This window comes from Loxodonta africana, chromosome 6 (assembly GCF_030014295.1).
Source record: "Loxodonta africana isolate mLoxAfr1 chromosome 6, mLoxAfr1.hap2, whole genome shotgun sequence".
Taxonomy (NCBI): Eukaryota; Metazoa; Chordata; class Mammalia; order Proboscidea; family Elephantidae; genus Loxodonta; species Loxodonta africana.
Genome location: NC_087347.1, coordinates 10,121,351 through 10,259,446, shown reverse-complemented (window position 1 = coordinate 10,259,446; position 138,096 = coordinate 10,121,351). Strand labels below are relative to the sequence as shown.

The 138,096-nt window shown below is 53.2% G+C and overlaps 6 protein-coding genes across 12 annotated transcripts; 5 read left to right on the top strand and 1 right to left on the bottom strand.

The window, feature by feature from the left end:
* The first annotated feature begins 13,405 nt into the window (after positions 1–13,405).
* ALPI (alkaline phosphatase, intestinal) lies at positions 13,406–17,124 on the top strand. Its single transcript, XM_064287386.1, has 12 exons — positions 13,406–13,475; positions 13,565–13,681; positions 13,761–13,876; positions 14,035–14,209; positions 14,288–14,460; positions 14,653–14,778; positions 15,072–15,144; positions 15,232–15,366; positions 15,448–15,639; positions 15,843–15,959; positions 16,070–16,316; positions 17,052–17,124. Exons 1-12 carry the CDS (start codon positions 13,406–13,408, stop codon positions 17,122–17,124), a joined length of 1,614 nt encoding a protein of 537 aa, XP_064143456.1.
* Positions 17,125–25,718: 8,594 nt separating this feature from the next.
* On the bottom strand, positions 25,719–32,761 carry ECEL1 (endothelin converting enzyme like 1). Of its 2 annotated transcripts, none has more exons than XM_064287409.1 (17): positions 31,976–32,761; positions 31,175–31,243; positions 30,972–31,082; positions 30,810–30,902; positions 30,509–30,633; positions 29,614–29,836; positions 29,076–29,174; positions 28,807–28,881; positions 28,527–28,630; positions 28,209–28,267; positions 28,066–28,117; positions 27,436–27,503; positions 27,198–27,322; positions 26,822–26,887; positions 26,264–26,359; positions 25,940–26,016; positions 25,719–25,818 (listed from the first exon to the last, which is right to left on the bottom strand). In XM_064287409.1, exons 1-17 carry the CDS (start codon positions 32,759–32,761, stop codon positions 25,719–25,721), a joined length of 2,328 nt encoding a protein of 775 aa, XP_064143479.1. The 2 variants fall into 2 exon arrangements, with proteins under 2 accessions (XP_064143479.1, XP_023413462.2); XM_023557694.2 differs by having other exon boundaries at positions 28,533–28,630.
* Positions 32,762–59,260: 26,499 nt separating this feature from the next.
* On the top strand, positions 59,261–64,492 carry PRSS56 (serine protease 56). 2 transcript variants are annotated; one of them, XM_003417910.3, is made up of 13 exons: positions 59,261–59,520; positions 60,340–60,450; positions 60,825–60,881; positions 60,968–61,157; positions 61,671–61,770; positions 61,854–62,013; positions 62,205–62,347; positions 62,569–62,728; positions 62,893–63,069; positions 63,164–63,322; positions 63,400–63,462; positions 63,791–63,897; positions 64,286–64,492. In XM_003417910.3, the coding sequence occupies exons 1-13, from the start codon at positions 59,421–59,423 to the stop codon at positions 64,490–64,492; spliced, it is 1,734 nt and encodes a 577-aa protein (XP_003417958.2). In that variant the 5' UTR covers positions 59,261–59,420. The 2 variants fall into 2 exon arrangements, with proteins under 2 accessions (XP_003417958.2, XP_064143477.1); XM_064287407.1 differs by having other exon boundaries at positions 62,569–62,731.
* Positions 64,493–65,311: 819 nt separating this feature from the next.
* CHRND (cholinergic receptor nicotinic delta subunit) lies at positions 65,312–75,821 on the top strand. Of its 3 annotated transcripts, XM_064287404.1 has the most exons (12): positions 65,312–65,363; positions 65,582–65,727; positions 66,165–66,209; positions 66,889–66,998; positions 67,266–67,421; positions 67,632–67,741; positions 69,205–69,405; positions 70,589–70,700; positions 72,215–72,329; positions 74,534–74,738; positions 74,812–74,930; positions 75,639–75,821. In XM_064287404.1, exons 1-12 carry the CDS (start codon positions 65,312–65,314, stop codon positions 75,819–75,821), a joined length of 1,554 nt encoding a protein of 517 aa, XP_064143474.1. The 3 variants fall into 3 exon arrangements, with proteins under 3 accessions (XP_064143474.1, XP_064143475.1, XP_064143476.1); XM_064287405.1 differs by lacking the exon at positions 66,165–66,209; XM_064287406.1 differs by lacking the exons at positions 65,312–65,363; positions 65,582–65,727; positions 66,165–66,209; positions 67,632–67,741; positions 69,205–69,405 and having other exon boundaries at positions 66,838–66,998.
* Positions 75,822–82,276: 6,455 nt separating this feature from the next.
* CHRNG (cholinergic receptor nicotinic gamma subunit) lies at positions 82,277–89,538 on the top strand. The gene is made up of 12 exons (XM_064286548.1): positions 82,277–82,647; positions 82,824–82,963; positions 83,099–83,143; positions 83,327–83,436; positions 84,174–84,329; positions 85,660–85,757; positions 86,246–86,446; positions 86,623–86,737; positions 87,030–87,144; positions 87,725–87,935; positions 88,138–88,271; positions 88,527–89,538. Exons 1-12 carry the CDS (start codon positions 82,593–82,595, stop codon positions 88,698–88,700), a joined length of 1,554 nt encoding a protein of 517 aa, XP_064142618.1. The 5' UTR covers positions 82,277–82,592; the 3' UTR covers positions 88,701–89,538.
* A 1,224-nt stretch (positions 89,539–90,762) lies between these two features.
* On the top strand, positions 90,763–122,544 carry EIF4E2 (eukaryotic translation initiation factor 4E family member 2). 3 transcript variants are annotated; one of them, XM_010597613.2, is made up of 8 exons: positions 90,763–90,888; positions 97,685–97,799; positions 98,869–99,003; positions 107,860–107,964; positions 109,400–109,552; positions 109,648–109,784; positions 116,489–116,567; positions 122,002–122,544. In XM_010597613.2, exons 1-7 carry the CDS (start codon positions 90,869–90,871, stop codon positions 116,532–116,534), a joined length of 711 nt encoding a protein of 236 aa, XP_010595915.1. In that variant the 5' UTR covers positions 90,763–90,868; the 3' UTR covers positions 116,535–116,567; positions 122,002–122,544. The 3 variants fall into 3 exon arrangements, with proteins under 3 accessions (XP_010595915.1, XP_010595916.1, XP_003417957.1); XM_010597614.2 differs by lacking the exon at positions 116,489–116,567; XM_003417909.3 differs by lacking the exons at positions 116,489–116,567; positions 122,002–122,544 and adding an exon at positions 111,460–111,724.
* Positions 122,545–138,096: the final 15,552 nt, after the last annotated feature.

Genomic DNA, 138,096 nt, shown 5'->3' with positions numbered 1-138,096 from the left:
ATATTAGACCCCTTAAAAAAAACTTGAGCATCAAACAAAATTGCCCCAAAGGAAAGAAAAGATAATGCAAATGAGAGCTCATTTTCCCAAAGTGGAAAGAAAAAAAAAGATCAGAGTGGAACTCACTTTCCCAAAGTGATCACTGAAATTCCAAATTACTTCTAGCATATCCAGCTTATAGTGTTTTTAAATATGAACTCCAAACCAGTGTCCTGATGGGGGTGAGGGATGGGGAATCCAGGATCATTTATCAAAGAGGTTAAGCTCTAAGGTTCAAGCTTTTGGGATCCTTCTTTTTGAACTTAATTCATTCTGCTGGTTAGAGACATAGTCTCATATTTTAGACTTTAAATATACACGTTCCTCCAATTAGGAAGTACTTTAAAGTAACTTCTGATGATTTTAATTTTAACATTGTAATTCTTTATGGAGAAACTGTATCATAAAACAGGTCAGGAGTTGCCACCTCACCCTGTGAATTGGCATCACCTATTTTATTGCAAGATTTGGTGATTTCACCCAAATACGTACTTACAAAATTTTAGAGTTTGAAAGTGAAACATTACTTTCGGTGTCTGAGAGACAAAATAAAATCTCAAAAGAATCTGAGATCCCTTGTAACAATGTTCATCAAGCCAATTTGTGCACAAAATCAAGGTCAACACAAAAAGACAAACAGAAACAAAAGTAAATATACAGGGCCAAAAAAAAAAAAATTTGAAGAGCTAAAAGGCATTTCAGCAGGAGTGGAAGAAGAATACTTAGCATTGATGTTGATTTATTTTAGATCCCCTTGCTTCTAATTTACATCTTAAAAAGACTAACCTGGTCAATTCAAATTCCCCTATTTAGGCCATTGTAATGAATCCTTTTCTTTCATTAAATCACGCCATTTTTCTAAATACCAAACCAAATTAGGTCCAAAATTCTTTACCATGGAGGCAGTGCGTGTGTCAGATGGTGGACCGTCAATTTTACTTTCCTCTTGGCAATTTCCCATTTTAAATTCAGAAAATGGGAAAGAAAGAGGTTTCAAAAGAGTACTATTTTCCAGATTTTCTGAGTCACAGAAAGAAGCCTAACGAGGAATGTCGCAGGGTTTGGATAATGTTTCGTTTAGACCAATGTGTGCCTTTGTGGTGCGATAGTTTCCTTTCGAGTGGCAGGCAGCCTAGTGGTCTAACCTGTCTCACAACCCCCTTATCCTGTCACGAGAGCCTTTAACACTCATAATGAGTGCCAGCAACTGCACTAGTGGCTTTTACTGGCTGATGTGTGCCCAAATTTCAGCTAATAGTGACCCAGAGCACATTGAACACAGAATTAGCTCTTTAGTGTTTCAAAGGCCTGGATCCAGACACTAAACTGCTGTTCACCAAAAAATTTACTAGATGTCATTCTTAGGGAAATGATCAGGCAAAAATCTAAGAAAGATTCTCCTTAATCTGGCAACCGGTTTTCAAACAATATGCTGAACAAAACTTAAGAAAACATGAGAAGGAGAACAACAAAAAAATAAGCCAAGGCTCATTCTCCAAAAGCACTTACCCCTTCAGTGCCAAAGGTACGTGGAGCGGAGATACCTGGGGTCGAGAAGGCAGGGCCCTCTAGGTGGACTGGATTCACGGCTTCTGGAAAATCCTGCCAACTACGCCATAATTTTCCTGGGGTAAAATCACCACAACCTTATAGTAAAGTAAAAAGAAAGATTTTATTCAGCACATGTTTCAAGAGGCAAAAGTGGGAAACTGACAAGCATGCTGCCAGAGCTATGGCTTCCCCAGTCCAAAGAATGTTACAGAATCATTAGTATATACTGACACTACAAATGGGTAAAATCATTGAGTTTCACCTTCTCACACATTGCTTAAAAAAATGCTAAATCACCATGATTGCACGTTTTGAATTCTTTCCTAATAATTATTGGTACATACTTCAGTAGTGACAGGAGGGTCTTCGTTGGTCCAACAAATCTTACTATTTACTAAATGCTAACTTTTTTTTTAACAGAAAAAAATAAGAGTGGAAAATATGTGAGTCCTTTGTGCTCTATGTATTTGTTTATGTGAAAGATCCCTTAAAAGATATTTTCCAAGATTGTCCTACCTATTGTCTTTATACCCTAGGGCCCAGTTGATGTGTCTTTGTGAGTCCAGCTCCAGATGGGTCATATTCTTTATAGTCAAGGACAGGGAATAATGGCTTCAATTTTAACTCCTCAATCAGGGTGTCTTCTTCTTGTTGGTGAGACATTCACCTTACCTGTCTCCACCTCAAGTACCTGACCCACCCAAGTTCCCCTGTGGAAGGGAAATGCCTGCCTGCCTGACTCTCTGCCTGCCTAACCAAACCCAAGCCCATTGCCATGGTGTCAATTCTGACTCATAGTGATGCTATAGGACAGAGGAGGAGTGCTCCACAGGGTTTCCAAAGCTCTGCCTGAGGGGGGAGCTTGAGGGCATGGTGGGGAGTGCGGCAGGATGGGGAGACGCTGGGGATCAAGTAAGGTCATCCTGGGGCCTAAGGGTGCCCATGGCTCAGGTGGTGTGGTCAGTTAGGGTGAGTGGGGCTTAGAGGAATGCTTCTGGATCCAGCCTGGGGCTCCGGGAAACTCTTAGATCCTTATAAGACCCCTGCGGGAGTGAGCATGGCCAGTGGAAGGAAAGACTCATCCCTGGCCTCCACCTACCTGCCCAAGGGAGCAGGGCTCCACCCCATAGGCACAGGTCTGCTGTATCTGTACCCACTGCCTTTGTGAGATGTTTCCAACTCATAGTGACCCTGTAGAATATAGGATTTCCAAGGTTGTTATCTTTATGGAAGCCGACTGCCACATCTTTCTTCCATGGGTTCAAACCACCAACCTTTTGGTTAACAGCTGAGCACTTAACCACTGTGCCACCAGAGGTCCCCTGCCTACCTACAAAAACCTTAAACAGGAGTTTTCAAGCATTTCCTCCTTCTCTGAGAATGAGCCACTTTATTTTACAGTTTGGCCAATTGTTTGACTCTCACATACTCAATCAACTTGCAAACACATTTTCAACAATGTATAAGACTTGTCTTTGTTTTGAAAGGTTAGGGCTTCTACTCCTCTCTCCCTCACCCTCTTCCTCTTCCCCCCACCGAGAACCCACTGTGCACGGGCCCTGTGTTGCTAGGCACTCCTTATGTCACAGTCCTCACAACAGCCTAGCACACAGGTACCACTACTCCCGCCATTTCTCAGATGAGAAAATTAAGGCTTGGGGAGTGTATTAGTCATCTAGTGCTGCTTTAACAGAAATACTACAAGCAAATGGCTTTAATAAAGAGAAATTTATTCTCTCACAGTCTGGTAGGCTAGAAGTCCAAATTCAGATCGTCATCTCCAGGGGAAGGCTTTCTCTTTCTGTCAGCTCTGGAGGAAGATATTTGTCATCAATCTTCCCCTGGTCTAGGAACTTCTCTGCACAGGAACCCTGGGTCCTAAGGATGCACTCTGTTCTGGACACTGCTTTCTTGGTGGTATGAGGTCCTCCTGTAGCTCTACTCGCTTCTTTCTTTTATATCCCAAAAGAAACCGGCTCAAGACACAATCCAATTCTGTAGATTGAGCCCTGCCTCATCAACACAACTGCCGCTCATCCCAACTCATTAACATCACAGAGGCAAGATTTACAACACAGAGGAAAATCACATCATGACAAAATGGCGGACAATCACACAATACCGGAATCATGGCCCAGCCAAACCGATAGACACGTTTTTGGAGGAACGCAATTCAACCTATGACAGGGAGGTTAAATACCAAAGGACTCTCAGTAAACAAAAAACCCTTTGCCGTCGAGTCAATTCCAACTTCTAGTGACCCTGTAGGACAGAGTAGAACTGCCCCATAGGGTTTCCAAGGAGCACCTGGTGGATTCGAACTGCCGACCCTTTGATTAGCAGCCATCACTCTTAACTACTACGCCACCAGGGTTTCCCAGTAAATAGTGGAGATTAAATTTGAGCCCGGGTCCACCTGACTCCAAAATCTACATAATTTATTTCTTTTAAGTCTGTTTCCCAAAACGCAGCTATTCATGTATCGTCTTAATGATTTTTTGCCACAGCCACATACTGCCTGCACTATTATTTATTTAATATTTTTCTTTAAATAAGCTCACTTTTTCTTTGAATTTATTTAAAAAGGAAATCTGAATATATTAGAAATGGAAGGCCACCATCACTTGCCATAAATAAAAGGCAACTGTACACTTCAAACAAACAGACAAAACAGCAATATTACTAAATACCCTTTAGAGCCCGTTGCCTGCCGGAGCTCTGACACTAAGACATGTTTTATCTCTGTTAAAAGGGAGATGGCAAATTTAGGGTGATGTTAAAGACATTCCAGAACCAAACAGATTCTCTCCTTGACATTATCGGAAAGGTTGAAAGAGAATCGAAAAGGTAATAACTTGCTCATTTTGAAGTTCAATGCTATTTAATGGCTTGTCTGGATACCAGCTAAAACAGTGCTCATTTCACCAGCAATAATCTGGAGTACCACACTCTGGAAACATGTCTATCTCACCCCTTGGAAATGTTCGCATCCCACTACTATGGATTGTATTGTATCCCCCCCAAAATACATGTTTTAAGTCCTCACCCTTATATCTGTGGTTATCACCCATTTGGGAATGGGTTGTTTTGTTATGTTAAAGAGACAGGATTAGTGTAGGGGGTATTTTAAGTTAATCTCTTCTGAGATATAAAAGAGATTAAACAAGCAAGTGAAGGAAGTAGAGGCAAAGATGGGGGAAGACTGATGCCAAGCCACAGGAATCTCCAAGGAACCAGAAAACAAGCTGAAGAGATGAGGACCTTCCCCCAGAGCCGACAGAGAGAGAAGACGTAGAGACAGCACATTGAATTCAGATTTCTAGCCTTCTAAACTGTAAGAAAATGAATTTCTGTTTGTAAAAGCCACCCACTTGTGGTAGTCCTGTTAGAGCAGCATTAGATAACTAAGACACCCCGTTATCTAGTACCACTATAATAGAAATACCACAAGTGGATGGCTTTAACAAAGAGAAGCTTATTCTCTCACAGTCTAGTAGGTTACAAGTCCAAATTCAGGGTGTCAGCTCCAGGGGAAGGCTTTCTCTCTCTGTAGGCTCTGGTGAAAGGTCCTTGTCCTCAATCTTCCCCTGGTCTAGGAGCTTCTCAGGCACAGGGAACCCGAGTCCAAAGGACGCGCTCTGCTCCTGGTGCTGCTTTCTTGGTGGTATGAGGTCCCCAACTCTCTGCTGGCTTCCCTTTCATCTCTTTAGAGATAAAAGGTGGTGCAGGCCACACGCCAGGGAAACTCCTTTTACCTTGGATCAGGGAGGTGACCTGAGTAAGGGTGGTGTTACAATCCCACCCTAATCCTCCCAGGGTAAAATTACAATCACAAAATGGAGGACAGCCACACATGGCCTAACCAAGCTGCTTTTGGGGGGACGTAATTCAATTCATGACACACTCGCACTTTGGAAATATGTATCCCGCACTTGGGAAATACGTGTGTTCCATACTTTGGAAAATGCTGGTTGAGGTGAAAATGGGGAAATTTGCAGGAATCTAGTCTTGCATCTAATTTGATCAAATTTCAAGCTTGTTTCTTTCTTTTGAGATATATCAAATATTCAGAATAGTTTGTAAAACATGAAAGTATGGTTTAAAGAATAATTATTGAAGTGAATATCAAAGTAACCCCCACCAAGGCTAAGAAATATAGAAATGTGGCCAGCATCCCCCAACCCAGGACCTCCCCTTCGCAACCTTATCTTTCCCTCCCCACCTAAAGGAACCACTGGATGTTTTTATAATCATTTTCTTTCCATCGTTTTAGCACCAAATGGAATTCCTGGATGGTACAAATGGCTAAGTGCTCAGCTACTAACCAAAAGCTTGGTGGTTCAAACCCACCCAGAGGCTTCTCAGAAGAGAGGCCTGTCAATCTCCTTCCCAAAAGTTCACAACCATGAAAACCCTACGGAGCACAGTTCTTCTCTGCAACACGTGTGATCCTACAAGTTGAAATCAACTTAACGGCAACTGGATTTTGTTGTTGTTATCACCAATACGGTTTAGTTTTGCCTGTTTTTGAACTTTATATAAGTGTAAAAACAGTACATATTGCTTTGTGATTTGCATCTTTCACATAACATCATATTTGTGAGATTGACTTAAGCTCGTGCATGTAGTAAAAGGCCCGTCATTTTCACTGCTGTATAATATTCCACTGATGACTATCCAACAACTTGTATCCTTTCTTCTGTTGATAACACTTGGGCTCTTTCCAATATGTGGCCATTTAAATGATGCTGCTTTGAGCATGTTGGTACGTACATCCCGGCGCGTGAGTGTCATGGTTCTTCGAGGATATTTACCCAGGAGTGGAACTGCCGCATTGTCAATGGTGCATACATTGGTTTTATTGGCTAACGCATCTGTGTTTCCATTTCCTCTCCAAGACTCCCTACAGTTGGATCTTGTAGTCTTTGCCAACCTGGTGGTCTCTAATACTACCCCATGTGGTTTATTTTGCATTGGTTGAACACCTTTTCACATGCTTACTGGCCTTCAAGATTTCATTTTGTGGGAATGAACAGCCTGGTAAGAGGAGAGACAGTTCAGAGGCCAGTCAGAGAGCTGGTGGCCAAGAAACGACTCCATCTCTGCAGAGGAGAATCTTTGGGGAGTGGCTGTTTCAAGGGGCACTGTCGGGATGAAGCCAACAAGGAAGGTGGGGCCTGTCTCCTTGGTCTGGCCAAGGAGAGAGCAGATCCTGAAGGTCAAAGTTCAGAAAACCTGTTGCTGTCAAGTTGATTCCGACTCACAGCGACCCTATAGGACAGCGTAGAACTGCCCCATAGGGTTTCCAAGGAGCATCTGGTAGATTCAAACTGCTGACATTTTGATTAGCAGCCATAGCACTTAACCACTATGCCACCAGGGTTTCCAAAGTGCAGAAAGTGCCACAGAATGTCCAAAGTCCCTCCTCTGCAGCGGTCCTGTCCTTTCTCTGCCAGGACTCTCCCACCTGCTTCTCTGCCTGAACTCCCCTCTCCTCTTTAATCGGCGGCGTCTTGGAGGAAGCCCTTCAGCTCAGCTCCCTGCCTCTCTCAGCCCCACGCCTGTCAGCCATGAAGCCCAGCAAAGGTCCCTCCTGCGCCCCAGTATCAGAATGCATCCAGCCTCCTCTCCCGCCCTGCCTGGCCCAGGCTTACTATCTGCTGGTATCCCGAAAGATGTGTCACAAGAAGAGCCCAGGCTGTACCTTGGACCCTGCCCCATCCAGGCCTTTGCCCCTGGGGTTTCCTTTGCCCTAGGCACCACCCATCAGCACCCCAGCCCGTAAGACCTACCCTCTTCCCAGTGCCAGCCCAGGGGCCCTCATGCTGGCCTGGGACCACATCTGGGAGAATGACTGGGTTCACATGTCCATCCCCTTCTAGATAGGAGACCCTCCAGGTGGGGTCTGACCTGACCCACAGGCCTCTGTGATCTTCATTGAGCGGCACTGATCCCTAGCTGCCCAGTGTCCCATTCTCCTGAGGCCTTCCTGGGGCTGGCCTCTCCTGGAGAACCTGCCCAACCCCCACCACAGGAGAAGACTGGAAACAGCCTCCTGGACCTCTGGAGCCTCAGTACCTCCCCTTGCCCCCAGAGCTCCCATCTTCTGCCAGCATCACAGCTCCCTCTACTCACCAGAGCCTTCTGGTGCCTGTCTGTGAGCTTCACAAATGCTCTCTGATCCCAAACTCCAAGCCTGTGGTAACCCTGAGGTGGAGAGGAGTTTATTAGCTATCTAGTGCTGGCTGAGAATTACCACAAGTGAGTGGCTTTAACAAACCTAAATTTATTTTCTTACGGTTTAGGAGGCTGGAAGTGAGAATTCAGGGTGCCGGCTCTAGGGGAAGCCTTTCTCTCTCTGTTGGCTCTGAAGGAAGGTCCTGGGCAGCCCTCACGTGGCTTGGCATCTCTCTTCCACCATCTCAGCTTATTAGCTTGATTGTTTAATCTCTTTTATAACTCGGAAGAAGATGCAACTATTGGTCTCTGCTCACCTGGAACAAAAGAGAATGAAGTAAACCCATGACTCAAAGAAGGAACTAGTCCACAGGACTAACAGCCCACGTGAACCACAGCCTCACCGAGCCTGAGACCGGAAGAACAAAACAGTACCTGTTGTTACTACCTTCTGTTTTTACCAGAGACATAATAGAAGGTCCCGGACAGAAAGGGAGAAAAATGTAGAACAAAATTCAAACACCGGACTTCCTGGACCGATAGAGACTAGACGAACCCCCCCACCCCCAGACTAGTGCCCTAAGATACCCTTTGAACTTGGAACTAAAGCCACTCCTGGAGGTCACGTTTCATCCAAACAATAGATTGGCTTATTTAAAAAAACCATCACCTGTGAATACTGTACTTCCCTACATAATCAACTGTATGAGACCCAGTGTTCAACATTTACCCTAAAACAAAGATGAGAAGTTAACGAAGGGCAGGGAAACTAGATTAATGGAAACAGGACAAAACAAATGGAAATAATGAGAATGTTGACACATTATAAGAAAAGTAACCAATGTCAGAGAACAAGTCATACAAAAATTGTTAAATGGGAACATAATTTGCTATGCAAGTTTTCATCTACAACACAATAAAATGTTAAAAGAGAAAGAGTCAAATTGAAGATACATCCTGCACTAATTCTGTCTCATTAACACAGCAAAGAAAAAAAAAAAAAAAACTCATTCCACATTGGGAATATAACCACGGGAATAGAAGCTAGGATTTACAACATGTATTTGGGGGGGACACAATTCCGTCCATAAGAGGCAGTGAATGCATGGTGCAATCCTGGGGTCTGTGGATATGCCCCAGGGTGTGCCCTCGAGCTGGATTCAAATGTACTCAGCTCTGCTGGGCCCTAGAACATACCCCTGCAAACGTTTCCTGCCCCCCTGCGGCCCGTGGCTCACCATGTCTGTGCTATCTCTGGTTCCTTCTAAAAGGTCCCCATGTGTGAGCCAGCCCCTCCCAGGCTGCTGTTACGGTTGGGGCCCATCCATTGCTCCCTGGAGAAGTCCAGAGTCTGGTCCCGTCCACGGGTGGCTGACAGCCCCCTGCAGTGGACACAACACTGCTCTGCAACCCCCCAGGAGCAGCTGGGAACGAAGGCTCCATCTCTCTCCCCTGAGGCCAGGGCCCTCACGTGACCCCCCAAAACTCTCCGGCCACGCTGACCTCCATGTGACCCACAGTGACCGCACACCCCCAACACATGCTCCTGCTGCTCTCGGCTGAGATTCACCCCGGCCCCTGGCCATCAATCAGCTCCTTTGTAAGCTCCACTGAACCCTTGAGCCACCTCCTGACTGCCCTCACTCAGGCAGGCTAGGGGCGCCCAAGAAAACTCCAGATGGAAAAAGACCCTAAAAGCAGCCTGCTGGCCTTGAAATACATGGGCAGGCCTGTCAGGAGAGGGGAGAAGTCACCACACGTGCTGAAAGGTCAGGCACGGCCGCTCTGGCTGGCCTGGGGCTGAGATGCCCCCACCCCACTGGTGCACCCCAAGTTTGGCCACCTGGTACTCCCCACCTGCTTGCCCCAGCCCAGCCCCCTGGCCCCCAGGTGGTTCAGGAGGCTCAGCACCCCACCTCATGAGGTCTGTGGGGTGGGGCACCCAGATGGTAGGATGTGGCATGTGCTCGCTGCCAGTGTCCCAGCACCAGGGGGATACCCGTGCTCTTTCCATGGCCAGTGATGGGAAAATGTCATGGAAAGGGTTGCCTTTGTCTCCCGGAGAGGGCGCCGTTGGGGCTGGGGTTGGGTTTGGTGATGGGCATCCCTTTCTGAGGGGCAGGGGCCGTCACAACATTCCCCAAGCCTTCTGGCTACCCGGGTGCCATTCGGTTTTTGTTCTGCCTGTGAGATGTCCCCATGAGATCTGGAGGGCAGGGGCTGGGACAGCTTATATGGGGCCAACTTGGCACTGCCCTGCCCCGCCTCTGTGGAGTAAGTGGCTGACAACAGTAGAGGGTGCTAGGGGCCCTTGATGTGGTCCTGTGGGACATGCAGGCCATCAGGACAACCGTCCCCAGAGAGTAGGCTTTGGGAGGCCCCTTGCCCAAGGCAACAGGGAGCCATTGCCCAAAGGCACACAGAAAGAGCCTGCTACTGGCAGCTTTGTGGTCCCTGGGCCCCAGAGAGGGAGGAAGGATTGTAACTGCATGTTATCACAGTCAGGTGGCTCGGGTGGGCCCAGGTGCCCCTGCCTGGACAGGTGGTGGCCACAGACTTTGAACAGACATCCTTTGTTTACTGCAAGTGATAGGTAATGTGTGTTGGTCTTCATTCCGGCCTGGGCACATGAAAAAATTCACAAGGAACTGAGGTAAGTCGTAGTTGATCGTTAATGTCACCACGTTGTTACTCGTTGCCATCAAGTTGATTTCAACTCATGGCGACCCCATGTGTCCCAGAGGAGAACTACTCCATGGGGTTTTCTTGGCTGTAACCTTAACAGAAGCAGACTACCAGGCCTTTGTTCCATGTCACTGCTGGGCAGATTCGAACCACCAACCCTTAGGTTAGGAGTCGAGCACAAATTGCTTGCCCCACCCAGGAACCTTGATGTCACCATAAGAAGAGCATTAAAAGGGATGTCACACCCCGCACCTATCAGGATGGCTAAAATAAAAAACAGTGACATTGCCCAAGGCTGGAGAGACTGCGGAGAAACTGATTCACACCTATGTCGCTGATCGGGGCGTAAAACAGTTTCAGCCGCTCGGGAAATCAACTTAGCACTTTCTTTGAAACTACACATGCAATACCACTGCTGGGCAGTTATCCCAGAGAAGTGAGGACTGGTGTTCACACACAAAGCTGAATGCTTTTGTGGATGTTCACAGCAGCTTTATTGGTAAGAGCCAAAACTGGAGTCAGCCCAGATGTCCTTCAACAGGCGAGTGGTTAAACACACTGAGGTCCATGCATCCCATGGAACACGACTCCGCAATCAACACCCTGGATGAATCTCCAGGGAATTATTCTGAGTGAAGGTCCCTGGCTGACACAAAGGGTTTGCCCTCAACTACTTAACTGGGTGACACAAAGGGTTTGCCCTCAACTACTTAACCGAAAGGTTGGCGTTTGATCCCACCGAGGGGCACTGTGAAAGCAGTCACTATTAACCATCGTAGTTTCCGTTGCCAGCTGTGAGAGGTCATTCAGCAAGTTAAAACTAATACATATGTGAGAGCCTCCACGGGTCAAGGCAGACTGTGTGATCTTGCTCTGCTGAGTGTAGAAAGAGAAGAAACTGAAAAAAAAAAAAATGACTTTGAGCACATCATAGACCAGTCTTTATCAGCGAAAGCAAGGGAGGTGCAGTTGTGATTTTCATGTAGTGCCATAATGTGGAAGTAAAACATTAACGAGCTAGACTTGTAGTTCTGAGCTGATATCATGGTAAGGTTATCCGATGTTTGGACAAGGGTATAACTTCAGTGTTTGCCACAGGCACTACTCTCCAGATACATACGCCTCTGGTTGTATTATTGGAAAACTGGGCAATGGGTATGAGGAATATCTCTGTAGTATCTCTTACAACTGAGTGTGAAGCTACAGCTATCTCAATAAAAATTCCAACTTTAAAAAAGGGGGGAGAGATGTCCCTGGAAACGCCTTCTAACTTCAGACTGACCTGCGAGTTCTGAACCATTAACTTGTGGCCTGGTGAAAAAGGACCAACTACAGTGAAACCTGTGAGAGCCGGAACTCAACAGGACTGCCTTGCTTTTCCCAGTCTCCTAAGTTTTCTGCCTTTGACAGGGTGCAGTCTTATCACTTTTCTATAGGTCTCTATTAGTGGGAAATATTTGTTTTCCTTCTCTGACAGGTTTCCACCTTACGCAGGTTCCAGTTCTTGCGGGGTTTACTGTAATTAATTACAGACAAGCCCAGATGTTAGTCTTCCCTGACCTTTGGCCAAGAATTCCCCTAGCTCAGCAAGGTGCAGGTGGTAGCAGGAGGTACGGGGGTCACGAGTGGGGCAGGGCGTCCTCAGGAGGTAATACTTTCCCTGAGACCTAGCATACGGCAGGGTCAGCACGGTGAGCAAGCGGGCAGAGAGCCAGGTGTCCAGACTGGAGGGTCTGCCTAAGCTTGGCCTGGGGGAGGGCCTGAGGGCATGGTGAGGAGTGCCGCAGGACAGGGAGGTTGTCCTAGAGCCTGGGGGTGCCTGTGGCTCAGGTGGCCGTCACGGTGGGCGGGGCTTGGAGGAGTGCTCCTAGAACCAGCCTGGAGCTCCAGGAACCTCTTAACTCCTTATCACACATAAACCTATGGGAGTGTCGGAGGAGACTCCCCCTGGGCTCCGTCTACCCACTGAGGGAGCAGGGCTCCACCCCACGGGCATAGGTCTGCTTCACCAGTACCTGTTCTGAGTCACTCGGAATATAATCTCCTAAAAGCAGACTGCCACATCTTTCTCCCTCAGAAGGGCTGCTGGGTTTGAACTCTCCACCTTTTGGTTAGCAGCTGAGCGATTAACTACTGCACCACCAGGGCTCCTTATGGGCCTGCCATACCCTCCAGAAGATCCACTGCACCCACTCCTCCGGCCACAGGTGCCCACACGTGGGTGAGGCTGTGGAGACACAGACAAGGCCCCCACTCTGTTGCCCCCACCAGCCCCACCTCTTCCACAGAAAAGGAACTCTGGGTCTAGGCCCCCAGATGGACCCTCAAGCCCAGTGCCCACCCCATGAGCCTGTGAAGCCTGGTGAGAAACCAAGTAGACAGTGGGGTACACCAGGCCACCCCACACCTGCTTCCCATGTCTCCTGGGTTTAAGGCCTCAAGTGGCCAGCCCAGCTCCCTTGCCCAGACTGTGCGCTGTACACTCACCTGGCCGAAGCAGGCTCCTGGGGAATCCCAAACAAATGAGGTGAATGAGGGGGCCGCACATCCCAGCCCTCACTTGCCCCCCAACACACTGCTCAGCCATACCCTACCATGCCCATAAGGCTCATCTGGACCTGCCCCAAAGTCCCCCACCCCACCTCCAGAGAGACAGCTAGTCCCACCTTGTGAGGGTTGGCCCTGCCTTTTTTAGGACCCCTGCCCCCTGGTTGGTTCAGCCATATCCTGCCACTTCCCGGTCAGCAGCAAGGTGGAAGGCCCAGGGCAGGGGTGGGGTCAGCTGGGCCCCTGGGGTACTGGGAGGGACATGGAGTCTTTAAGAGCCAGGGCCAAAGTCCTTCCCTGACTCAAGTCCAGGAGCTGGTACAACAGCTGGTGCCCTTCAGTCTCAGCCTCCTGGGTTCCAGCCTCCCGGTCTCCCAGCCTGGCAGCCCTCCGCCACCCCACAGGCATGCCAGGGGCCTGGGCGCAGCTGCTGCTGCTGGGCCTGAGGCTACAGCTCTCACTCGGTTTCATCCCAGGTAAAAAGGCCCCCCACCCCAGCCCCTACCTCGCCCCAACAAACAGGGGCTGCCCCAGACTGACCCGGCCTCTGCTTCCCCTTGGCCAGTTGAGGAGGAGGACCCAGTCTTCTGGAATCAGAAGGCAGCCGAGGCCCTGCACACCGCCAAGAAGCTGCAGCCCATCCAGACGGCCGCCAAGAACCTCATTATCTTCCTGGGGGATGGTGAGTGTGTGAAGGCTGCCCACCCCTGGTACCCCCACAGCCCTGGGAGCTCAGCCTTGATAGGGTCCTGCTCCTTCAGGGATGGGGGTGCCCACGGTGACAGCCACAAGGATCCTAAAAGGGCAGCTGAATGGCCACCTGGGGCCTGAGACATCCCTGGCCATGGACCACTTCCCATACCTGGCTCTGTCCAAGGTAAGGGCAATTGCCAGGCTCAGAAGCAGGGTGGGAGGAATGCCCCCAGAGGGTGGGCCTGATTTTGGGGCCTATGTGCAGATGTGGACGGGCCCAGAGGCCTGGGTCACAGTCTGAGTGTGTCCCAGAGCTTTAGCTGAAGGTATCTCTATCCCCAGACATACAACGTGGACAGGCAAGTGCCAGACAGCGCAGGCACGGCCACTGCCTACCTGTGTGGGGTCAAAGCCAACTACGGGACCATCGGCCTGAGTGCGGCTGCCCGCTATAACCAGTGCAACACGACCCGCGGCAATGAGGTCATGTCCGTTCTGAGCCGGGCCAAGAAAGCAGGTAGTCTGGGAGCCTGGGCTGTGGGGGCAGAGGTGGCCTGGAGCCCCAGCTGCCCACCCTGACCTCTGCCACCCTCAGGGAAGTCCGTGGGGGTGGTGACCACCACTCGAGTGCAGCATGCCTCACCAGCTGGCACATATGCACACACGGTGAACCGCAACTGGTACTCAGACACCGACATGCCTGCCGAGGCGCTGAATGAGGGCTGCCAGGACATCGCCACACAGCTCATCTCCAACACGGACATTGACGTGCGGGCGGGGCTGGGCAGATGGCGAGGGCGAGGGGGGCGAGGACTGGTGGAGGGCTTAGGGAGGATGTAACAGGTACAGCCTGAAACGAGCCATTCCCACAAAGACCTGGGGGGGAGCTAGAAGCTGTCTGAGGAGGGGACACAGGGCCAGCCAGGCCCCAAGCCCACTTGCACCATCCTTTCACCCCAGGTAATCCTTGGAGGAGGCCGCAAGTACATGTTTCCCACGGGGACCCCAGACCCTGAGTACCCAGACCAGAGTGGAGTTAGGGCAGACAACCGAAACCTGGTGCAGGAGTGGCTAGACAAGCACCAGGTGATAGGGGCTCGTGGGTGCAGGGGCTCATGGGTGCAGGGGCTCGTGAGCGCAGGGGCTCGTGAGTGCAAGGGCCTGTGAGCACAGGGGCTCATGGGTGCAGGGGCTCGTGGGTGCAGGGGCTCGTGGGTGAAGGGGCTTGTGGGTACAGGGGCTCATGGGTGCAGGGGCTCATGGGTGCGGGGGCTCGTGGGTGCAGGGGCTTATGGGTGTAGGGCCTCGGTCAGGCACGGATGTGGCGGGGGCTGGGGGCCCTAGGGCTGTGGGCTGAAGGCTGGTCCTGTCATTCGCAGGGTGCCCGCTACGTGTGGAACCGCACAGCGCTCATCCAGGCATCCCAGGACACCTCGGTTACACACCTCATGGGTAACAGCTTTCACCAATCCTTCCCCCACCTTCCTGTCCCTGGCCAGCTGGCCAGGGGCCAGCCCCCACTGCCGTCTTTTCCCACAGGCCTCTTTGAGCCAGCAGACATGAAATATGATGCAACCCGTGACACTAGCCAGGACCCCTCTCTGACGGACATGACCGAGGCAGCCATCCGCCTGCTGAGCAGGAACGCCCAGGGCTTCTACCTCTTTGTGGAGGGTGAGTGACCAGACTGAAGGAGCAGAGGCAGAGGGGCTCAGGGGCAGGTTGGGGGTTATCCACTTCCCTGGTCTGCCACAGGGGGCCGCATCGACCACGGTCACCACGCAAGCAATGCTTACATGGCACTGACCGAAGCTGTCATGTTTGACATCGCCATCGAGAGGGCGGGCCAGCTCACAAGCGAGAAGGACACACTGACCCTCGTCACCGCCGACCACTCCCACGTCTTCAGTTTCGGGGGCTACACACTGCGTGGGAGCTCCATCTTGGGTAGGCTCGGGGAGAGTGGCAAGCGCTCTTCTGTAAATTAATATGGCAGAAATCTCGCTGGGACTCAGTTTCCTCATCCATCAAATTGGCGTGGTAATAGTACCAGCCTTGTAGGGCCCGTGTGAATAGTCATGAAACGTCTGCACACAGCGGCCTCCACCAGCTGTGGTCAGTGCCATCCAAGGCCCCCGACTCTCCCGCAGGGCTGGCGAGCAGCAAGGCCTCAGACGGCAAGGCCTACACCTCCATCCTGTACGGCAACGGGCCCGGCTACGCGCTCGGCACCGGCTCCAGGCCCGATGTCAACGAGAGCCAGAGTAGTGAGTGCGGCGGGGACCGTGGAGGGGACGCCAGGAGGGGACAGTGGCGAAGATGCCGGGAGGGACTCAGGAAGAGGAGGCCGCCCTGACGCCCATCCGCCTCCTGCCAGTGCTCCCCGACTACAAGCAGCAGGCCGCGGTGCCCCTGTCGTCCGAGACGCATGGCGGCGAGGACGTGGCGTTGTTCGCGCGCGGCCCGCAGGCGCACCTCGTGCACGGCGTGCAGGAGCAGAACTTCGTGGCGCATGTCATGGCCTTCGCCGCCTGCCTCGAGCCCTACACGGACTGCGGCCTGGGGCCCTCTGCCAGTACGCCCAGCGCCGCGCCCCCAGCCGGCACCACGAGCGCCGCGCCCCCCGCCCGCACCACCAGCGCCGCGCCCCCCGCCCGCACCACCAGCGCCGCGCCCCCGGCCGGCACCACCAGCGCCGCGCCCCCCGCCCGCACCACCAGCGCCGCGCCCCCCGCCCGCACCACCAGCGCCGCGCCCCCCGCCCGCACCACCAGCGCCGCGCCCCCCGCCCGCACCACCAGCGCCGCGCCCCCCGCCCGCACCACCAGCGCCGCGCCCCCCGCCCGCACCACCAGCGCCGCGCCCCCGGCCCGCACCACCAGCGCCGCGCCCCCCGCCCGCACCACCAGCGCCGCGCCCCCGGCCCGCACCACCAGCGCCGCGCCCCCCGCCCGCACCACCAGCGCCGCGCCCCCCGCCCGCACCACCAGCGCCGCGCCCCCCGCCCGCACCACCAGCGCCGCGCCCCCCGCCCGCACCACCAGCGCCGCGCCCCCGGCCCGCACCACCAGCGCCGCGCCCCCGGCCGGCACCACCAGCGCCGCGCCCCCGGCCCGCACCACCAGCGCCGCGCCCCCGGCCGGCACCACCAGCGCCGCGCCCCCGGCCGGCACCACCAGCGCCGCGCCCCCGGCCGGCACCACCAGCGCCGCGCCCCCCGCCCGCACCACCAGCGCCGCGCCCCCCGCCCGCACCACCAGCGCCGCGCCCCCGGCCGGCACCACCAGCGCCGCGCCCCCGGCCGGCACCACCAGCGCCGCGCCCCCGGCCGGCACCACCAGCGCCGCGCTCCCCGCCCGCCCGCTGTCGAGGCCGCTGCTGGCCGGGCCACTGCTGCTGCTGCTGCTGCTGCTGCTGCCCGCCGCCTCCTGACTCCCCAGGGCCCTCTAGCCCCCACCTCCCTAGGGTCCCTGGGTCCCACTGCCGAGTTTCTGCTCCCACACCAGGGGTCCCCGAGGCCCCACCTCCCCAGGACTCCGAAGCCCCGGCTGCCCAAGCCACCACCCCCTGAATCCCTATCTTCAGATCCTTCAACCCCAGGCCCCCATCCTGGCCGCTACCCGGGCCTCTCGATGGGGCGGGACTAAAGGGTGTGCCGAGGACCAGCCCGGCTAGGTCTCAGAGGCGCAGCCAAGGCCCGCCCACACCCAGCGCTGCGCTCAAGGGCACGTCGGGGGCATGGGACCCTCCACCCCTGCAACAGGTCCTGAGCGGCGGCGGTTGGGCGCTGTGCTGGAGAAGAGGCTGCGCACCGTGCTCCCCAGGGCGGGATGAGCAAAGTCTGCCGCCACCCGGGCCAATGGATTCAAAACTCAAGGGAAGTCTGCACTGAAAGCTTTAAAAGCAGATGGTTCTAGATTTGGGTAGTGGTGATGATGGCGAAATCCTGTACTAAAACCCACTGAAGGCCCTACTCTGAAAGGGCGACCTTTATGCAATGTGATTTATATGTGACTAATAAGACAGCAGCTTCTGCTTCCAAGTTGTTTAAAAAAATATGTGAGTTATGAGGGGTCTTATTCGTCAAATAAAAGATGCTCTGGTGACACATCGTTAAAGCGCTCGGCTGCAACTGTCCTATAGGGTCACTCCGAGTCCATCAGATTTGGTTGTTTTTTTTGGATTGGGCCACAATAGCACACATCAATGGGAATATTTCCAAACAGCTTTTTGCAAAAACGCTGTCTCTTTAGCATGAGTTTTCATTCAAAAACCCAGAACCCAGTGCTGTTCAGTGGATTCTGACGCATAGCGACCCTATAGGGCAGAGTAGAGCTGCCCCGTAGAGTTTCCAAGGAGCGCCTGGCGGATTGGAACTGCCAACCCTTTGGTTAGCAGCCATAGCTTAACCACTGTGCCACATTCAAAAAGTTACTTTTTATTGAAAGGGCATCTTTACCTTGAAGGTACAGATGCATGGAGAGCTTTCTGCTGGCTGTCTGAGATTGACAGCCTTTGTCAACTCAAAAAATGTCAGCGCAATTGTCTTTGAGAAGAAGAAAGGGTGGTGGGGAGAGGGGAGGAGTGAAGGCAGGCAGGGGAGCTGGTGACAACCTTTTAGATGGCTTGTCCCTTGTGGTTGGCCAAGTTTTCAGGGTTACTCCTAATCTCATTACCAAGGATCATAAAGATTCTACTCTAACAGGGAGAACACTCTTGGGTTTACAAAATTAACCCCACTGATACCCAGGGTCCATATGAGTTGGAATCGACTCCATGGCAGTGGGTTTGTTTTGGTTTGATTTGATAACCTCCTGGAGTTCCTGGATAGCAAAATACTTACGTACTCAACTACTGACTGGAAGATTAGAGGCTTGAACCCACTCAGGCACTGCGGAAGAAAGGCCTGGCAATCTGCTTCTGAAAGGTCACAGCCTTGAAAGCCCCTGTGGAGCAGTTCTACTCAGCACACATGGGGTGAACCTCCTGCCCTTTATGCACCTCGAAGCTTCTGTTTCTTTCCTACAGTGGTTTCAGTGTGGACCAGGCAATGAGTGCGCTTTGCGGGTGATACTCTACATCTTCAACCTTTTTACAGAAAACATTCCCTCCTGGGTAGCTATGCCATCAACGGGTACACTTATGCCATTTTCCTACGATGACATTGCTTTTATTAAACAAGACGTTTACTGTCGAGAATATATCTTCTCTGCTCTCTTTTACTGGTTCACATACAACACACACAAAAGATGGTTTGTGTATTTCATTACTGGGACAGAATCCAGCAAGTATCTTAAACTGAGCTGTGTAAGAAACATCTGTACTTTCAGCCAACTGTGTAGCAAACCTCCCACACTGAGTAATTTACTCTCTCACTGGTTCCTTTCAATCTACACATTGTTTTCTCTATGCATCTTCCAACACTATTTGCTGTCAAAGAGATGGTTTTCCGTTTGTCAACAGATTATTTTCTGTCCATTCTTTCTGCCATTTTTACGGCAGCAGGAAGAAGGAGTGTTTGCCTGGTGGTAGGTGTTTTTTGTTTTTTGCTATTACACAGGAAATTTTACACGGGCTTTCCAAATATTTATCCTTGCTTAGGGAAATATAGAAAAGTCCTGGCTTGAACAGCACACCACTTTAAACATCGCTGGGAAAAAAAAGATCGCAGAGGATTTGTCTTCGTGTTCTGAAAGCCTGGTTTTAAACGCCTCGTCAATCACAGTGGTTTCTTGCTGTTGTTGATGAATCTCTCAAGGCACAACGTTCTCAGGGCAGGTTTCACCAGTTAACCATGGCGGAAGGCGGATGTGGAGCCACACTTCAAAAAGGTTTTTGGTTTGTTAGTTTTGTTTTGCAGGGGGCTCACCTTTTGCAAGCCTGTAATGTGGATAATGACACGTACGTATGGAAATTAGGAAATGTCAAGACTGAGCCTTCTGTTATTGCTCTCCTGTGGGTGGATTACTGGTATTGTGGTTTCTTTACACTTGACTGTGTTGGAGGATTTGTTTGGTTAAAACTAGATAATGTAGCAACCATCTAAGATGCATCAGTTGGTCTCAACCCACCTGGATCAAAGGAGAATGAAGAACACCATGGACACAAGGTAATTACGAGCCCAAGAGACAGAAAGGGCCACATGAACCAGAGACTACATCATCCTGAGACCTGAAGAACTAGATGGTGCTACAACCGATGACTGCCCTGACAGGGAACACAACAGAGAACCCCTGAGGGAGCAGGAGAGCAGTGGGATGCAGACCCCAAATTCTCATAAAAAGACCAGACTTAATGGTCTGACTGAGACTAGAAGGACCCCAGTGGTCATGGCCCCCAGACCTTCTGTTGGCCCAGGACAGGAACCATTCCTGAAGCCAACTCTTCAGACATGGATTGGACTGGACAATGGGTTGGAGAGGGATGCTGGTGAGGAGTGAGCTTCCTGGATCAGGTGGACACTTGAGACTATGTCGGCATCTCCTGCCTGGAGGGGAGATGAGAGGTTGGAGGGAGTTAGAAGCTGGTGAAATGGACATGAAAAGAGAGAGCGGAGGGAGAGAGCGGGCTGTCTCATTAGGCGGAGAGTAACTGGGAGTACGTAGCAAGGTGTATATAAGTTTTTGTGTGAGAGACTGACTTGATTTGTAAACTTTCACTTAAAGCACAATAAAAATTATATTAAAAAAAAACTAGGTGACATAACCCATAAATCCGCTTGGCCAGATGCACAACTCTAACATGTTGCAATCTACTGGAAGTGCGCAAATGGGATGGGGGGACGTTGCGTCAACCTCTTGCCTTCGACACCCCCTTTCTTTTCCCCCAGGACGCCTGGGAACCAGGAAGGGTGGATGCTGGCTGACTGGGTGAGGGACCTGCATGGATCTAGGTATTAAATATGAAACCAAAAACAAACCAGCTGCCATAGAGTCGATTCCAACCCATGGCGCCCCCATCTGTGTCAGGGTGGAACTGTCCTAGATAGGGTTTTCAAGGACGTGATCTTTCAGAAGCAGATCACCAGGCCTTTCTTTCATAGCACCCTTGGGTGGGTTCAAGCCACCAACCTTTTCATTAGCAGTCGAGCGCAAACCATTTGCGCCACTCAGGGGCTCCAAAAACCAGTTGCTGTGGAGTCGATTCCAACTCGTTATGATTAGCACTTCTCTCCATCCCAGCACTGTGACACGGTGTGTCACTGACAAAATGCCTGTGACGCACTGCACATAGTAGACACTGAGGAAGTGTCGTGTCCCTTTAAGAAAACCCCGAGACCCACAGTGGCAGGACCCTTGGGCCATGCGACCCCCTTGACTCTGGGTGGGCGCATCACTACCTTCTTGCCCCAGCCACACCAAAGCCCCTGCTTACAGAGCCACCGTGGAACCCCTGTCCTGAGTAGCTGCCCCAGGACACAGCATGATGGTAGAAGCAGGCACACAGCCTCGCAGCCCAGGTGCCAGCTGTACTCTCCTCCTGACCTTGGCGCTGAAGTGACATCTGACACCACGAGCCCCACTGGCTCCATAACAGGTGTCCCCACCTCGAGAGCAGTTGCCACTTGACAGGTGGCATGCTCATCCCCGCCTCCCACCCTCTGGAGGCCTGGGAAAGCTGAGTAATATTTTAAATTGCCCCTTTGATCTAAGGCAGCCCTAGGGCCCACTTACTCCAGCTGAAAAGAGCATCACTGCTTGCCCACACTGCACACACAAGCTGCAGCAACAACACAAGCACTGGGACACTCCCCTTGGTGTCACCTTGCCACCAGGGATGCCTAGTCTGCGCTGACGCCTTGGCACTGAGCCACCCCATGCAAGGAAAGAGCCACTCTCCCTCCCAAACGGTGAGGCCCACAGTCCAAGATGAGAACACATGCCAGGCCTGGGGCTCTGTTCTGGCCCTTTCTTTGCTCACCAGGTTTGCATGTCCCTTGTGGGCCAGCTGGGCCCCCTCCCACCCTGGAGGGCTTCTGGATGAGGAAACCCACTCCAGAGGAGCTGCAGTTCAGACCTCCCTCTGCAGGCCCCCAACACCAGCCCATGTATCAGCTTGGTTCTGCAGAAGGCGGAGAGTTGTTTTTAATATTATTTATGCAAAATATAGACAAGGAGAGATGCGCTAACAGCACCATGTGACAGCGGCTCAGGGACGGGAGCTGCCTGCCAGCCCCATGAATCAGCTGGAGCTGCTGCCAGAGGCTCCCGGAGGCTGGCGGCTTCCAGGTCAGGGGAAGCCAGCAGCTGCCTCACTCCCCTCTGACCCGTGAGCTCACGCTGGACCAGGGCCTGGCCCACGGGGTCCCTTAAAGGCACCTCACCCAGGGACCGAGAGGGTGTGCCCCATGCACCATCCAGGCACCTGAACCCAGTAGGGTACTGGAGAGCAAGAGGAGGAGGGATTGCCTGTGATCCATGGGTTGGTTTCTTTTTGCTACAACAGATTGTCAGGTGGAAGCTGAGCTGAGCCAGTGTCACAGGGTAAACTGAGTCTCACCCTGAGATCAGGAACAGGTGGTATGTGGGGTCTAGCTGGGCTCAAGGTGGGGCGCTACGGCCAGTTGAGCATGTGGGATGGCACCTCAAAGTTGGGTTATAGGTCAGAGAAGGGCTAAGAACCCCCAACACTGGCAGATGGGGAGGGGAGGCCAGAGAGAGGCCCCAAGATGGGCCTCAATCAATGACACGTGAATGGCAGTTAGAAAAAAAGGGGGCATTTGGCCAGAAGGGCAGAAACGTCTGCAGGAGCCTGCAGCACTGTTTTATCCTTGTGAAGAGGAGGCACTGCTGCGAGGGGTGGGTGGTTCATGAGCCTGACCCCACCCCACAGGATAGCCCTGTGAAAGGAGGCCCCAGGGTGTAGATTCCAGCTTGTCATGAGGACTCTGGAGCCTGGGAGGCGCAAGTGGTTTGCCATAGGCTGCTAACCTAACAGTTGACAGTTCCAACCCACCCAGTGGCACTGAGGAAGAAAGGCCTGGCGATCTGCTTTCATAAAGATTATGGCCAAGAAGACCCTATGGGACAGTCCTACCCTGGGGTCGCCATGAGTCGGAAACCACTTGGCAGTAGTGGTTTGTGGTTTGGTTTATGAGGACTGCTGAAAAAGCCAACCAGAGTGTTCCCCAAAAGGGAGAAGGGGATTTGGGAAGAGGGAGTCCCAGCCCTGGTGGTATTCCAGGCACAGCTTGTGACTGCCTGTTCATGGGGTGCTGCAGAGGGGAGCCCCGATCTTTAGGTCTCACTCAATTCTGTGCTGTCCAAATTCTTGCTATCCAAACTGCGACAAAAAAACAAGGTTATAGAGCAAGGACTTCACTGGGCTGACCTTCCCATTGTTCTGAGACCTTCTATAGGAGTGCGAAGGGATTATAAGTAGCGTGGTCGGTGGCCTGTATTTTTCACCAGAAAATACTCCCCAGGACCACCCCGACGTGGAACAATTGCTGAGCAGTAAGAAGGAGGCCTGCTGGCATAGTGGTTAAGCTCTCAGCTGCTAACCGAAAGGTCAGCAGTTTGAATCCACGAGTTGCTCCGCAGAAGAAAGATGTGGCAGTCTTGGAAAGATTTCAGCCTTAGAATGGACTCCTCAGCAATGGAATAGATAGAACTTCTGCTGATTCCAAAGCCTACGGGGTCTCCGTCTCTCAAAAAGCCTCCCTCCCACCCTCAGGAGGCAGGGGGAGGGGAATAGAAGGGTCCTGGAGCCCCTGGCTAAAGGAGGAGGGGGGGGCATGCTATTTGAACAAAAGGGGATTGCAGACCCTTTTCCTTTTAAGGGTGGGAGGCGGCATTAATTCGTGCCTGTAAAAACAAATCTCTCCTGTGCAGCCTGGAGGAGACTGCAGGAGGAAAGCTGGCTCTCACACTGCCCGCCAGGCTGCCCTGCCCTGTCTTGCCTCCGGCGGCTCTGGAGTGGATGTGGACCACCTCGGTGGACACAGCCACCAGCAAGGACAGGGAAAGGAAACCAGCCTTTTTATAAGTGGAAGGTCAGCTTGAGGAAGGGGTGAGAAGCCTGGGGTAGGGGGAGGCAGTAAAGGGCCCGCAAACAGATCTCAGCAGCTGCACAGGTCATGTCCCCTAGCATCCCAGACCCTCAGCGAAGCCTGGGTGAGCAGTTCCCTGGGTGGGGGAGAGGAACCGGGTGGGGACGTGGGGGTGTAAAGAGCCAGCCCACCCAGGACCGTGGGTATCCAAGCCTCTGAGAACACCCTCATGTCTGCATATGGAGGAACCTGGGCTCCCAACACCTTTGGAATGGCGGCTCAAGCCCTTGAAAAATATTGCATATAGGGTCTCTTACAAGGTGGAATTCCTTAGGGCATCTGGTCAATGTAGAAGCAACCACAGCAGTGAAGAAAATCAAAGCTGGGCTCCAGTGGAACTAGTCAGGAAGGCCTGGGGCTCAGGGCTGCTCGGGGCTCCTTCCTGGGTGCCCTAAAATCCCAGCACCGCCAGAGCTGGGCCAGCCTCCACCGTCACTGCTGTCCACTCTGAGGCCCTCAGGAGGGAAGCTTGGGCAGGAGCCCAAGTCCAGCAGCTTTCCATCCTTCCCAGATCTGCACAGACCTGGCCTCCACTGGGCCTCCAGGCCTGAGCACTCATGAAGTCAGGCTCACACGCACCCTCTGGCTGAGTCCCCCAGTGCCAGGCAGGGCCAGGAGAGGGGGTGGGAGGATAGGTGCAATCAATCAATCAATTGTAGGCAGCGGTGCGTCAGTGCTGTCTGCTACCTACCTGCCCTGCTACTCCTACTACCTAGCTGCTGATGAGGCTCCTGGGGCCCAGAGAGGGCAGCCACTTGCCAAAGTCACCCCACAGGACCCCCTGAGCTCAAGCACCACCCTTAGAGGTGGGGATGGTGGAGACCAGGGGCCAGTGTGGAGGCCCAGGGGCCTCTGGGCACACAGGGGCACCAGGAAGCTTCAGCAGTCATAAACCATCTCTGACTCCTCTATTTCCCTGCTATTAATAACTTTGGACATGTGATCAGGAGGGACTAATCCCTGGAGAAGGACATCATGCTTGGTAGAGGGTCAGAGAAAAAGAGGAAGACCCTCAACAAGATAGACCGACACAGTGGCTGCAACAAGGGGTCAAATGCAGCACGATTGTGAGGATGGCACAGGACCAGGCAGTGTTACCTTCTGTTGTACTCAGAGTCTCTACGAGTTGGAGCCAGCTCGATGGCACCTAGCAACATTAAATGCTTAGCAGAAGACTGCTTTCCGTCATCCCAATGAGCTGCACTCAGAGGGCCGAACCATCAACAACAGTCCTCCCCCCACATCACTGCAGGAAGGGCCTCCCCAGGTGAGCTCATGCCCCTCACTTAGCACATGGGGAAACTGAGGCCAGGTGGGGCAGCTGTGCCAAGTTTGCGCACGCTCCTCCACCCCAGCTGAATTCAATCCAGTTAATCCCCACTCAGGTCCTAGTACTGTGCCTGGCAAACAAAACCTTCAATGCTGCAGGCAGGTTTCCCAGGAGACGCTTCAGGAGTCGACGCTGAGTGTATGCTGGACACTCAGTGCACGAGGTTTCCGAAGGTGAAGACCTGCCCATCACCAGACATGAGCAGTGTGACCTTGGGTGGGGCATGCCCCCCTTCTGCCTCAGTTTCCTCCCCTGTTCAAGGGCCATCCTATCTGCTCTGGTTGCATTCGAGGCCCTCTCTCGGTCCTGGCTGTGCCCAGGGGTCCCTGCAGCGCATCTCTCCAGGGCCCTGAAGAGGCCAAGACGACAGTACAGCAGCTTTATTTACCAGACTTAGCAGCAAGAATACAGCAGAGGTGGAGCCTGTACAAACAGCCTACCAGGGACTCCAGGACCCTCCCTCCTCACCCTCAGAGCCCAGCCTCCGCCCCACTCCACCCCATCTGAGTGAGGGGCAGTGGGCCGGGCAGGAGGGGCAGGGTAGGCAGGCAGTGCCGGAGTGGGCCTCAGTGCCGGGTCCATGCCTGCCCCGGCCACGGCAGGAGGCGATGCGTGCAGGGCGGTGGGGGAGTGCGGGCGGTGGGCTCACCACACGGAGCACTTGTGGGCAGGGTTCATGGGTGAGTCCTTGGGACAGTGGAAGGCCCGGCCAAACTCCTCGAACTGGGACACACTGCCCAGCACCCTGGGGAGGAAGGGGAGGCTGGGTCCAGCGGCCAGGTGGTCCTCTGCCCCTTCCCGCCCTAGACCCGAGGAGGGAGTGAAGCCAGGCAGGAAGCCAGGCAGGAGGGCAAGAGCGGACCTACCTGTAGTGCTCAGGTGCGTGCTTGTCAGTCAGCACCTGCAGGTAGATGGACTGGGACCGCCGCTTGATGCACCAGTTCTAGGCCCAGGAGGAGAATGGGGTGGAAGAGGGTGAGGCCCAGCAGCCGTGGTCAAGCCCCACCCATGTGGTGCATCCCTCACCGCCCCAAAGGCTATGCGTGAACACCCCCATCAGAAGCCATGGGGCCATCCTCTCCAGAGCAGCAGCTGATGGGACAGTCTGGATCTTCAGTGCTGGGACCGGGCCTGGGTGCTGTGTCCCCCCCGCCCCAGGGCCCCCAGCTCAGCCCCCAACCAGGACCCACCTGAGCGAAGGCGATGAAGAAGAGCTGGTTGTGCGTGTACTTGAGCCGGTGCAGGGGGTGCTCTGGGCCGTGCTCCCGCACCCACTTCTGATAGGCCTGGGGGTGCAGAGAGCACAAGGGGCTGTGCCCACGGAGGGTGACCTAACTCACAGTGCCCTGGGGGATGCCCCTTCTCCTCCTCCACTCCACCCGACCACACCGGCCCTGCAGCCAGCCCCTCAGCCCCGGGGAACGGCTGCCCTCCCCAGCCCAGCTCTATACAGCTGCCGCTAGGATCCCTGCCTGGCCCATCCTTCCCGCACTGTACTCCATATGCAAACCCCAGTCAGGATCCCCACCTCCAGGCAGCCCTCCCCTGCTCTCCCTCCAAATGAAGGCCCTGAGTCCAGCCTCTTCCAGGGACCCTGTGCCCAGCACAGGCATCATCCCACCCCAGGCCAGAGAGTCCCCAGGGGGTAAGAGGGGACCGTTATTTCAGAGCTCTGGTCACTTCCCCACCAGCATCCACCCCTTCCCCACAAGGCCTGGCAGGGATGAGGGCCAGGCATGCTAACTCACATAGTAGGCGAGCTTGAGGCCGCCCATGTCTGCAATGTTCTCACCAAGCGTGTGTTTCCCGTTTACCTGCCGATACAGGAGGAGCCTGGGGCTGCATGGAGCCGGCTAGCTGTCCTCAGGCATGGCCCACTTGCTCTCACCCCTGTCTGCCCTCCTTCCCTTTCCCAGAAGGCCTTCCTTCCACATGCACCGTGAGTCTTCCTGAACACGTTCCTGCACCCACGTGAGTGTGCAGAGAAGCCCGTGTGAACACATATCGGGATATCTGCAGGGACCTGGTATGGGATCTGTTTGCACACACTCATGTGTGCATGTGGTGTGCGTGCTCCCGGCCGGTGCCCAGTGGCCTTCGTGCCCAAAGGGCGAGGGGGCTAACCCGCTGGTTGTAGACGGTGAAGTTGTCATAGAGGCGGACGATGCACTCAGCCTTGCGCAGGAAGCGGCTGTAGGAGGCCTCTGTCCACCAGTGCAGCAGGTTCCCCGAGCGGTCGTACTGGCCCCCTGTGGCAGTGGGAGGGGGTAAGCTGGGCACCAAGTCCTGCCCCTACTTGCCCACCAGCCAGTAGGGACAGCACCCACCCCCCACATCCCCACCTAGGCCCCCAAGGCCTCACCCCAGTCATCGTAGCCATGAGTCAGCTCGTGCCCGATGATGGTGCCAATACCGCCGTAGTTCAGAGACCTGGGTCCAGGGCAGCAGCAGCAGGCTCAGCCCCCAGTGTCTGTGGGAGCCCCCACTGCTGCCCAGGTCCCAAGACACCTCCACCCCCACAGGCTGGGAGGTGGCCAGGGAGGCCACAGCGGGGGCCACATGGCCCTGGGGCACCCACGCCTGAGCTTTCTCGGGAGGCATGTAAAAGGGGCCGGCAACACCTGTCCAGCTGCCTTCTAAGAAGTACCACCTTATGGAGCTGGGGGCAGGGCTGGACGGAGACTGAAGCACCAAGAGGGCTGGCCTCCTTACCGCTAGGGTGACTCTCTTTGGAAACACCTAAACAAGCCACAGGCAAGGTACTGAGGACAGGGAATAGGATGTCGGAAACAAAACACACGTTTTTCTAAATAATCCAGGGCGATGTAGAACTCTGGAGACCAGGGTCACTGCTGTTATGATTCGTGGGCCCAGAAAAAGGTGCATGGGGCCCCCAGCCCAACTCGGAGCAGTCTGACAGCACCACCCACCCAACACAAGGCCTGCTGTCAGGCCCAGCCCCTCAGCGGCTCTCCATCACCCCCATACTTACTGAGGGAAGTCAGGGTCATACAGTGTGGGCTGCAGAATGCCTGCGGGGAACACTGCAGGGGGGCGTAGCCAGAGTCAGACCTGTCCCCTTCTCAGGCCCCGCCCCTTGCCCAGGACATCCACCCCACCCCCTACCTGCCTTACCCATCTGATTCTTGTTGGGTAGATAGTAGGCGTTGAGCGCCTGTGGGGGGAGCAGCCACCTGTGGAGGGTGTCTGGGTTGGCTGGGTGAACCATACCCCTCCTCTACTGCCCCCTCCTCCCTGAAGACTGCCCTGGGCCCCGCCCACAACCGCCTTCTGAGGGTGCATCTGGGCCTCTCCCAGGCTGGGCCCCCACCCGGCCACCCCATCCCCTCCCTGCGCAGGCCCAGCTGCCCCCACGCCAGCCTCCCGGCCTCAGTGAGGAGCCCCTCCCCCCGTGGCACTGCCTGGTGTCCCCCAGAGCCAGCGGGCACCCACGTGGACTTGTCCACCTCCTGCCGGATCTTCTTAACCGAGAGCTGGATGCTGAAACGGATGCTGTTCAAGATGTTCTTGAAGTAGGTCTTCTCGTGGACCTCGAACTGCAGAGGCAGGCCAGAGCCAAGCTGGGGTGGGCTGTCTGGCCGGCAGGCCTGCGCCCACCTATGGTTGGTTAGCTGGGGCCAAGGCCCCTCCCCCGCATCCTGGAGCTTGGTTGCCCTGGGGGTCTTGGCCAAGGGCAGGGAGGCCAGGACGGCAGACGGGAGGACACGCCCACCTCATACTCCTTGTCCACGGCCTCAGGCTTGAGCAGGAAGTCCGGGTAGCCAACCATCACCATCATGTACTGGAGCTGTAGGTGAGAGGAGAGGTGTTCAGCTCTAGGTGTGTGGTCAGGTCGGGGAGAGCAGAGGGCTGACGTCAACTCCACCCACAAGACAGCCATCTTTGTTTTCTCCTCTTTCTCCCCAGCTCCCAGCACAGAGCTGACGCTCAGTATGTGTTTGCAGAAGCAAAAAGAAATAGATGGGAGGAGTGCCCCCCCACCTTGGCCCGGGCAGCTGCCTTGGTCTCGGCGTCCATCCAGTCCAGCTCCTCCAGGCGCTGACCCAGGATGTACTTGATGTCTTCCACCAGCTGCTGCACCTGCAGGTCAGGGGTCAGGGATCAAAGGTCAGCCTAGGGAGCTTAGATCTGGGTCCAGGGCAGGGAGCTCGCCTAACCATTCAGCACCACTTTCTGAGCCCAGTGTTTGGCACTGGGCACCAAAGGAAGACCTTGGAGGTGGGGATCCAAGCCCTGCCCACCCCAACAATAAGCTCCCAGTCTGGAAGGGGGCAGATGGCCCTAAGACCAGGCCCGCGAAGTGTGGCAGAGAAGGGCAGCGCGGGGTGGGGCTCAGCTCGGAGGGCCTCCTGTGCCAGACAGGCCAGGGAGACTTTCTGGGGGAGGAGGCCTGGTAAGGAATGGCCTGGAGCCTCAGAGGGGGCTCAGCCTGGTGCCCTAGCTGCAGGGTGATATGTTGGCACTGAGCCCACACCCAGCTCAGCACTCCCGCCCCACCCCAAATCCTGGGCAGCCTGACCTTGGCCTTGCTGGCGGCTGAGAAGTGCTCATGGACAAAGAGGGCGCCAAGTGCCATGCCAAAGTGGCGGTTGGCCTGGCCCAGGCAGACTCGAGCCAATTCCTGTGGCTTGTCACTGCCCTCCATCTCTCGCGCCAGCTCGTGCAGTGCTTCTCGGAATGGCGGAGACAGGTGCTCGCTCAGGACCACCACCACACGCCACACCAGGTAGTTGTGCAGGATCCTGGGGCCGGGGATACAGGTGGGTGCCCAGACAGGCCCCCGCGCACGGGCCCATCCACCCTGCCCCTCCAGTCTGGGGCTGGTCCCAGCATCCAATAGCACCCACAAAAGAACCAGAGAAATTGCAGGGATGCGAGGCTGAGCCTGGAGTGGACCAGGCCCAAGTCAAGGAAGAGAGCAGGGTCCGCACACAGCAGGGCACACTTCTACCACCAAGCAGAGCCCCGGATGCTGATGGGCCAAGGCCCAGCATTGTTCCCTGACTTGCTACAGGGTGGGGAGGGCACTCAGGGGTGACCATGCCTTGGAGCCAGCCTTGAGGGCCTCTGATCCTCCCATGGTGGATGTAGACCAGGGAGGCTCTCCCCAAGGCGGCCCTGGGCAAGAGGAGGCAGAGCAGCGGCCCCACCTCCCCTTTCTGATGCCCACCTACTCAGGCCTCCCAATCCCCAGGTGATGAAACTGCATCCCAGGAGGCTCAGCACCCTGCCCAGGCTCTTGGAGAGCAGGGGCCACAGCCAGGGGTCTGGGCTCCCATTCTAGTGCTCCTCCCCAGCATGGCTACTGGACGGAGGCGGAGATGAGAAGTGAAAGCTCACCAAGCAGACCGGATTCGGGAGTCTGGGCAGGGACTGGCGGCCAGATGGGCAGGGTGGGTGGCTGGCAGCCGTACCTGCGGGGCGTGGAGCGGATGAGCTGGGACACCTGCTGCATGTAGTCCGTGGCCAGCAGCACCACCTCTTCATCCTCCGAGAAGTTCTCCTGGAAGATCTGGTCCAGCAGCCACTTCCACCGCAGCTGTGGGCCATCAAGGACAGGGACAGTAAGGCAGGGAGGGGCGGGCAGGACAGGCAGGGCACAAGAGTCCATGGCCCCAGAATGCCTTGCCTGTGTCTGGGGTGAGGGTGACCAGGGGTCCCAGGACCAATGCCCCTCTCTGCCCCCCCCCACCCCCCAGGCAGGGCCACACTCACATGAGGCGTGATCTTCTGCAGCTGCCCCAGCGTCACCTTGTTGTACATGGAGCTGACGTCTCGCCGGAGGTCATCATACTCTGACACGGTGATCTGGGAGTGGAGATGGGAGTTGACCCCAGCCCAGCCCATGGCTCCTGTCCCCTAGCCCCACCTGCTCACATTGGCCAGCTGCTGCTCCAGCTGCACGATCTCCTGGGCCTTCTGCTCCACAGCATCGGCACCCAGTAACCTGAGCAGACGCTCCATGAACACACGGTAAGCCGCCAGGATCTGCGCCAGGGGAGGGGTGTTACCAGTGGGGGCCAAGCTCGGCCATCCTGGAGCCCCAGGCCTCCCAGCAACCCCAGCTCAGGCCTGGGCACCTTCTCGCTCTCCTCATCCTGGGCTAGGTAAAGGGTTCTCTCCGGCAGGGTGAGCCCATCCTGGTCAATCTAGGGAGAAGACAGGGTTAGAGACCACCATACTAAACCAAAAAACCAAACCCAGTGCCGTTGAGTCGATTCCGACTCGTAGCGACCCTATAGGACAGAGTAGAACCGCCCCATAGAGTTTTCCAAGGAGCGCCTAGAGGATTCAAACTGCCTACTCTTTGGTTCGCAGCCGTAGCACTTAACCACTATGCCACCAGGGTTTCCACCACCATACTGGGTCCCCCCATATAGACTGCACCCCACTCAAAGGCCCATGTAGAGGGCACACAGACATCCATTGTCACAGCCCCAGGAGCACAGACACTGGTCCCTACCCCATCCAGAGAACTGGCTGCAGCCCCCATCCCTGGCGGGCCTAGGCTGGCGGAACCAGGAGGTGCCTCGCCGTCACAACTCCTTACCCTGAAAGCCTCCACTTTTCCCCCCTGTGAGGGGCGCTCACCGAGCCGCACTGAGAATGGGGGCTCCGGGCGTTCCGGGGCAGCCCCGGCCCCCGCAGGCCTCCGCCGGGCCTGGCAGGCCTCGGGAGCCCCTCCCTCCGCGCTCCACCCCGCCAGAGCGTGGTAATTGCGGCCCCCGCGGCTCGGCTAAACACCGCGATTACTCAAGGAAATTACTTGCGCCCTCCTCCCGCGCTCGGCCCGCGCCCTCCTCTGCGCGCCCCGGCTCCCGCGGCGGCCCGCAGGACCGGGGCCTGCGTGCGGGCCGAGGAGCCGGTCCCCCAGCACTCACGCGGATGACGTAGCGCGAGGAATTCCTGTCGTCCAGGCTGACCGTGAGGGAGAAGAGCGCGGCGGCGCTGTACACGCCCTGCGCCTTGTACAGCAGTCGGTTGAGGTCCCAGTGCGCCGCGGCCCCCACGCGCTCGGCCGCCCCGCCCAGGTCCCAGCCGCCGCAGTCCTCGATGACCTCGAGCATGGGCCGCGGGCCCAGCCGCTCGATCTCGCGCATGTCGAGGCACGAGCGGAAGAAGGCGCGCACCTTGCGCTGGGCCGCGCCGCCAGGGCCGCCCCCGGGCCGAGCCAGCAGGCGCTGCAGACGCTCCTCGTTCTGCTCGCCGATGGCCGCGATGGTGCCGTAGGTGAGCTTGTCGTCTGGGATAGCGTGGCGCCGCAGCCAGCCACCGCACGCGAACGAATAGAAGTCCTGGCATGGGTCTATGCTGGCGTCTAAGTTGGCGGCCAGGAAGCGGGCGGCGCGCGCGAAGGCCTTGCGCTCGGGGCAGCCCTCCGGGCAGGCGCTACCGCCAGCCGCGCCCGGGCCCAGGTACTTAAGCGCCAGCATGGCGGCCAGGATGGCGCAGAGGCCGGCGGCGAACACCAGCCACGAAAGCAGGCATACCTCTCGCCGGTTCCAGCGCGGTAGCCCGGCCCGGGCCCCGGCTGCGCCCCGCCCGGTGCCCAGCGGGAAGCCGGGGGGCAGCGAGGCCCCGCGCGCGCCCCCAGCACCGCACCGGCTCACGTACTTGACCTCCTGGAACTCGTCGTAGTGCGCCGTCATCGAGTATGGGGCTTCCATGGCGCTTCGGCCGCCACCCTGAGATTCTGGACGCTCTCGGGAGACTACTTGAGGCACCTGACAGCCGGCTTCCTCGCGGGCCTCCGCATGGCCCTCGGGTCGCCCCTGTGGGAAGGGCGGGCCCAGGCTTAGAAATCCGACGGATCCCACAGAGCCACAAGAAGGCACAGGTCTAGGTCCGCAGGCTGGGGACCACCCCGGGTCCCCAACCGCGGGCCTGGTGCCAGGCCTCCCTCTGCCACTCTAGGAATGTAGAAAGGAGAGGCCGCAGAGTGGCCACCCTCTTTCGCGTGCACAGTCCGCGTCCTTTAACATTCGTCCGTCTCCCGGAACACACGTTCGGCCCGCTGGGTTAGGAGACTCCCTATACAAAACAGAGGACACCGGGCACGGGCCTGGCACGTAGTAGGCCTTCAATGAAAGGCGACCCGAGACCTGCTGCAGCCAAAGCCGAGTGGGGGAGGGGAGGAGATCGGAGAAGGCAGAAAGGAGGTATGATCAGGGAACGTCTATGCGGACCCTGAAGCCACCTGCGGCATAGCTGCATCTTCGGCTTCCCAGTTTGGGGCCTAGACACACAAGGAAGCGACCAAAGAACCAAACTTTGCCCTGGGGGATCCCCGCAGGGCCTCCGCAACCTCGTCCCCTGCGCCTTCTGCTGAATGGCCCCAATGCCTACCTGCCTCTTCTCCAAGCGGCCCGCGCCATGCGGCCCAGTGCCAGGAAGGCACCCCCGACGGCCCCAGCGGAGAACCGGGACCAGTTCCGTTCCCTGCCCCGGGCCACTCCCGGCTTCAACAGGTTCTCCCCAGAACCCAAACTTGGGCGAAGTTTCCCCCCCGGCGCGGAGCGAGCTGGTCTGACGCGCCCGGGGCCCTGGGCGCCGAGCCTCCCGCGCCTTGCCGGTCTCCGCAGCCCGCCGAGCCTGAAAGCCGAGCCCGGGAGTCGCCGCCGCAGCCGGAGCCGCGAGGACGCAGACAAAGCCGGGAGGCTCGGTTCAGGGCCGCGGAGGAGGTGACCGCGGCGGCAGCGGGCTGCGGCGCCACTTACCCGGCAAGTGCGCTCATGGGCTGGATGGCCGCGGAGCAGGGTCCGGGCCGAGCCGGAGCCGAGCCCGGAGCGGAGCGGGGCGGGCGGCCGCTCTCTCCGTGCGCCCGCCGCTCCTCGCCGCCGAACCGCGCCGCCCGCCGGCCCCGAGGGAGGGGGCGCGCCGGCGGCTCCACCCTCCTCCGCCAGCCCCCCGCACCCCTCCTCTGCCTGCTTCCCTCTCCGCTACCTGTCAGTTCGGCTGCAGCGCGCGGGCAGGGAGGCGGCCGCGAGTACAAGAGCCCGAGGGTCCCTAGGCAATCTCCAGCCTCGGGGACTCCGGGGCCGCCGCGTCCCGAGAGAAAGGGCAGCTGCCACTCCCGGGAGGGGGATCCCCTCTGATCCGGTGTCCCACTGGGAGCCGCCCACCTGGCCCTCCCTGAAGGGACTGAGGCTGGATATTAGGAGGCGCGCGAGAGGCCCAGCCGAGTCTCAGGACCTGAGTACAGCCCAGAGAGGACTCCAGGAGGCTAAGGCTGCGTGGAAGTCGTGCCTGTACCGCGCGGCCCGCCGGGCGCCGCGGGCCTTCCATAAGTGGCCCTACTGCCCTCCTTTTTCACCCCGCCCCCGCCAGGCCTCCACAAGGGCTCTGGGTTTTGGTCCGCCCGGTTCCCCCTTCACTCGGTTCTGGAGCGGGAAGAACAGTAGGGGCTGCCGCAGGAGGGGCCTCAGGGGCTGAGTCAGCCCCACCCCCATCTCTGGCCCAGGTGGAAAGAAGAGAGCTAGAGAGCAATGAGAGAGTCCTCCCCGCTGGCGACAGGGGAGGGAGGGGACCCGCCCACTCTCCCAGCAGCCCTCGGCCCTCAGCGGGGCTCTGGTGGGCGTCAGGCTCGGCAGGGGACTGCGAATTTCTCCACCCACTCCTTTTTCTGGGACCCTAGAGGGCAGGGCTTGGCTGACCGCTGTACCCTTAGGGGCCTGTCCCCCGGGGCTCAGAAACTCTGGGTTTCTTAGATGGATGATACTGTTTCAGCAGTCCCGGCTTTCTCTGCCCGGCTTCCTCCATCAGGGCCCCTAGGAGAAGACCCCATAGCATCAGTCTGGCAAACTGGCCCAAACAATTTTTGACACGGCCATGGAGCCCCATCTGATAAAAGCCATGGGTCACAGGGTCCCTCAATCTGTTCCCCTGCCCTGGGGCTACTCATCAGCGCAGCTACTGGGCCCCTGGCCCAAGGGCCACCTGCCATTCGCTTTTGCCGATCCTCTGCCTGTTTTTCCTTCCATCTCTGCTTCTAAGTCCTCACTCTGGAATCTCTCTGCTTCCATCTCTGGCCATCTCAGGGTTGTCTTCTGCCCCATGCATTCTTCCTGGCCCGATTAATCTTCCAAGGAGAGGGAGAATTATGGAAAACGTGGAGATTCCATGAAGGGGGAGGGGAGGGCAGGGCGGTGGCAAAGTGGCTCTTTGTGCTTTTTAATCTGCATTTTTCCCCCAACGCTCCTCTCCAGGAGGATAATTTTCCAGCCTTTTCAGGCCCTGATTGGTATCATTTCTCCAACAATGACAGCTTTTATTTTCCCCGAAATGAATGCCGTGAAATTTCCAAGAAATATAAAAATGGATATTGTCTCAGGGAGCCGCTTTCCTCCCGACAAACATGCTTCCCCAGGGACTCCTGCTCTGGCCGCTGCACCCCTACTCCCTGGGCCCTCCACCCTTGCTCCCTCCTTCCTCCCACCATCCTTCTCAGGGCCTTGTGGCCATTGATCTGTTCATCTCTGTTGACTCCCAGCCAGGTAGTCCTGCCTGCCTGGCTGGGCCTCCCCTGCTCTGAATGTTGAGCTGCTCATCATCCCCCCACCGAACACCATGAGGCTTCCGGCCTGACCCCAGCCCTGAGAGCAACAACCAGGGCCCACTGAGCTGACTCGGGATTGGACCCACTGAGTCCTGTGCACCCTACAGCCCACCAACAGAGTGGCCCTCCTCTTTGGCTCTTCGTCCCTCTCAGAAAGGGAAGTCTAGGCTGGGAGGAGTGGAGGGCATCAGCGTCTGGCCTTCAGCTACCCTCACTCATTTTTCCAGGTTTCCAGGCCTCCTCCACCCGCTTCCAATTGTCAAGGTGACCCCATGACTGATGAGCGAGAGGATGACACGGTACACTCAGCCAAGTCCTGAGTGAGTCTATGGTTGGCCAGCCAAGGAAGGGTGGGCACTGGCCAGAGCTGCCATGGAAAGAGGCCTGGGACAGGGGTGGGGCAAGGGGTTGGAGGAGGGGAGAGGCAAGGGCCAGAGGGGAGGGCTTTGGGAGCCCACTCTCTGCCTCCTCCCTGGCAGGGGCCAGATCCCACCGACCAGATTTGGTGGGGTATCACTGGGTCTGGGCTGCATTCTCCTGAGGGGCTGAACCCCTATCCTTGCCTCAGCATGTCTGTAAGGAGTCTGCTGTGAGAGCTACAATGTCCCCCACCCTCCCATAGATCCTGCCCACCCACCAGCCCCCATTCCCCTCACCTGCCAATTCTACAAGTCTTCTGTGCCCTGAAAAACAATCCCCCAAACTAGCTTCCTGTCCGCCTGGCCTCCCAGAGCGCATCCCATCTATTATTCACAGCGCAAAATGGATTTTTAATTTGAGAAATGAAATGACTTTCCCAAGTGGCTGGGATGGCAGATGGGTGGGGGGAAGGCCAGAGCTGCGGGGCGGCCCCTCAGTGCTGACTCAGGTTCTTGTTGGAAAGTTGGGTGCCCACATCAGATCTGGGGGGACACAAAAGGCCCCTGTACCACACCCCGCATCTATATGCCTCCACTCTGTCCTGCTGTGAATGACCAGATGGGCTGAGGGGAGCTGTTCTGTCCTGCCTTAGCACCCCCATGCCAGAGGGCATGCTCCGGGCCAGGCCGAGGTGGGGTGGGAGGTGGGTGGTTGTCAGACTCTTCCATCCACCTGCTTTCAGATCCCTGAGCTGTGGGGGCAGCTCTTGGGCTCCTTAGCATGGGCCATGTCCCCACTCACTTCCTGGCTCGCCTTGGTCCCAGCTTCACAGTCGCACCTTACCAGGTCCAGGCACCCAGCTTAGCTCCTCTGGAAGATTCTGATACCTTCTATGCCCACTCTGGCCTGGATGACTCCTCACTGGCCTCCAGCTTCCAGCCTTGCCCTCCTTATTCCTCAGGATAAATTGCAGGCATTTTAACGTGGCCCATAAGGCAGTAGCCTCTTTCTTGTCTGCCCTTCTCTGCCCTTCTTTCTCTGCCTGTCTCCCCACCCACTCTCTCTCGCTGTCCTCTGGTCTCCGTGATCTACGTTTATTTCCCAGAACATAGCTGGCTCTCTGTCTCACCTCAGGGCCTTAGCACTGGCTGTTCCTGCTGCCTGGAACACTCTAACTCTTACCTCTTCCGTTGGCCAGTTGCCAGTCATCCATCTGGGAGCTAGGGAGTCAGCCTCCCCTGTCTGGGCAGGTGCTGCCTCCATGCGGTGGGGCGGCTGGCCCTGACAACACAGCGAATATCTTGGGAGCAAAGTCTCCGGTGATGGCCCCTGCTCTTCCTGTATCCCCACAAGGATAGGCATCTGATGAGCATGGAAAGATTGCCTGAGGGCTGTGATCAGGTGACTGAAATCCCTGCGTGAAGTATCCCTGGGTCCAGGCTTGTACCAGGCCTAGCATCCCACCTGCTAACCAGCTCCAGGCTCTTGGATCCCAGACAAATCTTTCCTTGACTCTGTGGAGAACCAGAGGACAAGAGGGCTATTCTGCCCCCTCTTTTCCTTCTTACTTCCATTGTCCTTATCCCTGAGGCTGGCTGCCATGCCCACTGGACACATACTCTTGATCCCACTGTGAGAACATGTCCACCCCACAGACCACACTATCCATCCCATTGTTCACACATGTCCATCCCCACTGTACACTCTCCATCCCCACCATGCACACCCCCATCCCCACTGCACACTCTCCATCCCACTGTCCACAGTCCCCATCCCACTGCATACTCTCCACCCCACTGTGTACACTCTCCATCCCACTGTGTACACTCTCCCTCCCACTGTGCACACTGCATCCCCACCGTGCACACTCTCCATCCCCACCATGCACATGCTCTATCCCCACTGTGCACACTCTCCATCCCACTGCACACTCTCCATCCCCACTGTGCACACTCTCCGTCCCACTGTGCACACTCTCCCTCCCACTGTGCACACACTGCATCCCCCCTGTGCACACTCTCCATCCCAGCCATGCACATGCTTTATCCCCACTGTGCACACTCTGCATCCCCACCGTACACACTCTCCATCCTACTGTGCAAACACTCTATCTTGATATTTATTTTACACAAAGAAGTTATGAATGCCTTTTTAACCTTTTGGTCTCACAGAAGTGTGTAGAGTCCAAGCGTGTGGAGTCCCTCTCAGCCCTCCCCCCGAGGTGAGCTCCGCGACCCCTTCTGCATAGCCTTTGGACCCAGGTGCACATTTGGTTTAATTGTCTGTTTATTTTAATAGGTGGGCATTTCCAGATGTCCTGTTGGATGCCCTGCTTCCTCCTGTAGCTCCTGTGTGAGGTCCTTCCTCATCACTACCCTCAGGCCTATGCTGGCCTTTCCCACCCCACACAGCAGGCCTCAGCATAGCTATGTCAGGGTTTGTCACTATCCATGACTGAGGGGCACGGAGGGTGCCAAACCCGCACCTACTGCTCTCCAAATCCTAAGCCTTGTCCTGGAGTCCTGCCTTTCAGCCTCCCTCACTGGGTCCTTCTCCTTCCTAACCCCTGGATGCTGTGCCCAGGTGTGGGCAGCAGCTCCTACACTGCTATCCTGCCCCAGGACCCACCTGTCCCTCCCACGGTCTCTAGCCCCTCTCCTACCAAAGCTCCCTTCACTCCAAACCCACCTCATCTGTAACTTTTCTTTTTCCTCTAACCCTCCTCTGTCAGGGTCAAGTTTATTGGGTCTCAGCCTTGGAATCTATCTGGCCTCTCCTCTCCTTTCCATCCCTCCCCTGTCTCCAAATCCCAGCCCTTAGCTCTCCCTTCCTTACTGAAGGGAGCATTCTCAACCCCTTGCCCCCCTCACCCTAGGTGCACTGCTGTCCTGCCTATACACCTCCTGAGTCTGGCCCAGCCCCGCTTTGCCATCTTCCCCGAAAGCCCACTGGATGTAGGTGCAACCCACCTCTGCACCTGCATTCAAGCCATAACCTCTGCCCGGGCTGGACTGAATGGAACAAGCCCAGCTCTTGACCCCATGGCTGTGGCTGCCAGTGTCCCAGGAATGGCAGCAAACCTGTATGGAGCACTTCAGGGCACTGCGTTGTGTTGGGCCCTATGCAGCCTGCCCCACTCTGAGTTCTCCCAGGAGGGAACCCATTACTGGCCCCAATTTGCAGAGGAAGGAACTGACGCCCAGAGAGGGAGAGAGCATTGCCGGTGTTCACCGGCTAATAAGTATTGAGGCTGAGATTAGAGCTCATGTGTGCTGCACTTAGAACCCCAGGGACATGCGCCCAGGATCTGGGAGGGAATGGTCAGCTCTGCAGGGCAGGCAGGACGCTGGGGGACCCAAGCAATGCAATATAGAGCCAGGGCCCAGCTGTGACCGCAGGGCCAGGGCCTGTGTGGAGGGAGGTGAATCAGGGTGGGACAGGGAGGTAGGCAGGTGTCTGGACTGACCTTGCCTGGATGCCTTGGAGGGACCTCAGGGCTGCAGCTGGAGCCTCTGCCTCCCTTCCTAGGACAGATGTCCCTGCCTCTGAGAGACCTTCCTGGATGTCCCTGTCTGAAGCATTCCCGTCATTTGTCCTGCGTACTTCCTGTACGGCATTGTCCCCACCTGACATTCTCCTGTGACTTGGCTCTTTTCATTTTCCCCCTGCCCCACCTTCCTGCCCAGCCTGAGTGGCAGGGACTTGGGGGTAGCCAGCTTGGAGAGCCAAATTTGGGTGGTGGCAATGGGGGGCAGGGAGGAGAGGCGAGGGGCCTTGGGCTCTGACAGCCGGGCTCCTTGGGCTCACATTTGATGGGCAGGCAGGAAAGGCACCTCGGCTCCTGCTGCAAGATGCAAATAAAGCTGAGGGGACTGGGGGCAGGAAGGTGGTCCCTAGAGCCTATGGCACCCCTGTCAGGGGCACCATGGCCCATTGAGACCATGGAGGGTGGCTTGAGATAGGCAGAGCCCAGAGCCTCACTGGGCCGGAGGTCCCTGCAGCACTCCATCTTCATTTCAAGTGATTGAAGCTGAAGGGGATCGTTAGCTAATTAAAGCTGAGGCCACTAATTGTTCCTGATAGGAGAGCAGGGCTGCAGGGGGAGGAGCCAGAGGGGCTCAGGGGGCTGGGTGGTGTCTCTCTTGATGGTGTGTGTTGTGGGGGAGGAGGTTCTCAGGGGTCCTGTAAAGCAGCACTGTGGGATAGAAGACAAGGGCGCTGATGAGTTCCCCAAACTATCTCCCCTGTATCACCTTGAGTTCCCAGGCTGACTTCTCCCACCACAGCTGGCCCGGGGCTGTGGGCAGGCTGACGGAAGGAGAGGGGCTCCCACAGACATCCTCTGGATGTGAGGGTGGGTGAGATTTGGGAATGGGCAGCCCAGGATGCCAGGGCCCCCCAACCCCAGGCTGGCCCTGAGCAGGAAGCAGGGCTGCCCACCTCTGCCCTCCCCTCAGCTCCTTGGGCAGCCACCCTGAGGAAGCTAGCAGCCACCCGTCTGAGAGTGCCAGCTGCGCCCGGGGCTGTCCTTAGCCAGGCACCAAGCTCCCATCCTGGCAAGATGTCCCAGGCATTCATCAGAACTCCCAAAGAGGGTCAGTATTAGTTTTCTATTGCTGCGTAAGTAACAATTTGCCACAAACTTAGCAACTAAAAGCAACACAAATTTATTAGCTCTCAGTCTTCGTAGGTCCAAAGCCCAGGACAGTGTAACTGGATTCTCTGCTTAGGGTCTCACTAGCCTGAAATGAAGGTGCCAGTCTCGTCTGGGGCTCAGCATCTCTTCCAAACTGGCTGGTGTGGCAGTATTCAGTAGAACTGAGGTCCTGGTTTCCATATGGGCTGTCAGTCAGGGACTGCTCTCAGCTCTTAGAGGCTGCCCATGGTCTTTGCCATGGAGTCCTCTCCGTCTCCAAAAACAGCAACGGAGAATCTCCCCTGGCAGAACCCTGACTTCATTTCTGCAATGAGCCAGAGAAACTCCCTGCTTTTAAGGTGCTCGTATGATCAGGTCAGGCCCACCCTGATGCTCTCCTGAGCTTAAGGTCACTAATTTGGGACCTTAATTACACCTGCAAAATCCCTTCAAAACAGCACCTAGACTTGTGCTTGACTGAATAGCTGGGAAAAGATATGTGCACACCAGGGGCTGAGAATCTTAAGGGCCATCTTGAAGTTCTGCCTACCACGGAGCACATGAGTCAGAGAGCAAAGGTAATGCTAAGAACACTAGTAGCTGACTTCCTGGCCAGGCCCTGGGCTTTAAGTGCTAAGTTATCTGGTTTAATCCTCACAACAATCCTAGGAGCAGGTGCTAATATGATCTCCACTTTATAGAGGAAGCAACTGAGGCCCAGAGAGGTTTTAGGTGACTGGCACAAAGTCACACAGGTGGTAAGTGGCTAAGCTGGGATACCAGGGTAACACGGGATCTAACCCAGCCCTTGCTGTGTGTTCTTGGGGAACTCATGTAAGCTCTCTGGGCCTTTGTGAAATGAGTGATGCTAAGGCTCATTCTTGATGAATAGATAGGCCAAACAACGCAGAGAATCAGTAGGCTCCAACTGGCTCCATTCACAGCCAGTAGGCACAGGTGCTTGGCTGGCCCTACTACATAAGGCAGGCGCAACTGCGGTCCCTGATGTCAGCTGCCCAGTTGCAGTCAGTCTGGCCTCTGCAACCCAATGACACGATGCCTCCAGCATGGGTCACTCCGGGCCCCCCCCAACACAGCCACGGGAACCTCAAGATTCGTGGTAGCTGGGCACCTAAAGAATCTAGTGGAGGCTCCCACTAGATTTGCCCAGGGGTGGGTGTGTGTGTTTGTGAGGCGCCTCTCCCATCTCTGGGGGCCTGCTGTCCCCACTCAGCTTGGCAGGTTCCTGTCACTGCAGTTCTGGAGTGGGGGAGGGGACCGCAGGGATAGCAGTGGCCGCCTGCTCCTCCTCCCCATGAGAGAGGCTGTCAGTCAGCCCCAGGCCCCACCAAGTCCCCTCCCCCGCCCCCACCCCCACCCCTCAGTTGAGCTTCCTCCCTCTGTAATGGGGCTTAATCATGGCATGCATTAGTGGGCCTGCTGCCTGCAATTACCGCTTCAATCAGCCACCCACCCCTGGCCTCTGGCCACCCGTGGGGATGCCCTGCCCCGCTCACCCTGTCCCCCTCCCCAAATGCCTCGCAGGTGCCCAGGGCCCTTCGGACAGACAGGTAACCCCTGGCAGCAAGGGCTGGGCGGGGGTGGCGGCGGTGGACAGAGAGCTACCCAGCAGGGTCACAGGCAATTATTTTAAAAGCATGTTGAGGGAAAAAGCACAGCTTCCCAGAGCGCCAGCTCCTCCTGGGGGTCACACTGCCCCAGGTGGCTGGCAGGCTTGTCTGCACACACACGCTGGGCAGGCACACTCAGGGCTGGGGCCACAGCACACACGGGGGGGCACAGCCTCAGGGTACCAACAAGACCCCGAAGAGATGGGGACCTGGCCATCCCACACAGAGGTGCGGGTGCACAAGGAGCCCCACCGGGGCCACCAACCCCGCCCTTTAGGGGGTTTCCCCACACCTCTCCCCAAGCCCAGCATCAACCTCTTCCTGTCCTTCGGCCCCTCACCCCAGTCCTGGGACAGGGGCCCAAGCTGGATTGGGGCTTCCTCCTACTGCAGCCAGAGCAGGGTGAGGGCTGCAGGAAGAGGGGAGCAGGCGGACCTGGCGGGGTGTGGAGGAGGGGCTGCTGTTGTGCTGTGAGTCTCTCTAATTGCTGTTTTGCTGAGAGGTAATTAAAATCCCTTTTTATTTCACACGTCAGAGCCCTCACCAGCCTGCAGAGAGGGCACAGGGGGAGGCCAGGAGGTGGGGGCAATGGCGGTGGGCCAGCCTAGGCAGGGAGCAGTCAGGCAGGGGGGTGTTGGAGCCCGTCCGGACTACTGGTGGCTGGCCAGAGCAGGAGCCCCACCCACCCATGAGCCTGGGCCACCCTCATATTTGTGGGTCTGGCCCAGGCCACAGTTTGTGCTGCTCGTAGGAGTCAACGGCAGCCATCATATTGAAGTTACCAAGGTTTATGGTGTGCTGAGTACCCCGCTTGCATTATCTTCTTGAATTGTTGCAAAAAACAACTACCACCAGGTAGGTACAATTATTATCCCATGTGGCAAGAGAGATGAAGCTAAGACTCAGATTGAGAAATAGCCAAGTCTTCCCTCACCCTGGCTTGTCAGTGGTGGAACTGGATTTGAACTGGTCAGTCTGACCCCAGACGCATCAGTACTGTGCCAACTTGCCCATACCAGCCCAGTAACTTGCCCCTCCTGTGGAGCCTACTGAGTTCCGCAGCCCCACCCTGGCCACACATTAGTGCCAAGCCTGGCCCTGTGGACCTCATGGGCACCTGCTTACAAGTCCCTTGGGGTAGGAGAGCCAGAGCTTCCCCTGTCCACAGGGGCCTGTGGATGCTTTCCAGAGGCCTGGGTGGGGCCAAAAGGCCATGACCAGACAGACCAGAGCCCTGATTTATGCCCAGCCAAGAGTCAGGCTGGAGCGGAAAGGGCCCTGCCTTCTTCTGGGCTGGCTGTGGGAGGCCGGGTTAACAGCTCTGCTAGTCGCTAGCTGGAATAGGGCAGGCATAAGATCCACCAAGCACTTCTCTGCTTCATACCTAGTAGGCTGCCCCACTAAGCTTCATCTCTGTTCTCTCCCTTCATTTAGACCTGAAATTGCATCACCCCAACTTTTTCCCTATCCCCATCTCCACCACCAGCACACTCATCATCATCATCACCACCATCATCATCATCATCACCATCAACACCACCATCATCATCACCATCATCACCATCACCACCACCATCATCATCACCATCATCACCACCATCACCACCATCAACACCACCATCATCAACACCACCGTCATCATCACCATCATCATCACCGTCATCACCACCATCACCACCATCATCACCACCATCACCACCACCATCACCATCATCACCACTATCACCATCACCGTCATCATCGTCGCCACTATCACCATCATCATCATCACCATCATCATGATGCCATCATCACCATCATTGCCATCAGGGCTCACATTGTACCATGCACTGTTCAAAAACAATAGGCATTTTACCTCATAGAATCCTCACAATACCCAAGAGGTAGGTGATATTATTTTACAGGTGAGGGAACCAAGCTTACAATTAACTTTTCCAAAGTTACAGAGCCAAGAAGTAGCAGAGGCAGGACTGGAACCTAAACTGCCTAATGCAATTGCCCAAAATCATACCCACTGCATGTCACCACCTCTCAATCGAGGGGTCCTAAGGAATGGAGCTGAAGGGCAAGAGGGAAAGAAAGCTGGGAGAGAGACACCTGGTTTATCCAGGAAACAGCAACGATTGGAGATGTGCCATCCTTCTGGCCCAGCAGCCAGCCGCCTCATTGCCCCTGTTGGGGCCTGGCAGTCCTGACCCCAAGCCTACTCTCAGGCTGAGCTTTGCCAGGGCTGGAGGCAGGGAAGTGGTCAAAAGGAGCCCTTATGACCTGAGAAGCTGGATTGTAGTTTTATCTCTAGCCCCATGGGGGTCAGACTGCTCCCTCTCCCTCAACATCTCCTCATTTTTTGGGCCACGGCTGGCTCTGAGGATCTCATTCACCTCTTGCGGATGGTGGCCAAGCTAAGGATGGACAGCGAGGCCTTGAAGGACAAGAAGGTGGCAGCCCAGGGAGAGCAGGGCCACAGCATCCCAGCTGGGCCCTTGCTCATGTGTCAGGACACAGGACTAGACTGCGGCCAAGAAAGAAGGCTCCTCCCAAGCTTCCCTCTCTCCTTCAGCCTTCCCCCAGCCCCAGCCCAGGGCATGGCTTGGATGTACCAGTCACTTAGTGAAGCCAAGAGACCAGGTAGCTCCCCTCACTTCACCCAAAGTCTGATGGGGGTGCTGGAGTGGAGGTCTGGGGAGCTACAAAAGAAGGACAGCTGGGTCATGGGGGCCAGACGGTTGGGCTAAAGGGTGGATTTCTATGTTCCTGGGTGGACAGGGCAGGATGTAGACACAGGTGAGCCTCAGAGGCTGGGAGACCAGTCAGAAATGTGTCTATGCCTCCATATGGACACGAGCGGGTGGGGGTATCCTTCCTTTTGTTCCCTCCGTCTTTAAAAGAGTATTTTCATACTCCCTGCCTATTTCAAGCAACCTATGGGGACTCAGTGAGGACCAGAGAGCATTAGAGGGCAGCAGACCCCCAGGGCAGGGGGTAGATCCCTGAAGGGAAATGAGGAGGGCAGCTTCTGGAGGAGTCAGCTTGGCCAGGCCCCAGCCAGCCACAAACCAGAGGAAAGTTATGTGGTGAGAAACTCCCACAGGGCAGGACCAGGAAGCAGGCATGGAGGGCAGGGGCTTCAGGAGCAAGGCACATAGGGTTTGGGGGTCACTCGGACATCTGGGCAGGGGTCCATGGAGACCACTGGAATCTCAGACCAGGGAGTAAGTCCTCTCCTGACGCTTGCTGAGCAAACTTGCTCAAGCCCTTCTTGTCTTGGAGCCTCAGTTTCTGCATCCCTAACATGGGAACAACAAAGGGCCAGCCTCCCAAAGTCGTTGGGAGGTTTATATGAGGTGATGCTGTGAAATCGCCCGGCAGTGTGTCTGGCATACAGGGTAGCCTCAGACACACGCATATGCACATGCGTGTACACACACACTCACATGTACATATATATGCATGCACACATGTGCGTGAACACATGCACACGCATAGACATGCACACACCCTGACAGCGACCCCGCCCCCCAGGCCACGGTGGGCAGCCCACTCCCCCCCATCTGTGGCAGCGAGGCGCAGTGCTCCCCTCATGTCGATGTTCCCTGCCAGCTAATGGACCAATTTTTTAGCATTACGGAGATTTGGCCAATTTGGCAGCCCTGACTAAAAGGCACACAAACCTAGCAGTTGCCTGGGGGCTGGGCAGGGTGTGCATCAAGGGTGGAAGAGGTGGGGAGGATGGGCAGAAGGGCGTGGCCAGCGCCCTCCCAGGCTGCTTCCCCTCCCCCTCCGCTTCTTGGCCAGGGGGGTAGGGCCATGGGCGGATTATGGGCATAATTAGCCCCACTTAGGGGCCTCCTGTGCACGGCCCTGCGCTGAGCACTTTGCATACATTTTCTCCTCTAATCCTCCCAATAACCCTATGAGGCCGGTTCTATTATTTGCTGTCTCCTTCCTGGTGTGGAAACTTTCGGCACAGGAGGCTCAGAGCTGGCCCAAGGTCGCCCAGCCAGAAAGTGGTGGAGCAAGTGGGAAGGTGGGCTGAGGCCTAAAGCCAGGCCTTTGAGCCATTACTAAGTTTGGGTTTTACCTAAAGGCTGAGGATTAGACCCGGAACCCCTCCCCTCCCCGCCACTCCTTCGCCCCAGCCTCCAAGAGCCTCTGACAAGCAGTGTCCCCAGTCTCTCTGGGCAGCTGGGGTCTACCAGCTGTGGCATCCCCATCACATGGAGCCTCATTTCCTACGCTCCTGACTGAAGGTGTGTCACCCCTCTTCTGGAAGACCTTAAGACCCAGTCTCTCTACAGGGAGAGAGCCTTAAACACCGCAACTGCCAGGCAAGGGCAGAGGTCCCCATGCCAGCTGAGTGGGTGCCAGGCTGCAAGTGGGCACCAGCTGTGGGCCCTTCTAGGAGGGAGGGGAAGGGGAAGGGAGGAGGGAGAGGCAGGAAGGCCGCCGGGCAGGGGGAGGGGCTGCGGGGCTGCCTGCATTAAGCGATCAGAGAGCACAATATTTCATTGCCGGCATTCGCAGCCAAGACATCAACTAGTTGGGGAGAGCAGTCTTAAAAGCCTTTTGATTTTATTTCTTCCACTTCGCATTTTTTTTTTCTTCTCTTGCTGGTGTCCTTGACAAGACCTCCCTTCCCCCCCTTCTTCTGCCCCTTTCCCAACCCCGGCCCTGATGCCCCTCCGGAGGCCCGGAGTGGCTGAGGCCTGGAGCTCCTGGAATGGGAGGGGCGTAGGGCCTATGGGGGCTTCTCTGAGGTTAAGGCTCACACAGGTTCTGCAGGACCTAGAAGCTAGGGCATGCGTGCGTGCACGTGTGTGCGTGTATGCAGTTGTGTTCCTTCCCTGTGTGCGCAGGTAGGCTCCTATGTGCATACGTGTGTGTGAATGCCTGATGTGTAAGTACACGCGTGGACTTCGCCGTGTGCCCACATCAGAAAGCACCGCCAAGGTAAGAGACCCCGGGATGGGGTGGGGGTGGGGTGGGGGTGGCAAATTAGAGGGCAAGAGGGCCGGGCTGGGAGGGGTCATGCTTCCGCTGGGCCAAGCCAGGGACCGGGTGGAGACCCCAGGCCCAGTGGTCCCCAGAGGGATGAAGCGGAGACAAGCACATAGGTGTGCTCATGTACACACACACACACGCTCACACTCACACACACACACACACAGACGCGCACCCACTGCAGAGGGCGGAGCGGGCCAGGTGGCTGCGGGACTCTTGGCCCGGCGCCCATGGCGTCAGCCGCCAGGCCGTGACGTCACAGCCACCCCCCCCCGGCCGTCCCCCGCCCGCGCCCGCGGGGTGCTCCATAAAAAAAAAAAAAAAAAATGGCAGGCGACCCGGAATAGCACATCTGTCTTGCCGGGAATTAGTTAATTGAATCCAGAGGCCCGAGCTGCCGCCGCGACCTCATTGGTGGCCCGGGGAAGAGTTGGGGGGGCGGGCACCCTGGGGGAGGATCGCTTGGAGTCGCCGGGACGGGGTGGGGGGGAGGATGGGGGGTGGGGGGCGGGGAGGATGGGGGTGGGGGGGCTCCCCTGGTCTGGGCTGGAGACTGAGCCCGCGGGAATCCGGGTCAATGCCTCGCTCGGCAGCCCCCAGCTCCTCCCCTCGCCGCTGACCCCAGCGCCTCCTTCCCAGGGCCGGCGGCTAATTCCCGAGCCCCCTCCCCCAGAGCGCAGTCCCCCGGCCCTCGAGGGTATTTCTCGGCACCGTTCGTGCGCTGAGGAGATTTCCTCCTTGCTGGCACTTTGATGCGGGCTCGGTCCCCGGCCTCAGGCCTCCAGGGCCAGCCGGGCCCTTCCTGCTGGACCGGCGGCCGCGGGGTCTGTCGCTGGCGCTCCCTCCCTCTCCCTGCCCCTCTCCATCCTTCCAGTCACTCTCCCTCATCCCACGCTTTGCTTCCTAACTCCCCGTAGTTCCACACAACAGACTGGTGGGAGACAAGCTAAGTCAGAGCGCAGGGAAATCGGGCTTGGCGTCCCAGCGCTGCCTCATGTTAGCTGTGTGACCTTGGGCACGGTAACTTGACCTTTCTGATCCTTAGTTTTCACATCTGAAGCTGGGAAAAAATAAAAAGAACGTCTCTCACTGGGTAAAATTAAATGACATAATATATGCAAAGGCCTTAGAATTTAGCACATTTTTATAGCCAATACATTGTGGTTTTATAAGGGGGGGGCGCAGAACTGGAGTGGGGGTGTAGTTTCTCCAGCAGGGTCCCTAGGCACTTAAAATTATGAGAGAACACCACAGTGAAGATTGTGGTGATCTGAAGGGCCAAGGGTTCTGGGTAGGGCTGCCAGATGGGCTAGGCTGGGGGGTCTCCTGTGATGAGGAAGCCCACCCACACTAGGGCTCCCACCCCATACCGAGCTTCACCTTCCTCTGTCCCTACCGGTGCCCAGCAGTGCGCCCCTGGGCATCTCTCATTAATTCTACACCTTTGCACAGCCTTTTGTACTTCAACAGGCTGTCAATTTAAACCTAAATACCTAATCCTGGAATGGCATCATCCCCATTTCACAGATGGGAAAGCGGAGGTTCAGAGAGGTTACGCGACTTGCCAAAGATCTCACAGCTATGGCATGGCATCGCTGGGATTCGAATCCAGGGTCTCTGGCTACAAGTGCCACCCAGTCTGTACTCTTCTGCTTCCCTCTCTGAGGACCACTCAGTTGCTAGGAGACAGCAAGCCAGTGGTTACCATGGGAACGGCAGATGTGGAAAGAGTTGGTGTCCAGGCAGCAGCAGGAAGGCTCCAGGTGGGCCCCTTCCCTGCCCCTCCCTTGGAGACAGCTCCTGGCCCTCAGCCCTGGGTTCCAGGCAGCAGGTGCTCAGTGGCAAGGCCTGAGAGAGCCGCAGTGACAGTGGGTTACCCTGCAAAACAAGAGCCCTGGTGGAGGGTGTGGCCCCAAAGAGGACCAGGGAGTATGACAAGCCAGGAAGCCAGGCCAGGGAGCCTCACACTCCTGCCTTCCAAAGTGACTGCAGTCATAGCTGCTGTGCAGACAAGGGGAAGGTTGGGGAGGAGCAGGGTGAGGCACAAAGCCATGCCAGAGGGCTCTAGACCTGGGTGGACACCTCAGTTTCCCCACCTATAAAATGGGAGTAATACTAGCCCTCTCCCTCTGATATTTGGTTGAGAAAATTGACAAAGATACAAGGTAACATTTCTGACACAGGCTCCAGTAGTTGTGTGACCTTGGACAAGACACTTAGCCTCTCTGAGCCTGAGTTTCTTCATCTGTCAAATGCGGGGGTGGGGGGATAATAGCATTACTGGTTGTGAGGATTACATGAGTGAATACATGTATATAAAGGCCTCAGAACAGACCCTGGAAGATCTTAAGGGCTGTGTATACTGCTAGTTGTTTTATTTTTACCGTAAAAGCTCAACAGCTCCAGTCACTCTGAACTCAGGCTCTTTCTCTCTACCTGTCTCAGGAGAAAGGCCTCCTGCTACCTTTTCCCTTGCTGGGCACTTTGAGGAGGAGCAGGGCTGAGAGGCAGCACCCACCAGCCTGGACAGCCACTGTTCAGGGACTGGAGCCTGGGAGGCTGGGGAGGAGGGAGCGAGGAGGCGTGGTGGCGGCGGGGCTGGCAGCTAAATTTGCTCATCTGGCCTGTCAGTCCCCCTAATCTGATCCCCAAGGAACAGCGCTGAGGCTTCACTCTGGATGACAAACGAGGCGAGGCGGGAGGCCTGCCCTGCCTGGACTCCGGGTGAGTAATGGCCTTGCATTAAGATATTAGGCCTGGACGACAAGAAATGCGCCTCCCCCCGCCCCCCTGCTCCCACCTCCAGCCAGGCCGGGAAGTGAGCTTTGGGGAGGAGGCTCCCTGAGGACTGAGCTGGGAAGGACAGAGGGATGCTGAGGGTTTTGAGAGGGCGGGGAAGGTGGAGGTAAGGGGCTCAGAGAGAGACAGACAGGCCACAGAGATGCTCAAAAACGAGACACAGTGGGGAGAGGAGAGAGAGAGAGGGAGGAAGGGAGACAGACAGATACCAAGACAGACAGATGGAGACAGACTCATAGAGAGATGGTGTCAGAGAGAGACAGAGGAGCGTCAGAGAGACAGAGAGAGGGGTATCAGAGAGACACAGAGAGGGAGTGTCAGAGAGAGAGAGGGGTGTCAGGGAGAGATAGAGGGAGTGTCAGAGAGATGGGGAGGGGGTTGTCAGAGAAAGACAGACAGGGTGTCAGAGAGACAGAGGGGGTGTCAGAGAGAGACAGAAAGGGGGTGTCAGAGAGAGACAGAGAGGGGGGTGTCAGACAGAGAGGGGGTGTCAGAGAGAGAGAGAGGGAATGTGAAGGTGTCAGAGACAGAGGAGGGCTGTCAGAGAGAGAGAGGAACCCAGACAGAGGGGACAGGGGAGAGAGGGAGAAAAGGCCAGAGAGGGGAGAGGACAGAGAGATGAAGACTTGGCGGGGGAAGAAGAGATGGAGAGTAAGGGGGTGGGGGAGGAGGTAATGAGGGATGAAGAGTTAGGGGTGGGCCTGGAGGGAGACATCACGCTCATGTGGGAGAGGGTGCCTCAGCCAGCTGTTGAGCTTGGTGGCAGGTCACACCACCAAGGGGGAGTCAGGCTCTGGGAGGGGGCTATGTCCCTGGCCCTCCAGGCAGGCCCAGTCCTCAGCTGGCGTCGAGGCTGGCGCTGGACTTCTGGATCCTGAGACCCCTGGGCTCCAGAGGACACTGGTGGGGATCATCGTGCTGTCAGAACTGGCCCAGGCTGCCAGGTAGACCCTCCAGCCACAGGGACAGCCACCCTTCCTTGGGCAGCCTGCTTCTTGAGGGAGGGGACCAGGCCTCCTTGGTGAAGAGCAGGGAGGGCAGGCAGAAAGACGGTGCCGGGCCGGGAAGAGCAGGAGGCCTGCCTCTCCGAGCCCTGCGAAGAGCCAAGGCGGAGCACTGGGGGCCTTCTCTGGGGCCTGGGGGAGGTGGCTGTCATCAGGGAGGTCCTTCTGAAACTGACCCCACACTACACGGGCTCCACAGGCTACTGGAGCAGCAGTAGCCACTAAGGTCTTCCTCCAACTGCCCGACGTTTCCCTCTGAGTCTCCTGAGTTCAGATCCCAACATGTCCCGGCTGTGCCGCGCCTCGGTTTTACTCAGCTTTTCTGTGGTTCTGGAATTGGGTCCAGCTCCAGCCAGGACTCGCTGTCCTTCAAGGTCTGCACCACTCACGGAACGCCACCAGGGGGCGCGCCACGCCTGCTCGGCCCCTCTGCCCTGTGTAGAGTCAGGGCGGGGAGGGCCTGCGGGCCGCAGGGAGCCCAGTGGTGCAGCCCCAGAGTGCGTGCTCCGCAAGCCAGGCCGACTGAGCGACCCCAGCCGCGCACCCCTTCTTTCTCCTGAACCCCCAGCGCTTCTTGCCCTGACCGCAGTCCCCAAACCACCACCCCCCTCCCGGAGGCTGTCCCACCAGAGACCCCTCCACGGAGCTCCCCCAGCTCCGTCTGGTCACTCCCTCAGTCCCCACCCACGGAGTTCTCGGCCTTGATGGGGGGGGACATAGGGCCAACAATAGTCAGGTGACCTTGTTGGGCTCCCCCCCTTCCTGGGGCACAGCCCCTCTGTTCCTCCGCTCCCTCCCTGAAGGTTCCATGGATTACCAGTTCCCGTTTGTTCAGAAGCACCCGGAGCTTTAACAACGCTCATCCCCGAGCCCCCGCGCTCCTGGGTGGGCCTGAAATCTGTATGTTTATTGGTGGATCAGCTCCCCTTCCTGCCATTCGGGCTCCTTCAGTCCTGCTCTCTGACTCCACCTGGCAGGCTGCTGCCCTCCAGGGAGAAACAAAGTCCCTTACATGTTTTTTTTAAAAAATCATTTAGTAGATAATACATTCACATAATTCAAAAAGTCAAAGCAATACAGAGTAAAAAGCCTCCCACCTGTTCCCATGCACCTGGTTTCCTCCCCCACAATACTGCAGGTGGCCAATGTTATTAATTTTTTGAGTAGTTTTTCTAAAGAAAATAAGAACACATGCTCTTATTTTCCCTCCTTTGTTATACAAAAGATAGCATACTTTGTACATTGTTCTTCGTTTTGTTCTCAATCTGTCTTGCCATTCTTTCCATACAATAGAGAGAAAACCCTTGTTCCTTTTTTGTAGCTGTATAGTATTCCATGGTGTGACTGCCCTTAGTTTATTTGACTTAGTCTTTTCTTGATGGGTACCTTTTTTTTTGCTGTTACTAAGGATGTTACAAGTAGCCCTAGTGATGCAGTGATTAAGCGCTCAGCTGCTAACTCAAAGGTCAGCTGTTCCAACCCGCTAGCTGCTCCATGGGAGAAAGATGTGGCCTTCTGCTTCCGTAAAGATTACAGTCTTGGAAACACTATGGGACCATTCTACTCTGTCCTATAGGGTCACTATGAGTTGGAATCGACTCGATGGCAGTGAGTTTGGTTTGATTTGAACGACGTCGCAGTGAACATCCTTGTACATATGTCATTTCCTGTCAGATTTTGTATGTATCGGTAGGATGAAATGCCCTAAAGTGAGGATTTTGATTTAAGAAATGTGTCTGTAATGCGAATGGTGTTGTTTAGCTGCCCTTGAGTTGACCTTGACTCATGGTGACCCCATACACAACTGAATAAAATGATGCCCGGCCCTGCACCAATCCCATGACAGGTTGCAGATTGGACCATTGTGATTCATAGGGTTTTCATTGGCTGCTTTTCAGGAGATTGCCAGGCCTTTCTTCCTAGACTATCCTAGTCTGGACTCTGCTGAAACTTCTTCATCATTATAACACACAAGCCTCTGCTGACAGATGGGCAGTGGCGGCACATGAGGTGCACTGGGCAGGAGTCGAATCCAGGTCTCCTGTATGGAGGTGAGAGTTCTACCACTGACCCACCACTGCACCCTGTAATGCGGGTAAACCACTTTCCTGGAGTCGATTCTGACCCACGTGTGTCAGGGTAGAACTGTGCTCCACGGGGTTCTCAATGGCTGATTTTTTGGGAAGTAGATCACCAGGCCTTTCTTCTGAGAGTAGATCACCTCTGGGTGGACTTGGACGACCACCCTTTTAGATAGCAGCTGAGCGAGTTAACCGTGTGCGCCACCCAGGGATTCCTGTAATGCAGGTAGGTATTGCCTGTTGCCTTCCACAGGGCTTGTACCCTTGGACACTCCTACAAGCAGCGAATGAGGCTGTTTCCCAAGAGTCCCGCCAAGAGTGTGCTGCTAAACTATTGGAATTTTACCACAAATTCACTAGTGTTCAGTGTCCCCCGCCCCCAGGAAGTCTGTCCTGACTGCCAGGCCGTGAGCCCCTCCCCCTGCAGTACTTAGAGCTTCCCCTACCCAGCACCTTGGGCCCTTGATGTGACTTACACAGTTGTTGTTACTGTTATTCCTTTAACGTCTAAGCCCCACGAGGGCAGGGGCTGCACCCCAGCTCCCAGCCTGTCAGTAGTACCCCTGTGGGCCCAGCACTCTAGCAGGTACTTTCCATGGGCTGTCTTAGCTGAGCTTCTCAACAACCTTAGGAAGAAGGGACTGGTATTAGCCCCATTGAACAGATGAGAAAACTGAGGCTCAGAGAGGTGATTTGTTCAAGGAATCACAGCCAGTAAGGCAAGCTTTTCCCCTCCTCCTGAGACCCTGCCTGACATCTCCCCAGCTCGGGCGCCAATGGCCAAGAGCTGCAGTCAGGCTGAGGTCACAGGTGTTCCAAGCTCAGGAGCACCCCACCTCTGCACTCCCTGCAATGACAGGAAGACAAGCTGGGAGTCAGCCTGAGCCCCGGGGCCTCGCTGGGCCTGCAAGTTCAGCCCTGTGCGGGGCGGTGCCAGGGCCACAGGGACCCGAGTGGCCGGCAGTCCCCTAGCTCCTTCTCAGAGGCCCCACTTCTCAGAGGCTGTGCTGGCTTTGTGCCCAACTGTCACTCTGCTCCCCTGCAGCTCCTGGTGGCGGCTGCGTGCCTCCCTGCCTCCCATTAATCATGTGAGCAGATTTATTTTCTCCAGCAATTTCAGCGAACACAGTCTTCTTGTGGCTGCAGGTGGGCAGGGGACTCTGTCGCCCCCCAAGTCACAGAACCCTGCTTAATTGTCATGCTGACATCCCCGCAGCAGATGCCAGGTCCTGGGGACCCCAGGGACCAGCCCCTTCCCACAGCACCACAGATCTCGGGGTCCCTGTGGCCTCACAGGTCCAGCTTGCCCATCTTTCTGTCCTGGGGTTTTGCTGCCCCTCCAAGGCCAGCTGTCCTTGGCTGAAGTAGGCCCTCAGATGCCTTTTCTGGAGCCCGAGGTGGTAGCTCTCTTCTGTTCCTGCTCTGGTAAGAAGTGTCCCCCGCCCCACCCGAGACCCCTCCTCCTCATACTGCTGGGGAGCCCCGCCCTGATTCCCATAACAGTTGCAGAGGGCAACAATCAACTAATGCAAATCCCGCACCCCATTGCTACCCCCACCACACACGGCCTCCTTCCTGCGACTCCCTCTTCTCCACTTCCCCCCTCCTCTAGGCTGTCAGGTGCCAGGCACAGGTGGGAGGGGCCCCAGCAACAGCCTGGGCTGGGCAGAGGGCTAAGAGCCTGAGGGCAGTGCAGGCTGCTCGGCCTTAAGTTCAGTCCTGAGCCGGTGCCGCCCCTGGTTGTCTGTTCACCTGCAGGCCTCAGAGACAGCCCAGGGTGGGGCAATCTGCCTGGCCCGACCCATGCCCATCACCCCTGCTTTATTCCCTGGAGGCCAGGTTTCAGCCCCTGGCCACTGCTTCCCCCTGAGATCCTCCCAGCTCTCCCCAACACGTCCTGCCTGGTCTGGCCTCTAATGCTGCAGTTAATTCCTGCTGTCACAAAGCCATTACTCTGCAAATGGGCCACTCATCAGCCTGTGTGTGCAGGAGTGCGTGCGTGCGTGCGCATGTGCGTGTGCGCGCGCGCGCGTAGAGGAGGGAGGCTGCAGCAGGCAAAGCGCCCTGTTTATGCCTTGCTCACTGGCTGCCTTGGGGATTTATTGGCCTAGTGGTGTCCTCCCAGGCTGCCACCTCTGGTCTCCCTGCCTGGCTGTGGCCTCTGTTGGACCCTGGGGGAGGCAGCATGGAGCTGTGGGCAGGGGGCCAGGCATGCCCAGCGAAGGGTGGGTGAGGCCTTTGGTCCCTCCCTGACATGCCACAACTGGTGGTGGAGGCCTCAGGACAGGGGAGGGACTGGGGCATCCCCCACTTAGCCTCCTGGACCTCAGCGGGCCCTGGGGAATAGAGCAAATCTGGGGTGCAAGATGGACATGAGGGGGACCTGGAGGGATATTGGTGCACCCATGGCCCCTGGCCCCTGTCCTCCAGGCCCCTGGTCTCCTGCCATTTGCTCTATCTACCAGCTGCAGACCCACACCACAGGGATCATCACAGCTGCCCCACCTCCCCCTCCTGCTCTTCGCAACCATATCCCCCACAAGGGGAGGCAAGGCCCCAACCCTCTCATTTCCAGAACTGAAGACCTTTGAGTGGATACCTGGGCAGCCCCAGCAGGTTGAGCACCGTCAGGGGGCACCTGTGAACGGAGGAGGCTGGGCCAGGTAGTGATCAAGGACTCATGCTTATAGCACCAGGCAGACCCATTTCCATCTCTGCACCCCAGTTTCTAGCTGTGTGGTCTCAGCCAGCCACATCATTCACTGTCAGTGAGGCTTACTAGCCTCATCTGTAAAATGAACCTGCTGACACCTGCCTCAGTTAGTGTGAAGGTTTGATACATTGTAATACATTGAACCACAGGAAATTGTCAATCCCACCTTTTTTTGACACTTAATATGTTTTGGGAAACCCCGGTGGTGTAGTGGTTAAGTGCTACGGCTGCTAACCCATGGGTAGGCAGCTCCAATCTGCCAGGCGCTCCTTGGAAACTCTATGCGGCAGCTCTGCTCTGTCCTATAGGGTTGCTATGAGTCAGAATTGACTCAACAGCACTGGGTGTTTTTTTTTTTTTTTTTTTTGGTTTTAATATCTATTGGGTAATATATTGCCTGAAGAAACTACCATCGACAGGGTTTCTACTTGACGCCCTACACTTTTATACTACCGATAGTTTGTATTTATATAAATGTTGCCTGCTGATTTTAAAGAATTCAAGCAATGCCAGAAAGCACAAAGAAAAATAAAAATAAATCTCACACTGAGGAATAGCCATCATTAACAAATAACCACCATTTCTAGAAGCCTCTTCTTGCACTGATACAGACAGAAGTTTAGAAAGATAGATCGATTGAAATATTGCTATTCAAAGGGATCATATTGGATTTTTTAAACACAATTTATTAAATCTAATTTTAGTTTATTTTAGACAAAAGGAAATGAGTGGAAGTAACACCAAAGAGAGCTGCAATATTCCAGCAATTGTCGTTTCATTACGGAGATAGTGTTTCCTAAAAAGATCATCTAATGTTAACAGATTTGAAAGCAATCAGACTGGGAAATACTGATCAGAGAGAAAACCTATTATATGGGAGAAGGGAAAATGAGAATACTAGAGCAGAAATTGAAGGAGTTTGTCTTAGCTTCCTAGTGCTGCAGTAATAAAAATACCACAAGTGGGTGGCTTTAAAGAGCAAAAATTTATTGTCTCACAGCTAGAAGTCCAAATCAGGGCCTCAGCTCTGGGGAGGCTTCTTTCTTGTCAGTAGCCCCGGGTGTTCCTTGGCGTTCACTTGGCTTGCAGAAGGTTCCTCACAGGGTCTCTTCCCCGTGTGCGTGTATGTGTCTATTCTGTTCTTTTTATAAGACACCACTCAAAAGCGATTAGATTTAGGACCCACCCTGCTCTGATATGGTTTCATTAAAAAAAGAAAACTCCTCTTTTCAGATATGGTTATATTTACTGCTACAGGGGTTAGGACTTCAACATAACTTTTTCGGGGGACATAATTCAATCCATAACAGAGTTAAATTACCAAATTTCAAAGATCTACCAGGCCTTTCTTCCCAGGCACCTCTCGGTGGACTTGAAGCACCAAACTTCTGGTTAGCCCCCAAACATGTTAACCATTTACACTACCCAGGGACTCCATATTCCCTGCTAGATGGATAGATATGCTGATATATACAATTTCTTACTAAAAGTCACTCATAACAATCCATCCTCAGTATTTTCACTCCTGAATCACGGGTACTGTCTTTACCAAGGGTGGTGGTGACTGGTGACTGCCAGGGTGTGCCGATAAATGTTTAACAACTGCTGTCCAGGGGCAAACAGCTCTGATTTATAGCATTTGCTGATTTCCGTGGTGTAAATACTCCCACCTTGGCTGATTTCAGGAACCCTGGGGGCGTAGTGGTTAAGAGCTTGGCTGCTAACCAAAGGGTTGGCAGTTTGAATCCACCAGTTAGAAACCATATGGTGTAGTTCTACTCTTACAGAGTCACTATGAGTCAGAATCAACTTGATGGCAATGGGTTTTTTGGTTTGGCTGAATTCAAGCTGTCATGTCAGTGAGTGCAGATTTGGGAAGAGACACCCAGGACAGACTTTCAGTGGCGAGTAAGAGCTGGCTCAGCACACCACAGGGTGGGTGGCAACTTGTGATGGAATTCCAGGGGGCAAGAGGTGGTGTGCCCCAGAGATCAATGGAAGAGAGAATTTCAAGAAGGAAGAAGAGGTCCCCCACTGGCTCTCTGCCCAGTGGCATAGAAAGGTCAGAGAAATTGCTGAATTTGGCATACCCTGGTGGCACAGTGGCTAAGCGCACGGCTGCTAATAGAAACATCAGCAGTTCGAACCCACCAGCTGCTCCACGGGAGAAAGATGTGGCAGCCTGCTTCTGGAAAGACTATACCCATGGAAACCCAATTGGGCAGTTCTACCCTGCCCTATCAGCTCACTAGGAGTCAGAATTGACTCAAGGGCAACAGGTTTTGGTATTTGGTCCCTGTACCCTACCCATCACCCCCATGCTTGGGGCCCAGCCCAGGGCTCTCCGCAGGCTGGGGCTCTGTTTCCTAAAGGGGCAGATTTCCATTAAAGGTTGCCTTATCGGTGCGCAGGAAGAGACGGGCCATTTGGGAGCAAGGACATATGTTCCTGAAGAAACATAACAACCTACTCTGGAAGAGGACCAGGCTGCCAGAGAAGGCCTGGGTCACTGCATGAACTGGGCTCAGGGCATTCTGTGGGGCTGAAGGACATCTCCTGTCTGCTGCAGGTGGTGATGATGCCCCAGGACAGCTGCCCACCCATCGGGGCCCTTCCCATGAGGCTCCAGAGGATTCCCTCCTGCCAGACCCACTGGTCATAGCAACTGCGAACAATACTGGACAGGCAGAAGTGGGCCCTGGGCAGGGGTAGGGGGTCTGGGAGAGCATCAGGAGCGGCTGGGGCCTCTCCTTCACGAACTGGGCCACTTGGGCCTTTCATCCCCCGCCTCCCTCTGGGGCCACTGCAGCGTCCCCGGCTTTGCTTCTTCCCACCCCACCACCCCCAGTGCAGCAATTACGGCGCTAATTAGGGTGCTTTGATCATCTTTAGAAATGGCCACATTGGTGAAGGACACAGCCAAGCAATTAGGGGCAGAGGGGCTGGGAGCTGGGGGCCCCTTAAGGGGTGGGGCTGCGAGGACCCCCAGATGTCACCAGCCTGCTCCCTCTAGAAGTGTCTGCCCCCAGCATTGCTGTAACGTGCAGATGGGGATCCCCTCCCCCATGCAGCCTGGAAGACAGAGGCAGCCGGTCCCCAGAAGCACCCCCCCCCCAGCCTGGCCCCTAGCCCAACCGTCAGCTCTTCTTCCCTGTCTAGGCCCCTTTGATGGAGCCGCAGAAACAAGGGCCCCTTTGACAGAGGGGGGCTCAGAGCTGGATGATGAGACTTCAAAGGTGAGAGTTGAGTTCACTCTCTCGTTCCCTCCCCTCTCTCCCCGCTGGCCCCCTTCCCATGCACCCCCCAGTCTGTCCTCTATATAGCCCCCGCAGCCCCAGGCCCCTGTAGGCTCCCAGGAGTTAAGGGCCAGGTAAGGGACGGGATGGACCAAGGGAAGTGGGCAATTTGATGTAAGACAGCAGGGTCAGATGAATTGAGCAACAAGAAGACAGTGCCCAGGGGCAGAAAGGCAGTGGGAGGCAGGCCCCAAAGGACAAGCGCCTGGAGGGTGGACCCTAAGGGGGAAAGAGGACGGTCCTGGTCACCATGCTGCTGGCTGTACTGCTGCTGTTGCTGCCCCTCGGAGACCCGTGGTCAGCCCTTGGGCACCCTCTGTACGTGCGCCTGCCCCACAGCACCCTGCAAGGTGAGCCAGGCTGGTCTGGGGAGCGGCTGGGGAAGCAGAGGAGAGGAGTCCCAGACAAGGAAAGATGAGCTTGCCATTCCCACTCACAGGACCTGTGGCCCCTTCTGCCCACCCTGCTAGGAACTGAGACACAGGTAGAAGAGGGAAAGGGAGGAAGACAGTGGAAGGGGCCCGGGACCTGGCAAGCACTGCCAAAGGGCATTTAGAGAAGGTTCTAGGCTTAGCAAGGAGGCCCAGGGCAGCATGGGCTGTCTGGACTCAAAAGCATGCAACTTGACCAGTTAACTTGAGGTCAACAAGCCTGAGTCCTGTGATGTCGTTATCTTTGGGGCTCTGTTTTCCTGTAAAGTTTTTAAGGAAAGGTGCTTTTCAAAGATCCTGGCCCAGCCCAGGCAAATTACAGAGATATCTTGGGCTGAGGATCTGGGAGCATCTGCTCTGAGTGACGCCCAGAGCCCTTCTCTCCCACTTCTTCTCCCCAAGTGCTCCCAGAGCCCAGCCTGCCTTTCCGCTGGTCTCCCAACGCAGGGCTCAGGGCTGGGGCAAGGGGATGAGCCAGCCCTGCCCCAACTCTCCATGATTTTGTGCCTCGTGTCCCAACAGTAAGGTTCTTGGGTGGTACAAATGGTTTATACTCCACTGCTAACTTAAAGGCTGGTGGTTTGAACCCAGTGCTGCCACGGAAGAAAGGCCTGGTGATCTGCTTTGGTGACTATTACAGCCAAGAAAACCCTAGGGAGCAATTCAGCTCTGTAACACTGAGTCTCCACGAGTTGGGATCGACTAGAAGGCAAGAGATCTTTGGTTTGGTCCCAACAGTTCTGTCAGCACAAGGGACCCAGGCACTGCAGGCTGCCCAGAGGAGCGCCCGGTGGGCGGTGCAGCAGGTCGCCATGGAGATCCGGCACAGACTGCACGAATGCCAAGCTTGTGCCAACCACACCACCCAGTGCCCCAGTGAGCTTCGCTGCCCTGGGCCCTTCTCCTGCCCATCCCCAGCCTTTCCTTCAGACCCTACTTCCCCTCTGGGGGCAGGGAGGGGGTGAGGCTGCAACCAAGGCGGTGCACGCAGGTCTCCCTCAGTGGAAAGGGTCTTTCAGGTTGGACAGCGAGTGCAAAGACCGCCGCAGAAACAGCCTGGGCTCATTGGGCGATGTTGATGCGATAAGAGTTTATCCTGGGGTAAAACCTGCCTGCTGGTGGGTGGGGTGCGAGAGGGCGAGAGGGGAAGGGAGAGCTCAGGCCCAGGGTAGGGTGGTGAAGGGAAGGGAGGGCGGCTGTGAGGCTGCAAGTCTGTTTCTCAGCAGGACCTCGGCGTCCCAGGCCTCAAGCTTCCCTGCTCCAGGACCCACCTGAGCCAGGTGAGGCTGAAAGGGTTCGGGAGGGGGGGCCGAGAGAGGGGCGGACCCCGGGCACTCAGTGGTGTCCCTCGTGACGGTCCTTCTAGGGCCGTGTGGCGAGCGGCGCCCGGGAACCGCTAACGTGACGCGGGCCCACGGCCGCATCGTGGGTGGCAGCGCGGCGCCGCCAGGGGCCTGGCCCTGGCTGGTGAGGCTGCAGCTCGGCGGGCAGCCTCTGTGCGGCGGCGTCCTGGTGGCGGCGTCCTGGGTGCTCAGCGCCGCGCACTGCTTCGCGGGGTAGGTCTTTCCCCAGGCCCGGGCCCAGGCGGGTCCGCAGCGCAGGGTTCACCCCGTCGATAGCCCCGCCTCCGCTGATGTCCCGCCCTCGGCCCCGCCCAGCCGGATCCCTAGCTCGGCTCTGGCCCCGCCCCGCCTTTGCCGATGCCCCGCCCCAGCCCCGCTGGGTCCCTAGCCTGGCTCTGGCCCCGCCCCGCCTAGGCCCCGCCCCAGCCCCGCCCCCAGGGGTTGGCGGGCTGGCGGCGCTTGAGGACGCAGGTCTCTGCTGCCGCCTGGCTGCCGCACCCCCGGGCTCCCCAGTCGCAAGGCCCCCTCGCGGACAGGTGGCGTGTTCGACCCGCTCTGGGGCCTGTTCCCTCTCCGGCCTGCCCGGTCCGCGGGCGGAAAAAGAGCCAGGAGTGCGGGCTTGCTGGGTGATGCCCATGGGCGGAATGCCAGGGTCTCCGCGTCCCCTTCCCCATCTCCGGTCTTGCTGCGCCCCTGTCCCGCGCTTCACCGCTTCTCGCCCCACAGCGCCCAGAACGAGCTTCTGTGGACCGTCACGCTGGCCGAGGGGCCCCGGGGCGAGCAGGCGGAGGAGGTGCCGGTGAACCGTATCTTGCCCCACCCCAAGGTTAGAGAGTAGCCCCTAGGTCCCCAGACCTGGGACCCCACCCCCCACTCCTCGTTGACCTGCCCTTCCAACTCCCTCCCCAGTTTGACCCGCGGACCTTCCACAATGACCTGGCCTTGGTGCAGCTGTGGACACCCGCGAGCCCGGCGGGGCCAGCGCGCCCCGTGTGCCTTCCCCAGGCGCCACGGGAGCCCCCAGCCGGCACCGCCTGCGCCATTGCGGGCTGGGGGGCCCTCTTCGAAGGTAGGGGCGGGAAAAGGCTTGGGTGTGGTGCGAGTGGGTGGAAAGAGTGGCGGGGCGCTGAGTAATGGAGTTTGGGGAGGCTGGTATGTAGGGAACCTAGCCTACGCCAGAAGGAAGGATGGCAGTGGTGGGGATCCTCAAAGCGGGTTTCTTGCCCCCCATACCTGAGCCCCTCGACCCCTTCCCCGTAGACGGGCCAGAGGCTGGGGCGGTGAGGGAGGCCCGCGTGCCCCTGCTCAGCACAGACACCTGCCGAAATGCCCTGGGGCCCGGGCTGCGCCCCAGCACCATGCTTTGTGCCGGCTACCTGGCGGGGGGCATCGACTCGTGCCAGGTATGAGGGTGCAGGGTGGGGCTCTCTAGGGGCGAGACAGCCTCCTTACCTTCTTCTGTCAGGCTGTCACTGAATTCCTCTCAGCCTCTATGTCCTCATCACTGAAATGGGTGCAAGACTGGAAACCGTAGTAGAGCTCAGAGCTGCCTTACCCTGCCAGGTGTAAAGAGAGGGGGGCGTGTCAAATGCAGTGCCCTCTTGCCTGGCTCCGGTCCATGTAGGGTGACTCTGGAGGCCCCCTGACCTGTTCCGAGCCCGGCCCCCGCCCCAGGGAGGTCCTGTACGGAGTCACCTCCTGGGGGGACGGCTGCGGGGAGCCGGGGAAACCCGGGGTCTACACCCGCGTGGCCGTGTTCAGAGACTGGCTCCTGGAGCAGATGAGCGGTGAGCGCCCCCTTCCGATTCACCCTCCCGGGACAAGCCCTTCCCACCCCACCCACCCCAGCCACCTTCTGGTCTAGAAAGCTGGTCTCTCTCCGGAGGAGGGCGTGTGGGGCCAGGGCCCGGGAAGCAGGGAATGAGCTGGCCCCTGTCCCCGGCCGCAGCGGCCCCCTCCAGCCGCGAGCCCAGCTGCAGGGAGCTTCTGGCCGGAGACCCGCCGGACGAGCCGCTGGCCCTCGCGGCCTCGGCCTGCGCCTTCTACGCGCGCTCGTGCGCGGGGTCCGGGGGCGCCTGTGCACACCAGGCGCACCAACAGTGCCTGCAACGCCGGCGGCGATGCGGTCAGTCCCCGTCCTGGGCAGGGGGCGGGGGGCGGGGAGCAGGGCGCTTGGCCCGGCCCCGCCTGACCCCGCCCGGACCCTTGCTCTCCCGCAGAGCTGCGCTCCCTGGCGCATACCCTGCTGGGCCTGCTTCGGGACGCCCAGGAGTTGCTCGGCCCGCGCCCGGGGCTGCGGCGCCTGGCCCCGGCCCGCCTCGCGCCGTCTCTGCGGGAGCCGCTAGGGCACCCCACCCGCGAGCAGCGGCAGCGCCCAGGTACCTTGCGCCTTGGCCGCCCAGCATGGCCCCACCCCTGTGCGACGGGGCTACTTTCTAACCCTGTGTCTCCCCAGGATGGCGGACTGCAGGCGTGCGCTCCCCTAGGCGAAGACCAGAGCGGCGCGGGGAAGGAAACGGTAATGACGCCCCCTGCCGGCCGTCAGGAGGGGAGTAAGCCACGGGGCAGGCCGAGGCCGGGAGGGGCTTCTCCCAGGGTCTGCGCTGGGAAGTAATTACTATTACTCCAAGGAGCAGCGGGGCAGGCTCGTTTTCCCCATTCCCCGAATAGGGCAGATGACGGGGCTATCACTTCAGCTCTCTAAGCCTCAGTTTCCCCCACCCACAGCACTAGGATGATATGATAGTAAGCCTGTCCTTGGGGAGCCCCTCCTGAAATGCAGGTGCCCAGCCCGCACCATGTCTCCTCGGTTCTCTGTTTTATTCCCGGCCCCTCCCTCCTGCCAGGCTGCCCAGGGCTGGAGCCCCTGCGACAGAAGCTATCGGCCCTTCAGGGCACCCATGCCTGGATCCTGCAGGTGCCCTCTGAGCGCCTGGCCATGGACTTCCATGAGGTAGGACCCAGACTTCCCTGACTCCTTCCCAGTGGCCCAGAGCTGGCTGACCTGGCTGGGGCTCTGAGGGGTACAGGGAGAGAGGGGGTGTCCACCCCACAGCAGGAAGAAGGCTGTTCCCCAGAGCGTGGGTGTGCCTTTGCCCAGCTCTGGGAGTCCAAGGGGAAGGGGGTGGGGAGGGCAGCTGTGTGTGAGCTGGGGCACTGGGCACTGGGGGACAAGGTGTGAGTGGAGGCTTTGTGGGGTGTGCATGTGGGTAGGAAGTGTGCAGCATCCTTTGGGGTGAGGGAGGGGCGTTGGATGTGTCTGGGTGAGGGATTCAGGGTCCAGGAGGAAGGGGCAACTGGGATTCCCACTCAGAAGAGGGTTTCTGGGCCTCCCCCTGTAGGTCCTGGCCGATCTGGGCTCCAAGACACTAAGCGGGCTCTTCCACGCCTGGGTGCGGGCAGGCCTAGGGGGCCGGCGCCTGGTCTTCGGTGGCCTGGTGGGCCTGGAGCCCACCACACTGGCGCGGAGCCTCCCCCGGCTGCTGGCCCAGGCCTTGCGGGCCTTCCGCTTGGCAGCTCTGGCAGAGGGAGAGCTGGAGGGACCCTGAAGGGTGGGGGGGAATCAGGGCCGTGGGCTGGGGGCATGGGGAAAGGAGCCGCATGCACTCAGCCCTCAGTTTCCCTGGGCCAGGTGGCCTTTAGCACCTAGGGTGTCTAAAGATCTTGATTCACTGCTACAGTTGGGGACAGGGAGGGGCACTGGGATTGTGTCCGAGTTTACCCTGGGGGGGAAGACTGTGGGGTCCTGGGCCTCATGTGTTTTTCCATGTGTGTGATCAGAGAATCACAGCTGCTTTAATAAACATTATTTATGACCCATGGAGATGACTCTGGAGTTTTCTTCGGATTGGAACCAGGTGGGGTGGACATTAGGTCTCTCGGGTAGGGCCCAGGCTGAGTGCAGCCCCTGAAAGCAGTTGGCAGGGGTCACAAGGAAGCTGGAGAGGGGCCACCAAGCCCTCCCATCTGAATACAGCTGTCTGCAGAGGCCAAGAAATGACAGCAGCTGGCCTGCCTGTCACCCCTCACCCCCATCCATGGCTGACCACGCTGCCTCCAGTGTCTGGTGACATCTCCATCCAGCCCCCACCCCCACCACAAGTTGTGGGAGTCCCAGCCCTGAATCTTTGTCTTATGTCCTTGGGCTCCTGGCCGTCTCCCCAGTCCCTGCCCCCACCCCCATGTCAACAGCCCCCCTTTCTCTACCCCAAAGCTTAGCCTAGAGGCGTCAGATTGCATTTCCGGCTGCCTCTTCCCTTTGGCTCCCCTCCACCCCGCACCTGTCCTGTCTTTCTCCTACCCACATTCCCCAACTCCCACAGATAAGGACAGAAGGGGCAGACACAAGCCCCAGTCAGAGGGACAAGATGGAGGGGTCTGTGCTGATGCTGGGGCTGCTGGTTGCCCTGGTGGTGTGTGGTAAGAAGGGTGTCACCCTCCCTGGGGCTCCCTCACAACTCCAACTGGGCCCTCCACTGCATGGCACCCTCCTGCCCTGCCTGCACCATGCCTGGCTCCACTCTGCCATCTCCTATGATGGGCCGGCCTCAGGGCCGCCACCGCCAGGAAGGGGTCGGTCCTTGCTGCTCCCTTCCTGGGCCCCCACCCAGCACCCATCCTGGTCCCCGTTCTCCCAGGCAGCTGGGGCCTGAACGAGGAGGAGCGGCTGATCCAGTACCTCTTCAAAGAGAAGGGTTACAACAAGCAGCTCCGACCCGTGGCACACAAGGAGGAGAGCCTGGACATCTCGCTGGGCCTCACGCTCTCCAACCTCATCTCCCTGGTGAGAGCCTCTCCCAGGGCTGGACTGGGGGAAAGGGGGGGAAGAGCCCTCGAGGCCCAGTGTCTCCAGGACTGCAGGGCCAAGGAGGAGGCTTGGAGGAGGCTTGAGCCCCCAGAGATGGCCACAGGGTTGCCCTCTGCCTGGGAAACATGCTGGGCTGCTCTTCATGCCCAGGGTGCCTGCAGGGCTGGTGCTTTGTCCCCCTGACTTCAGCTCCGGGGTGTCCCACCATACCACCCCACGACACGCGTCAGAGGCCATTTGCTCTCCTGGCTCACTGGTCAGCCCACCCACTCCAGCAAGTGCGCAGGCAGGGGCCTGGTGGGCCTGGTTGCCATAGTTGCCACTGGGTGCCAGAGGGAGTAGGTGCCTAGTGAACGTGTGTGGTGCAGGAACCAGTCAGGCCCCTGTGGGACGGCCCTCTCGTTTGATTTCAGAAAGAAGTCGAGGAGACCCTCACCACCAACGTGTGGATTGAGCATGTAAGGAGATGCATCACTCAGAGCTGGGGCTGGGGTGCAGGGCCCCAGCTCCTTTATGCCCACTTCCACTGGGGGTCCCCAGCCTGCTTTGGACACCGTCCTTCAGGAAGAACTGACTCCTGCCAACAGCGAAACCCCAGGCCCAGCTGCCCTTCCCCCTCCCTAGTGCAGCCACATGGAAACCCTGGTGGTTAAGTGCTACGGCTGCTAACCAAAGGGTCAGCAGTTCGAATCTGCCAGGCGCTTCTTGGAAACTCTATGGGGCAGTTCTACTCCGTCCTATAGGATCGCTATGAGTCGGAATCCACTTGAGGGCACTGGGTTAGTGCAGCCACGAGCCCAGATGGCGCCTTGGAGCCCATCAGGATCCTTCATCTGTAGGAGAACTGTCTCAGCATTCTGATTTTATTAGAAGACTCTCTTCTGCCACCAGCCAGAAGTTCACATACAAAAGTCTTCTGTGTCCACAATGGAAACCATGTTCCCTTAGTTGTGCAGTGCGCATCCTACAGGGCTGTGCATGACAGACCTGAGTCCCCACTGTGCCCGCCTCCCCCAAACCTCTTTTGTCACAGCTCCCAGACCTTGTCCAGGCTGCCCCCAGGGAGGAGGAAGGGGAGAGTGGGGGGGCACCTGAATAGCAGCAGAGCCCCTACTGACATGCCTTTGGGGCTACCAGGGCTGGACAGACAGCCGGCTGCAGTGGGATGCCGAGGAGTTTGGGAACATCAGCGTCCTGCGCCTGCCCTCTGACATGCTGTGGCTTCCAGAGATCGTGCTGGAGAATAAGTTGGGCGGCCGCTCTCCCCACCCTCCCTTCCCATCGCTCAGCTTCCCTTAAGAGCTCTTGGCCTCCCCCCTGTACCCCCAGCTCTGACTGCCCTCCCTCCTCAGCCTACCCCCTGTGCCCCCAGCTCTAGCTGCTCTCCCTCCTCAGCCCCCCTGCCCCATGCCCCAGCTCTGACTGCCCTCCCTCCTCAGCCTCCCCCTGCGGTCCCAGCCTTGCCAGCTCCAAGCTGGCCAGCGCTGACTGTTGCCCTTGTTTGTGTCCCCCAGCAATGACGGCTCCTTCCAGATTTCCTTCCCCTGCAACGTGCTCATCTACCCCTCAGGCAATGTGTACTGGCTGCCGCCTGCCATCTTCCGCTCCTCCTGCCCCATCTCCGTCACCTACTTCCCCTTTGACTGGCAGAACTGCTCCCTCAAGTTCAGGTGCACCCACTTCTCCAGCTACCCCCATTCAGGGCACCCTGCTGGGGCTGCGGGAGGTAATGGAGCACCCTCAGGCTGAGGGCCCTGCCCATCCTGCTCAGTCCCTCTCCCACAGTGGCCCTTTCTGACCATGATCCTCCCTTACTGGCTTACCCTACCAGTGGCCTTGCCAGTGGCTGGGTGCCAACCTCTGCCCACTGCCCTCCCCAGCTCGCTCAAGTACACGGCCAAGGAGATCACCCTGAGCCTGAAGCAGGAGATGTATAAGAATCGTACCTACCTCGTGGAGTGGATCATCATTGACCCGGAGGGCTTCACAGGTGCGGGAGCAGACACCCTCCCGGAAAGACACACTCTTGTGCTTCCTAGGGGCGCAAGGCCCTTCTTGGGAAGACAAGCTTAATAACTGAGCTAACTTGACTGTTCCTTTCATCTGCACGGCCCTGTTTTAGTTTATGATGTCTTTGAGCCAAAAGATACTGGGGGATAGATGTCCTCCAGATAGATAGACACACCCCTAGATAGACATACCCTCACGGATAGACACCCCCCAAGTAAACAGACCCCCACAGATATACACACACTCAGATAGATACACACCCCTAGATAGGCATCCCCCCAGATAGATACACTCACCAGATAGATACACCCCTACAGATACACACCCCCCCAGAGAGAAACATCCCCAGGGATAGACATACACCCAGATAGACACCCCTCCCAGATAGATGCCCCCCCGAATGGATATGCCCCTACATATACACACCCCCCACATAGATGACCCCCCGATACACCTCCCAGATAGATACACGCCCCCAGATAGACACAACCCTGTGAATAGATGCCCCCCACAGATACATATCCCCCCACGAATATGCGCCCCAACAGACATACACAGGACAAGCCACACCCAGAGACGCATGTGTGTGCACACACACGGGTACACAGAACTATAGATGGACACAGACAGACACACCGACCCACAGAGAAATACAGACACATACACACAGACCCATGCACTCCCGACACACAAAGACACCACACAAATTCAGCATGTCAAAAGGAAAGACGCCTGACGGGGGGTGGGGAGGGGGGTTGTGTCTCAATGGCAGAGAGAGACACAGTGCCAGTGCCGCAGACCTACGCCCCCGCCCCGGGCTAAAAGCCTCTCTGAATCTGGGCAGGGCTCCCTGGGGTGAACGCGGCTGGCAGTGTGGGGACTGCTCTTTGATGTCCCAGGGAGAGCCAGAGGTGTCATCCTGATGGGCTCTATGTCGCCCCCTCCTAGCACCTCCCGCCCCTGTGACCAGGCTCAGATTTTTTGGGGGTCCCCACTGCTTACCTATCCATCAGAAGAGACCCAGGTCCTGCTGGTCCCAAGTCTGGTACATCTTGGTGAGAGAGGTTACCTCTGACTGTCTCATCACCCCCAAGACCCAGGCAAGGAGGACTTGTTGACTTAGCCACTCTTCTTAGGAAGACAAGTTTAACAACAGAGATTATTTATCTGACTGTCCCTTTCATCTGCACAGGCCTATTTTTGGTTCATGATAACTTTGAGCCAAAACATACCACTACTTGGACCCTGAGTGGCCTCAGCTTCGAATTTTTCCCAGGAGAGAAAAAGATCAGTCACAGAGGAGAACTCCCCCTTTGCAGACTAGAAACCCCCTTCGTTTAGGGTTTTGGATATGGGCCTGGGGGGCCACTGGTCCTGCTTGCTCCACCCCCTAGGCACCCTTGCCCAGGCCCATCCCCAGTGCTCCCCATGTGCTGCCTGCAGAGAACGGGGAGTGGGAGATCATACACCGGCCAGCCAGGGTCAACGTGGACCCCAGCGTCCCACTGGACAGCCCCAGCCGCCAGGACGTCACCTTCTACCTTATAATCCGCCGCAAGCCACTCTTCTATGTCATCAACATCTTGGTGCCCTGTGTGCTCATCTCCTTCATGGTCAACCTGGTCTTCTACCTGCCAGCGGACAGTGAGTCTCAGTGCCGCCCTCCCCAGGCTTACCTGAGCATTGGGTGTCCCAGCTCTGCCCTTCGCCTTCCTCTTGGGAGCCACAGGGGGCCACCACTCCTCAGGTTCCCTATGGCCATCTGTGGGGAGACACTGTGACCCTGTCCTACATCCCCAAATGGACAGGGTTCCTGGGGGCTCCAGCCCTCCTGCGCACTACTCTGCCTCTCACGATGGGCTTCCAGAGAACACCAGGGAGGGCCATTAGGCTGTTCTTGTGTCAGGGTGTACACTGGGCTGTCATGATCACCACTGTGTGGCCATGGGCCTGGCTCCCGGTAGGTCCTCAGCTGTTAAGCCAAGGGGTGGATACTGGGGTCTTTCAGAAGCCAGGGGGTCATGGGCATGCGATCTATGCTAACTTGGCTCCAGGAAGAAACATTTTAATAGTTTCAGATTATTAACTATGAGGCCGTCACAGGGCATCCCCAGGACTGACCTGGCACCTGGACATGGCAGGGTGGAAACCATGGGCCTAGGAGTATGACCGAGGGGGAGGGGAAGGCTCCCTGGAAGAGGCAGTGCCAGAACTGGGTGGGCACTGTGCCAGGTAGAGGTGGTTGGGGGCATTCCACCTGGGAAGCAGCTTCCCAGGGCCCAGGCTGGGGCAGGGGCATGGACCCGAGACCACGGCAGCCACAGTGTGCTCCGGTGGGAAGAGCCTGACGGTGGGGTGTTATCCGGGCTAGTAGGACACCCTGGAGTCTTTCACACAGGGCAGTGGCACCCTAGGAGGAGGTCTCTGTGTCTGGAGGAAGGGTGGCACGGGGGTCAGATATGACAGCTGGTGTTTGGGGAGCTCTTATCCAGTAGCAGGCAGATAGAGGAGCAAACAGCCTCTCCACAAACACCCTCTCACCTCATCCTCACAACAACCCTGTGAGGAGACATTATTCATATCCACATTTACCTGTTAAGGAAACAGGCACAGAGAGGTTAGGCCACTTGTCCAAAGTCGCTTAACTAGTCAGTGGCAGAGCCAGGATTTGAACCCAGGCCCTCTGGCTCCATAGCCTGTGCTTTTAAAGCTGGCGCAAATGGCACAATAGCAGGTGAAAAATGGTGGGCGGGGCCACAGTGGGACTCTGCCCTCCGCTGGCCTGACTCTGGGCCAGATGTCACAGCTCAGTCTGGGCTTCCCCGAGGTGGTGAGAAGACATCGGTGGCCATCTCAGTGCTGCTGGCACAGTCGGTCTTCCTGCTGCTCATCTCCAAGCGGCTGCCCGCCACGTCCATGGCCATCCCGCTCATCGGCAAGTGCGTCGTGCCCGGCCAGCCCCACCCCACTTCTTCTGGCCCCGCCTGCCAGCCCCGCCCCACCTACTTGACCCCGCCCCCGAGGCCCCTCCATCTCTCCTGCCCTCCCATCCCGCCCCGCCTACTTGACCCCGCCCCCGAGGCCCCACCATCTCTCCTGCTCTCCCACCCCGCCCCGCCTACTTGACCCCGCCCCTCAGGGCCCCACCATCTCTCCTGCCCTCCCACCCCGCCCCACCTACTTGACCCCGCCCCCCAGGCCCCACCATCTCTCCTGCCCTCCCACCCCGCCCCGCCTACTTGACCCCGCCCCTCAGGGCCCCACCATCTCTCCTGCCCTCCCACCCCGCCCCGCCTACTTGACCCCGCCTCTCAGGGCCCCACCATCTCTCCTGCCCTCCCACCCCGCCCCGCCTACTTGACCCCGCCCCTCAGGGCCCCACCATCTCTCCTGCCCTCCCACCCCGCCCCACCTACTTGACCCCGCCCCCGAGGCCCCACCATCTCTCCTGCCCTCCCACCCCGCCCCGCCTACTTGACCCCGCCTCTCAGGGCCCCACCATCTCTCCTGCCCTCCCACCCCGCCCCGCCTACTTGACCCCGCCCCTCAGGGCCCCACCATCTCTCCTGCCCTCCCACCCCGCCCCGCCTACTTGACCCCGCCTCTCAGGGCCCCACCATCTCTCCTGCCCTCCCACCCCGCCCCGCCTACTTGACCCCGCCTCTCAGGGCCCCACCATCTCTCCTGCCCTCCCACCCCGCCCCGCCTACTTGACCCCGCCTCTCAGGGCCCCACCATCTCTCCTGCCCTCCCACCCCGCCCCGCCTACTTGACCCCGCCCCCGAGGCCCCACCATCTCTCCTGCCCTCCCACCCCGCCCCGCCTACTTGACCCCGCCCCTCAGGGCCCCACCATCTCTCCTGCCCTCCCACCCCGCCCCGCCTACTTGACCCCGCCCCTCAGGGCCCCACCATCTCTCCTGCCCTCCCACCCCGCCCCACCTACTTGACCCCGCCCCCCAGGCCCCACCATCTCTCCTGCCCTCCCACCCCGCCCCGCCTACTTGACCCCGCCCCTCAGGGCCCCACCATCTCTCCTGCCCTCCCACCCCGCCCCACCTACTTGACCCCGCCCCCTAGGCCCCACCATCTCTCCTGCCCTCCCACCCCGCCCCGCCTACTTGACCCCGCCTCTCAGGGCCCCACCATCTCTCCTGCCCTCCCACCCCGCCCCGCCTACTTGACCCCGCCCCCGAGGCCCCACCATCTCTCCTGCCCTCCCGGCCCCGCCCCCTGGCCTTACCCTACCCTGTCACACCCTCTCCTAGTTGCCCTGGCCAGCTCAGACCCCTGCCTCACCTCTCCCGGCATGCCCTGCTGGGCCAGCCCCGCCTCACCCTGCCCCGCCCCACCCACCGGGCCCCGCCCCTCCAGGCCCCACCCCTTGGGTCAGCCCACCCCGCCTCTTCCGGTCCAGCCTGGCAGGGGGCTCCAGGCTGCGCGTGCTTCCACAGGTTTCTGCTCTTTGGCATGGTGTTGGTGGCCATAGTCGTGGTGATCTGTGTCATCGTGCTCAACATCCACTTTCGAACGCCCAGCACCCACGTGCTGTCCGAGGGCGTCAAGAAGGTGAGGTTTGCTATGAAATACCTAGAACAAGCAAATGTATAGAGACCAAGTTTTATCAGTGGTTACCAGGGCGGGAAGGAGGGGGGAAAGGAGGAGCCATTGTTTAGCAAGCCTTGATCTTTCTGTTTATGGTGATGGGAAATTTGGCAGCAGATATTGGTGGTGGTTGCACAACACGATTAATGTAATTGATGTCACTAAATTGTACAGGTGAAAACATTAAATTAGCGACAAAAAAAAGGTGAGGGGTCCAATAAAAAAAACTGGAAATTGTCCAAATGACCACGGAGAGGAGAGCCGGCTGCGACTCCTGGTGCATCCAGCAATGACTGCTCCATGCACCCGTGTGAATAAGTCTCAGTAACACCGTGTGCAAGAGGCAAGCGGCAAGAGAGCAACCACATGGCTTCATTCCCATCAAGTTCAAGAACAGGCAAAACCAGGCTTTGGTGATAGAAGTCAGGGAAGTGGTTACCTCTGGGAGTGGGTAGGAATTGATTAGGGGGCATAAGGGACCTTCTTGAGATAATGTTCACCATCTTACCTTGTGGGGATTACACAGTGAAGGCCTCTGTGTAAATGTAGTCATTTGGCCATACCCTTAAGGTTTAATCATTGGGCTGTATGTTTGATTTACCTCAGTTAAAAAGAAGGTGAGGACTGAGGGGTAGGGGATGGGGAGTGGGGCAGTGCTCTTGCCTCTCCGCCACCCAGGGCCTTTGCTTCAGGGCCAACTGGCTGTTCTGGAACAGTTGAGGGAGGTTTAGCAACTTTTGGTGTCTTTAAGCATTTGGGAGCTGAACAATGAAAAAGGAAGACCAAAGAAGAATTCATGCATTTGAGTTATGGTGTTGGCAAAGAATTTTGAATATATCATAGACTGCCAAAGAATGAACAAATCTGTCTTGGGAGAAGTGCAGTCAGAATGCTCCTTAGAAGTGAGGATGGTGAGACTTTGTCTCACCTACTTTGGACATGTTATCAGGAGGAACCAGTCCCTGAAGAAGGACATCATGCTTGGTAAAGTGGAGGGTCAGTGAAAAAGAGGAAGACCCTCAATGGGATGGATTAACACACTGGCTGCAACAATGGGCTGACACAGCAACAATTGTGAGGATGGGGCAGGCCTGGGCAGTGTTTCGTTCTGTTGTACATAGGGTCACTATGAGTCGGAACTGACTTGACATTACTTAACAACAACAAAACCATTGGAGGAGGGCTCAGCATTTTGGATATTTTTCTTACTGTTTTCAATATATAATTCATTTTCTTCTTTTTTTTTATCTTTCTATTTCATTGTTGAGAATATACACAGCAAAACACACACCAGTTCAGCAGTTTCTACATGACAATTCAGTGACATTGATTACAGCCTTCGAGTTGTGCACCTCCTTTTCTGAGTTGTTTCTCCCTCATTAACATAATCTCACCGCCCGATAAAGTTCCTGTCTAATTTTTCAAGTTGCTGTTGTCAGTTTGATCCCAGCTAGATAGTTCTTAAAAGAGCATAATGTTCAAGGCAGATATTTTTTACTAGTTTAACTAGACTATTGTCTGGTTTTAAGATGACTTCAGGGGATATTTGTGGTTTAAGCCTTAAAGATTATCTCAGCCTCCATGGTTCCAGAAATTCTGGATTCTATAAGAATTTTAAATTGTGTTCTGCATTTTCCCCCTTTTGATCAGGATTCCTCTATTGAATCTTTGATCAAAATGTTCAGTAATGGTAGCCGAGCACCATCTAATTCTTTTGGTCTCATGGCAAAGGAGGCAGTTGTTCATGGAGGCAATTAGTCACACATTCCATGTCCTTCTATTCCTGACTCTTCTTCTTCCTCTGTTGCTCCAGGCAAATAGAGACTAACTGTTGTGCTTTGGATGGCCGCTTGCAAGCTTTTAAGACCCCAGGCACTACACAGCAAACTAGGAGGTAGAACAGAAGCAGTAAACATGCTATGAGGCCAGTTATATAATTCGTTTTCAATGAATGAGTTCTGCTGTGTTGTGTTCAGTGGGGGAAAAGTTGAAAGCAATCTAAGTGTCCATCAGTAGGGGATCAGGGAATAAATGACAGAGGGTCCATCTGGGGAAGGCTTTGTGGCAGCCAGGAATGGAGGTGCAGCCATTAGATAACAACTCAGGATGTGTTAAGTGGACCCTGCATGGGTAAAATGGCCTTCCTGTGTCACCCTGACCCACCACAGCTCTTCCTGGAGACCCTGCCCGAACTCCTGCACATGTCCCGCCCAGTGGAGGATGGGCCCAATCCCAGGGCTCTGGTCCGCAGGAGCAGCTCCCTGGGCTACATCTCCAAGGCTGAGGAGTACTTCTCCCTCAAGTCCCGCAGTGACCTCATGTTTGAGAAGCAGTCGGAGCGGCACGGGCTGGCCAGGCGCCTCACCACCGCACGTGGGTCCCAGCCTATCCTTGGGAGGTGGGGCGGGGACTGGCCTCACATTCACCTCTGGTCTGGTGTCCACAGGCCGGCCCCCACCGGGCTCTGAGCAGAGCCAGCAGGAGCTCTTCAGTGAGTTGAAGCCAGCTGTGGATGGGGCCAACTTCATTGTCAACCACATGAGGGACCAGAACAACTACAATGAGGTGAGTGCCACAGGGTTGCCACGTACAGTTATTCAAGTGGCGCACTGCCCAGGTGTATCCTATCTTAAGGGGGCACGGTTCCCCTTAGAGATATATACCAGTTAATATGAAGGAGTTCATGGTGGGCACACAGATTCCAGGCCCCCAAGGAGGGAGACCCAGCCCTGCCTGCAGACCCCCATAGCTGCACACTGGGCCAGGCATATACTCAGGTACACACACAGGCACACGGCTGTTCCCTGTCCCAGCCACACTCTGGGCATCCCTAGGGCCCTTCTCTTGCCCAGCTGCCAGTTGTCTCCTACCTCTGCCTGATTCCAAGCTTGACACTCCAGACAGAGCCAGACATTTCAAAGGCAGCCATATATGGCTTTGAATATCCTACCAACTTTTACAAATTCTTTCTTGAAAAAGATTGGGCTAGCAGCAGCCCCAAGGAGCGGGGTGGGGGCGCTGAGAAGAGGAGGGATGGGCCTGCCCCCTTCTTCAGTCCTCCACCCTCAGACCCCTGGCATCCACCTCCTCTCCAGCCCCCCCTAAGCCCTGCAGTAGAGTGGGGAGGGAAGCTGTGGCCTCATTTGGTGCCCTCAACAGACCCCGGTGACCAGGCCTGACTGTGGCCAGAGGGGCCTGGGCCCTTGCTGAGGACACTGAGCGTGCCAGCTCGCCTTAATTGAGACTCCACTGTCTCTGGCCCCCTCTCTTCAGGAGAAGGACTGCTGGAACCGGGTGGCCCGCACCGTGGACCGACTCTGCCTGTTTATGGTGACGCCCATCATGGTGGTGGGCACAGCCTGGATCTTCCTGCAGGGAGCCTACAATCAGCCTCCCCCTCAGCCTTTCCCTGGGGACCCCTTCTCCTACCAAGAGAAGGACAAGCGATTTGTATAGGGTGGGCCAGGCAGCACCAACTGGGTGGGGCCTTTGCCTGAGGGATGGGCCTGAGGGGGCAGCCATGTGGACAGTGGTGTCTGAGAGAAGAAGCACCGGCTCCCTTTGGGAAGGCCAATTCCTGGCCCTGAGGCCTCAGCCCAGCTGGTCCCTCAAGACCAGGGCAGAAAGGATAGGAGTGTAGGCACTCACGGGATCAAGGGAGAAAGGGGAAGGCTCACTCCTCCACAGTGTTTCCTTTGCTAATTGTGAGGTCGGAGTGTGGTCATCAGCCAGGAAAGGAGGGCCCAGGATGGTGTGACGGAGGCAGGAGGCTGGCTCAGGGGCCAGGGAGGAGGCCAGCCTTATCGGAGAGCTCTGTGAGGGGTCAGAAAGACAAGGGACAGACGGGGTGTGGGCTCTCTGCCTCCTCTCCTTGGAGGATGAGGAGAGGCCAGCAAGATTCTGGGCCTTCACTTCCTAGGTCCTCCAGCCGCCCTCCTGCCACCCATCCCTCAGGCTCAGGCTTCTGAGGCCCCAGCTGGGGCCAGGTTAGGGGGCCTACCTTTCTGCTGCGCCTTAAAAAACCAAAAACCAAACTCAGTGCCATCGAGTTGATTATGACTCATAGCGACCCTATAGGACAGAGTAGAACTGCCCCATAGAGTTTCCAAGGAGTGCCTGGCGGATTCAAACTGCTGACCCTTTGGTTAGCAGCCGTAGCACCTAACCACTACGCCACCTGTGCCTTAAAAAAAAAAAAAAGAGGTTTTCTGAAACGATGGGAGCACCAGGGTTGCAGTATGCCCCTTCCCCTGCCCTTTAGGCCTGACCACCCTGTGTCTGGGGCCCTCTGGGCACTTCCTGTCTGGGGTGGAAGGGTCAGGCTCTGTCCACAAAGGCCAGAGGTCAGTCCATCACCCTCAGGCTACATGCACAACCCTAGAACTCAGTGTCTCCCACCCCCAGGAGCCCAGGCTTGGGCACCTTCTCCTCCCCAAATAGAATTGTGATGCAATATTTGGGACATACTTACCCGAAAAAATTTTTTGTTGTTTATCTGAAATTCAAATTTAACTGGGTATCCTGCTTTTTTATTTGCTAATCCTGGCAACTCTACCCGTTCCCCCCCACCCCCCGCCGGGAGCCCCCACTCAATCTAATCCCAAGGGTCAAGAGCCAAAGCCAAAGTTGCAGGAACTGGAAGACAGGGAGGGGTCTGTGTGGTAGCCTGCCTCCTGGTATTCATGCTGTGTAGTCCCCTCCCACAACATGCCAGGGGTGGTCTCTGTGACTGATAGAGTCAGGCAGAAGTTATAAAAGACACCGTGGCATGTGTGTGTGCGTGAGTGAATTGGATCTCTTGCTTTGGAGAAGCCAGCCGCCATGTTGAATAGCCTCATGGAGAGGTCCATGTGGCGAGGAACTGAGGCTTCCAGCCAACAGCTGTGAGCCTGGAAGCAGATCCTCTAGCCTTAGTGGAGCCCTCAGATGACTGCAGCTCCATGGAAGTCCCTGAGCCAGGACCACCCAGCTAAGCTGCTCCTGGATTCCCCGCCCTCAGAAACCATGTGAGATAATAAACTGTTGTTTTAAACTACTGAGCTTTGGGATCTTCTGTTACATAGCAATAGATAACAGACAGTCTGGTCCCAGCTCCACCACTAGCCGTGTGACCGTGGGCAAGCTGCTTATTGTTCCATAGCTTCAGTTTTCTCATCTGCAAAATGTGTATATGAAGTCCTGCTCGTGGGGTATTAGGAAAACTGGATTTGCTAATAGGAGTGAAGGTACTTGTGTGTGTCTTGCAGATTTAAGGGTGGTTCTTTAACCTATTTCTCACTTGTGGGCCTGGGTCACAGGAGATGGGTTCCTGCCCCCTCCCCCAGGGGCTTGCGGCCACATCTCTGCATCCGCACCTGGCCCGGTGACACAGAGGACTAGAACAAGGCACAGAAATGCATTGGTGTCAAGTTGATTCTGACTCATAGTGACCCTGTAGAACAGAGTAGGGTTTCCAAGGCTGTCATTTTTATGGAAGCAGACAGCCACATCCACATCTGTAGAACAGAGTAGGGTTTCCAAGGCTGTCATTTTTATGGAAGCAGACAACCACATCCTTCTCTCACGGAGCAGCCCATGGGTTTGAACTGCCAACCTTTTGTTTAGCAGCCAAGTGCTTAACCACTGTACCACCAGCACTCCTTGAACAAGACACAGAGGGCCCATTTTTCACCTCCTCTATGTGCAGACTTATGGTCTTCATAGCTCAGCCCATTTCCCTTGGCGGGTATGGATGACCTCATTAGCTCAGGTATACAGAGGGTGTTTTTTGTTTTTTTTTTAATAGTTATTGAATTGTACTTTAGATGAAGGTTTACAGAGCAAACTTGTTTCTCATTAAACAATTAATACACATTGTTTTGTGACATTGGTTGCTAACCCCACGACATGTCAACACTCTCCCGTTCTCAACCTTGGGTTCCTCATTACTAACTTTCCTGTCTCCCCCTGTTTTCGCATCCTTGGGCTGGTGTGCCCATTTAGTTTTGTTTTGTTTTATGGACCTGTCTAATTTTTGGCTGGAGGGTGAACCTCAGGAGTGACTTCATTACTGAGCTATAAGCGTGTCCAGGGGCCATACTCTCGGCGTTTCTCCAGTCTCAGTCAGACCAGTAAGTCTGTTCTTTTTGTGTGTGTGTGGGTTAGAATTTTGTTCTACATTTTTCTCCAGCTCTGTCTAGGACCTTCTATGTGATCCCTGTCAGAGCAGTCAGTGGTGGTAGCTGGGCACCATCTAGATGTGCTGGACTCAGTCTGGTGGAGGCTGTTGTGTCTTTGGTTTTCCTCATTCTCCTTGTTCCAGACAAAATGAGACCAGTGGAGTATCTTAGATGGCCTCTCACAAGCTTTTAAGACCCCAGGCTTTACTCACCAAAGTAGAATGTAGAACATTTTCTTAAGAAACTATGTTGAGCTAGTTTTTCCCCAAGACCATGGTCCCCATAGCCCTGAGCCCAGCAATTTGGTCCCTCAGGGAGTTTGGATTTGTCTGTGGGGCTTGTATGAACTTGCTTTGGACAGTTGTGCTGACTTCCCCAGTATTGTGTACTTTATTACCCTGCACAGAGGGTGAGATTTTTAATCTTTACCTGTAACTGAGGGAAAGGAAAATCCAGTCAAAAACAAAACGGACTCTAGTTGCTTCTGTCTTGCAGTGTGAACTGCTGGCAATCTCCAGAGTACCAATCTTTAATTTTTTTCCTCTGAAAGGGACCGGCTTGGACTCAGCTATCAGATGAGCAGAAAGTCCAGGACCTCCCCAGAACCACCATAAACTCTGAGAGGGACCCTATCTGTTGCATAGAGATGAGGAAAAAAACAAGAAAACAACCCCATGTGTGCCAGAGTAGAACTGCACTCCATCGGGTTATCAATGGCTGATTTTTTGGAAGTAGATCACCAGGCCTCTCTTCTGAGGTGCCCCTGGGTGGACTTGAACTCAGTTAGCAGTCAAGTACATTAATCGTTGTGCCACCCAGGGACAGAGAAGAGGCCTGAATCCAGGTCTCTTGGCCATTGTTGTTGGTTCTCTCTGCCACACAGTGGCGCTGTTGGCAGCAGGTCTTACACAGTCTGACCACCAGGTGAATCCTCGGTTGTGTCAGGCCTTGCTCAGGTGGCTGTGAACCTTCCAGAGATGACAACCCCAAAATGTCATGCCCAACCAAGGGGGCCTCTTATCCAGGTTCTGAGTCACAGCAGTTTCCATTCCAAGGTGGTAAGTTAGGACTGGTCCACTCTTTGATAGACTTGGAACTTTTATCTCCTTCCCTCCCCAGAAAATCACTCCCACAAGGGCCAGCTTCCCATGAAACCAAAGGGTGTCCCTACAGACCACCCAGGCCTTTGGGGCTACCCACCCTTTTTTCAAAGGGCAGTGAATCAGCTAGGAATGCATTGGGCTGCAAGGAACAGAAAACCTAATGAACTGTGGCTTAAACAAAAAGTTCCTTTTTCTCACATAATAAGAAGTCAGGAGGCAGTGGTTGCCATATTGGCTCAGCTGTCCAACAAAGCTATTAGGGACCCAGGCCCTTCGATATCTGCCCAGTCCTTCCTCCTTAGTTTTTGTCCTCATGCTTGTTACCTCCAGTTTGCAAGATGACCGCCACAGCTCCACACTTCATGTGAACATTCAAGGTAGGAAAGGAGCCAGCCATTTCTGACCCCTGTCTTCAGGAAGTAAAAGCTTTCCCATGAAGTCTCTCAGCCAACTTCCTATCGGTCAAAACATTATCCCAGGACTACGCTTACCCCCAAGGGAGCCTGGGAAATGAATATTTCGCTTTTCCAGCCTGTGCAGTAAAATAAAAAAAAGGAGGTGGCAAAGGAGAAGTAGTTGTTAGACAATGAATGGTGTCTTCATAAGATTCTATCTTAATGGACCCTGTACCCCTAGCCCCTCCAGGGAGGAGGAGACTGCTCCAAAGATGACAGGCCTTCCTAAGAACTACTAGGAGACTTCTCTGCCCTCTCTCCCCAGAGCAGAGAGAAGGCAGAAAACAGGAGTGTAAATCTTCACACATAAGGGAGGCTGCATAATTCACACCAAAAGGGAACTCAATCTCCATTGTCTTCTTTTCCCTCACAGAGACTTGTGGGGAAGGTAAAAGGAAAAGTCAGAAATTTCCAACCTCCTATGTCCCAGGGTTGGGGGCGGGGGATATAGGCGGTTGGAGTAGATGGTCCTTGTTAGCAGAGACCATGGATGAGTCTTTGGGGGGAGGTGTGGGCTTAGAGGGGAGTGGAGAGGTGGAGAGAGATTGCTCTGCAAAGCAGGTAAGGGAATTGAGTCTGGAGGTGCCACTGGATGGCCAAGTGGGGAGGCAAGGAGTCTTGGAGGTGACTTGGAAGTGAGGAGCCATTGGCTTTGTAAACTCCAGGGAAAGGTGGCTTCCCACATAGCTGGGTGGTGAGAGTGCAGCTGGGAGGGGGGGCACAGACCAGGACTGAGGCCTGCAGAGGAGGCGCCCTGGATTAACGGTGGAAGCAGGATCAAAGGCAGGGATGACTGGGGAGGCAGGTCCCGCCACTATCACCCCACCCCATGAAATCCTGTCAAGGACAGGAGGGACTTGTGGCCCCTCTCCGGGGGCTGGTATCACAGCCAGCTCCATTTGGGTTTCCAGGGGAAGGGAACCTTGGCAACTTCCAGTTTACAGGCATACATTGCAATGTCGTTCATTTGGGGGGAGGGATCCTCCAGTCCTCGGAGGCCCCCAGTGCCCTGGATGCCAGAGGCAGCTCCACAGGTAGATAACACATATGGGACCTGGGTTTTCTGTCTTGCCCACATACTGGGACAGGCTGACCTGTCTGCTTGGAGTAGATGGTTCCAGGGCAGGTGGCTCGAGCCCATGTCTGCAGCTGGCAGCAAGGCTTCTGGCTCCCAGAGCCAGCCTCGGCCACACCCTTCTGCTGATCACAAACTACAAAGGAACGAGCCTGATTTCTGGTCCTGCCTTTCCTTGCTAGGTCCCCCGTGTGCCTCTCTGGGGTCCACACCTCAGCTTTCACCCACCTGCCCCGTTGACTGCACCTCCCAAGGGCTCAGGCTTATCTGGTCCCCATGGTCCAGCCCTGTTTGCCACACATGGTGGGGGGGCTAGATAAGTGTCTGTTGGGGGAGCCCCCACAGGCTGCCCTACTTACAAGAGGCTGAGTTCTAGATCTTTCTCAGCCCCCCACTTCTAAGCTTACCAGTCCTATGTCCCATTCCTGAGGCACTGGGGAGGGCTCTGATCCGGTGCCCTAGTTCTTTTTCAGGTGTGTTATAGATTGAATTGTGTCCCCCAGACACATGTTGAATCCTAACCCCAGTACCTGTGAATGTGACCCTGTTTGGAATTAGAGGCTTTTTGGTTATGTTAGTGAGGCCATACCAGAGTAGGGTGGGTCCTAAACCTAATCACTTTTGAGTGGTGTCTTGTAAAAGGAAAACAGACACAGAGAGACACAGAGACGGGGGAAGAGACCCTGTGAGGAACCATCTGCAAGCCAAGGAACACCAAGGAATGCTCCAGGCTACTGACAATGAAGGACCCTCCCCCAGAGCCAATGCCCTGATTTGGACTTCTATCCTTCAAAACTGTGAGACAGTAAATTCCCGTTCTTCAGAGCACCCACTTGTGGTATTTTTGTTACAGCAGCACTAGGAGATGAAGACAAGGTGTGAACGCTCAATGGAGCAAACGTATCCCCTCCTGGCTGCCCCCTGATCCCCTAGAGTCTTGGCTCAATAAAGCAACCCATGACGATGTCAGGTTGGTGGGAAGTGTTCAGGGTCCTCGTGACAAAGACACGCATGTATAAAACATGTCTATCAAACAGCCCTCAGCCCTTCACAGATCCCAGCTCCCTGGAGGGCAAGAGGCCGGCACTGGGATCATGGCCCTGCCCCCTGTCCCACAGCCATCTGTCCCTGGCTGTGTCCTTAATCCCCAGCTCGAAAATGAACATAGGCCTGGGGCAAAGGGTCTGAGAGTGGGGATGGAGGTGGCCTGTCTCTGTTGGGGCCAAGGGGCCCCTCTCCCCTCCCAGCCCAGGTAACCTGAGCCCAGCATTGTGTCCACCCTGGAACAGCTGACAATGCTGTGGTCAGACAGCTGGTGGGGCCAGGCCAGGCTGGCGGGAGGCTGGGTGGGAGTGGGGATTGTGTCACATGAGCCCTGGATCCAGAGACCTTGGGAGCTGCCATCCCGTACTGCCACTGCTGAGAGCTGAGGCACCATGCATGGGGGGCCAGGGCCACTGCTCTTCCTGCTGCTGCTGGCTGGTTGTCTGGGTGTGGACACAGGAGACCACGGGTTGGGGGGCTGGAGCAGGGGTCCAAAACTCAGAGGACAGCTTGTATCTGGAGGGCTCCTGGGCCTGCCCTCACCCCAGCCCCCTGCTTCTCCATGGCTCCCCCTCATGTCTACCTCGAAGCCTCCTTGCCCTGCTCACTGCTGTCTGTTGCAGGAGCTCAGGGTCGGAACCAGGAGGAGCGCCTGCTGGCAGACCTGATGCGCAACTACAACCCCCACCTGCGGCCTGCTGAGCGCGAAGCGGACGTGGTCAACGTCAGCCTGAAGCTCACCCTCACCAACCTCATCTCCCTGGTGAGCCCTGGCCTGGACAGAGGAGGGCCTGCTGTGGAGGGGAAGGGGCCATACCAGCAGTGGTGGGGTGGGGGCCACCTGGCCTCATGGCGGCCTGTAGAAACTGACACTTAGCACTCCATTTTGCACCCCCAGAATGAGCGCGAGGAGGCCCTCACCACCAATGTCTGGATAGAGATGGTAAGAGGTCTGCCGCCCTGTTTCCTGCTATCAGGGCCCCACCCCAGCTCCCCATAAGGCCTCTTGAGAGCCCATCCCCCTCCCTGCCTCTGCTGTCCGGCCTGGGCTGGCCTCCCTTTGCATTCTCGGGGTGTGGGGCAGCAGACAGCAGAGGCCCGGAATCTCCTCCCCTGCTCCCTACAGCAGTGGTGTGACTACCGCCTGCGCTGGGACCCGCAAGACTATGAGGGCCTGTGGGTGCTACGGGTGCCATCCACCATGGTGTGGCAGCCAGATGTCGTGCTGGAGAACAAGTGAGGAGGGGGCAGGCACGGTGGGGCAAAAGGACACAGGGGTTGGGGACAGTAGAAGAAGGGGCCTGGGAAAGTTCTAGATGGTGCAGGCACATGGTAGGGGCCTGGCCTCTGACCCTAGGGCCAGCAGACCTGGTTCTAGACCAGGCTCCATCACCTCTGAGCTGGTCAGCTGGGGGTTACTTCTGATCCTGAGGCTGTCCCCTCAGTTACCATAAGCAGGGGAAAACAGTGACATGTATAGAAAGGCTGTGAGGAGTCAACCAGACAGGCACATTTCAAGAGCTTAATAGATGTTATCCATTGCCTTCCAGTCGATCCCATAGGACAGAGTAGAACTGCCCCACAGGGTTTCCAAAGAGCTGCTGGTGGATTCAAGCTGCTGACCTTTAGGTTAGCAGCCGAGCTCTTACCCATTGCACTAGGGCTGCCTTGCAACACCAGGGCTCCTAACTCCTAACAGATGTTAGCTGCCATTATTACCATTGTTGTTATTATTAAGGAGGTTAGAAGGCAGGGCCTGAGGAAGCCTGTCTGGGGTGGGGGTGGCAGGGAGATCTGGGGGATGTAGTGGTTCTTGCCAGGTGGGGACCAGCCAGGGGCATGGCAGGCTGGGTGGGGGGGTGGCATCCTCTGGCCCCCACCCACACTGGCAGAGAGCTGGTTTGGGGTGCAGGGCCTCAGCCAGGGCTGGCCAGGTCTGAGCCCCAGCCCTGTGGCCTGCCCTGTGCCTACAGCGTGGACGGTGTGTTTGAGGTGGCCCTCTACTGCAACGTGCTTGTGTCCCCTGACGGCTGTATCTACTGGCTGCCGCCTGCCATCTTCCGCTCCTCCTGCCCCATCTCTGTCACCTACTTCCCCTTCGACTGGCAGAACTGCTCCCTCGTCTTCCAGTGAGGCTATTTATGGGGGGAGGAGGGGCAGAGGGGAGTCCCTGGGTAGCACAAACAGTTAAACTCTCAATGACTAGCCAAAAGGTTGTCAGTTCAAACCCACCCAGAGGCACCTCAGAAAAAAGCCCTGGTGACCTGCTTCCGAAAAGTCGCAGCCTTGAAAACCCTGTGGAGATAGGCTCTACTCACACACCTGAGGTCACCATGAGTCAGGATTGACTTGACGGCAACTGAGTTTCTTTGGGGGGGGGGGGCGGGGCGTGTAAAGGAGGTCAGCCTGGAGGTGAGCCTGAGTTGGGGGGGATTAGCGAGCTGCTTTAAGAGGGGCCTGGGCGGGTGTGGCGGAGCCCTGGCCAGTAGCGGATAGGTGAGGCTTCTGGCCTCTGCTTGGTCACCACCTCCTCAGGGCTTCCGGGCCATCTCAGGCAGAGACACCTGAATGTGCCCCCGTCCCCTCACTCATCCTCATTCACTGCCTCAGTTTCCCTGCCTGTGCCCAAGGAAAGAAATTCATGTCTGGGGTGGGTGAGAAGGTATACACATGCACACAGCTTACATGTGTGCACACACGTGTGCTAGCACACTCAAGACCACTACACACTCACAGGTAGGGCGCTGTCTTGCGAGTGATGAGGAATCAGGGCCTGAAGCCCCTGTGTGTGACCCAAGCCACACCGGGGGGAGGAATGGGTCTCTGGGTCTCATTTTCCCCCTTCACAAATGTGGGAAGGGGATCGGGTGACCTGGGTGGCACAGATAGCTAAGCATTCCACTGGAGCCAAAAGGTTGGTAGTTTGGACTCACCCAAAGGTGCTCAGAAGAAAAGCCTGGCAGATCTGCTTCCAAAAGGTCACAGCCTTGAAAACCCTGTGGAGCACAGTTCTGCTCGGCCACACATGGGGTCACCATGAGTCAGAACCAACTCAATGGCAACTAGCAACAACAGTCTTTGACAAAGAGAACTTCTTAGAGGGAGACCCCTTCAATAAACTGGCTGAGAGCTGCCCTTTTGGTAGGAGTTTATTTCCTACGTTCTCACTGGGGGCCCCTCCTGCCTGGGTGGCAGCTGGAGAAATGACAGCAGCTGGATGAACACAGGGTGGTCCTGTGCTCTTGGATGCCAGGCAGGGGCCCCGCAACTCACACAACCCCCAGAGAGCCCCAGGTCCCTTCCACGACACCGCCGGGAGGTTCTGGGGCAAATTCAGAAGCGCGGGACTGCAATTTTGGAGGCAAAACTGCCCACAGTTGCCCTTCCAGTGGCCGCCTCTGTGAGCTCATGGGGCGTCTCCACACCCAAGAACTTACCCTCCTCCCTACCAACTCCCAGGTCCCAGACCTACAGCACCACCGAGATCAATTTACAGCTGAGCCAGGAGGATGGTCAGACTATTGAGTGGATTTTCATTGACCCCGAGGCCTTCACAGGTAACCTGCACCCTGGGCTCTTGGAGCAGCCTCACCCAGGGCCCTCTGGGACCCGGTTGGAGGACCAGGGCCAGACCAAACCTTACTGACAAGATTGAACCCCTTTCCATGTAACCCAAAAGAAAAACTACAGTAAACTCTGGGTGGTACAAATGGTTAGGTGCTGAACTACTAGCTGAAAGGTTGGCAGTTCAGACTCTCCCAGTTGCCCACAGGAAGAAAGGCCTGGTGATTTGCTCCTGAAAGGTCACAGCCTTGGAAGCTCCATGAGGCAGCTTTGCTCTGCACACATGCGGTTGCCATGAGTCACAGTCGGCAGTAGCCAACAACAAACTGTGAAATAACGTTTTTGAAAAAATCTGACCATGAGGTTTTCCTCATGAGAGTTACTTCATTTTTGGGGGGATCAAATATCCAATCTCCTGGCCCCTTGTCCGTCCCTCCGTGGTGCTCCCCACCCTCCCTGTGCCCACCCCTCCTGCCCACAGAGAACGGGGAGTGGGCCATCCGGCACCGGCCGGCCAAGATGCTGCTGGATGCAGCGGTGCCAGCCGAGGAGGCGGGCCACCAAAAGGTGGCGTTCTACCTGCTCATTCAGCGGAAGCCCCTCTTCTACGTCATCAACATCATTGCTCCCTGTGTGCTCATCTCCTCTGTGGCCATCCTCATTTACTTCCTGCCTGCCAAGGGTACCTGGAGCCTGGGGGCGGGAACCATGTCCCCATCAGCAGCGCAGGGGACAACTGGGTGGCTGGAGGGGCGTACAACCCAGGACTGGACAGTGGGCTCCTCTGTGGGCGGGGAGAGAGGTGCCCAGAGCGGGGAGATTGAGACCTGCTCTGAGTAGCCTCTCGATTGTGGGCAGCGGGTGGCCAGAAGTGTACTGTCGCCATCAACGTGCTCCTGGCCCAGACAGTCTTCCTCTTCCTGGTGGCCAGGAAGGTGCCCGAGACTTCCCAGGCGGTGCCACTCATCAGCAAGTATGGCTGTCCTCACGCCTGCCTGCCCACCTGCCCACCTTCTCCCCTCCCTCCTGGGGGACTCCTAGCACTGCCCACCTGCTGGCCCCCCACCCCTACCATCCTCAGTGCCAGCCCCCCACCCCCCACCATCCTTAGTGCCACCCCCTACACCCCACCATTCTCGGGGCCAGCCCCTCACCCCCCACCACCCTCAGTGCCAGCCCCTCACCCCAGGGGACTTAAAGGGTGGGGGTGGCATCAGGGAATGGGGGTGGCTAAAGGCCGACCTGGCCTCCCCCCCCCACTACAGGTACCTGACCTTCCTCCTGGTGGTGACCATCCTCATTGTCGTCAATGCCGTGGTCGTGCTCAACGTGTCCTTGCGGTCCCCACACACGCACTCCATGGCCCGAGGGGTCCGCAAGGCAAGGCCCCTCTCTGTCCCCCCACCATCCTCTCACCTGCTGCACGTACGCACATGCCCCCTCGGCAGCAAACCTGCCCTCCGCACTTAAGGCATTTGCCAGGATGGATGAACAATAATGTCGGGGGCTTCCTATGGGCTGGGCACCATGCTAAGCACTTAACACACGTTAACTTATTTCACCTTCATAAAAACCCTGTGAAGTGGACATTATCATCATCTCCACTTTACAGATGAGGAAACTGAGGCACGGAGAGGGTGAGTAGCCTGCCCAAAGTCCCAGGGCTGGAAATTGGAGGAGCCATTCTTTTTACATATCCTTCCCCTGCCCCCAGGCCCCCCCAGACAAGCTGGGTCAGAACAGCAGGTGAGGCCCTAGTGATTATGATGTGCATAAAAGTATGGGGACCCAGCTCAGTGTCTGGCACAGAGGAGCCCAGCTGGACCCAGCCACTGCCCCCAACCTGCTGCCCCCGGAGCCCCTGGCAGCACGAGCCTTCCATGCCAGCCTCCAGCGGGGCCAAACACGGGGCCTGCTGGCTGTCTAAGCTAAGCCACCCTGATCACACCCCCACCTCCAGGTGTTCCTGCGGCTCCTGCCCCAGCTGCTGCGGATGCATGTGCGCCCGCTGGCCCCGGCGGTGCAGGATGCCCGGCCCCGCCTACGGAATGGCTTCTCCGGGTGGTCTGTCACAGCCGGGGAGGAGGTGGCCCTGTACCTGCCTCACAGCGAGCTCCTCTTCCAGCAGCGACAGCGGAACGGGCTGGTCAGGGCGGTGCTGGAGAAGCTCGGTAAGGCCGGGATGTGAGAGGACTCCGCTCCGCAGGGGCTCCACAGGGAAGGGCCGGCTGTGGGCCAAAGTGCCAGGCACAGCAGATGGATGATGGGCAAGTGTCCAGGGTGGGGAGGGAGGGGCGGGGGTCCCTGGAGAGAGGCCACCTTCTCTGACTGTTTCCCCTCCATGCTACACCCAAACCTTACCCTCTTTATCAGAGAAAGGCCCGGAGCCGGGGCAGAGCCAGGAGCTCTGTGGCAGCCTGAAGCAGGCCGCCCCGGCCATACAGGCTTGTGTTGAAGCCTGCAACCTCATTGCCTGCGCCCGCCATCAGCAGAGTCACTTTGACAATGTGAGCCAGGGGAAGTAGAGGCATGGGGCCTCGGACTGGGGTGGGGATGGGATAAGGTGGGGCAGTGGGTGGAAAAAGTGGAGTTGAGGTGGAACATCCAGGCCTGGAACCATGGAGAAGCCAGGTTGGGGCGTGACGCAGGCGGAAGGGTCCCAGGAAATGGAGAATGCAGGCCTGAAGCCCAAGGATGGTAGAAGGATCCAGGGCAGGTTCGGTACCACCGTGGGTCATCCGCACCCTGCCTCCGGCCCTCAGGGGAACGAGGAGTGGCTCCTGGTGGGCCGCGTGCTGGACCGTGTCTGTTTCCTGGCCATGCTTTCCCTCTTCATCTGCGGCACGGCTGGCATCTTCCTCATGGCCCACTACAACCAGGTGCCTGCCCTACCATTCCCCGGAGACCCCCGCCCCTACCTGCCCTCACCTGACTGAGCCCACCAACCACTGCTGGGCACGGAGGGTTCCTGGCCACGGCTGTGCTGAGTCTTAGCAGCTGTGTTCTATTCTGCTGAGGTCATGAGCGTGCTCTCTGGAAGGTGCCCTTCAGGGCAGTGGGAGCCAAATAAAGAGACAGAGCTGGAGTCTGGAGTGGTTGGGGATGGGTGGTAGGTGGGGGTGCTGTTGGGGTCAGCATCCATGTGGCATTGGCAACCCATCCCTCCACTGAGCACCCTCCCCTCATCCCAGCACAGCAGTATCAACTCCCATCTATTTTGAGGCCCTAAGGGCTCTGTTTTGTATGACACCCCCAACTCAGTAAGGTCCTACCCTCCAGGCCTGGGCCTGGCAGCCCTTTTTTGAGTTCCCCACAGGCTCCTGATGGAGGGGTGTCAAGAGAGATGATGTGAAGAGTAGTGACAGCCCATTCCAGCTCACGTTTTCCTCTCCTACCATCTGGGCGCGGCAGCTCCCCATACTCACCAGCACCTTCCCAGTCACATGCACTTTTTGCCATTGATCACAAAAGATTTCTTGAGTTTTATTATCCTTTTTCATTGTTGAGAGGCGAGCTCCTCACAGCATCATGAACAAGCAAGAGTCACTCTTCCTCAATGTTTCGAATGTACAAATTGGGGCCCAGAGTAAGAGGTGCTTCCCAGAACTCTGGTGGTTACACAAGGTGTAGAGTCCAGAATTGCCAACTCTCTGCCCCAATCTCGGACACTCTTAAGAATGCTTCTACAGCTTGGAAAACGGGACCCTTCTTCCCTCTCTTCTCAAAGGCTGGGTGTTTGCATTGGTCCCAAAGAGTGGTTAATTCAGGGTGGAGCCAGCCAGGCAGGAAGGCTTGGAGTTAACGGGAGCCTTTTTGCCTCCCAGGATGGGTCCCTGAGCTGCCTCCCTTAGCCCCATTTACCGGGAAATAAGGTGACCAACTGAGGTCTTCTTATGGGGGAGGCAAGGTCCTGGTTTGAGAGTATAGTTGGGACCTTGGGCATGTCACTTCCATCCTGGAGCCTGTCTCCTCATCTGTAATATAAGCACAGATGTCAGTTCCTATCTTCCCTCACTACAACCGCAGGCTCAAAGGTGTGGGTGAGGGTGATTGAAAAATGTAAAAACGCCACGTAAAAGCCTGGAAGTGAGACACGGGGGGCAGGGGAGGGAAGACCCTGGAAATGACACCCATTCCAGGGTTGCTGGCTTTACGGCTCAGTCACCAGCAGAGGCATTTCATCTACTCCTGTGTATGAGTGCACCCTCCTGCCGAGTGGTCGCAGCGCTGGTGACCGCAGATCTGGGAGGGTTTGATGCCTGGAAGGACCATCTCTAGCCCCTTACTAGCTTTATCACCTGGAGTGAGTCTCTTAAAATTTTGAATGTCTCACAGGGCAGAGATTAGATCAGTAGCTCCTGGCTACTGAGAATGACACAGAATAACAATAAAAAAAATTTTTTTTTTTTTTACAATAGTTACCATTTATTAAGGGTTACTTGTACCAGGCATTGATTGAGTCCAGCGCTTGACACTGGTAATCTTGTGGAATCCACACCGTAAGTGGTAGGTGCTTTAGACTCGGAAAGGTTACCAGAGATAGATACTAGGAACGCGCAGCCTGCACACAGTGATTCCAGGCGGTCGGGGTTCGAACCCATAGCGTCTCTGGGGGAGAAAGACCTCACGACCTGCTCCCGAAATGCTTACAGCCTAGGAAACCCTATGGGGCAGGTCTACTCTATCACACGGGGTCACTACGAGTCGGAATCCACTCCAGGGCACACAACGGAGTGAGTGCGGAGGCCGCGCTCTCAGCTCCGCGCGGGGCTGCCACTTTCCCCGAGACCGCTGCAGGCAGAGGCCAGGACACGCTCCCTTGGGCGACGGCTGCTTCTCAGGAGCCGAGCCGGGGGAACGACCTCGCAGGGACGGGGACAAGGACAGAACTGAGGCGGCAGCCCCGCCCCGCCCCGCCCCGTCCCGTCCCGCGCCGCCGCGCAGCCGCCCTCCGCAGGCGTCCCGGGATTCCCGCCCCTCGCCGGGCCTGCGCGCCGACGTTCCGCTGCTCCCAGCGCAACCGGAAGTGGCCGGGCCCAAGGCCGAGGGACCCGGCGGAGCGGAAGTCACTCCGTGAGGCAGTGGCGACGGCGGCGGCGAGAGGATGAACAACAAGTTCGACGCGTGAGTGGCGCGCGGCGGCTCCCCCCTCCGGGGCCCCTTCCCCCAACCGTCCCCCCGCGCCCTCGCCCGCCGGCCCCGGCGCAAACTCGGCCGCTCCGGCCTCCCTCCGGGCTGGGGTGCGGGCCGGCCGGGCCCAGGCGGCAGGCGGGGAGGGGGCGGGGGGCGCGAGGTGCAGGCTCCTGGGGACCCCAGGGCTGTCCGAGCCGAGGGCTAAGCGCGGGAGCCTGCCGTGCCGCCGGGAAGTAGGTCTTCGGAGGCCCCGCCCCGGTGGGCGCGGGTCGCCGGCGGCGTGGAGGGTGGAGACCTCGGCGGTGTGGGTGTTTTCTGCAGCCTTGCCGCCCGGCCTCGGAATCCAGCTTTCTCCCTGAACTCGATCTGTGGCTCGGGCTGGTCACCTCTCTTCTCTGAGCCACAGTTTTCTCATCTGCAAAGTGGGGATGGTGACAGAGCCTGTCTCGTAGGGTTTTATAGATGCAGCGAGGTGATGTGGCTGCAGCGGTCTGCACAGTGGCTGCCCAGTTACAGAATTGTCATCGCCTTCCTGAGACGACTTCTACTTCCTCTCGCCTGCCCCTCCCATTCCCTTCTTCCAACACTCTTGCCAAGAGCTGGTCAGTTTCTTGCCCAACTGGTATACCAGGTCATTGCCCTCCTCCGCGCTGGTATAGATGCCACCACTGCTAGTTCCGGTCTCGTACAATTTGGAGGTGCAGAGAGGAAATCCAAAAATAGTGTATATTTAGGTAGATTATGTTCTCATCTCTTTTCTAATAGTCTTGTAAATCTAGTGAATCACTCTCCCCCATCTGGAGGCTAGGTTTCCAGTCCCAGATCTACCAGCAGTTTGACAGGAGGCACGTTACCCTCTCTCCAGCCGTCGTTGCCCAAACCAGTCAGTGGTTGGTGTCTTGCTGTCTCACTGGGGTGTGATAAGGATTAAATCACACTCAGCCAGGCTTACAGGTGCTTTGTGAATTGCTAGATGTTGTTAGTTGCCCTCGAGTTGGCTCCTGCTCCTTGTGTATAACAGAACCGTACGTTGTCTGACCCGGTGCCATCTTCACAACCGTTGCTGTGTTTGAGCCCACTGAGACTCTGCGGCCACGGGTTTAGTTTAGAATTGCTAAACAGTGAGATATAAATGTTCAGCGGACTTAGTTTAGGTTGTGACCTGCTGTTGCGAATGTGAAGTTGGCGTTTTTCTGATACGGTGAGAGCTAGTGTGCAGATGCAGGGGGTGCTGGATTTCCAACGCTCCAGGCGGCCCCTAGGAATGCTCCCTCGTTCCTCAGAGGTCTCTACTACTTGAGAAGGTCTTTGGGAGACCACTTCTCCAGCCTGTAGCTGAGCCCATCCTTATACCCTGTACCCCCCCCATCCCCAGTCATGAGCCTGGCAACACATACCTCCAGATTTAAGCTCAGTGGAGCTTTCTGCAATCCTATACTCCTTCCTCAGTAGAATAAATCAGAATTTCATCTTAAGGAGGTACTTTTTGGGTCGTTTGGCCCAATCCTACCCAAATTAGTAAGCTAATTTAAGAAGAGTAGTAATGGTATCTTGTTAGACCCTTTCCACGTATTCTCTTCCTCTTAAGAACCCTGCAAAGGGAATGTTGTTACCTCCTTTTACAGATAAGGGAAATGAGGCTCTCTGAGGTTGAGTAACTTGCCCAACACATCAGGTAAGGGCCACAGGGTGGGATGCAAACTCAGGTTTGTTTTTTAATGTTGGTTCAAGCACTCTGTTGACAAAAAACTAACCTGGGTCATTTTTAATTTGTTTTAATTATTAACTATTCCTCATACTGAGCCAGAATTTTAAAACATTTGTTCTCTATACAGAAAAAAAAAGAACTTTTTTTTGAAATTAGCAGTCAAAAACAGCACCCTGCCCCAGCTTTGTTTTTGCTTTTTCATGCAAAAATTCTGCAGTTTTTAGACCATTCGTCTATCTTTTGCAGTCTGTACTGCACTGTTCCTAAGAGCAGGTTCCAGTTTGCTGGAAGTCTGGTACCGGGAGCTGAGTACAGGAGTGTAATCTGATGGGCGCTGTACGTCTATGAAGATAACCTAAAGTTGTAATTGCTGGTTTTTTTTTTTTTTTTTTGGTAGACCCGTCAAGTTGTTAAATTCCATCTCATTAACATGTGAAACCCATCACCTGCATTCACAAGGACTACAGTCCCAACTGCCATAAGTTTTGTCCCTATCCTACATCCTTACGTTAGTTTTGGCCCATTTTGATTCTTGTCTGATCCACTTACGTGGCACTTACCTACACTACCTTGTAACGTTTGATTTTAAAAATCCATTCATTTAACAGATGTTTGTTTTGTGCCACTGTCTAACGCTGGAGATACAAAGGTGAATTAGGTGGAGCTCCTACCCTCAAGGAATGGGTCTAGTCCTAGAGTGCGAGGAGATACCTGGGCAGAAGCCAGGTGAGCTAATGAGGTGCCACGCAGTCTGGACAGCCTCAGAGGTACTAATTGCCTGCTTGAGTCTAGGGAGCAGTGAGTTTTCAGTTTGGATTGTATCTTGGCTCAAATCCAGCTTCATGCTGGGAAGATTAGCCGCTGGAAGAGAGGATGCAAATAACCTTCCTTAAGAGTTTTTTTTTTTTTTTTTTTTTTAAGAGTAGGCTCAGAGGCAGGGGATTGGTTAGCTCCACCCTCAAGAAATAAAAGCACAGGATGCAGGCCTGTTAGGTTTCCATTTACATCCCAGAAGGGAGATGTGGTCCAGGAATCGCAGTAGCATTGTTTCTTCTCTGAGATCATTATGATCTTTATTTTTGTTACTCCTTTTCTGTTTCCTAGTGGTGATTAGCAGCAAAGTCACTAAAAAGAAAGGCACTTCAGTGCTTTGCATTGAAGCTAGCAAGTACAGGGACTGCTGGGGTGACTATGCCCCTCTTCAACAAAGATTTAAAAGAAGGGAGCCCCAGAGTATAAGGTGGGAGTTGGGAGCTAAGGTGAGAGGAAAATAGTTTGAGTTGTTGGGGTGGTCCTAAAGAGAGCTGCTTTGGGCTGAAGCAGTAGCGACAGAAAACTGGCCGTGTAGAATAGCTGGGACAAATGCAAACATTTATACGAGGAGGCTGAGGAGGGGAAAGCCTGATTTAGCCCGAATTAGGAGAGGTAAAGGATGTTGCTGAGAGGGAGTAGCCCTCTGTCTGAGTCCTGAAGGACAGGTTAGCTGGGAAAGGGGGGCTTTCTGAGGAGAGACCACATCATGAGCGTGACGGGGTAAGAACCTGCATGTTCAGGGAATTGCAGGTGGATTCATATGACTGGAGTGAAAAAGAGCTTTTTGGGTCAGGGCAGGAGATGATACTGGCACACGTGTGGGCAGAGTAGGGAGCAGTACGGCCAGGCCTGTACCATGCTGAGACACGAGCGCGTGTGTACTTCATATCCTCAAGTAAGGTCCTTGGGGACAGGCACTCTTTCCTGGTTATCCCTAGAAGCTGATACACATAGTAGATGCTTGGTAAATGTTAGTTTTTGATCCCAGAGGCTTTTGTACTAGCCAGGCTTCTTTGGGAAAGGAAACCAGACCAACTCAAGTTTAACCAAGGGAGCGAGTGTGTTGTAAGCACAGACAGTGATCTCACAGAAGTTCAGGGAAAGCTGAACTAAGCCAGAGCGACAAACACCAGTCTCCTCACTAATTTCTACTCATCTGCTCCATTCTCTTTCCGCCTACGGGCTTCCTCGGCTTTTGCTTGTTGGCTTTATTCCCTCATGGCGTTTCACGTCTGGGGCCCATCGTGGCTGCCCAGCCTCTGAGCCTTTGTGACCTTTCATCACCTGGAGGAAAAGCTGAGGGAGGAATCAGCCTAGATTTTTGAAGAAGGCCCCAAGGTGTGATTAATGGCCAGGTGAGGCTGCCCTTTGGTCAGGTGCCCTTCCTAGGCCTGTATCTTGGCCAGGGTGGGGATGGGGAGGTTCATGGCACAGGGCATGACCACCTCATTCAGTATATTTGACAGCTAGGGCTGTGAAATGGGCAGGGCAGTTCCACCCCGTAAAGGTTTTACATGTTGATAGGATCAATGGCAGTGGAAACTATCAACTTGACGGGTCTGCCCCAAAACATGGCTAATTTATCTGCTCTAGTATTTATTGGGAAACCCTGGTGGCTTAGTGGTTAAGTGCTACAGCTGCTAACCAAAAGGTTGGCAGTTTGAATCTACCAGGAGCTCTTTGGAAACTCTGTGGGGCAGTTCGACTCTGTCCTGCAGGGTTGCTGTGAGTCACAATTGTCTTGATGGCAACAGGTTTTTTTGGTTAGTATTTGTTGGGTCCCTTTTACAAGCATTGGAGGTTCATAACCAAAAAACCAAAATACAAAAGACTGTACAACGCCTTTCTGTGTCTTTGTAGGGCAGTATCACCTGAGTATACTTTGAGCATTTCTAGTATCTTTCTTGAGAATTGCCTAATTCAGTCTGACTATACATAGAGTCATTAGGGCCCCAAACGTGATTGGTTTCTGAGAGGATCCGTGGTGAGTTAATGATCTAGCTCTACAACAAACAGTGTTCTCATTGTCTTCATGAACACCTGTGTATCTCTTTTTCCTAAACCCAGTGAACTTTAAGTGTACCCGAATGCCTTCAGGTAGTATCACTGCTCCTTAAAGGGTAGCACTCAAGATACATTTGACTCGGTAGGTAGAAGGCAAGAAAATGTTTATTCCCTCTTTCAGGCACTTTTTATTCCTTTTCATTCAACATTTATCCAGCATCTTCCTGTCCTAGGTACCAGAGACACAGAGATGAATAAGACACTGCTCTAAGGAATCCCCCCTAGTTTAAAGGAAAAACAGATGTGGAAGGAATGGCACCTCAGGTTGAATGGGTAGTGTTTGGCACAGAAGAAAACACTCTTTGATGGTTACAAGGGTGGGGAGTGAGGGAGAGGGGTATTCACTAGTTAGATAGTACATAAGAATTATTTTAGGTGAAGGGTAGGACAACACACAGTACAGGGGAAATCAGCACAACTGGGCCAAAGCAAAAGCTAAGAAGTTTCCTGAGTACAACCAAACACTTGGAGGGATAGAGTAGCAGGGGTGGTGGTCTGGGACCGTGGTTTCAGGGGCCATCTAGGTCAGTGGGCGTAACAAAGTTTATGAAGAAAATGTTCTGCATCCCGGTTTGGCGCATCCCACTCGGGGGTTTTAAAAGCTATCACGTGGCCATCTAAGATGCATCAGTTGGTCCCAGCCTTCCTGGAGAAAAGGAGAATGAGAATACCAAAGACACAAGAAAAATATGAGCCCAAGAGACAGAAAGGGCCACATAAACCAGAGACTTCATCAGCCTGAGCCCAGAAGAACTAAATGGTTCCCGGCTGCCACCAATAACCACCCTGACAGGGAACACAACAGAGAGTCCTTGATGGAGCAGGAGAAAAGTGGGATGCAGAACCCAAATTCTCGTAAAAAGACCAGACTTGGTCTGACTGAGTCTGGAGGGACCCCAGAAGACATGGCCCCCGAACTCTCTTAGCCCAGAACTAAAACCATTCCTGAAGGCAACTCTTCAGACAAAGATTAGACTGGACTGTAAGATATAAAATGATACTGGTGAAGAGTATGCTTCTTGGTTGAAGTAGACACATGAGACTATGTGGGCAGCTCCTGTCTGAAGGTGAGATGAGAAGGCAGAAGGGGACAGGAGCTGGCTGAATGGACACGGGAAATACAGTGTGGAAAGGAGGAGTGTGCTGTCATATTGTAGGGAGAGCAACTAGGGTCGCATAATAATGTGTGTATAAGTTTTTTTTATGAGAAACTGACTTGAATTGTAAACCTTCACTTAAAGCACAATAAAAAAAAAAGGGTACTGTTTGCTAATAGCTCAGGTGTGAGAATGTAGTCTGGAGTCTGCAGTACAGGGTGCTTTGAGAGGAGAGGGGAAGGGGATGACATTGGAGAGGCAGGCAGGAGTCGGGTTCTAGAGGATCTTACAGTTCCTTGTACTCTATCCTGGAGAACAAAACCAAAAATCAAACTTGTTGCCATTGATTCGATTCATAATGACCCTGTAGGACAGAGTAGAACTGCCCCATAGGGTTTCCAGGGAGCAGCTGGTGGATTCGAACTGCTGACCTTTTGGTTAGCAGCTGAGCTCTTATCCTCTGTGCCGCCAGGGCTCCCTGTCCTGGAGGTTGGGTGTCAAAGAACAAGGGGCCCTAGAGAGTTTTAAGGAGGGAGGTTACATGACCAGATTTCATTTAGAAACATCATGCTGGTGGCAATGTGGAGGGTGACTAGAGGGTAAGAGGGAAACCATTTAGGAATTTACCGTAACAGTTGAGAAGACAGGAGAAGAGGGCCTGAACTGGAGCAGTAACAGTGAGGAAGTATAGATAGAGGAGGTGGTAAGAAGGAGAAATAGTGAAACGGATAGGTAAATTTTTAAATTTCATTTGAAATGCCCAAGCAGCCATTAATCCAGAAATATTCTCATTATTGACCTTTTGTTTTTAGCAAATCAAACAATCCTTTAAACTCTTCACCTCTTACTTCCTCACTTGGCCGTTTAAAAACCAGTAAGGCATTGCTTTCTGGAGTTCACAAGTTAGCAGATTGGCATTTCATTTTGTGTTAATCCTCCTCGTTTGTTTTTCTGCGTTCCCTTGACCTTTTCTCATATGCATCTCCCTGCCTGTATTTTGAGTGACTTCAGGTTGGTTACATGGCAGTTCACGTGACCTGGCGGCTGTTCGGTAAGTAAGGGTCAGCTTAGCCATGGGATGACATTGTTTTGCTTTCCCCTTCAGTTTGAAAGATGACGACAGTGGGGACCATGATCAGAATGAAGAAAACAGCACACAGAAAGATGGTGAGAAGGAAAAAACAGAACGCGACAAGAGTCAGAGCAGCAGCAAGAGGAAGGTGGGTGTTGTGCTGCCTGTACAGGTGAACTTGCTTTTGGATTTGAGACTTGCTTATCTTGTGGACTCTGTTTATCTGGTAGGTGTCAGATTAATATGATGGTACCCTATTTGGAATATGTGATTTTGTTCTAAAAAAAAAAAAGATTGGGGAATCACTGGAGTTCATTTTGGGATTTAGAACTTTTTCCTGCCACAGGATCTTGAGGTGCTGCCTTGCTGCTAGCATTCTCCTAGTCCGAGGTAGGGGAGGTTTGCCTTGGAGCTTAACAAGGCTGGGAGCCGCTTCATAAGCTGCTGCTGAGTATTTCAGATCCTGCATGTCCCTTGAAATTTAAGACTTTTTATTTTTTAGTCAATAGTAGTCTAAGCTGAAAGTGACTTGGAAAAGAGAAAGTTTAGAGAATGAGAGATAGATGGGCTCCTCTTTTCCTGGAAACATCAAAGCAATCATCAATTCATTTACTCCACAACACTGAGTGCTCTCCCAGTGCAAGCGTTGTGCTAGGTGCTGAGAGGACACAGAGGTGAGTGAGGCTCACTCCAAGGAGCTTGCATTTAGCAGTAGCAATAACAACAGTAGCTGGCTTTTAGTGAGCACTTGCTACATGCCAGTCACGGTGCTAAGCACTTTATATGTGTTAGCTCACTTGATCCTCTCAGCAGCCCTATGGAGTGGGTATTATTATTTGCCCACTTTGCAGATTGAAAACTAAGGCACAAACAGGTTAAGCAACTAGCACAAGGCCACGTGCCAGTATGTGGTAGAATGTCGTAGAGAAGGCACTGCTCGGGCTGGGAGTATGTTCAAATAAGATAAGAACATAAACACCTCTGATGTGAGGTAGAAAGTTATAAAAACTATCAGAACACAGAAAAGGTACAGAAACGTAGAGCCAGCCAACCACTGAAGAAGCTCATGTGCAAGCGGAACCTTGGGCACCTTGCGGGCAATTGAGGGTGTGCCCTTGTTAACTGTGGATGCAGTAGCGGGGAGCACTGTAAATGTTTTCTCAGTCTGAGAGCATGGGAGAAACACCCAGGATGAACATACCTTCTCCACCCCACAGGCTGTTGTTCCTGGACCAGCAGAGCATCCCCTGCAGTACAACTACACTTTCTGGTACTCCAGGAGGACCCCCGGCCGGCCCACTAGCTCACAGAGCTATGAGCAGAATATCAAACAGATCGGCACCTTTGCCTCCGTGAGTACTTAGTGGTGTAACGCAGTGACCCTTGGTGGTACATTCGGACCTATATATGTATCGTTGTGTGCTTACCTTTCTGGTAACCTAGTTAGCATTCTGGTTTCCTTAATCAGCTGACCTGAGCCCCTGGGGCAGGATTTGTTCATTCTTAGGTTTCTCGTTAGATACCTATAGGTAGCTTACATGTTGTTGTGTGCTGTCGAGTCGATTCCCATTTATAGTGACCCTATAGGGCAGAACAGACTTTTCCATAGGGTTTCCTAGCTGTGCTCTTTATGGGAGCAGATTGCCAGGTCTTTTCTTCTGTGGAGCCATGGATGGATTCAAACTGCTGACCTTTTGGTTAGCAGCCTAGCGCTTAACTACTGTGCCACCAGGGCTCCTCCAAATAGCATACATAAAAAACAGCCAAACCAAACTCGTTGCCATCGAGTCAATTCCAACTCCTAGCGACCCTATAGGACAGAGTAGACCTGCTGCATAGAGTTTCCAAGGAGCGCCTGGTGGATTCAGACTGCCAACCTTTTGGTGTGCAGCCATAGCACTTAACCACTACACCACCAGGGTTTCCGTACATGAATTGTGGAATTGATCAAAAGGAGACAATACACAAATGTAAGTGCTTAAAAAAAATACAGGTACTCTTTAAAAATACAATAGACACACTATAAACGAGTCACAAGATTTTACGTAATTCTCTTTATGAATTGGGATTGTTTTTGCTTTTAAGTAGATATTTATTGAGTCCTTACTATGCAAAGTACCATAGGGGATACAGACTTTTATAGTATATGGTGTCTACCCTCATGAATCCTGACAGTAAAATTGAGAGTAAGGTTCAAAAGTTTCTTTTGTGTTTAAGAACCTCCCATTAAGCTTTTGGATATGTTAAGCTTCTTTTTCCTGTGTTCAAAAAGAAAATGTAATCTCTAATAGTTGTTTTTGTGGGTGCTGTCAGACTAGCATCGCAAGCTCCGTCACACTTTCCTCACAGGGTTAGCATGCTCGAGAAGTTGTCTGCAACTAAAGCCAGTCTTACTCAAAAAAGATTTTCACGCACCTTCTGTGTGCTGTGCGTGCCATCTCTGCGCAGAATCAAATACAGGATTTGTCATTATCTTGAGGTTTTTGTCCTGTTAAAAATGCAAAACGGGCAAAGAATCATAGACAGTAAACACTGCAGTAAGTAAAGAGGAAGGATATATAACAGCACGTGATCTGTGCAATTTCCTTTGATCACTGTGATAGCCGTATGAGGTCAGTGATGTTATCCATATTTTCCAAATGAGGAAAGTGACATTTGGGTTAAGAATGGGATCTCAAGTCAGAAGGCCATCAGGCTTCCCTTGATGAAGTGGTGGAGCAGTCTGGAAACTCCGGTGGGTAGGTTGTAGAAGTCAGATTCCAAAACCCATATTGTTTCACTCCTCCAGCACACCAAAATGCATGCTGAGGGGCCCCACGGCTGTCCTGCCATGAGCTTCAGGTTTGAACATAAGTGCCTGCTGGACAAACTGCATTTTTCAGCATATTATTAGCAGATACACATGTTTAACTGGTAATCAGATCATTTGATTGATGTGAGATCAACAGCATGGCTCTGCTGAGTTGATATAATTTCAGCCAAAAGCAGAGATCTTGTTGCTTAAATTGTCCTGTACTGCCTTATCGGTGGTTAAATTTAGGCTATTTTACATATTAAAAATACCGTATATACTGATGCATATTTGGGTCAAGGAATGTTTGTGGAGTGGATTCAAGGTTCTAAAATGAAGACACAGGCCCTGCCCTTAGGCAGGGAAATGAGACATACCCAGGAGTTTCAGAGAGTGCTGTGGGAAAGGCATGGCTAGAAATCTCTGAGTTCAGAGGAAAAAGGGAATTAATTCCAACTTGGGGATATTCCCCTTGGAAGAGATGGGCTTAAGATTGAATTTAAGGAATTTGAAGAGATAGTAAGAAGAGAAAGGAGTTCTTGGCAAAGGGAACAATAGAATTAAGCCTTTGAAGATATCGATGCATTTCTAACGTTCTTGAATCTATCGCAGAAGTTTTGATTGCTGGCTCTCTCGGAATACCTGGACATCGCAGGTAAAGTGGCAGCCACTATCTTATGAACAACTGGTAAAACACCAGGGGATCGGAGAAGAAACTGAGCTGGAGGGGTGGGCGTTCATTAAAGATCCTATTCAATTATTCTGGGGTACTATGAATATTTCTAGCATTTTTCTTTCACTCTTTGAGAAAAAGCATATATGAATTTACTGCACGTGTGCAAAGGGAGTTTTGTTTTCTCTTCTTGTGTTATGTCTTTTGGACTGAGTAGCATTAACAGCAGTAGCACCTTGGGTTTGTACTCGTTCATTACTCGCTGGCTGTGTGACGTAGCGTTTGGTGTCTGCTATTGTGTTAGTAGCCCTGAAACACAAATTACTGTATATTAAAGTAATGGACGTGTCTGTCAGTTTGTTGTACTATGCAGGCTTTCATGTTGCTATGATGCCAAAAGCTATGCCACCAGTTTTCAGATGCCAGCAGGGTCAACCATGGCAGACAGGTTTTAGCTGAGCTTCCAGACTAAGACTGACTAGGAAGGAGGACCTGGCAGTCTACTTCTGAAAAGAATTAGCCAGTGAAAACCTGAGAGTAGCAGCAGAACGTTGTCTAATACAGTGCTGGAAGATAAACTCCCCAGGTTGGAAGGCACTCAAAAGACGACTAGGGAGGAAGTGCCTCCTCAAAGTAGAGTCGACCTCAGTGATGTGGATGGAGTCAAGCTTTCGGGACCTTAATTTGCTGATGTGGCATGACTCAAAATGAGAAGAAAACAGCTGCAAACATCCATTAATAATTGGGACCTGGAATGTACAAAGTATGAATCTAGGAAAATTGGAAATCATCAAAAATGAAATGGAACACATAAATATTGGTATCCTAGGCATTAGTGAGCTGTATTGGCCATTTTGAATTGGACGATCATATGGTCTCCTGTGCCAGCAATGACAGCTTGAAGAGAAATGGCATTGCGTTCATCGTCAAGAAGAACATTTCAAGACCTATCCTGAAGTACACCACTGTCAGTGATAGGATAATATCCATATGCCTACAAGGGAGACCGGTTAATATGACTGTTACTCAAATTTACTCACCAACCACTAAGACCAGAGATGAAGAAACGGAAGATTTTACCAACTTCTGTAGTCTGAAGTTGATTGAACATGTAATCAGGATGCATTGGTAATTACTGGTGATTGGAATGCAAAAGTTGGAAACGAAGAAGAATCGGTAGTTGGAAAATATGGCCTTGGTGATAGAAACGATGCTGGAGATCGCATGATAGAATTTTGCAAGACCAACGACTTCTTCATTGCAAATACCTTTTTTCATCAACATAAACAGCAGCTATACACATGAACCTTACCAGATGGAATACACAAAAATCAAATCGACTACATCTGTGGAAAGAGATGGTGGAAAAGCTCCATACCATCAGTCAGAACAAGCTCGGGGCCGACTGCAGAACAGACCATCAATTGCTCATATGAAAGTTCAAGTTGAAACTGAAGAAAATTAGAACGAGTTCAGAGAGCCAAAGTATGACCTTGAGTATATCCCACCTGAATTTAGAGAACATCTGAGGAATAGATTTGACACATTGAACACTAGTGACTGAAGACCAGATAAGTCGTGGAATGACATCAAAGACATCATACGTGAAGAAACCAAGAGGTCATTAAAAAGACAGGAAGGAACGAGAAGACCAAATGGATGCCGAAGAGACTATGAAAGTGGCACTTGAACATTGAGCTAAAGCATAAAGGAAGAAATGATGAAGCAAAAGAACTGAACAGAAGATTTCAAAGGGGCACTTGAGAAGAAAAAGTATTATAACGACATGTGCAAAGAACTGGAGATAGAAAACCAAAAGGGAAGAACACACTCGGCATTTCTCAAGTTTAAAGAACTGAAGAAAAAATTCAAGCCTCAAGTTGCAGCAGTGAAAGATTCTGTGGGGAAAATATTAAACAATACAGGCAGCGTCAAAAGAAGATGGAATACACAGTCATTATACCAAAAAGAGTTAGTCGACATTCAACCATTTCAGAAGGTAGCATATGATCAGGAACCGATGATACTGAAGGAAGAAGCCCAAGCTGCGCTAAAGGCATTGGCGAAAAACAGGGCTTCAGGAATTGATGGAATATCAATTGAGATGTTTCAATGAACGAATGCAGTGCTAGAAGTGCTCACTTGTCTATGCCACAAAATTTGGAAGACAGCTACCTGACCAGCCAACTGGAAGAGATCCATATTTATGCCTATTCCCTAGAAATGTGATCCAGCTGAGTGCAGAAATTATCAAACAATATGATTACTATCACACGCAAGTAAAATTCTGCAGAAGATCATTCAAAGCGACTGCAGCAGCATATTGACAGGGAACTGCCAGAAGCTCAGGCCGGATTCAGAAGAGGACAGGGAACCAGGGATATCATTGCTGATGTCAGATGGGTCTTGGCTGAAAGCAGAGGATACCAGAAAGATGTTTACCTCTGTTTTATTGACCACGCAAAGACGTTTGACTATGTGCATCATAAAAAATTTAGGGATGACATTGTGAAGAGTGGGAATTCGAGAACGCTTAATTGTGCTCATGAGGAATCTGTACATAGATCAAGAGGCAGTTGTTTGAACAGAACAAGGGGATACTGCATGGTTTAAAGTTAGGAAAAGTGCTTCATGATGGTATGCTTTCACCATACTTAATCTATACACTGAGCAAATAATCAAGAAGCTGGACTATATGAAGAAGAGCGGGGCATCAGGATTGGAGGAAGACTTATTAACAACCTGTGTTATGCAAATGACACAACCTTGGTTGCTGAAAGTGAAGAGGACTTGAAGCACTTAGTGATGAAGGTCAAAGACCACAGCCTTTAGTATGGATTGCACCTCAGCATAAAGAAAACAAAAATCCTCACAACTGAACCAGTAAGCAGCATTACGATAAATGGAGAAAAGATTGAAGTTGTCACGGATTTCAGTTTACTTGGATCCACAGTCAACACCCATGGAAGTAGCAGTCAAGAAATCAAAAGATGCGTTGCATTGGGCAAATCTGCTGCAAAAGACATCTTTAAAGTGTTGAGAAGCAAAGATGTCACCTTGAAGAGTAAGGCATGCCTGATCCAAGCCATGGTATTTTCAATTGTATCATATGGATGCGAAAGCTGGACAATGAATAAGGAAGACTGAAGACGAATTGACGCCTTTGAATTGTGGTGTTGGAGAAGAATATTGAATATACTGTTATTAGGTGCTGTCAAGTCGGTTCCAACTCATAGTGGCCCCTTGCACAGGAGAAAGAAATACTGCCCAGTCCTGAGCCATTCTTACAGTCGTTGCTATGCTTGAGCCCGTTGTTGCAGCCACTGTGTCAATCTGTCTTGTTGAGTGTGTTCCTCTTTTTCATCGGCCCTGTACTTTACCAAAATGATGTCCTTCTCCATGGACTGATCCCTCCTGACAACATGTCCAAAGTATGTAAGGCGCAGTCTTGCCATTCTTGCTTCTCAGGAGCATTCTGGTTGAATTTGTTCCAAGACATATTTGTTTGTTCTTTTGACAGTTCATGGTATATTCAGTATCTTTGTGAACACCCCAATTCAAAGGCATCGATTCTTTGGCTTTCCTTATTCATTTTCCAGCTTTCACGCACATAGGATGAGACTGAAAATACCATGGCTCAGGTCAGGTACACCTTAGTCATTAAGGTGACGTCTTTGCTTTTCAACACTTTAAAGAGGTTTTTTGCAGCAGATTTGCCCAATACAACGCATCTTTTGACTTCTTGACTGTTGCTTCCGTGGGTGTTGATTGTGGATCCAAGTAAAATGAAATCCTTGCCAACTTCAATCTTTTCTGCATTTATCAAGATGTTGCTTATTGGTCTAGTTGTGAGGATTTTTGTTTTCTTTATGTTGAGATGTAATCCATGTATATACAGTGGACTGCAAAAAGAATGAACAAATCTGTCTTGGAAGAAGTACAACCAGAATGCTCCTTAGAAGTGAGAATAGCGAGACTACGTCTTACATATTTTAGACGTTGTCAGGAGGGATCAGTTTCTGAAGAAGGACATCATGCTTCGTAAAGTACAGGGTCAGTGAAAAAGGAAGACACTCAAGGTGGATTGACACAGTGTGGCTGCAACATGGGCTGAAACATAACAGCGGGATTGTGAGAATGGCGCAGGACCGGGCAGTGTTTGGTTTCTGTTGTACATAGGGTTGCTACGAGTCGCAACCACCTCGAGGGCATCTACAACAACAAAGTAATTCACGTCATTAGGAAATGGCTCACAATATTAAATACTTCACAGAAAAATAATTACATTTTGCAACTTTTGATCAAACCCGATGCAGTATTTCCCTGTGGTCCTTCACCCTAATATTTAACATTTGAAAGTTTTTGAAATCAGGGTGACTAAGGAGGTAGGTAGTGTGCTGAAATGGCAAGAGTGTAGAGGGGAGTCACAAGGCTCATTTATTCTGCTGCTGGACTTTGTGGGCTGGGGCAAGTTGCTCTAAAACCGTTTCCTTGGCTATGTTAGTGATTACACACGAAGTTTATCTTTACGCATAAAGTTCATCTAAAAATGAAGAAGGAACTTGAAATGATTCTGAAGTCCTTTCTGCCTTTATGTCCTGAGTCTGAGCGTTCCTCGCTCTCTTGTGCGTGTGTCCTTTTAGCCGTCATGACATGCAGGCTCTGGGTTTCTTACATCCTTTATTCTTTGGCTTCAGCTAGAACTTTTGAAAACCAAAACTGCCTAAGAAAAAGGAGGAAAAAATTCTTTCAGAGTTCACTGTTTCTCAAGCTGCTTCATTCCTTTTGTGGTTTGGATATAAGACTATGGCAAGAAGATTGCATAGTTTGGCTGTAAGATTGGAGGAGACCAAAACTTTAATAAAACAGTTCTTGATTGGGGGATTGAGGATGTTTGGTGTACTTTCTCCACATCATCACCCTCTAGTTCTTAACTCACAGTGAGCTACTATCTCTGGCTTGTGCACTTTGTTTCTTTTAACTGTGTCAGAGTGGGAAAGGTGTCGCTCGTTGCTGTTGCGGACGTGTGGCCAGCCAGCATTCTGCAGCACTGTGTGTTGCTGCCTCGAAGAGAGCGCTGCGCGCAGGTTCTATGAATGGGATTCACTCCTGACTTTTTTTTTTTTTTTAAAATAATTTTTATTGTGCTTTAAGTGAAAGTTTATAAATCAAGTCAGTCTCTCACATATAAACTTATATACACATTACTACATACTCCCATTTAATCTCCCCTTAATGAGTCAGCCCACTTCCTCCTTCCAGTCTCTCCTTTCGTGACCATTTTGCCAGTTTCTAACCCCCTCTACCCTCCCATCTCCCCTCTAGACAGGAGATGCCAACACAGTCTCAAGTGTCCACCTGATACAAGTAGCTCACTCTTCATCAGCATCTCTCTCCAGCCCATTGTCCAGTCCAATCCATGTCTGATGAGTTGTCTTCGGGAATGGTTCCTGTCCTGGGCCAACAGAAGGTTTGGGGACCGTGACCGCCAGGATTCTTGTAGCCTCAGTCCTGACTCCTTTTTAATATGTGAGAAATTTCACCTGTTCCCGTTGTGTGTGAACCTGAAGGAACAACAGGCTCACACGGGTAGGTCTGCTTCTCCTCACTTGCTGCCGAGATCCGAAAGGACGACCTGAACCTCTCTCTCCTCAGCAGCTGTTTTCAGCTGCGTCACTCTGGCGGCTTGCCGTGTGTTCATTCAGCACCTCTATTTCTCTCCGGGGTGTTCCAGGTTTCCCTTTTCCTCTAAAACGTGCCCCCTTACTGCTTGTACTTATTAGGTGCTCTCTGTGAGTTACGAAGGAATAGGGAAAAAATCTCTTACCAAGACGCTAATGAGAGAAACAGAACCAGCATGATGAGTATAAATATGTATACATTTGAGAGAAGAATGTTAAGTCTAGTTTTCCAATAGGATTGCGAAGGAGGGGCAAGAACAAAAAATTGTTTTAGCATAGAAAGAGGGGCTTTACCCCTAAGTATGAGAAGCTGAGCCCGATTGATTCTGGATTGTCTTGGTCTTCACAGGAGCATCACGGTGTAGAGTAGTGCACGTCGTCGATTCCACCCCTTGTACTCAGCAACTCAGCAGAAGTAAAATGTGTTTCATTCTAGCTACTCCTGTATTTGCCAGTAAAACAATCTTTGATCAAGAAGTGATTTGGTTCTAAAAAATTCAGTCTGGCGGAGGCTATATGGCACTTAACGTCCCTTGTAGCTTAGTGTACCTCAGGAGTGAAGGGTTGCCACTGTGCGAAGCAGCGGTCCCCCTTGGCCCATGCTGATTCCCCTGCAGCTTCAGCCGGAGGGCGTGTGTCAGCCTGACTTCACCAGCCGAGGCTCTTGGCTGAGGCTGGGCTTTCTCACCTGAGGAGTTCTTTTTTGTATTGCCAGTGTTACGTTTTTCTTTTATCAAACTGTAGGATATGCTTTCCTCTAACATGTCTTCCTTCCCACACGATCCCCCAAATGAAAATGCTGCCTCTGAGAAGTGTAGCCTGTGTTAGAGTGTCTTCCATGTTATGGGAGCCCTGGTGGCACAATGGTTAAGAGTCCAGCTGCTAATCAAAAGGTCGGCAGTTCGAATCCACCATCCGCTCCTTGGAAACCCTGTGGAGTTGGAATCAGTTCGATGGCAACGGAGTTTTTGGTTTTCCATGTTACGTCCTTAATAAGTCAATCTAGCTGGGTGCAGCACAAAAGGAAAAACAGCTTTTCTACTCTGGGGTCTTCTCTCTGCAGGTGGAGCAGTTCTGGAGGTTTTATAGCCACATGGTACGTCCCGGGGACCTGACAGGCCACAGTGACTTCCATCTCTTCAAAGAAGGAATTAAGCCCATGTGGGAGGTGAGCAACGAGGGCTTCTGATTGCTTGTCTGGACAAGTTTTTTTTTTAAAGTCTTCACTCAGAATTGCTTCACTGTTTGGTGCATCCTTGGAACCAGGCCCTCCAGGGAGAGACACCATTGCTGGTTTCTGTGGGCTGGTGCTGGGTGGTTTTTAAAGATTGTTTTATTGCTAATATGCTATTGTAACAATATTAAAGGATGTTATTTTTAAAAATTAATCTTATTCCCATGGAAGTGTTTGTGTGTGTGTATGAAATTATAGTATGAAGAACGTATATTTTACATAGTATAATTGGGTCAAAAATAAGCTTACAGGCGGGACTGGAGACTCAGAGCTGAGCTCTCTGATGTCTTCGCAGAGCGGTTTGTTGGTGATGTTCTGATGTCTTCTGTCGCCTATCCTGACGCAAGAGCATTTTTCTAGACAATAAATCTGATCAAGCCTCCCCCACCGCCACCCCAGTTAAAACTCCTCCCCAGCTCCCCTTGTTCACCTGGCCTTGCCCCACATCTACTTTCCAAGTCCTGTCCCCCATCGTCTCTGCGTTTTCTCTTTGTGCAGCCAGGCCCTCCCGTTGGCATCATCCTGTCTCACGGTCAGCGTCTGCTCAGACGTGTTCTTCCCATACCTGCGGGGCCCTTCATCTGTTGCCCTCCAGACCCGGCTGGAATGTTTCCTTCTCTTGAGAGGGTCCCGACCGTGCTTTGTTCTTCCTAGTACTCTGTGTATGTCTCAGCTCAGTGGCACTTGTCGGGCTGCATTGCTGTAAAAGGTTTCTTGTCTGTCTCTTCTGCTGGACTGGATCTGGGGAGAGGTGGTGGCTTCCCGTCTGTGCACCTGGGAAACCCAGGAGACATTTAGCAACTGCAGTAGTGAGGGATCTGGATGTGAAGTCTGATGTCATTTTGTTCTGATTCCTAGAGTAGTTCTGGAGGAAAGAGGATTATTTTTAAAGGACCTGGTTAGCCTTTTGAGGGGGAAGGATTTGTACCAAGGATCCCGGCCTTTTCGTTTGTTTGCTTTATTCTTTTTCCTGTTTCTTGTCTAGTTACTTCTACCTGCTCTGCACCATTCTTCCTGTAAAGTTGAGTAGTTGGAAAGTGACGATAGTTCTTAGTGTCTAAGTGATTCTTGACAGTAAAAATGCTGCCTTAACTGCAAAAGAAGGAGCCCTCGTGGAGCGGTGGTTAAGCACTCGGCTGCTAACCGAGAGGTTGGTGGTTCGAACCCACGTGCTGCTCCACGGCAGAAAGATGTGGCAGTATGCTTCCGTAAGGGTAACAGCCTTGCAAGCCGTATGGGGCAGTTCTGCTCTGTCCCGTTGGGTCGCTATGAGTTGAAATGGATACGACGGCAGTGGGTTTGGGTAACTGCAAAAGAAAAAGAGCTGTGAGGCTGTGTTTTCAGTTTATCGCTTTCTTTCTTTGTGCAGGACGATGCAAATAAAAATGGTGGCAAGTGGATTATTCGGCTGCGGAAGGGTTTGGCATCCCGTTGCTGGGAGAATCTCATCCTGGCCATGTTGGGGGAGCAGTTCATGGTCGGGGAGGAGATCTGTGGGGCTGTGGTCTCTGTGCGGTTTCAGGTAAGCCTCCCCGTGGCCAATCTCGTTTCTTGTATTGTCTGTGCTCTCCTTGCTGCCTCCAGTGTGCTTTGATGATTCCTCTGCTGCTCCCCTAGGAGGACATTATTTCAATATGGAATAAAACTGCCAGCGACCAAGCAACCACAGCCCGAATCCGGGATACGCTCCGGCGAGTGCTTAACCTACCTCCCAACACCATTATGGAATACAAAACCCACACCGACAGCATCAAGTACGTGTTGTGGGGGATCCGGGAGGGGATGCCCCTGAGCTCAGCAGAAGTAGGTCCGTAGTTGGGCCCAGAGGAGTTTGGTTGTACAGGAGACTGATGGTGAAGAAGGTACAGACCAGTTTAGCCTCTAGTGCTTCAGCCACCTGGAGTAGTTCTTTGTCTGCGAGGCTCCCTGCCCACCACACCACAGGTCTTTGTAGCAGAGAGAGCCCTTCTGCAGACCCAGCTGCACTGCCCGGGCTTGCTTTACTTATTCAGGCTGTCTCTCGCTAACTACTGCCTTCAAATGAAAGACAAAGCGCTCTTCTCTTTCTTGCTGTCTTTTAAGACAATTTTACCGAACTATAAAGTCCTCTCTCCTCACCCCACTTTTGCATGTCTTTTTAACCTGCTAGCTTCAGTCTGTTTTCTTTGTCCTGAGAAATTGACTTCTTACGAGGCCTAGTGACTCCGTCTCCTTGTGCGTAGAGCTGAAGTTGCAGAGTAGTGTGTTTGGGGGAGTATCATGGAGGGGAGGCAGGATGGTAAAGGGGGATCTGCTTAGCCAGCTAACTAGGCCCTGGGAAGTGAGCTGTAGACACTTGCGGAGAATCACTGGCAAGGCTTGCTCTTTCAGTGATGAGCTGAGGTGATGCTGACGAACAGCTGTGGGGAATGACTGGCAGGTTTTCTCAGCCCTGGAGGGAGAGCTCACCAGCTAGGAGTCAGGCTTTGAGTTTACTCTTTTGACCCAGACAGCAGTATGTGCCTTGCGCAAGTCTCTTAGCTGCTCTGCTTCAGTTTCCCTGTCTGTAAAATGGGGGGCTATAATGGGTTGCCTGATAGGGCTCTTGGGAGGCCAGTTTAACCTTGGTAATGGATTGACGTTCCTCAGATGGAGAACACACTTGCAGAGCCAGGGAATTTATTGTCCTCATGGTCATTAGTAATGACATCAGCATCATGTTATCCTTATTAAAGGCGATTGAGAAGCCTGACGACCGGGTTCAGCAGGCAGGCCTTTGGGAATCTGCTTTCCCATGCATTCTCAGAAAATGTGGGTGGGGCTGGCTTAACCAGCCGAGTGCCAGTTGTCGACTGGGAACACTGCCACCGGAGCTGGTCCATAATCAAATAGCTAGGCGTGACTCTGAGCTCCCAACAGTTATTAGCCAGCCCGGTTGCTTGCCTTAGCAGTCCTGTGTTAGCACTGTTTTTCTCTAGGCAGACTTTTCTTACTCTTTGTTCTGGGATAGAAGTAGTTCCTGCCCTCGAGCCAGACTCGGTTCCAGGCTGGAGAGAGCCACACCTACTTTTTCTAGGATTCTTATTTTTGAGGTTCCCAGATGCCGCCCCTCCCAAAAGCAAGGCTTCACTTGGGTGGGAACAGGAAAGAGGTATCGCTCATCACCTTTCCCCTTTCCTCTGTTCTCCCTCTCGTACCCGAGGCAGTTCTTGCTCAGCTTTGTGGAAACGTGTCCCCGTCCTTAAGGAGGCTAGGAGAGCCAGAGGGCGTTTTGCCCCCATATCCTAGGAAGACTGGCCTGCTGCCCCCTGCTTTAGCAGAGGGCTGCCTCTAGAATGCCAGCCCTGCCCTTCCAGAGACCAAGAAGCCCTTCTGGGGAGCCAGATGCTACGTTCCCTCGCATCTCCCTCTTTCCTCTCCCAACGTGCCGACCTTTTGCACTCCCACTAGAATGCCAGGCAGGCTGGGCCCCCAAAGGCTCCTTTTTCAAAACCTCTGGAAGACGCGGGTGAATGTGCCGTGACCCCGTCCCTTTCTGGATGGCACCATCACTGGAGCTGGCACCATCGGAGTCTCTTGTTTTGTTGGCGTGCTACCTGGAAGATCCTTCTGTCCTGGACGAGAGGAATTGGAAGAGCATTTGATGTTTCAGAACAGGCTGACACACAGCGGCCACAGCAGCTGCTGAGCTCACTTAATAAATGGTGCTAAACTAGCTTGTCTCATGCTCTCGCTCTTTATGGCGTATCAAAGAAGTGGCCTTTCAGACTGACCGCCACCGCGTGAAAGGACAGCACAGGCCTCCCCGTGCAGGGCCGGCCAGGGAACGTAGCCTGATTTCCAGAAGCCCATTGTAGACTGTCACTTGGTATCTAGTTCAAGAGCTGCTGAGGTCTGACATAATGAGGTGACGTCTAGCTCTCGAAATGAGACCCCATTTTCTGGTCCTTGAATTTTCACCTCCGTCTAGTCACGCTCATGACCAGAACGGAGTGATTTGTGATTTAGGATAGAGCTTGAAAGTTGGTTCAAGTTAGAAGGGGGACCCTTGCCTTTGCCTCGCTGACTTCTCTGCTTGCCTTTACTTCAGAGAAATCTCTCGCTTGGAGGGAAAGCCCTGCTTCCGCCTGTGTGTGGCTGTATGTATCCAGCTTCCTTGCTTTGTGCTAAGAGGCTTTTCTCACTGGGGCCAAAGCCGTCCAACCCACAAGCTCTTTGCCGGCCTTCTCCCTCTGCTTTCCCTCCAGGACCAGCTCATCTTCCTCTTTGTGCTAGCCTTGCTTGCTAGATCTCAGGGTCACAGCCCCTCCCTCCCTCCCTCCCCCAGCCCCAGCCTGGTGCATCAGGATCCAGGAGGGGAGATGCCTTCATCCTGGACGAACTGGCTTGTGGGATATCTGACCAGAGCACGTACTGGCCTCTCACGTGCTTTTTGGCTTTGGCTTTGGCTTATATGTGCTGCAGCTTGGCCTTTAGGCCCCTGACCTGCATGTCGAGTTGCAGCAAGCCTCATGTTCCTTGAAGTTTTCTTAGGAGCCACCATCCAAAAAAAGAAGGGTCAGGTTGCCTGATAGCATCAGTGAAAGTGGCCGTGGATGAATGTTGAGCTTTCCAAGGTGGCTGTCCCATTTGGGCAGCAACATCTGCGCCTGTACCATCCTGACTTTGCACCAGGCCCTGTGTGGCCTGGGCTCCCACAGAACACACACTGGGACTGGCACCTCGGGCTCAACATTCTGGGGGGCATTTGTGTCGTTGCTGCTTTGTTTATCGCATACCCCAAATTGGTCGAAGTACCTAGAAAACGAGAGGTTGGCTGGACTGTGGAAAGGCCCTTTCTCTATGTTTTCGGCATTTGTCAAAGAATTACCTTCCATTAGCCCTTTCCCTCTTGCCTTCCATGATTATGTTTCACGTAGTGACCTTGGTGTCCGCAGTATTGTACCTAGTCCTGGAAATGAGCTTGAGGTCACTTTCCAGAGTGAGAGTCTGTCAGAAAGCACCACACTGACCTGCCACCCTGTGATCGTTGCCACATGGGGGCAGAAGTCAGCTGGGTCTGCCCCGTCTGTTCCTTGTGGCTCTTCCCCAGCTATGGCTTTGTCTGAGCCAAGGAACAGCAGCTACTGGGACTTGAGAATTCCAGTGAAAAGGAAGGGAGAGCCAACCCAGAATTGTTCTCCCCCAGGTACTAGCAGTTAGGGCTGCTGGAAATGGTAAGAGGAATGTTTTTAGGAGTGGCTTAGATTTTTCAGTCAGGTATTCTTGCCTCCACTCTTAAGTTTTGATCCCGTTTCCAGTGACCCTTTTCAGCTGGCTTTCCCAGCCTCCCCCTAATCACACTGCTGTGGCCTTCTCTTGCCGCACCCCTGGGCGAGCTGAGAGGGGTGTGCTGCTACAGGAACCGGGTGACGAGCGTCCCTCTCCGCCTGGTCTGGCTTTGCTGCCCAGGGGTGCCTACCTGCTGGCCTCTGCCCTTGTTTATTGCGAAGAGTTCCCCCTCCAAGTTGAACAGGGCCCCTGGAGAAATGGGACACTAGATGAGGGTTAGGTCAGGTGCATGATGCTTTTCAGGAGGTCAGTTCCCAATGGAGTTTTCCTAGTTTGGGCTCTTGAAAGCACCAAGTGACTCACTGTCTCCTCTGGTCTGAGGAGGCAGTTCGTTACCCAGCCAGACTTGCAACCCAGAGGCATAGGACCACCGGGGTCAAACTGTGGGCCCAGAGCCACATCAGACAGAGGTGTCTTGTGAGAAAAGTCCTTTTGGGAGTAGTCACCTTGTGCACCTGGCCTGGAGTGGAAAAGGAGAAGACAGGGCCACAGTGGGGGGAGGGTGACCAGACTGCTCTGCAGGGAAGGGTGGGGCTAGGTGGTTTTTCTTTAGTCCTATATTCTAGAAGAGAAACAGGTTGAGTGGCAGTGACGTCCCTTCACCACATCCAATTTCTAGTGTATTTAAACATTGAACTTCACAGGCAAGGAACAGCCTACCCCTTCCCTCTCCTGTCATGGCTAAATCATAGCCTTGTGGCTCTGGGTCACGCCAGTGTGGTTGCTGGTCAGGCTTTGCGTTTATGAAATGCCTCTCCATACTGCTGTTCAAAGCACAGACAGCCCAGGTGACCAGGGGGCTGCACTGCTCACAGTCATCAGCCAAGTGCAAGGCTGAGAGCCAGGCTTTGGGGTGGGGCCAGGGGGAGCGCAGAATCACCCAGAAAGGAGATCTCGGGCTCGCAGAATTTGCTTTCTGGTAAGTGAGATGGGACAAGAGTGATCTTTAAAGGGCTCTTTGTTATTCTGTCATTTGAATGTGTTCAAAATAGGCTATATTAATCTCGGGTAATTTTTTTCTTTTTTTATAAACTCCAGTCATATAACACTTTTAGCATTTAACTTGTTTTTTCTTTACATTTAAAAGGAGAAAGTTTTAATATTATTTCCTATGCCTGGGATGCCAGGTGGAAAATAGAATATTCACACCCATCTTTAGGCAGCAGGTTTGCCTCTATAACCAAGCTGCTGATCTCCGAGAATAAGAGTGATTATTCCCTTACGGTGCGGTGGTTAAGAGCTCAGCTTCTAACCAAAAGGGCAGTGGTTCAAATCTGCCAGCCACTCCTTGGAAACCCTGTGGGACAGTTCTACTCTGTCCTTTAGGGTCACTGTAAGTTGGAATCGGCAGCAATGGGCTTTTTTTTTTTTTTTCAAACCAAGGACTATGACCAATAATTTTATTTCCACCTAATACATGAGAGGACATTAACCCAGCTTCTTCATGTTGAGGTTTAACATATGGAGAAAATAGTTGTAAGGAAAACTGGGAGGACACTTTAATGCTGGAATAGACTAGAGGGGAGCTCGGAAGTCCCGGTTTTGGCAGGTCCTTGACACAGAGCTGCTCTGTTGGGGCTAGTGTCGGGATGCGCCTTTCTGGAAAAAGGTGAAACTTCAACAGAGCCATGGAATTTCTCATTGACATCTAAGTTGTTTGAAGTAGAATTGAAATCTCACTGTTAGAGAGACGGTCCTTGCTCAAGCAGCATGTTTTGCTTTGCCCTTAATCTTCATTTGGAGCGAAGAGTGGAGTTGCCTTCTGAAGTCGCCCATGAGCCCACAAAATGCATCACATTGCCATCTCTCCCGAAGGGGCCAGGGAACAGATGTCTTTCTGTGGAGATTGAGTTGGTGAATAGGCAGACCAGCGTGCCTGTCTGGCGTTCTTCCATTCATTCATCTTTAATTCAGTTAGTGTGTGTTAGTAGCTTTGGTAATACCTTGAAGAGACCATTAACCACAGATCATCTGCTCATCCTCGGAGGTAGATAATTAACTTAGAAATGCTGCCGTTCGAAGGAGGGAAGTCCTGTGCCAAGTCTTCCTACTTAATCCCTCCCTGTTGAAGGAAAGAAGGAAAAGCTACCCATAGAAGACCTGGTAATGACATGTTTTAGTGGCCGTAATATTGAACCTGTAGTAAGTGACACATGATATTGTCACCCTGAGCACCATGTCATCCCTTTAACCAAGAGTGATAATTGTCAATGAGAAACATTAGATTTAAAAGCACCAAGTGACCCATTTTATATATAATTCCCAGGGAACTTACCAGACACATCCCTAATGGGGCTGAAAAGAGGCTAAGCCAAAAAGGTAGGAAATGAGCTCCACTGAGAAAACTTCAGGTGGATTGGAGCTTCCGGAGGTTTAGGGATCTCACTTTCTCTTGCTGCTTGTCTCGCAATCACTGGGCACCTATTCTACACGGAGCACCCTGAGAGACTCCACCCAGTTAGTCACATCTCTTACCTTTTTCTAACCGTGACCTCTTAAGAGCTTCACATACTCAATCAGCATGAAAGTTGCGGCGAGCTTTATTCCCAGAAAATTCGAGCTGCTCTAACCTACACCCCTGGAATGTTAAAGATAATAGTGGCCTGGGTATTTCAAGAATCAGGTAGAACCCGATAGAGACCTGAGGTGTGAGTTGAGAAGAGTTAGAAGGTTGGGACTGTAAAAGCAGAGAAGATGGCGCAGGTTCCTCATTGCATCTTTAGGCATCATAAGACTGTTGGGTATGACCTTTGCCCTCAGAGGGTGGCGTGATGAGAAAGATGGTTTCCACCACCTGTCCCCCCGGACCCAAGGCAGAGCAGCGATGGTGCCCTCCGCTGCGGTGAAATGCAGGCGTTGGAAAATGACTTCTTCAGCCCTGCCATCTTTGGCCTCCAGAGGCCTTGGGGCAGTGCGGTGTCGAAGTACAGGTGCAAATGCTTGTGGAGTAGGGAGGCCGGTGCTGGCTCCCCTGCTCGTTGGAAGGTCAGTTTGGGGGGAAAGCCTTGGCCACTGTGCATCCAGGTACCTGTGGGCCCCACTTGGAGGATATCCGAAACAGGGTGTGGGTTATTGTGTCTGCGTTCTCTTTGTTGAAAAGCTTTTGATCTGAATGTGCTATTGTGTTTTTTTGTCTCTGGTTTGCCAGGGCCTGGGAGGAGTTTCATGGCCTGGTGAACAGCAGCGGCCGCTGATCGGACGCTCCCCCTCTGTCTGTCACACTCAGGGTAGGGCCTTGTCTATCTTTCTGTAACCCTGTGACATACCTCTCAGCCACAGGACCCCTTCCCCGGTGGGTGGGCTTTTCCTGGTTACCCCAGCCTGACCTTGGCCGATACCGAGCCTACTGCAGACTCAGAAGAACCTGAGTCTGGAACCGCGGGACTTGGCCTCACTGGGTCAGCTCACGGTGCGCTCCCAGCGGCTTGCGTGACCTCACCGTGCCTCCATTTTCTCACTGGAAAATGAGGTCACACGGACTGGAAGATCTTTCAGTTGGCTTCCGAGGCCAGCCTCTCATGATTAGAAGTGTGCCACAGAGCTTTGCATTCTCCCTGGCATGGCCATTTTAAGCCATCCGGTACCTTGCAGGCCTGTTCCACAGGCCCAACTATGGAGAGGGAGAGGTGTCTCTTGTTTGCTGGTTCGTGGTGTTTGTCAGGCCGAGGAAATAGTGACGTAAACTCGGAGCTTCGGCCATGAAAGTGACCTGGGGGCAGATTTCAGGGCCATGAAAGAGACCTGGTTTCAGGCCATGGTACAGCTGGGTAGACCATCATGTTACCTGGCAGGGAGAGGCATGGCATCATGAAGGCAGGGTCAGCTGGAGTGGTCACTCAAAAGATATTTGTATCTCAATTCAGAGGGTCCTGAGTCCTTGTCTGTCTTTTTAGCAGAGGGAATTGGGTAAATTTATTCTGAGTGAGAGAAACAGATGAGATGGGAGTGTATTCCTGGCCATCCACTGCCCTCCATCCCCACCCCAATCCCTGAGAGATAGAGTAATTCTAAAATTGGAGCAGCACTGTCAACTGAGGTAGCTGCTTCAGAGTTACCCTTTCCCAAGAGGGAAAGGAAGCGTTTTCAACAACAGGAGACCCGCCCCCTCCGACAGGCCAGCAGAGAGAGAATGGCCCTGGAGGGTCAGCACAGGCGGCCAGGGTCTGAGTGCTCTGTGGAGCCCTGAGTGCCCGCACACACTCAGGATGCTGCCCATGTCAGCTGAGAAGGCAGACCGAGGGAGCACCTCCTGTTTCAGGGGTGCCACTGCTTGAAGCCCAGCTGAGGACGTCTGAGAAGGCGCTAGAGTCCAGACAGAAGAGTTCCAACAGCCTTGAAAAGGACTTCATGCTCCATTTCTACTGACTTCTTGCTTGAGTGCGGGATGTATTCTAGAAAGATGCACACCCAGCTCATTTTTATGTTTGAGCTGCCGTTTCAGTCTCTGACCCTTTGACCTTCTCGTCCCACACCCAAGCAGATCATAATCTTTGGAGAAATTTGGTAGAAAAACTCTCATTTAAATAATTATTTTAGAACCACAAATACTTTTTTCCTCAATTTAGTTGATATTTTATGGTTTTGCACAGGATAGCTAGTATTTTAGGACTGTTCCATTTGGCCTCTATTACAAATAAGTGTTGTCCTTTAACTGGGCCTTGAGTACAAGTCCCAGTTTGCTGCTGGCGGGTAACTGTGGTTACTTGCAATTCTGTGCCAGCACTTGGAGAGCAGTGTTTTTGGTTTGGGAGTGAGGTTGGCAGTGGTCACTTGGTGGGAGATTACCCAGACCCCGTGCCATCGAGTCGATTCCGACTCATAGTGACCCTATAGGACAGAGTAGAACTGCCCCATAGAGTTTCCAAGGAGCGCCTGGTGGATTTGAACTCCCAACCTCTTGGTTAGAAATTTGCTCCCCGTCCGTAGAAAGGGTTTGCAGTTTTATTTAATGTGCAGAGAGAGAGGAAGAAGCTGGTGGCGGCCTGTGGGTGGACAACTGGCAGCCAGAGAGTGCTCTCCTGAAGACCTCGGTGCCCTTAAGTGTATAGGCCGATGGGTGAGTGCCCCTTCAGAGCCACTCTTCAGAGCTGACACTCAGATGAGGTCCCACCTGGGGTGACTCAGCTTTTACCTGAGGACCTAGAATTAACCTGGGGCTCATGGAGGATGCACCACTGTGGTAGGTAGCTCAGAGGAGGGCAGGGGGCATTCTCTGCATGACCGGCTGCCTCTCTGTCGTCCACCTTGGAGTTAACCGTGCCATAGCTCATTGTTCCCAGAGTCTGAACCTATTGTCCATTTCTCTAGAAGAGATGGTTTTGAGACAGAGCAGATTAGAAACCTGTGTCAGAGTATTAGGGTAACAGTTTTCCCCAAGACATCTGGGAATGTGATGTTGGCAACCAGTTTGGGTGGGGGCTCTCTGGTGTTTCTGAGGTTCCGTCATCAGGACAAAGGGAAGGCATCAGAGAAAGAATCCTCCTGTGGCTTCCTTTGGGGCCTTAGCCCCTGGGTCCTACTCAGTACTGTAGGCATAACCCATCACACACTGTGAGGGGGCTACAGGGCTAGCTTTTGGAAGTCACCCCGGATTTTCTAAATTTTAGTTTGCTCTTAAAAGAACAGGATTCCATCTTAAAAACAACTGTATCAGCCTGTGGCCTCTGCCTCCTGTCCCCACTCTTCCTTCCCCTGTCTCTGGGGTGAGGGGAAGGGCCAAGGGTTAGTGCCCAGCTGGCTGGAGGTGAACAGATTGCTCAGACTGGAGTTGGTGACATCGAGCTATTCTCAACCTACTTCCTGTAGAAAGGCTAGACCAAACCCAGAGGACCCCACGCCACCAGCCTGCTGCAGCCTGTCCTTGTCGGGAGCATGTCATGCCCCCCAAACTGTAGCAAACTTGGCGGAGTCCCCTGGCTTTTCTACTCTCTCTCCTCTTCCTTTTTGCAAATAGACCTTAGAACGACTGTGACTCGATGGATTTTCTGATCACAAAGAGATCTGTGCTAACAGGATGAATATTACCTACCAAGATGGGAGAATGTTCTTCATTTTCCTGTCACAGAGAGGAGAATTTCTGTCTCTGGACCACCCTCAGCACAGGCCTGGAATACTTCCAAAAGATAAGATGACTTGCTTCTGGTGATGACCTGCCGTGAAAATCCCTTCTTTCCATCACTGAACAGCTGAAAGGGCTGGATCAGATACTTGTCCGCCCTACCCCATACTCCAAGATAGAGAACTCATTCAATCAGCAGAAAATTCTGATTCCACCTTCCGTACCCTGCCTTCCTATTCGCTCTTGTTAGCCAGTTGTTGTATGGGGCTAGAGGTGATGCTGAGCAAAGGTCCAGCCCTTTGACATCACTTTATTTATTAGAAGGACGCAGGATAAAGTGTCTTCTGGGATGCAGGCTCAGTAGAGCAGTGCGTTGTCCCTACGGGGGCTCGCTGTTACACACACACGTCAGTCATGCCTGCTTTCTCTGCTTTATAAGCAGATAAGTTCCTTCTTCTTTGGTGGCTACTCAGAACGTCTGGCCCCTCAGAGGAGTCTGTCCTTTCGAAAAGGTTATTTATACCATCGGCATTTAAAAAAAAAGACAGTCACTCCATTAAGTTCTGTCTCTGTTCTGCCTTTAGCTCCTCTGATAGGAATGGTAGGAAGGGCCCAGTAGCCATTGACAACTTGAGCCCATGGTCAGGAATGCCAGTTAGGAAAGTGCCAGTGAGCTTTTGAGATAAATGCATTTCCTTCCCAAGCCTGAGCTCACCTGCACAGCATCTGTGAGCCTCTTGGTGTACTAGTCTGCAGCCATTCTCCCTTGAGTGGGGCCGTCGTTCCTGTCAGCTCGCCACTGTCAAGGAGGAGAACCTGCTAGCCAGTGGCTGGAGGACACGCTGTTTGGCTGGGCTGAGCACGGTTTGCCGTCAGTATTAACTTACTCAGGACCACTTGCCATGCGCCCAATCGTTTGTAGCAGTTTTAAGATAGGTCAGTTAAAGCCAGAGTTTCTAAAATGTCCCTTTAAAATGAAAGTGAAATAATGATTCCAGAATCCAGGTTAATGAGAATTTCTGTTTGAAAATTTTCAGGCAAATTTAAGTTTCAGCACTGGGTCAATGCGATAGACTAGGTGATCTTTAACACCCCTTCCAGCCCTGGGATTTGAGGTTCAAGTGGAAAGTGAACTGCTAAGAAGTCATTGGTTTTGTGTGTGTGTGTGTGTGTGTTTTGGCCTGTTGAGTCAGCACTGACTCAAGGCTACCCCATGTGTGTCAGAGTAGAACTGTGCTCCGTAGGGTTTTGTTTGTTTAACTTTATTTTGTTGAGAATATACACAGCAAAACATACACCAATTTGTTTCTACATGTATGATTCACTGATGTCGATTACATTCTTTCAAGCTGAGCAACCATTCTCACTCCCCTGTTCTGAGTTGTTCCTCCCATTAACGTAATCTCACCACCTGCTAAGGTTCCTATCTAACCTTTTGAGTTGCTGTTGTCAGTTTGATCCCATATAAATGGTTCTTAAAAGAACACAGTGCTCCAGGCAGATATTTGCTACTAGTTAAGCTAAACTATTGTTTGGCGTTAGGAAGGCTTCAGGGGTTATTTTTGGTTTAAGGTTAAAAGATTATCTCAGGGCAGTAGTTTCGAGGGTTCATCTAATCTCCGTGGCTCCATAAAGTCCAGATTCCATGAGAATTTGAAATTCTGTTCTATAGTTTCCTCTTTTGATGAAGATTCTTCTGTAGAATCTTTGATCAAAATACTCAGTGGTGGTAGCCAGGTACCATCCAGTTCTCCTGGTTTCATAGCAAAGGAGGCATCTGTTCATGGAGGCAATTAGCCGCAAAGCCATTGGCTTTTTAGTGTGACCGGGAAAGCTTACTATTGGATGGTCAGGCCTGTCTGCACCCAGAAGACAACTAAAGGAACACTGTTTACAATCAGTCCCCAACCCTGTCCCGACACACACACATGCGTGCACACCCCTCTTTTTCAAGAATTATAGCCAAGTTTCCAAAGTGAAAAGGGTCCCCAGATTTCACCTTGAATACCTTTTGTAAGCAGCTAACTTAAGTGTTTATGTTCAGTTGGTTAATTGGTGTTTTGAATAGGTAATACAATCAAATGGCTCAAAAAACAATTATAAGTGTAGTTTCCACTTTGCGCCCCGCCCCATCGCCCGGGTAACGACTAGTATTGATTTGTCATGTATTCTTACGGTTTCTTTCTATATGAACAAATGTGAACATATATCCCCTTCCCCCCACTTACACACAAGGTAGCTGACTATATATGCGCACTGTCCTGCCCCTTTACTGATACGTTTTACACTTCTTTCCATGTTGGTAGAGAGCTTTCTCGGTTTTTTTTTTTTTTTTATGGATTGTTTTACGCCTCACAGCGTCACATTATCAGAATGTGCCATAGCCTTAATATTTAACCAGTCCCCTATAGATTTGCGTTTGGGTTGTTTCTAATCTTTTGCTGTTGAAGGGACTTGGGGAGCAGGTTACTATTTTGACGCTAGATCAGGAAGGAGGGAAGATGCTGGGGCGTGTCCTGGGGCCCTCGAGCCTGTGAATGGGTGGTCGTGTAGAGATGACCTGTGTATTAAATGCTCCATTTTCTCCCATTTTTTTCTTTCAGGGACAATTCAAGCTTTCGAAATACAAAAATCACATTGTGAAAGTACACAAGCTGGCAATAATCGTTTTCTGTGTGTGTGTGTGTGTGTCCACAATGGATGGGAGGTCTCCAGCCAGTCCTTCCATCTGCTCACTGAAGGGACGGCCTGAGCCGCAGGCTCCCGTTTTGCACTCACTCCTGGAGGAGGGATTCCACTAGACGCCTCCAGCATCGCTGACTTTATAAAGCGGAGAAACGGAAACCGTGACTTTGTAATAGACACACTTTGTTTTTTAATGGGGTTCTGTGGGGGGAGTCCAGCCTTTCACTTTGCTGTGTGCTGTCCAGACGCCGCTGGGCGTTCTGTGCTCTCATACTGTGCGAGGTGTCGTGACCCCGCGTGTGCGCCAGAGCTGCCGCTGAGAGTTATCAGTATTATGAATGTCTGTGCACCCAGGAAAAGCTTTTTGTCGGAGCGTCCGGAATAGCTGTAAATGCTCTCTTCTAGCTCTGCCATTAAATTATTCGGACGTTTTGTTTATTTCTCTCCCCTCTCCGCCAGCCCTACCACTTTCTGAACATGTGTCACTGGTGTGCTGGCCGTCCAGGGTTTTGTATCGTCTCCTGCCTTAGGCCCTCCAGTCCTCCGCCCTGTGGCACTCTCTCCTTCCTTCCTAGGCACTGCTGCACTTAGAATTTTAATCCAATGAGCCGCACTGGGTTCACCGAGGCAGCTCAGGTGTGCCTCAGTAAGTTAAACTGGCACAGAGCCCAGTTTGATTTAGGTGATGATACACGTTCCCAGTGCAGGATTCGGAGCAGAGAGCAACAACTGCAGTCGTTTTCCCACGTGAGCAGGGCCTGTGGGTAGCCCTTCTCTGGACTCTTGCGTGCCTCCAGTTGAAAAAGGGAAGTACACCAGCTGATTCAGGCTGGTCGTTGCCAGGTGTTCACGTTTACCATGATAAATCCTGGTCAAGAACCCGGGACACTGGAGGAAAGGTGACCTGGATGGATGGCCTTGGTTGCATGACTGTGCCTGTCTGCAGTGGCTGGGAAGCCTCCTTTGTCTTTAGCACCTGGTATGTATGTTAGCAGTGTATGCTGACCTATGATGTCTGGACAGGCAGCTCTTGAAGGCTACTGCAGGCCTGTTTTAGGAATAGCCCGTCACTCATGGAGAACCTGGGTGATGTGGCTCCAGAAGGACTAAAGTCAGGCCAGCAGAGCAGCTAGGATTCCAAGAAGTCACGAGGCAGAGTCCTGCAGCAGCCTCCCAAGTAGCACTGTCTTACTTGGCTCTTGTGAGCAAGGATTGCAGTACCTTAAATTAAGGCCTCTCTTTAAAACATATCCTTGACGGCTAGGGGGATCCTTAGCCACCCGGTCTCAGAGAAATCACATGAGAGTAATAGGCGTTTATTTCCTTACTGTATTTATATTACTCTCTTCCTACTTTCCAACTCCTGAACACCCTCTAGCTGCCACTGTTTCAGAGATGCTTTTCCTAAAAGAAAAGGGGAGTACAGGGGCCGAAAGGGAGGTGCTTCCATTACAGGTGACGTTAGGTCAGATAGGAAGATCTAGCAGTTATTTAGACTCCTGGAACATGAAGAATGAATTCTGCTGTCCAGACAATTAGGAAGGGCTTAGGCAAACATAGGAGCAGCGTTGGCTGAAACGGGGAGCAAAGGCAGCCCCCCAAGATTTGTTCAGACCGCAGGGAGGCCTTCACTTTTGCCTAAACTCAGATTTGCCGTGAGAATTCCAAAGAGAGCAGACATTGAGATTTGCCCTTCTCTGGGCATCTACCTAACTGTGGGTGTGTGTGTGTGTGTGTGTGTGTGTGTTTAATGTGTCCATGAGTGAGGGTTTTGTCAGGCTGAGTGGTTTGCTGTATTGTCCATAATTTTGCTTTTTGTTTTATTTGTTCAGGTTTTTGAGTCCCACGTTTTCTGGAGCTTTCATGTGTTCCTTTCCTCTTTGCTGTTGCCGTAATTTGAAAGTTGTCTTTCCTCATCAAAAATATACTGAGCCTATGCTGGCTAGAACAGCAGGCAGCATCTTGCCCCCAGTGTCCTCCCAGTTACTCTGCCCAACCACTTTTCGTGGGATTATCTGCAGACTTGGCTTGAGAGGTCTTTTCATTTATTTTGACTCGGTGGACCTCTGTTACGCTGTGATACGGCACAGTTATGGTCATGACCCCCCGCCCCGTTCTAGAAACAAAGGAGAAAAGGTCTGCAGGGCCAACCTAACAAGCAAGTGAGGGTGCTGCTGGGGGGCAGGGAGTCTGTCTCCCCTTTGCACAGTCGGGACGGTTCTCCCAGGACCCCTTTCCTGGGCTTTCCAATTGCAGTTGGCCCTACTTCTCTCCATTGCCCTTCTCTTGCCATCTTTCTGTTTGTGTGTTTGTGTGTGTGTGTTTTCCCAGTGACACTGGCAGTGGCAATAGTTTCCCACCCAGGGAAAAGCTGTGGCCCACGACGCTCCCCGGTTTGCCGTGGCGAAGGAGCGGAGGCTGTGATGACTGGTCGCTGTTGCACTTTCTGAGCGGTTGTCTACTGCGGTAATAAATGGAAACTATCAGCGAGAACCGGCGTGTGGGCGTTTTCATACAGGGAGGTGGGCTGCTGGGCGTTGCTGGCTACTGATCCTGCCCTTCAGCGTGTGGGCCTCCGTTTTAAGCGTATTCCAGAACAAATGTGTGGAATAGTCCAGATAATGCCAGTATCATTGATAGGAATTTATTATGAAAATACTCTGATATTATTGTCAAAACACAATTTTAATATCAAAATATAGTTATTAATTTTAACTCTTCTCAGCCTGGGATAACAAATATTGGAATAGAAGGAAGTTCAGAGGGTTTGATTTTGAAGTAAATCACTCTCAGGCCTAAGCTCAGAGCGTTTTGTTTAGACCAAGTAGCTTAGTCTGAAGATGGACGGGGTGGGCATGCTGACGACCAGTGCCATGTGAAATGCCGTGGAGAAGAAGAGCTTTGCAGAGCCTCTGTGTTTGTTGAAAAAGGATTTAAAACAATTGTGTCTTGAGACTCAGTTTTAATAGATAGAAATTTCCTTTCTGTGTGTATCAGTCATGGTCCAAGCAGGAGATAAGCCATGCACATTCTTTTAACAATACAAAGAGTTGTTAGTAGTTGAAACAGCAAGAAGAAAACACCAGAATCAAGCTATGGGAAGACCTACCTCTGAGGATGGTTGCTGACGTCTGAGGGGATAGTGAAGCTGCTTCTGGGAATGCTGGAAAACGCAAACTGGATTCAACTACTGCTATGAGAGCCACCTACTGCAGGGTGAAGAAATGATGCTGAAGTAATGCCAACGGGAGCGGGAAGGAACGAGTCCCTTTTTCTTCCTCCAGCTTTGATGCTTCCCTCATGTGCCCCCTGTTTGAAAAATCCAGCAGAACACCAGCTGGCCAAGCAGAAATGTCTGTAGAGTTCTAGCCCCAGGATCACAAAGCAAAGTTAGAAAGAGGGGTGTGAAACAGCCAACGGCTTAATAATTGCTTGGCGTCTGTAGACACCCTTCTACATGAATGTGAATTTTAAAATTTTATTTTATTCTTTGTTTGTGAGACCGTACACAGCGGAACATACACCAGTCCAACAATTTGACTTGTACGCTTCAGTGACAGCGATGACATCCTTTTAGTTGTGCAACCATTCTCACCCTCCTTTTCTGAATTATCCCTCACCAACTAACATAAACTCACTGCCCCGGAAGTTTCCTATCTATTGAGTTGCTGTTGTCAGTTTGATCCCATATAGATAGTTCTTAAAAAAGTACTGTGCTCAAGGCAGGTGTTCATACTAGTTAAACAGTGAGAGTCCCACCAAGGTGGGGACCTCGGGGGTCTCGCCTCCCTTCCCCGAGCTGTTTCCTCAGGTCCGTCCGCCCTGCTTTCCAGCTCGCTGTGCCTAGCAGGCCTATAGCCCCAGCTGCCCAGCTGCAGTTCTGGCCACTCATCCAAGGCCCCTTGCTGGGCTAATTCTGCCTCGGTTTACCCCAGCACACACACACACACCTGCCGTGCATGCCAGCCACAGCTTCTGTCCCCTGACCCAAATTCCACTTTACCCTTTGACTTCCAAGACCCTTCACAAAGGGCAGGGGCCGCTCCCTCCTGCCGATAGGCCCAAATGGAGAGGTCTCCCTCCTCCCCTTGGAGCAATGCCTCTTGGTGTTGGAATCTCCCGAGGTGGCTTTGGTGGGCAGCCGAGGTTGGGACCACTGACCTAGAGGGAGCTGCCTTCCCCTGTCACTCCTGCCCCTCGGCCTAGGCCCTGGCCTCCTGGGACAACCTGGTGCCCCAGCAGTTTCTTTCTTCTGTTCTCTGTGCTCCCATTGCTCCTCCTCCCACCCTCCCGTCCCTGTGCAAAGTCAGGGAACGTCACTTCACTGAGCCTGGCGCTACTGAAGGACTGCCCACAGTTCTTCGTGGAATGGCTAGGCGCCCGTCTTCCCCGAAGCTGCCCTCGTGGTTCTTCTCTTGCTCAACTCATCTGCTGTGGAAAACCTTGTCTTTCCTTCACCTGCCAACCCCCACCCCTTCAGATAATGTCTCTTCCAGAGAGTCCTCCTGGTCCTGCAGCACTGGGGACCTGAGATTGTGTCTGTTGGTCCCCTTGTTTGTCCCTCCTGCTGGGTGGCTCCATGACAGCAGAGGCCATGACCCCCTGATCCCTGAGCAGGCCTGGCTTGGAGCGGGCACGGCAGACGCTGGCCTTCAAAATGGCTTCTTAGTGTGGCATCTTACACAGCATTTCTTCTGGCCAAAGAACTCGCTTTACGGCAGCGAAGTGTAGCATCGGGCTCATACCCCTGGGGTTCTCTGCTCCACCCAGAGCCCCTTACCCTGAAGATGGAGGGTGAGTGCCGCTGACTTCTGCACATAGATTTTGGTGATTAATAGATTCTTCCTGCTTGCAGGAGTTTGTCATGTGATTGGCTTGAATTTTCCAGGTGTATAATCTTATTCTCCAAAACAGTGAAAGTTTTACTTTCTTCTTTCCTGTTTTGACAACTGTGCTTTCTTTCTTTTGGAGCCTTGGTGGCACAGCAGTTAAGAGATTGGCGGTTAACCAAAAAAAGGTCAGCAGTTCGAATCCATCAGCCCTATGGGGCAGTTCTACTCTGTCCTGTAGGGTCTCTATGAGACGGAATTGACTCGACAGCAATGAGTTTGGGCTTGATTTTCTTTCCCTTATCTAATTGCTTTGGTTAGCACCGCTAGTACATTGCTAACTCATCCTGGCATTCGTGTGGTACTGGTAGCTCTGGGGATAGGCCTGTTCCTGACTTGGTGGAAATGCCTCTACTGTTTCCGCATGAAGCACGATACTGGCTTTGAACCTGAGACATACTGTATCCTGTTAAAGAAGAGACGATGGGTGTGGGAGCGTTGTATGGGACAGTGTAGGAATGTACTATCTTTTTTAAATCAGTTCCTAACATAATGAACATTTGGGTTGTTTCCAATCTTCTGCTAATAGAAGAAAACTTGCAATGAGTAAGTTTGTATACGTACCCACCATTTCGTACATGCTCCAGCATACCTGCAGGGTAAATTCCCAGAGGTGGGATTTTGGGTTGGGTCACAGAGTAGGTGCATCTGATGAATATTGTCAAATTGCCCCCCATACAAGTTTGCATGTTTCTCCACGGGAGTTTTAATAACTATACTCTCACCAGCAGTGTGTACGAGTGCTTGTCTCCTCATGGCTCACCTAAAGAGTATTATCAAACTTCTAGATCTTTGCTAACCCTGATTGGTAAAAAATAGTACCTATATCAATGTCATTTTCATTATAAGTGAGATCGAGTTTATTTTCATATATTTAAAAACAATTTAGGAGCCCTGGTGACACAACAGTTAAGTGCTTGGCTGCCAACTTAAAGGTCAGGGTTTGAGCCCATCAGCGGCTCCACTGGAGAAAGACCTGGCTATCTGCTCCCGTAAAGATGACAGCCTAGAAAATCCTATGGGGCAGCTCTATACTCTTCCACATGGGGTCGCTATGAGTCAAAAATCGACTCGACGGTACCCAACACCAACAATAAGAACAATATGTAATTTGCTTTGTGTTTCATATCCTTGGCCATTTTTCTATTGGGTCGTTAGCCTTTTTCTAATTGATTTCTAGGAGTTCTTTATATATTAAGGAGATTATCCCTTTGTGATATGAGCTCATGGGCTCCCACCTTCTGCAGAACAGACGTCGGAAGGTACGGTTTTAAAGAGGAAGTACCATGCAGAGAGAGGCAGATGTGGAGCAGGAAAGGTCAAGGAACATGAAGGAGGGGAGAGCTGGGTGGCCATGATGTCTTCCAGGATTGATGACAGGTGTTGAAGCTCAAGGGAAGACCAAAAGCCGAGGTAAACCTTGCCTACACCATCCCTTAGCTCAGCGCTTCCCAGGCCTGACTTCGCATTATAAGGACAAGTGTCTGGGCCCCTCCCAGACCCATCTCTGGGGTTGGGGCTTAGACATCAGCGATTCTGATGTTGGCTGGGGTTGTGAGTCACATCGTAACGTATATTTCTTCATTTAACTTTCCACCGAAGAAGGGGAGCATGAATTAAACCAGACCGAGAAACCCTGTTGGTTCATCCTAGCTGCACGGATTTCAAAGCTTCTTGATGCTTCACAACCACTACCGTGAGCACGGGTACAGTGCTGATGGCCCACACCAGGTCAGCCCTGACTTCCTGGCTCAGCTCTGTCCCTGCTCAGCTTAGAGCCCATACAGACTCAGGTAGGTCTGGGACGAGCCTGCACTCCGACGTGTCATTTAGGCATCATGTCAACTCATCTCAGTGAGTCAAATGTCAGGTAGCCAAATGCCTGTCAAGTGAAGGTCATGTGGAGACAAAAGGCGCTGATGTCACAGGAGAGAATTGCAGTTTATTACAGCCTGCCTGCAACACACAACATTATTACTGTCATTACGTCACGAAGCCTCTTCAAGTGAAGTGGAGATGCTAGGACGAAGCCTGCTGGGTTAGAGCTGGAGATATCAGTAAGAACTGATAGATAAAACAGATAGATAAAAACACCCAAACCCATTGCCGTTCAGTCACTTGTGACTCCCAGTAACCCCATAGGACAGAGTAGAACCGCCCCATAGGGTTTCCAAGGCTATAATCTTATGGAAGCAGACTGCTAGATCTTTCCCCCACAGGGCAGCTGGTGGATTTGAACTGCTGACCTTTTGGTTAGCAGCCAAGCACTTTAACCACTGTGCCACCAAGGCTTCTAGATAGATAGATAAATCAAAAACAAAAAAAACCAAACTCGTTGCCACTGATTCTGACTCATAGCGACCCTATAGGACAGAGTAGAACTATCTCGTAGGGTCTCCTAGGCTATAATCTTTATGGAAGCAGATTGCCACATCTTTCTCCTACAGAGCAGCTGGTGGATTTGAACCGCCGACCTTTCTGTTAGCAGTCAAGCACTTAGTCACTGTACCACCAGGGCTCTTTAGATAAGTAGATAAAAATAGGTAGATGTGTGTATATACGTGGCTTAGTATTCATAGAAATAGTCCCTAGCTCTGTCTACTGAGAACTAGAAGCAATGACACCCCAGGAGCAACGAATACACTTTGAGCCCAGATCTTGGTTTCCGATACCATTCTTCAATAACAGGAACCAGGCTCTCTGTCTCTCAGGAACACACTACCTGTGGCCCCACCTGCACCTAAGCAGGTCCTGAATCGGCAGAGCCTGCAGGTGCCTTGACTGCCAACTGGGAAACCTAAGCCTGACAGTAGTTGAAGGTGAGGCCCGCCTGGCACAAGGGAAAAGTGTCGGTAAACTCAGGTCGAAAATCCTAGCACTCAGGCAGACTGAGACCCACCCACCCGGCCTGGGGCAGAGCACACACCAAAGTGCAGGTGGATAAAGAGAGGGACCTCATGGAGGGGGTGTGGCTGCTGAAGAACCAGCAGAGAGAGGACAGTGGAGGGGGGGTGGCCTCAAGAGTGGAAGGCACTTTGCCCATCAAGGAGACCCTCCAGAAGGGCCACTCAGTGCTCTGGCAGAGGGTCTGAGGGAGAGGAGGCCCACCTGTGCTGCTCACAGAACAGCTGGGGCCTGGAGCCCTGTGGCCTGGAGAAGGGAACTGTGACAGGGGACAGTGTTCAAATATCCTAATGATTGATGATGGTGGAGCGGCCTGTCGTGGAACCAGGGCCAATGGGTAGAAGTTACAGGGAGACAGGCTTTATTTAGGTTTAAGAGAAGCTTCCTGGTCATCTGAGCTAACTAAAAATGGAGCGCCTGGCCCAGGCACTGCAGGTGAACAGGCCAGGCCGGAAGGCCACCTGTTGGAGATTTGCAGAGGAGAGCCTAGCGGCCGACTCATGGAGGAGACCAGATGGCCTTTAAGGCCCATTCAGCTCAGGGTCTGAGAATCTTGGAACTGAGGCTGGGAGGGCTAAGCCCCCTGCAACTGCCCCTGCCCTGGGCGATCGTTGGCTGGTGAAGGAGGTCCTGGTACCAGAAGCACCCCAGTAGCCGGACAGTTTGGCCACGAAGGTGTGAAATGTCCAGGCTCGAGCCCACGGCCTCCTGGGAAATGCTCGCAGCGTCTTGATGAAAGGATGGCTCGGCAGTGAGCTATTCCAGACTGCAGCTGCCAGGGAGAGGGAGGGAGGTGGATTGAAAACCACCGTGAGCGAGACAGGAAATTCCTCCAGGCACAGGTCAATGTGGAGCGACATGAGATCTCACCACTCTGCACCTGTCATGCCTCCGCCTCCGCTCCTGGGGCCCAGGGGCTCAGCTAAATGCCTCCTGAGGGCGCCCTTCCTTCCGCAGCCCCTCTCCACCGGGCAACCTGATGCCTCTTTGGAATGCCTCCTCTGTGAACTTCCCTCCTCACCAGACCACCCGGCCCTGTCGTTCAATGCTTGCACACATGCATCCTCTGCCTTGTCTCCCCAGGTATGTTTTTTCTTTCCTTTCTAAATGAAGTTTTTTTTATTTTTATAAGTGTGCAGTACAGATAGGCATGCACAGGGAAAAAAACCGTTCTAACTACCAAGGTATGTAACCTGGCACTAGGCACATGTTAGCAACCTCTAACAAATGAGATCTTTTTGTAGGTTCTCTTCTTGTTACTGTTTTAACTTTTCACTTTCAAATATTTATAGACTCACAGGAAGTTGCGAAAATACTGGAGAGACCAGTGCACCCTTCACCCAGCTTCCCCTGATAGTAACATTTTATACAATGTAGTACCAAATCAAAACCAGGAAATTGACACTGGTACAACTGTAGGTTTTGCTTTGGATCTAGGGGTCCCTGGGTGATGCAAACGGTTTATGTGCCAGGTTGATAACCAAAAGGTTGGAGGTTCAAGCACCTCAGAAGAAAGGCCTGGCAATCTCCTTCTGAAAAACCAGCCATTGAAAACATAGGGAGCAGAGTCATACTCTGACACACATGAAGTCAACTCCATGAAGTTGGAATCGACTTCATGGCTACTGTTTTTGAATCTGCTTTGTTTAGTCAGCAGTATATCATAAACATTTTTCTGTGCCAATTCCTTCATTTCTGTAGGGTTTTTTTTGGGGGGGTGGTTATATAGTAACTCAGTGTGTGAATTACTGTAACATACTCAACCAGTCTCTATGGTTGGATGTGTATGGCCAATGTTGTGTTGTTGTTACAAAGAGCATCCATTTTAATAAGCAGTTAACATTAACTGCCTTTCCTCTCTTCAAGGCCCTGACGGAAGACCTTTACATATACGGACTCATTTAACCCTCCCAGCTGCCCCTTGAGGCAGGTACTGATTTATTCCTGCTTTATAGACGAAGACCCTGAAGCACAGAAAAATTTTATACTTGACCTGGGACATGGGACCAGGAATGGAATCTGTGGGTGGGCCCCAGAGCCTGGACTGTTGACCCCATAAATTCCCACATGGGGAATTGCCTTGTATCTGTTACAAAAAGGTACAGAACAGACACCCTCAGTCTTGAGTCCCCAGTATCCAGAAAAATGCCTTCCACACACAAGTGAAATAGGGGTGGGCTGGGGGCAGGCTTTGGGGTCAGGCCAGCTTTGCCGTTTGCTGACTGTGCGACCGCTTGGAGCCCCAGGCCCTTATCTAGAAAGGTAACAGGTAATGATGCCCCACCCTGTGAGGCTCTCTTAGCATCACGTGCACTAATTCCAGATGTGCTGGGTGCAGGGCCGGCACGTGGGGGCTCGGTGGGCCAGCCCGGTTACTAATCCAGGTCGGAGCCTTGGTGGCAGGGACTTGATGATCCAATAGGCAAGGTAAGTATGGTGCTTACCTTGCTCACCAGCTTATCTGTAGTGAACAATTTCACATTTTCATCACTACCTCAAAGATTCTCCTTCTAGGTATAGCTGGCCATCTGTCTTGAAATCCCACAAAACCTTCCTACAGAATCAAAACCTCTTTTCAAATTTACAATCCCCGGCAGGGGCGGATGACCCAATAAGCAAGGTAAGCATGGGCTTACTTGTGCTTACTTACTAATCCATAGTGAACAATTTTACAGGTGAAATTGTTCACTACAGCTGATCTGGTAAGCAAGGTAAGCACTGATACCCCTGCCTATTGGTTAATTTGCCCCTGCACGGTGGGCAGACTGTAATGGCGCGTTAGCGCCATCTGGTGGTCACAATCTGCTTTGCTACATTTCAGCCCAGCGGGGTCCAGGGACCCGAATGAGAGGGAAATGCGCCCACAATTCCACTCCTGGGGATCTGTGTAAGAAAAAACGGAGGTGCAGACAAGCACGCACATTTGTAAAGATGCACCTTCAAGTGTTGCCTAGAATTGGGCAAACCAGAAACAATCTCAAACAATTAGCAACAGGGGAATGCCTGGCTATGTGAGTTAGGGGCTGTCGTCCATGCCAGAAGGTAGCATGCGGCCGTGGAAAACTATATTTGCAAATCATATGTCGTTATACAACATTACGTATAAAACTTCATCATGCAATATGACACGCAAAATAAAACCAGATGTATGAATAGGAAAAAGGTTGAAAGGAATCAAAATAAATGTGTATTTTGGGGTGATGAGATTATCGGTAAATTGTTATATTCTTCTTTACTCATTTCAGTATTTCTCTTGAACATGGGTTACTTTTATAATCATAAAATAATTAAAATTGTTTTTCAAAGTTCCCTTTTAAAATGGCCTCTAACTGACAGTTCTTGATGGCACTTTGAGCTGGGATCCTGCTTCTTACACCTGTGTTCTGTGTTGACCTAACAGTGTGATCTGGTCACCTCCCCCGTCAGTGGACAAGTGGCTGCAGTGACCTTGAGACTCTGGGCCCCCCTGCCTGACATTTTGTTATTTCCAAACTTCTTTTTCAGAAGCAATGTCACCTCCTACAGGAAGCCCTCCCTGATATCTCAGAATATGTTCTCATTGTCCTGTTCTTTCATTCTAGCTATTTATCACAGTTTGTGTGAATTCGTGTGAATGTTTTATTAATCTCTCCCCATGAATACCCTGAGCTCAACAGCTAGGGCTGGTGTGTCCCTTGAATTTCCAGCACGAAGCACAATGCCTGGCACAGGGTGTGACCAATAAACATTTGCCGAGTGAATGAATGCAGGCATGAACAAATGCTACTGGCACATTGGATTTTATTCCGTTCTGGAAAAAAAAAAATTTTAGGAGAGTCGTTGACAAACCGATGGTGTCCAGAAGAGGGCGCTCAAAACGGCGTGCGTTGGGCCTGACGACGGAACTGAAACTGGCCAGGTTCAGCCCAAGACCGTGCTTCCGGCAAGCAAGCTGGGTGCGTTCAAATATTCGAACCCCTGAGCGATTCTCTTTTCATTGCTTTTTCTTATCAACAGCAATCTTTTTCCGTTAGTGTCGCTTAGTTTCTGTAACGCTGAGAGCATGACCTTTGCAGGTGAGACCTTTCCCAGACGTAAAACGGGCAGATTGCCGCAGATGCTCCTTAAAGCCCCTTTCACCCTGCGAAGTATAATTTTAAACGAAAACCAGCCCATCTTTTTTCGGCAGGGACGCAGTAACTCCTCGCTGCCTCCACTAGATGGCGCTCCAGTTTTAAAAGCCCTGCCTGGCGGGAGGTTTGAATTCAACATCGTTCTTCAGTCTGTGCTCAGGTTTGTCTTTGTAGGAGGGATGAATCGGTAGCTGGAAGCCTCACATTTTTTCACCCCCTCAAAGATTCTGCTTCTAGGTAGGGCTGGTATCTGTTTCTCTCCCAACCCCACAGCCCCGTCCTACAGAATCAAAGCCTCTATTCAAATTTACAATCCCTGACAGGGGCGGACAGTAAGCAAGGTAAGGTAAACACGGATTTACTTTTTTTTTTTTAGTTACTAATCTGGAAGCCCTGGTGGCCCAGTGGATAAGTGCTACGGCTGCTAACCAAAAGGCTGGCCGTTCGAATCCGCCGGGCACTCCTTGGAAACTCTACGGGGCAGTTCTACCCTGTCCTATGGGGTCGATATGAGTCGGAATCGAGGCTGCAGACAAAAAAAACACAAGCGTTCATTAAATGGGAACTTTGTGGTTATTGGAGCCCTGGTGGTGCAGTGGTTAAGAGCTCAGCAGCTAACCAAACTGTCTGCAGTTCGAATCACTAGCCCCTCCTTGGAAACCCCCTGGGACAGTTCTCCTCTGCCTGTATGGTCCCTGTAAGTCAGAATCAACTAGACAGCCACGAGTTTTATTTTATTTTGATTATTGTCAGCAGTTAGTAGTCCAGGTATTTACTGCAATACCAGTACCTGCCAGATGCCCAGGAAATATTGCTGAGTGAATAAACAACTTCTGAGGAAACAGAGAAGGTGTGTTAGATCTCCCGGTTTCATGGGGCTGGCGTAGAAATGGTTTTATTCTTGACTCATTAATCAAGGAAACACAGGCTCAAATTTATGTTTTTCTTTCTTTTTTTTTTAATCAGGAACGGATGTTGGACTTTGTCGAATGCCTTTTCTGTGTCAGTTGAGATGATCATGTGATTCTTTTCCTTCCTTTTATTTATGTGGTGGATTACGGTGATTGATTTTCTAATGTTGAACCATCCTTGCATACCTGGCATGAATCCTACTTGGTCGTGGTGAATTGTTTTTTTGACATGGTGCTGAATTCTATTCGCTAGAATTTTGTTGAAAAATTTTGCACCTATATTTGTGAGAGATATTGGTCTGCAATTTTCTTTTTTTGTGGTGTCTTTGCCTGGTTTGGGCATCAGGGTTATGCTGGCTTCATAGAATGAGTTCGGAAGTATCGCTTCCTTTTCTATGTTCTGAAATAGTTTGAGTAGTACTGGCGTCAGCTCTTCTCTGGATGTTTGGTAGAATTCTCCAGTGAAGCCATCTGGGCCAGGGCTTTTTTTATGTTGGGAGTTTTGTTTTGTTTTTTACCTTTTCAATCTCTTCTCTTGTTATGAGTCTGTTCAGATTTTTGACATCATTTTTCATTAGTTTGGGTAGGTAGTGTTTCTAGAAATTTGTCCATTTCCTCTAGGTTTTCAAATTTGTTGGAGTATAGTTTTTCATAGTACTCTGTTATCCTTTTTATTTCAGTTGGGTCTGTTGTAATGTTCCCCCATTTCATTTCTTATTTGGGTTATTTGCATCCTGTTCTGTTTTTCGTTTGTCAGTTTGGCCAGTGGTTTTTTGATTTTGTTGATCCTTTCAAAGAACCAAATTTTGGTTTTATTGATTCTTTCTATTGTTTTTCTTTTCTCTATTTCATTTATTTCTGCTCTGATCTTTATTATTTCCTTTCTTCTGGTGGCTGTGGGTTTCTTTTGCTGTCCTCTTTTTATTTGCTCAAGTTGTATAGCTAATGTTTTGATTTTGTCCCTTTCTTCTTTTTGGATATGTGCATCTATTGCTATAAATTGACCTCTGAGGACTGCCTTTGCTGTGTCCCAAAGATTTTGGTGTGATGGATTTTCATTCTTGTTTGATTCTAGGAATTTCTTGATTCCATATCTGATTTATTCTGTTACCCAGTGGTTTTTAAGCAGGGTATTATCAGTTTCCAAGTAATTGATTTTTTTTTTTCCTTGCTCTTCCTGTTGTTAATTTCTACTTTGATGGCATTGTGGTCAGAGAAGATACTTTGTATTATTTCAATATTTTGGATTTTGTTGAGGGTTGCTCTGTGGCCTAAGACGTGGTCTATTCTGAAGAACATGCCATGTGCATTGGAAAAGAACGTGTACTTTGCAGCTGTTGGGTGGAGTGTTCTATATATGTCTATGAGGTCAAATTGGCTAATTGTGCCCTTTAGCTCTTCTGTATCTTTGGTGAGTTTCTTTCTAGATGTTCTGTCCTTTACTGAGAGTGTTGTGTTGAAGTCTCCTACTATTATTGTGGAACTGTCAATGTCTCTTTTCAGTACTGTTAGATTTTATGTATTTTGGAGCCCGGTCATTGGGTGTGTAGATGTTTATTATGGTTAAGTCTTCATGATGGGTCATCCCTTTAACCATTGCATAGTGCCCTTCTTTGTCTTTTATGGTGGATTTTATTTTAGATTAGTATTGCCACTCCTGCTGTTTTTTCGTAGCTATTTGTTTGATATATTTTTTCCATCCTTTGATTTTTAATAAATTTACGTCTTTGTTTCTAAGGTGTGTCTCTTGTAGACCGAGTATTAATGGATCCTGTTTTTTAATCCATTCTGTCATTTTCTGTCTCTTTGTGGGCACATTTAGGCCATTTACATTCATTGTAATTATTGATAGGTGTGAGTTTATTGCTGTCATTTTGTAACTTTTTTTGTGATGCTGACATTTTCTTTCTTCCTCTTACTCTCCTGTGCTGAGTTCTTTCTGCTTGTGGATTTCTTTTTCATTTCTTTTGTTTTTGTAGATGTTGTTTTTATTGAGGAAACCCTGGTGGTGTAGTGGTTAAGTGCTACAGCTGCTAACCAAAAGGTCGGCAGTTCAAATCTACCAGGTGCTCCTTGGAAGCTCTATGGGGGCAGTTCTACTCTGTCCTGTAGAGTCGCTATGAGTCGGAATTGACTCAATGGCAATGGGGTTTTTTTTTTGTTTTTATTGAAACTATATGTTTTTCTTCTTTATTTTGATGAGTAGGTTTGTTAACTTTCTTTGTGATTACCTTGAAATTTACCCTTATCTTCCTAGGTTTGAACAGTCTATTATTACTTGGTATCACCTTGCCTTCCTCTCCATTAGAAAATTCTGTACCTACACCATTTATTTCCTTTTTTATTGGTCTAACATTGTTGTCATTTACAGATTAACCTCTCTGGTTCCCTGTTGTAATTCTTTTGGTTTTGGATAGTATTTGAGAGTTCATTTCCTAGGTTCTTGTCTGACTGGTACAATCTCGTGTCCTAGATTCAGGCTGTGATCTGATGTTGGTTGTTCTTGGACCGAATGATTCCCTTTAATAACTGTTGTAAGTTTGGTTTGGTTTTTACATATTCCCTTAACTTCTGTTTATCTGAAAATGTCCTAATTTCACCGTCATATTTGAACAAGAGTTTCGCAGGGTATATTATTCTTGGTTGGCAATTTTTTCCTTTCAAGGTTTTATATATATCTTCCCATTGCCTTCTGGCCTGCATGGTTTCTACTGAATAATCAGAGCTTAGTCTCATTGTTTCTCCTCTGTATGTGACTTTTTGTTTTTCTCAAGCTGTCTCAGTATTTTTTCTTTGTCTTTGGTTTTAACAAGTATGATTATGATATGCCTTGGTGATTTTCTTTTGGGGTCTATCCCATATGGGGTATGTCGAGCTTCTTGGATGGTCAGCTTTTCATCTTTCATGGTATTAGGGAAGGTTTCCGTCAGCAGTTCTTCAATGATCCTGTGTTTTCTGTTTTTTCCCCCGTTCTGGAACTCTGATCACTCACAGATTTTTGCTTTTGATTGTATCTCACATAATTCTTAGGGTTTCTTCATTTCTCTTTGTTCTTTTTTCTCATTTTTCCTCAAACAGAATTGTATGCAACTGTTTGTCTTCAATTTCACTGATCCTGTCATCTATCATTTCAAACCTGCTTCTCTGCCCTTCTATGACACTGTCCATTTCTGAAATCTTGTTGTTTATCTTTTGGA

What these genes read in the sequence shown, in the direction of transcription:
- ALPI (XM_064287386.1), top strand. Translation starts at nt 13,406, where the DNA reads ATGCCAGGGGCCTGGGCGCAGCTGCTGCTGCTGGGCCTGAGGCTACAG. An exon ending in CTCACTCGGTTTCATCCCAG is followed by an intron (nt 13,476 to 13,564) that starts GTAAAAAGGCCC and finishes CCCCTTGGCCAG; the next exon opens with TTGAGGAGGAGGACCCAGTC. An exon ending in GAGCCGGGCCAAGAAAGCAG is followed by an intron (nt 14,210 to 14,287) that starts GTAGTCTGGGAG and finishes TGCCACCCTCAG; the next exon opens with GGAAGTCCGTGGGGGTGGTG.
- ECEL1 (XM_064287409.1), bottom strand. Translation starts at nt 32,761, where the DNA reads ATGGAAGCCCCATACTCGATGACGGCGCACTACGACGAGTTCCAGGAG. An exon ending in AGGATGAGGAGAGCGAGAAG is followed by an intron (nt 31,083 to 31,174) that starts GTGCCCAGGCCT and finishes CCCCTGGCGCAG; the next exon opens with ATCCTGGCGGCTTACCGTGT. An exon ending in TGGAGCAGCAGCTGGCCAAT is followed by an intron (nt 30,903 to 30,971) that starts GTGAGCAGGTGG and finishes CTCCACTCCCAG; the next exon opens with ATCACCGTGTCAGAGTATGA.
- PRSS56 (XM_064287407.1), top strand. Translation starts at nt 59,421, where the DNA reads ATGCTGCTGGCTGTACTGCTGCTGTTGCTGCCCCTCGGAGACCCGTGG. An exon ending in CCAGGACCCACCTGAGCCAG is followed by an intron (nt 60,882 to 60,967) that starts GTGAGGCTGAAA and finishes CGGTCCTTCTAG; the next exon opens with GGCCGTGTGGCGAGCGGCGC. An exon ending in TGGCCATGGACTTCCATGAG is followed by an intron (nt 63,898 to 64,285) that starts GTAGGACCCAGA and finishes CTCCCCCTGTAG; the next exon opens with GTCCTGGCCGATCTGGGCTC.
- CHRND (XM_064287404.1), top strand. Translation starts at nt 65,312, where the DNA reads ATGGAGGGGTCTGTGCTGATGCTGGGGCTGCTGGTTGCCCTGGTGGTG. An exon ending in AACTGCTCCCTCAAGTTCAG is followed by an intron (nt 67,422 to 67,631) that starts GTGCACCCACTT and finishes TGCCCTCCCCAG; the next exon opens with CTCGCTCAAGTACACGGCCA. An exon ending in CAGGCGCCTCACCACCGCAC is followed by an intron (nt 74,739 to 74,811) that starts GTGGGTCCCAGC and finishes TGGTGTCCACAG; the next exon opens with GCCGGCCCCCACCGGGCTCT.
- CHRNG (XM_064286548.1), top strand. Translation starts at nt 82,593, where the DNA reads ATGCATGGGGGGCCAGGGCCACTGCTCTTCCTGCTGCTGCTGGCTGGT. An exon ending in CCAATGTCTGGATAGAGATG is followed by an intron (nt 83,144 to 83,326) that starts GTAAGAGGTCTG and finishes TGCTCCCTACAG; the next exon opens with CAGTGGTGTGACTACCGCCT. An exon ending in TGGCCCGAGGGGTCCGCAAG is followed by an intron (nt 87,145 to 87,724) that starts GCAAGGCCCCTC and finishes CCCCACCTCCAG; the next exon opens with GTGTTCCTGCGGCTCCTGCC.
- EIF4E2 (XM_003417909.3), top strand. Translation starts at nt 90,869, where the DNA reads ATGAACAACAAGTTCGACGC. An exon ending in AGAGCAGCAGCAAGAGGAAG is followed by an intron (nt 97,800 to 98,868) that starts GTGGGTGTTGTG and finishes TCCACCCCACAG; the next exon opens with GCTGTTGTTCCTGGACCAGC. An exon ending in TGGTCTCTGTGCGGTTTCAG is followed by an intron (nt 109,553 to 109,647) that starts GTAAGCCTCCCC and finishes CTGCTCCCCTAG; the next exon opens with GAGGACATTATTTCAATATG.